The 134,896-nt window shown below is 43.8% G+C and overlaps 3 protein-coding genes, 1 long non-coding RNA gene and 1 pseudogene across 5 annotated transcripts; 3 read left to right on the top strand and 2 right to left on the bottom strand.

Annotated features, from left to right (window-relative positions):
• Nucleotides 1-20,974: 20,974 nt before the first annotated feature.
• LOC122708888 lies at nt 20,975-28,492 on the bottom strand. The gene is made up of 3 exons (XR_006345343.1): nt 28,248-28,492; nt 27,233-27,261; nt 20,975-22,853 (listed from the first exon to the last, which is right to left on the bottom strand). It is a non-coding gene; the product is annotated as an uncharacterized LOC122708888 (long non-coding RNA).
• Nucleotides 28,493-37,401: 8,909 nt separating this feature from the next.
• On the top strand, nt 37,402-62,125 carry ABCB10 (ATP binding cassette subfamily B member 10). 2 transcript variants are annotated; one of them, XM_043925674.1, is made up of 13 exons: nt 37,402-37,425; nt 39,002-39,202; nt 39,921-40,123; nt 44,150-44,284; nt 45,031-45,177; nt 46,287-46,332; nt 48,603-48,698; nt 49,817-50,026; nt 51,756-51,835; nt 52,966-53,146; nt 57,408-57,451; nt 59,477-59,511; nt 59,962-62,125. In XM_043925674.1, exons 2-13 carry the CDS (start codon nt 39,040-39,042, stop codon nt 60,191-60,193), a joined length of 1,572 nt encoding a protein of 523 aa, XP_043781609.1. In that variant the 5' UTR covers nt 37,402-37,425; nt 39,002-39,039; the 3' UTR covers nt 60,194-62,125. The 2 variants fall into 2 exon arrangements, with proteins under 2 accessions (XP_043781609.1, XP_043781608.1); XM_043925673.1 differs by having other exon boundaries at nt 37,404-37,425; nt 46,287-46,422.
• Nucleotides 62,126-67,701: 5,576 nt separating this feature from the next.
• NUP133 (nucleoporin 133) lies at nt 67,702-121,232 on the top strand. Its single transcript, XM_043925883.1, has 26 exons — nt 67,702-68,107; nt 70,159-70,277; nt 74,807-74,910; nt 76,021-76,128; nt 77,984-78,118; nt 78,745-78,915; nt 80,558-80,713; nt 81,025-81,095; nt 84,961-85,108; nt 87,041-87,188; nt 88,027-88,184; nt 89,804-89,895; nt 93,907-94,070; nt 95,108-95,202; nt 97,798-98,022; nt 102,128-102,250; nt 102,859-102,958; nt 103,810-104,061; nt 104,717-104,850; nt 107,099-107,257; nt 107,876-108,011; nt 110,671-110,789; nt 112,117-112,197; nt 113,073-113,137; nt 114,794-114,882; nt 120,498-121,232. Exons 1-26 carry the CDS (start codon nt 67,926-67,928, stop codon nt 120,632-120,634), a joined length of 3,471 nt encoding a protein of 1,156 aa, XP_043781818.1. The 5' UTR covers nt 67,702-67,925; the 3' UTR covers nt 120,635-121,232.
• LOC122708970 lies at nt 71,499-72,340 on the bottom strand (annotated as a pseudogene).
• Nucleotides 121,233-127,536: 6,304 nt separating the features above from the next.
• Nucleotides 127,537-130,369, top strand: ACTA1 (actin alpha 1, skeletal muscle). The gene is made up of 7 exons (XM_043925212.1): nt 127,537-127,695; nt 128,484-128,624; nt 128,730-129,054; nt 129,159-129,320; nt 129,422-129,613; nt 129,709-129,890; nt 129,977-130,369. Exons 2-7 carry the CDS (start codon nt 128,496-128,498, stop codon nt 130,118-130,120), a joined length of 1,134 nt encoding a protein of 377 aa, XP_043781147.1. The 5' UTR covers nt 127,537-127,695; nt 128,484-128,495; the 3' UTR covers nt 130,121-130,369.
• The last annotated feature ends 4,527 nt before the right edge of the window (nt 130,370-134,896 follow it).

Here is a 134,896-nt window from a genome sequence, read left to right as displayed (position 1 = left end):
AAACCATTTCCACGTATGATGTGCTGTGAGATACTACCTTTAATACTGGTCACAACACCTGTATTAAGTTCATGGCCCACAAGGGACTTCCCTGGTGGTCCACTGGTTGAGAGTTCAATCCCTAGCTGGGGAACTAAGATCTCACAAGCCGTGCAGCCACCCCACCAAAGAAGTTCACAACCCCTGAGTGAGGCCGTGACAGGCAGATGGGTCAGTGCTGTCTAGGCCTCCTGAATGCTGGCAAGAGAAGCCCGGAGTGGAGAGAGGTGAGCAAGAGGCACGTTGCTGGCAGAGAGAAGCTTGGCGGCAGGAGTCAAGGAAAAGCAAGGGCAAGGGAGGCGGGTTGTAGATTAAAGAATGAGCTTCAGGACCCACATATGTTTGCTCACTGGGATTATCTCTGTATTAGGTTTTGTTCACATCATTCAGTTTTGATGACCGATATGCTTCCTGGAGCAAGTGACTTTTAGTCTCTGAACTTGAGACTATTTTTTCAAAATATGAAGGAAAAAACCAGAGAACTAGAGAGTTGCCCTGATGCTGGGATCTTGTCTGGGACAGCCCCAGTGACCCTGCTGCCCTCAGCCTGGACTTGAGCCCCTGTAGCCCCTCCACGCTGCTTCCCTCTGGCTTCCATGAGAAGCAGCACCCTTCTGAGACCCCTCAGGTGCCTTGGCAGCCACAGCGCATCCCTGCCTGGCCTCACCCCACTCTGCTCTGCTCCGAGCTATACTGGGATGACCGGGAGGCAAGCCAGGCACGACCTGCCTCTCCTCTCCCCCGTTTCTAGACTTATTCTCACAGGGTCTTATGCTCTGATGACATAGTTCTTAAAGTCAGTGGTTGCAGGCATGCTCAGCCATGTCCGATTCTTTGCAACCCCATGGACTGTAGCCTACCAGGCTCCTCTGCCCGTGGGGGATTCTCCAGGCAAGAACACTGGAGTGGGTTGCTGTGCCCTCCTCCAGGGGATCTTCTCAACCCAGGGATTGAACCTGAGTCTCCTGTGTCTCCTGCACTGGCAGGTGAATTCTTTAGCACTGTGCAATTAGCTCGCTCCTTTTTGAAGGTCCTGGAGAGCTTCCCTCACTGCCCCCATCCTTTCATCTTCTTGGTGAAATGCAAAGAGTGAACCCTTTGAGGAGATTAAAGGTGGTTCTTCTCTGTGGAGCCCCACAGGGAAGCAGCAGGACTGGGCCTTAGGTTGTCATCAGTGTTAAGCCAAAGCAAAGCTATGGTAGATAACAAGAGACTCTCCGGGGCAATGTTCTGGTAACTGAGACATTTGGAGGTGGGAGGGGAGAGGGGAGTAGATAAAAAAGAAGGGAGCAGGATCATAATAAAAGGTACCACTTATAGACTCTACCGCGTGTGCCAAGCGTCAGGCTGGACACCAGAGACTCTGTGATAAATCAGATGAGCTGGCACAGGGCTGGCACCTCCGTCTTCTAGTTACCAGAGAGGCCATGGTCTCAGCAGGCACTCAGACATCACTGAACTTAAATGTTTGCCTACGGGTGGAATGTCAGCAGCGTAATAATCTACCTGCTTCTTAGAAGTGTGCACAACAGCCCATGAAATTCCTGTGAGCTGTGATACTGCATATCTGACCTCTTATCAAAAACAAATACCTAAAATACTCCCAGCAGGTCAGCAGGGGTGAGGCAACGCAGGGCACTGTCCACTGATGTGGTATCCTGCAAGTTCAAAGAGAAGAATGTTAAGTGTGTCCAGGAATTTTAAGATAATGTAAGAAAAAATGTATTACACTTAGAACTACATCAACTAAGCCCTTTCAATATTTGTGGGCGGTGCCCACTTCTAGAAGAGGTTATCAAGACTGTGTCATGTAGGGTAACTATTTCACGCTTCCAGATTTGTTTAACTGGTACCTCCATCTTTCAGTTAACGGAGAGGTCAGATATGTGACTAGGTACTCAGATACCTGAAATGTTGGCATGTAGGTCGAACACTAACAACATTTGCTAAGCCTTCCCAGTAACTTGTTTTGTGGGGGCTTTTTTGTACCCAGTCATTTAAGCAGTTCCAAAGAACTTGAATGCCCTAGATCTAGCCTATTAAGTAAAAACAAATTTCTTCTTAAGGTTAGTTGATTTAAAACAATGCTCAAAATTGAGTTTGATGACAAATTTCAACACTTTGTCTAAAACTTAGCTCATTTTTTTTCTCATGTTATGCATTCTCTGACCTAATGATCTGGTCCCATACAAAAGTGGAAAATTGGCAAACTATTTTTCTTAATCATTCATTTACTGCTTTAAGACCACAGAGATGTAGGTCTTGTGTTTCTACCATTTTATGTGCCTGAGTCAACCCGTGAGAAGGCAGCCAACCCTTCTAGGCATATACAACATGCAGTGCTGGTGTCAAGCTGGTCCAGCTGGACAAGCAAGCAGTGGTCAGCGTGCAGGAGCTGTGATAAGACACAAAGATAATCCCCACAAAGATTCAGGAGCTCGCCCATCAGGTCAGGGGCCTGCTGGGACACACGTGCTAAGTAAAAGACCAATTGCAGCCTCTCTGAATTCTGGTGAGACATTCCACCCTCAGGGCAAGCCCTCCAGTCCATACACCCCGTGACACAAAGGTGCCCCTGTGCATGGGGCATGGAACAGCGAGAAACTACCAGGCCCAGGCTGCAGGCAAAACAGTTCTGCGCGGGCCACACAATCCAACAGTCCTGAAGCTAGTGGGGATGAGGCTGTGAGGGGCCGATGGCCAGCTCAAGGGAGAGGCATGATGCAAGCCCAGCTGGGGAACAAGGTTGTCCTATATGCTACTTGAAAAATAGCTCCTGATTACGTGACTCGGATGGTAAAGAATCTGCCTGCAATGCAGGAAACTTGGGTTTAAACCCTGGGTCAGGAAGATCCCCTGGAGAAGAGAATTGCTACCTGCTCCAGTATTCTTGCCTGGAGAATTCCATGGACAGAGAAGCCTGGTGGGTCCACAGTCCATGGGGTCACAAAGAATGGGACAGGACTTGAGTGACTAACACATTCCACTTTTCATGCTACAGGCTCTGGGAGGGCTCAAGGGCCCTGCATCAGCACTGCCCAACATGTGCTAGGTTGTGTCAGACGCTTCAGTTCACAGGATCGGGGGAACCCAGAGACAGCCCATCTCAAGATGTTGCATCCAGTTTGAGCCCAGGCAAGACAAGAGGGCACATGTGGGCCATGTGAGCAGTAGCCAAACCCCCGCCCAGCACGGCTGCAGCGGCACCCCTCCCTCAGCCGACGTGGACAGCCACCTGAGGGGCTCCCCTACAAACAGTTGAAGCAGGAAGAAAGTGCTCTGACTCGATTTATGAGGCAGGGGCTCAATGAGAAAATTCAAGTCAGAAAATGGATTGCAGCTTCATTGTAGCAACACTTGGGAGTGACCCTGAAAGACAGCAGAAAGGGGAAATCTCCTAAAGCGCAGTGTACCTGGTTATGTGTGCTGAGCAAAAGAAAGGCAGCCCAGAATGAGAATATATACAGGCTCATGGGCAGTGGTGAATGACCTGGCTGGCTATTTCAGAGCCATGGAAGACCAAGGACAAGGAGGTTGGAGATGGAGGACCTCTACGTGGATGGCCATCAGGGCCTGGGCTCAGGGTGGGAAGAACTGGGAAGAGCATGCCATGCTCAGCAGAAAGCATCCACTGCAGAAGAGGCACCAATCAGCTACATCGATGACCAACTCAGCCTGTGGATGTCAGCCGATCTTCGTCATCAGCCACCCCAGCGCTGGAAAGACGGACACAAATGTGGAATGACCATAGTGCCAGAGATGGACGGCTGACATGCAGCCCGTCATGTGGACTTGCACTGGCCAAGCCTGACCTAGCTACCACTGTCTGTGAATGTCCAGCCTACCACCTCCCTGAGCCCCCACGGTGGCACTATATTTTGATAGAACCAACCACCTACCTAGTGGCAACTTTACATCACCCTGGAAAGGTTCACACTTTGTCCTACAGGAATAAACCCTGTTCCAAGCAGGATTGCCCTTCCTTCCCAGAGAACTCCAGCCAGCCCCAAACTTGGGGGCTGTGAAGAGCCTGACCCACCTGGCGCTTGCCCTAGAGACCCACTTCAGCGTCCCACATGTCCCAGCACAGGCAGGACCCAGGCACCGAGGGGAGGCCCTGCCCCAGCTCAGCGGAGGAGCCCAGCTGGAAACAACACTCTGCCAGAATGAGACGGCCTCTTCCAGGCCTCGTGTTCTGGGTCTGAGACTTCTGTGCAGCTGTGTCTCCACTAGACAGGATCCAAGGATGCAAGAACCAAGGGGCTGACGTGGGAGTGGCCTGCTCACCATCCTTCTCCAGAGCCCACTGCCATCCCTACCCTTCTGCACTCTGGAGAGTCAGGGGTCCCAAAGGGAGCCCACCCTTGCCACAAAACAGTGTACAGAATGAAGTGGATACGGCTGCTATCTGGGAGCTTGGTACCCGTGGGTCCAGAGACCCAGAGGTAAGAGGACAAGCCCCCATCGTGGCAGGGGTACCTGGCTGTGGGCATCAGGAAGAAGCAGAGCCGCTGCCTGACCACAGGGGCAGTGGTCACTCAGGTGGTCAGCCCATGTTGACCTGTGGACTCTCCCTTCCCCATCGTGCCCACAAATGTTCGAGTGAAACAACCCCAAGCTGGGAAGAAGATTGTACCCTCAGAAATGAGGGCTGGGGTCACAGCAGCCAGCCAGCCACCAGGACTAGCAGAAATGACAGGTGAGGCAGGGGGAATTAGAACAGCCAGTGTGTGCTGGTTGTGGCCCCAAATCCATGAGCAGTGACATGCTACCATCCCTGGGTCAGGAGCCCCTTGGGGATGAACACACCCAAGTGCCCTGGAGCAGCTGCTCCCCAAACCACAGGTAGTGTGAAGCCCTGTGGCATGGAGGCAGCCAGGGCTGCCAGGAGCTGCGTTCCTGAGCCTTTGTCCAAGCCCGAGCTCACTGGCAGCGACGCTGTGGCCACAGTGTCTGGGGGCTCCGTCCAGCCTTCCATCTGCCGCCACGCTCTTCCAGGACCTCCCAGTCAAGGGCTGGGCATGACCTTGTTTGCCCAAAGCTGGACTCTTTGCAGGGACAGCATCGACCCCAGTGTTCCCACTGAGCTAAGCAGGCTTCGTCAGATGGCCGTCCTCTGCGAGGCCCGCCCCGCCTGTTCTGCCTCCTTCCTCCGCTCCTTCCCCGTGGGTCAGGCCCCCGTTGTGACTGCGAGCTTTCCTGCCTAGCTTTGCTTCTGCTCCTGCTCCTCTGTCTTCCCTAAGCTCCACCTCACTCCCTGCCTTCCATGAACATACGGCCGTAAATTGGGTGGCAGCCCGCAACAGCAGTCTGGAGTGCCTGAGTTCTGGAGCCGGAAGTCCAAAGTGGAGGTGTCGGTAGGCTGACGGAGGGATGGGCCCATGCCTCTCTCCTGTTTTCCGGGGCTTGGGCTCCGGCAACCCTTGGTGTTCCTAGCTTGGGTCAGCCTGATCTCTGCCCCAGCCTGAACACAGTGCTCTGTCCTGTGTGGTGGCTTCTTTTCTCTTGAGGGCACCACTCATGTCGGACTAAAGGCCACCCTCCCCGAGTGACCACCTCCCAATTTACATCTTAATTATATCTGCAAATATCCTCTTTCAAAATAGTCACGTTCACAGGTGCTGGCGGTTAGGGTTTCAACATATCTTTTTTCTTGGCAGTCGGAACATGATGCAACTTACACACCGTTAATAACTCACTTGCGTTCGGTGTCTGCTTCCAGAGGCCCCAACTAACACAAAAGGTAAAAAGGTGGGTGACATGTCTATTCAGTTTACGCAAAGAATTACTCAGTTGTCTAGCAGGATGTACCATGTTTGACTTTGCTATTTATCATTTCATTGAAATCCCGATACTGTGAAGCAGCAATATAGATTTCTTTCAGTTGAAAAGGTTGGCCCAGAGGTCATTGTCCTGTAGGACATTAAGCCATTAGCCAGTTCAATAGTCCCTGAACTGACTATGCAAATCTCTACTTCTCAAATTCCCTTCTGAACCAAGTTTGTCATCTTACTGGTTCCCCACTAGTATCAAGTTGAATACAATCTCTGACAGTTGTTCCTTTTGTATTTATTTGAGAGTCACATTGTAAACCTGTTAACATTGTACTTTACCATCACCTTGGACCTCCCTGTGACTATGAATTCACCTCCTGGCACCTGCATCCCTCCTCCCAGGAATTCTCCAGGCCAGAGTACTGGAGTGGGTAGCCTTTCCCTTCTCCAGGGGATCTTCCCAACCCAGGGAATCTAAAGTGAATCCAACTCAAAAGAAAATCATATTTCTTCTTCTTCTTTTTTTATTGAAATATATTTGATTTACAATGTCTTCTTAGTGCCAGGATACAGCACAGTGACTCAGTAATACATATGTGTGTGTGTATATATATATATATTCTTTTTGAGATTCTTTTCCCTTATATTAATAGGCCATTATAAAATATTGAGTATAGTTCCTTGTGCTATACAGTAGGGCCTTGTTGATTTTATATATATATATATATATATATATATATGTATATGTTAATCCCAGCCTTCTAATTTATCCCTTTCCTCACCTCTTTCCCCACTTTGTTAACCATAACTTGGTTTTCTATGTCTGTGAGTCTATTTCTGTTTTGAAAATCATTTTTCTGGATTCCACATATAAGTGATATCTTATGATATTTGTCTCTAACTTACTTCATTGAATATGATAACCTCTAGGTCTATTCATGTTGCTGCAAATGGTATTATTTAATTCTCTTTTATGGCTGAGTAATATTCCATTGTATATTTATACCATATCTTTTTGTCTATCTGTCAGTGGACTTTTAGTTTGCTTCCATGTCTTGACTATTGTAAATAGTGCATCTCTGAATGTTGGGATTTGTGTTTCCTTTTGAATTATAGTTTTCTCTAGATATATGCCCGGGAGTGGGGTTGCAGGATCATATAGTAACTCTAGTTTTGGTTTTTTTAAGGAACATCTGTACTATTCTCTATAGTGGTGCAATTTACGTTCCCACCAACAGTGTAGGAGGGTTCCTTTTTATTTACACCCTCTCCAGCATTTATTATTTTTAGACTTTTTGATTATAGCCATTCTGAAGGGAGTGAAGTGATACCTCATTATAGCTTTGATCTGCATTTCTCTAATACTTAGCAATGTTAAACATTTTTTCATAGGCCTGTTGATCATCGACATGTCTTCTTTGGAGTAATGCCTATTTAGCTCTCTCCACTTTTTGATTGGGTTGGGTTTTTTTTAATATAAAAAAGTTGCATGAGTCTGTTGGTATATTTTAGAAACTAATCCCTTGTCAGTTGCATCATTTTCTCCCATTTTTGTTTTTATTTTCATTACTCTAGGAGATGAATCAGAAAAGATACCGTTGCAATTTATGTGGACAAGTATTCTGCCTATGTTTTTCTCTAGGAGTTTCATAGTATACAGTCTTACATTTGACTCAAGTTTCTTTAATACAAGGGTAACATCTTCCCCTACCACCTTTCATTCTGTGAGTGTATGGTTATGCCAGTTATTGAGCCTGGAAAGCAGACCCTGAATTTGGAGATGTGGGAGACCAGTGCTTGATTCTACCTAAATGCTCAAATGGGGTGTGTGCACAAGATGAGCAAAACTGTGCTGGGATTAGCCTCCACTCCCAGCATCTGTCAGGATGTGGACCAGACGAGGGTCATGCCAGAGTGCCCTCATGTGGTCATCGTGTGCCCTACAGATCCTCTGCGAGGCCAGAGGGGACCCAAGGCTCAACTCCTAAGGGCTGAGGAAGGAGGACCAAGTGAGTTCTTCCAGTAGTGATGCATCAGCCTGGATCACGGGAACAAGGATCCCCGATAGGCTCTCCTGGGATCCCATGGTACCACCTGTAAGAGGCAACTGACTCATTAGTCACTGAAACGTCTACCTGCCCAGAGAGCAGAAGGCAGCCTGAAGACTGTGCCAGTTCAAAGAGGGGCTTTCCTACCCCATCTGCCTCTCCACATGCCTCTCCACCCCTCACATCCTTTTCCAACACTGGAGGGGGAAACCAAGAAACTGGATATGATGCGGGTGCAGGAAGATTGGGAGAGAAGAAGAGGCTGACTGCAAGACAGGGAAAAAGGGACAAAGCCTTGTCCTGTTCCACAGGGACCTGCCCTGATCCACAGTGGAGAAGGTAAGGAGATTTGGTGCTTAGTTAGAACTTACTGTTACCTCTGAATAGCAGGAAATCCTTGTGCCTGCCTGCCTTTTCTTCTAAGAACAAGGGAAGATTACCTCTGTTCAATAAACTTTATAAGGGCTGTGGGAGACGAAAAGTATGTTACAAACACTGCTTGTTTCACATACCAGTTGTATGCGTATCAACACCCAGTAGGAAGGAAATCTGTTTAGTTTCGGCTTAAGGTGCTTACTAAGAAAAGTAATCCAAAATTTGGAAAGAGGCAAAGGGGATTACTAGGTGCTATTTCTGTGTTCAGCTCAAAGTTTCTAACAAGCTTGCTAGAAAAATCTTCTTAGTATTGATCGGGCTGTTTTACAATTCTAAAGATGACTAATGTGAAGAACAGCAAATGATATTTGTCTTAAGAGTAGAGACGACATCCAAAACCATCATTTATTGCTCTGTGGGAAATTAGCCATGCTTATAATAATGGAGCAATCTCATTCTACATTTAAAAAAAAACTCGTTCCTGATTAACGTATGGACTCTTGTTCCTCAAATGCTCCTTGAAGCTTTATCACCCTGCTGGTCCCCTCATTAATGACTTAATCAACCCCTGACACATTGTGATTTTATATATGGATGAAATAGTCATGCTTTGTGACTTTTTGAAAATTAAACTTCACAACTGTTTCCAAAACTTACTTGGCTGTCAAAACCCTATAAGCTTTTTTCCTAATCTCATTAAGCTCACTGACGTCCCTGGGAACCATATTTCAAGGAATTTACTTTGGAAATAGCTGCCAAGGCAGTGTATTAGGAGAACAAAGGAAGTGCATGGCTTGTAAATAGGCATGATAATCCTTGAGACTCCCTTGGACAGCAAGGAGATCAAACCAGTCAATCCTAAAGGAAATCAGTCCTGAATATTCATTGGAAGGACTGAAGCTGAAGCTGAAGCTCCAGTACTTTGGCCACCTGATGCAAAGAGCTGACTCATTGGAAAAGACCCTGATGCTGGGAAAGATCAGGGCAGGAGGAGAAAGAGGTGGCAGAGGATGAGACGGTTGGATGGCATCACTGATAATGTACATGAATTTGAGCAACTCTAGGAGACATTGGAGGACAGCAGAGCCATGGGGCCACAAAGAGTCAGACATGACTTAGCAACTCAACAACAATGAACAATGATGATCCTTATTGATTAAGCAAAAGGAAGATTTCAGGCAGTCCAAAAAGACTAAAAATCGAGACAGCACCCCAATTCAAACACTCCTTTCATCCCCCAATCAATCCTGAGAGTAACGTGAGGTACCACTGTTTGGGAAGATGGAACTAAAACATCCTCATGTCAAACATTTTGTTAGGTATTTGAATTTTGGCATAGATACATAGATACATGTAGGAACATATGAGATTGCTTGTAATTAAAAGAAGGTTCTTATGTTATTGATGCCTACTTGGAGAAGACCAATAATCATAAAACTATATATTGGAATTACAGGTAACTATACCACTCAGAGACAACTGAGCAATGTTCACCTGTTTAACCAACTGATTCCATTTGCAGAATCAGGATGAAACCTAAGATGCTATTAATGTCATCTCCTTACTTCATTTAACAATTTTCATAAATATTTTCCCTTGTCATCAAATATTGTTCTGCATGATTTTTAATGGCCTCAAAGTTGTCCATTCTAGGGAGGTACCAAAATTTATTTGACGAACTATGGACCATTGAATTATGGACTATTCAGGTTGCTGCAAAGTCCTAACAATTTCTTTAGGCTGCGTTCCTAGAAGTGGAAGGTTAAAATGAAGTGTATTTGTCAAATATTTTTTAACATGTTGCCAAATAGTCTTCCAAAAAGATTGTACAATTAAGAATTCCACCAATAGATTTATGAATGTGCTGGTTTTTTTTTATTCTCCACAAAATGGGGTATTGTACTTTCAAATATTTTGGTTTATTATAGTGGTTAATATAACTGGTTATTTAACAGACTGATATTTCATGACTTTAATTAGCATTTGATTATTAGTAAGGTCAATACTTTTCCAAATATTTTGGCCATGTTTTCCTACTTGTGTGTTTATTTTTCCACATGAACTTTAGTATCAAATTGATTAGATCCTAGAAAGACTACTGGAATTTTTATTGAGGTTGTGTTAAATTGATAAGTTAAATTACAAAGAACTCATGTGTTTCTGATACTGGGATATTCTATCCAGGAACACTGGATGTATTTCCATTTGTTTAAAATTCACTTTTTTATCTTTTAGAAGTGTTTCAAAGTGTCCTCAAATTCATATTCATTTTTAGTCTCCACCCTTAAATACATTTGCTATATTAAGCTGTCTAGCTGTATGTCTGAAGGCCCTTTTTTGTATGCTGTTACTGTATTTTGTTACCTTAACGGAACCTTCTGTGGACTCAGTTTTACCATTTATTCTGAGGTTTTTTGGGACACTATTGTATTATCTGCAACAGAGATAGTTTTACTTCTGCTTTTTTACACCAGTTCTCCTGCCTCTAGTTGATTTACTTTTCTAATTAGCACTGGCTAATACCTCTAGTACAATGTTAAATAGTCATGTAGATAATGGACATCCTTTCCTTTACTTGACCTCATAGAAATGCCTCTAGTATTTTCCCTTTAAGTGAGATGGCAGTTTAGAGCAAAGATATATGATATTACATATAAATATATATATGGAAAGTATCCATCAATTTCTATTTTTAGGATTTTTTTTAAAAATCAGGAGTAAGAGTTGAACTTTGTCAATGATTTTTCATAGTCTAGGGATATAATATTATTTTTCTCCTTAAATCTGTTAATATGATAAACAGCTGACCCTTTAACAACATGGTTTGAACTCCAGGGGTCCACTTACACTCAAATTTTCTTCAGTAGTAAATATTATGAAAGTGAAAGTGTTAGTCATTCAGTAGTGTCCAACTCTTTGTAACCTAATAGACTGTAGCCCTCCAGGCTCCTCTGTCCATGGCAGAGAATACTGGCAAGAATACTGGAATGGGTAGCCAACCCCTTCTCCAGGGGACCTTCCGGACCCAGGATCGAACCCAGGTCTCCTGCACTGCAGGCAGAGCCTTTACCATCTGAACCACCAGTGTAGTACTACACAATCCATGATTGGATACCTCCATATCCTCAGACAGGAACTGGGGATGTGCAGGAACCTCAGACACAGAGAAACTATATATATACTAAGGGTCAACTATAAATTATTGTTGGATTTGCAACTGACAGAGGATCAGTGCCCCAAACTCACATGTTATTCGAGGGTCAACTATATTATATTAATGAATTTCCTAATACTGTACCAACCGTGCATTTCAAGATTAAATTGTATTTGGACATGATGCGTTGCTTTTTTCTTGACCATACTTTGTGGCATGTGACCAACCAGGGATCAAACCTGTGCCTCTCTGCAGTGGGAGGATGGAGTTTTAACCACTAGACCATCAGAGAAGTCCTGATGCATTGTTTTCTTAATGTGGTATTAGATTCTATCCACTACTACATTGTTTAGTATCTGTCAAGGACTGAAGTGTGTCCACCTAAAATGTTGAGTCATAGCAAACACCCTCTTCCAACAACACAAGAGAAGATGCTACATAGAGAAATCAGCAGATGGTCAACACCGAAATAAGATTGATTACATTCTTTGCAGCCAAAGATTGAGAAGCTCTATACAGTCAGCAAAAACAAGACCGGGAGCTGACTGTGGCTCAGATCATGAACTCCTTATTGCCAAATTCAGACTTAAACTGAAGAAAGTGGGGAAAACCACTAGACCATTCAGGTATGACCTAAATCAATCCCTTAGGATTATACAGTGGAAGTGAAAAATAGACTTAAGGGACTAGATCTGACAGACAGAGTACCTGAAGAACTATGGACAGAGGTTCCTGACATTGTACAGGGGGCAGGGATTAAGACCATCCCTAAGAAAAAGAAATGCAAAAAAGCAAAATGGCTGCCTGAGGAGGCCTTACAAATAGCTGTGAAAACAAGAGAATTGAAAAGCAAAGGAGAAAAGGAAAGATATACCCATTTGAATGCAGAGTTCCAAAGACTAGCAAGGAGAGATAAGAAAGCCTTCCTCAGTGATCAATGCAAAGAAATAGAGGAAAACTATAGAATGGGAAAGACTAGAGATCTCTTCAAGAAAATTAGAGATACAAAGGGACTATTTCATGCAAAGATGGGCTCAATTAAGGACAGAAATGGTATGGACCTAACAGAAGCAGAAGATATTAAGAAGTGGCAAGGATACAAAGAAGAACTGTACAAAAAACATCTTCATGACCCAGATAATCACGATGGTGTGATCACTCACCTAGAGCCAGACATCCTGGGATGTGAAGTCAAGTGGGCCTTAGGAAGCATCACTACGAACAAAGCTAGTGGAGGTGATGGAATTCCAGTTGAGCTATTTCAAATCCTGAAAGAATATGCTGTGAAAATGTCACACTCAATATGCCAGCAAATTTGGAAAACTTAGCAGTGGCCACAGGACTGGAAAAGGTCAGTTTTCATTCCAATCCCTAAGAAAGGCAATCCCAAAGATTGCTCAAACTACTGCACAATTGCACTCATCTCACACGCTAGCAAAGTAATGCTCAAAATTCTCCAAGCCAGGCTTCAGCAGTACCTGAACTGTGAACTTCCAGATGTTCAAGCTGGTTTTAGAAAAGGCAGAGGAACCAGAGATCAAATTGCCAACATCTGCTGGATCATCAAAAAGGCAAGCGCATTCCAGAAAAACATCTATTTCTGCTTTCTTGACTATGCCAAAGCCTTTGACTGTGTGAATCACAATAAACTGTGGGAAATTCTTAAAGAGATGGGAATACCAGACCACCTGACCTACCTCTTGAGAAATCTGTGTGCAGGTCAGGAAGCAACAGTTAGAACTGGACATGGAACAACAGACTGGTTCCAAATAGGAAAAGGAGTACATCAAAGTTGTGTATTGTCACCCTGCTTATTTAACTTATATTCAGAGAACATCATGAGAAACGCTGGGCTGGATGAAGCACAAGCTGGAATCAAGATTGCCGGGAGAAATATCAATAACCTCAGATATGCAGATGACACCACCCTTATGGCAGAAAGTGAAGAACTAAAGAGTCTCTTGAGGAAAGTGAAAGAGGAAAGTGAAAAAGTTGGCTTAAAGCTCAACATTCAGGAAACTACGATCATGGCACCTGGTCCCATCACTTCATGGCAAATAGATGGGAAAACAGTGGAAACAGTGGCAGACTTTATTTTTGGGGGCTCCAAAATCACTGCATATGGTGATTGCAGCCATGAAATTAAAAGACACTTACTCCTTGGAAGGAAAGTTATGACCAACCTAGCATATTAAAAAGCAGAGACATTACTTTGCCAACAAAGGTCCCTCTAGTCAAGGCTATGGGTTTTCCAGTCGTCATGTATGGATGTGAGAGTTGGTACTATAAAGAAAGCTGAGTGATTAAGAATTGATGCTTTTGAACTGTGGTATTGGAGAAGACTCTTGACAGTCCCTTGGACTGCAAGGAGATCCAACCAGTCCATCCTAAAGGAGATCAGTCCTGGGTGTTCACTGGAAGGACTGATGTTGAAACTGAAGTTCCAATACTTTGGCCACCTGATGCGAAGAACTGACTCCTTGGAAAATACCCTGATGCTGGGAAAGATTGAGGGCAGGAGGAAAAGGGGACGACAGAGGATGAGAAGGTTGGATGGCATCACCGACTCAATGGACATGAGTTTGGGTGGACTCCGGGAGCTGGTGATGGACAGGGAGGCCTGGCATGCTGCAGTTCGTGAGGTCACAAAGAGTCGGACAAAACCGAGCAACTGAACTGAACTGAAAATGTTGAGTCCTAAGCCACAGTACCTCAGAATGTTTGGAGACAGAGTCTTTAAAGAGGTGACAAGTTAAAATGAGGTCTTTAGGGTGGGTCCTAATCCAATGTGACTGGTTTCCATACAAGAAGAGGAGATTTGGACCCAGACAGGCATACATACGGAAGAAAGGCCAGGCCATGTATGGACTAAAGGAGAAAGTCTGCAAGGCAAGTAAGAGGCCTCAGAAGAAATCAAACTTGCTGTCCTCCAGGACTGTGAGAAAATAAATTTCTGTTGTTCAAGCCACCAAGTCTGTAGTATTTTGTTTAGGCAGCCCTAGCAAATAATAAGTATCTTAGCCTTGATAATCATAAGTGACATCAATATGTAATTATTTTTGTTATTATTTTAAGCAGAAAGCAGTATAAATGCTATACTGGCTTTATAAAAGATTTCTCCAACATCTCTTTGTTGAAGTTAATCCTCTAATAGACTCTTCAAAAGGAGCTCATAAACTCCATATTTCCCAAGCTTTTGCACACTCAAAACAATTTTTCTATAGTTTTAAGACTTGAAGAACAACATAGTGGGTTGAATCAGTTCAGTTCAGTTCAGTCGCTCAGTCGTGTGAGTGGTGTCCCACAAAAAAAGATGTTCAAGTACTAACCTCTGATACCCGTACATCAACTTATTTGGAAAATGGGTTTTTGCAAATATGCATGTGTGTGTACTAAGTCGCTTCAGTCGTGTCTGATTCTTTGTGACCCTATGGACTCTAGCCCACCAGGCTCCTCTGTCCATGGGATTCTCCACACAAGAATACTGGAATGGGTTGCCATGCCCTCCTTCAGGGGATCTTCCCAACCCAGGGATCAAACCCATGATCTTATGTCTCCTGAATTGGCAGGTGCGTTCTTTACCACTAGTGCCACGTGGGAAGCCCTTTTGAAATAAATAAATATCTGCTGTGTTGGGATCAGAGTATCCTGGGTTTAGTACGAACCTGAAATGCAATGACTGATGTCCTTCTAGAAAAAAGAAGGTGAGATTTTAAACACAGAGACACAGAGGGAAAGACTATGTGCAGCCAGAGACAGATTGGAGCCATGCAGCTACAAGACAAGAATGTGGAGAGCTGCTGCACCTGCTGGAAACTAGGAAGGAGGCTGGAACAGATTGTCCCTCAGGGCCACCAGAAGAAGCGAATGCTGTCATCACCTTGATTTCAGATTTCTGGCCTCCAGCACTCTGAAAGAATAAATGTCCAGTGTTTTACGCCATCAGGTTTGGTAATTGACTACGACAGCTGTAGGCAACTAACACGGACTGAAATCTTCAGTTCACACTTTTTTTTCAGTGCTGTTCCATGATTGCCTGCCTTGTATGTTACTTGGGAGAAGTCTGAAGTCCGATGGCTGTCTAATTCTCCTGGCCTTGCAAGTTATTTAACCCTTTTGCCTGGAGGCTCTGAGAATTTTTTCTTTATGGTATAACTTACTATACTGGGTCTCAGAATTGACCATTCTGTGTCAATTTTCTCAAACAGTTGTGGGTTCTTTCTTTCTTATAAAGAATGATGGAGATTAGTGTTTTATTTGTTTTTTTGGCTGCTTCATGGCTACAGGATCCCAGTCACCCAGCTAGGGACGGAACATGAGCCACAATAGTGAAGGCCTGGAGACCTAGCCGTGAGGCCACCAGGGAGCCTCCATGTGGGTTCTTTATATAGTAGATTCAAGTTATTTTCATTTTTGGAATTTTTCTTGGATTATAGGTTGAAATATTAGTTCCGGTCTATTGTCTTGATTTGCTTCTCCAATTATAGAAAATTTGGAGCTTTTTTACCTACCTGCCATTTCAGTCATTTATTCTCTGGCCCTTTATACTTCTTTTTCTCATTTTTATTCTTTGATGGCTTTTCTGACTTTTAATACCTCTCATCAGATTTTTTAAACTTTAAACTATTCTCCCTTGGGCTTGGGCACTTTGGCATTTTTTCTTTAATTTGAGATGAGCTTTTCTTCCTTTTCTTTCTTGAGTTCAATCAACTCATTTCCTACTTTTTGTATATTTTGTTCTTAGTTCATTAATTTCTTATTCAAGACATTCTTCATATCCCAAATGCTTATTTGGAGATAATTCATTTGCTTTTGTGTGTCGTATTATAATTTTCTTATGCTTTGTGCTCATTTAGGGGGAAGGAGGGCTTCCCTGGTAGCTCAGACAGTAAAGAAGAATCTGCCAGCAATGCGGGAGACCTGGGTTCGATCCCTGGGTCCAGAAGATCCCCTGGAGAAGGGAATGGCAGAATCAGACATGACTCAGAAACTAACACTTTCACTTTCCATTTTTATCAGCTGAAGTGCTTTTATTTTCCTTATCTGTTTCCTACTTACAATGATTTTGTATTGATGAAAATTCTCCATTCCATGAATGGTGGTTTAGAGTTAGATCATAAGATCATAGCTCAGGACTGCCCTCTCTTGTCAGTGTAATAAAGTTCAATTTCTTTAATGAATGACCTTCTTTTGGAAAGGAAGAGAAAAAAATTGTTTATGACCTTTGATTTCAGTTCTTATAATGCCAAATTTCCTCCTCTTTTTTTCTCTGTACCACCGAATCTTCAAAGAATACTTTTCCTTTCCTTTTAAACTTTCCTCCCCTCTTCTCCTTTTCCCTCTTTGAGGCAATTACCTTGGTCCAGCTCACTTTTAGTTTCTTGCCTTGTAGTCAGTGTTTGACCCACTAGAACACCGTCTTTTAAAAACTTAGTTTCATCCTTAAGTTCTCCTTTCTCTTCTCATCTTAGATTGACTTTTTTTTTTTTTTTAAAAAGATAGTTGGTGATCAGAATTTTTTCCCACTTATTTCCTTTCACTTTTGGTTGTTCTGGATCACTGTTGCAATGCTTGGGTCTAGTTGCCCCATGGCATGTGTGGCCTTAGTTCCCCAACCAGGGATTGAACCCCAGTTCCCTGCACTGGAAGGAAGACTCAGCCACAGGATGTGGTACTTATCAAGAGACTAATTATATTATAGTCATATCATCATTCAGTCTTTACTTCAGGAAAATTTTAATTTCCTATTTAATTTGCATCTTCTTATTTTCCCCTCAGTAAAATTTTATTATCTTCACAATTATCTTGCCTTTTGCTTTTAATTTGACTCCTGGGCGTTTTATATTTGTATTGCAATTCTTAATGCTATTTTTTGCAGTGTATTCTCTACCTTCATCAAGGAACACTATTGTTTTTTTCAATTTTGTATTCAACTACCTTGTAGAATTCTCTTACTATTTTTTCACTTGACTCCCTTAGTTTTTTAAGGAGACACACTATCATTTGCATGTAATGATATTTTATCTTTTTCTTGCTGATAATGACACCTCATTGACTGTTGTCTCTTCCAATGGTTGGGACCTCCAGCACACGTGTAACAGTAGCAGGAATGATCAGCATCTTCGTCTTACTTCTGTTTTAGATAAGAAGTGTCTCTAGTAGTTAACTACTAAGCATAACTGAAGCTGATGGTTTGATATGTTCTTGTTGTTTAGTTGCTAAGTCATGTCCAACTCCAGTTCACAGACCCTGTGAGCTGCATCACACCAGGCTTCCCTGTCCTTTACTCGCTCCCTGAGTTTGCTCAAACTCATGTCCATTAAGTCAGTGATGTCATCCCACCATCTCATCCTCTGTTGCCCCCTTCTCCTTTTGCCCTTAATCCTTCCCAGCATCAGGGTCTTTTCCAATGAGTTGGCTCTTTGCATCAGGTGGCCAAAGTATTGGAGCTTCAGCTTCAGCATCAGTCCTTCCAATTAATATTCAGGACTGATTTCCTTTAGGATGGACTGGTTTGATCTCCTTGCAGTCCAAGGGACCTCAAGAGTCTTCTTCAACACCACAGTTTGTATAAATCTTTGGTGCTTTACCTTCCTTATGGTCCAACTCTCACATCCATCACTACTGGAAAAACCACAGCTTTGACTATATGAACCTTTGTTGGCAAAATGATGTCTCTGATTTTTAATAAACTGTCTAGGTTGGTCATAGCATTTCTTCTAAGCAGCAAGCATCTTTTAATTTCATGGCTGCAGTCACTGTCTGCAGTGATTTTGGAACCTAAGAAAATGAAATCTGACACTGTTTCCACTCTTTCCCCATCTATTTTCCATGAAGTGATAGGACGGGATGCCATGACCTTTGCTTTTTGAATGTTCAATAGATTCAACAGACTAGATCCAGTAGACAGAGTGCCTGAAGAACTATAGACAGAGGTTTGTAACACTGTGCAAGAGGTGGTGACCAAAACCATCCCCAAGAAAAACAAATGCAAGAAGACAAAGTGGTTGTCTGAGGAGGCCTTACAAATAGCTGAGAAAAAAGAGAGAAGCAAAAGGCAAAGGAGAAAGGGAAAGATATACCCAACTGAATGCAGAGTTCCAGAGAACAGCAAGGAGAGATAAGAAAACCTTCTTAAGTGAATAATGCAAAGAAATAGAGCAAAATAATAGAATAGGAAAGACTAGAAATCTCTTTAAGAAAATTGGAGATACCAAGAGAAAGATAGACATGATAGGAGACAAAAATGGCCAGAACCTAACAGAAGCAGAAGAGATTAAGAAAAGGTGGCAAGAATACACAGAAGAACTGTACAAAAAAGCACTAATGACCCAGATAACCACAAAGGTGTGATCACCTAGGGCCAGACATCCTCGGAGTGTGAAGTAAAGCAGGCCTTTGGAAGCATCACTACGAACAAAGTTAGTAGAGGTGATGGAATTCCAGCTGAGTTACTTCAAATCCTAAAAGATGATGCTATTAAAGCACTGCATTCATGCCAGCAAATTTGGGAAACTCAGCAGTGGCCACAGGACTGGAAAAGGTCAGTTTTCGTTCCAATCCCAAAGAAAGGCAATGCCAAAGAATGCTCAAATACCATACACTGGCACTCATTTCACGTTAACAGGATTATTCTCAAAATCCTTTAAGCTAGGCTTCAGCAGTACATGAATCGAGAACTTCGAGATGTACAAACTGGATTTTAAAAAGGCAGAGGAACCAGAGATCAAATTGCCCACCATATGCTGGTTTGATATAGTATTGTTTAAATCGGGTGTGCATTGTACAAAGTGGCAGTTCTATTTTTATTGTGTTAGTTTAATAATAATAATATTTTCTTAAGTCTTTTAACATTATACTGAATTTGATTTGTTGTTAAGAAATTTTCCATTTATATACTGGTATTTGTCTATGTTTTGATTTTGTGGATATCTTTAACAGCAATTATGAATAAAGCTGCTATTCATAATGACTAATAAAGTCCATAAATTGAATTAAGAAACCTATATTTTTCTATGATTTGACACAATGAAAATTAATTACTCTTTAAAAATTTGGAAACAACTTACCACGTTTTCTTTTCTTTTGTTCTTTTTTTATTTTGCTGTGCTGCCCAGCTTTCAGAATCTGTTTCCCAACCAGGGATTAAACCTGGGCCATAGCAATGAAAGCCCTGAATCCTAACCAGTAGACCACCAGGAACTCCTCCACATTTTTCTTTTAGGTAATCCTTAGTATCTTAAAAAATTTCTTCTTCCTTTATCTCTACATAGATTATCTTTAATTGTTTTCTTTGATTTTTGAATAATGGTGAAAAATCCAAAAGTTACAGAAGGACACTTACCCTTATATACCATTCACTTCTCCCCAGAGGCAATCACTGTTTCTTGTGTATCCTTCCTAACATATTCCGTGAATGTGAGTATAAGTACCTATCAGTGTATTTATATTTTTATTTTTTACACAAATATACTATACTACACATGCAGTTCTGCACCTTACTGTTTTCACTGTACATCTTAGGGTATGGGTCCAAACTGGTCCATGTAGAGCTGTCTCTACATGGTCTACCATTGCTTGAGTGTACCTCAATTTAGTTCATTTAATTAATGTCCTGATGCTGGACTGAAATTTACAGTCTTGCTATGGTAAACAATACTGTAATAAATATTTTTGTACACATTATTATTCTACATGACACACCTATTAGAATGGCTAAAATCCACACCACTGACAACACCAAATGCGGATGAGGTCGTGGAGCAACAGGAACTCTCATTCACTGTTGGTGGGAATGCAAAATGTACAAACACTTTGGTAGGTAGTTTGACGGTTTCTTACAAAACTAAGCATACTCTTATGATATGACCCAACAATTGTTCTCCTTTATGTTTACTCCGAGGAGTAGAAAACTATGTGCATACAAAAACCTGCCCATAGATGTCTACAGCAGTTTTATTTATAATTGCCAAAACTGGGAGGCAACCACGATATCTTTCACTAGGTGAGTGGATAAATAAACTGCAGTACAACCAGGCAACGGGGTATTAGTCAACAATAAATAGAAATGAACTATCAAGCCATGAAAAAGACATGAATGAAACTTAAAGGCATGTTATAAGTAAAAGAGGCTAATCTGAAAGGCTACATACTGCATGATTTCAGCAGTGTTGTGTTCTGGAAAAGGCAAAATTATGAAGACAGTAAAAAGATCAGTGGTTGTTGGAAGCTACAGAGGGAGGGATGAATAGGAAACGAGTAGAGGATTTTGAGGGCAATGAAAATGCTTTCCATGATACTATAACAGTGGACACACGTCACTATGTGAAGTGAAAGTGAAGTCGCTCAGTCATGTCCGATTCTTTGCGACCCCACGGACTATAGCCTACCAGGCTCCTCAGTCCATGGGATTTCCCAGGCAAGAGTACTGGAGTGGGTTGCCATTTCCTTCTCCAGGGGATCTTCCCAACCCAGGGATTGAGCCCGGGTCTCCCACACTGCAGGCAGACACTTACCGTCTGAGCCACCAGGGCAGCTCACACGTTTGTCTAACTCACAGGATGGACAACACCAGGAATGAACGTAATGTAAACTACGGGCTTTGGATTATAATGATGTGTCAGCGCAGATCCATCCTTTGTAACAAATGTCCCATAACAAATGTAACCAATTCCCAACATGGGAATGTGGTGGTAGGGGAGGTTGTGAACCTATGTGGACAAAGGTGGTATGTGGGAAACGTCCGTAATTGCCACTCAATTTTGCTAAAACTTCTCGAGAAAAAGTCCACTTTTAAAGTCATAGGTGTGATATTTCCGGGTTAAAGGACACATACACTTAAGTTTTTAATAGATATAATGAGCTTTCCATAAATACAGCAACAGTTTACATCAGCATTGCCTATATTTCCACTCACCCTCATCAATACAATGTAACTGAACTTTTTGATCTTTGCTAAATTGGTAATGGACTAGGGTAACTGCTTATCATTTTAATTTTCATGTTTATTATAAATCAGATAGAACATCTTTTTTTTCTTGTATTATGTCTGAGTCACTTGAATGTCCTTTGGGGGTGAAATGTCTGTTCATTTTCTTTCCATATTTTTCAGTTAGGTCTGCATCTAATTTTAGAGTTAGAAATACACAAATTGGAATGGGAATGATGGTATTGAGATCTTATATTTTGGATCAAAAAATACAGTCATCATATACTCCACAGTCAACTTTGCATCTTTAAGCATGAGATGAAATTAGAACAGAATGAAAAAAGTCATAGGATATGGGTACTTTTTCTATATATCTGGATACAATATCAGCCTCTTAACATAAGGAAAAATACTCTACCTAAATGTTACAAACAGCATAGAATCAAGTGCACTGTCTACAGTCCTGACCTTTCCTTAGATCATGCAAGGTTCTTTGTGTAGCCTAAAATCTGGAGAGCTGCTGAACATGCTTTTAGTAGAACAAAGTTAAGCACTGTAGCATATGTGATCTGCAAACTGACAGTTTAAAGTAGCCTGAATAATTCAATTGGGTTTTGGGGAGGCTAAAAACTAGGAAACTGACAAATAGTGAGCATCTATTGCAGTATCAAATGAGACACTGACTTTTCTATTACTTTCCTGTGAGTGGGTGAAAGTGGAGTCACTCAGTCGTATCCGACTCTTTGCAACCCCATGGACTGTGGCTTACAAGGCTCCTCTGTCCATGGAATTTCCCAGGCAAGAATAGTGGAGTGGGTACTCCAGTACTTTCTAGGAAAGTAGTACTTTCCTAGAGCTACCTTAATACAATAAAAACAAACTGGATAGGTTAAAACAGATTTACTGTCTCATGGTTGTGGAGGCTAGAAGTCTGAAATCAGGTTTTTGAAGTGCCATGCTCCCTCTGAAATTTGTGGAAGAGTCCTTCCTTGCCTCTTGGCAGCTTCTAGTGACTTGCTGGCCATCTCTGGCATGCCGCCGTGTAACTGCCATAGCTGCTTTGCCATCACAGGAAATCTTCCTTGTGGGTCTCCATCTTTGCAGGGCAGTCTTCTTATAAGGGTACACCACCCCTAATCCAGGACGACCTCATCTTTACATCTGCAATAACTCCATTTCCGAGTCAGGTCCCATTCTGAAGTCCTGGGGTTTAGGATTTCAACATACCTCTTATGAAGGGACACAATTTAATCCATAGCAACCTTTCACCAGATTATTTTGGGAGAAGGTGAGAGAAGGTGAAGGTCAAAGATTTTGACACCTATATCCACAGCACTCAGCCCACCTGAGCCATGTGGGCACTGGCTGTAAGCACACGATGAGGAGTCACCAAAAGCTTAGATTTCAGAGGAACTTACGGGGCACGTCTGGCCCCGGTGGAGCCCACCCCTTTCCTGGTTGGTGATTCACTGAACTGCAGGCTCCATCTTCAGTCATCACCCTGCCACCCTGGCCCTGACGGGATGAGTTGCAAGCTGGAGAAAAAAAGAAACGCACTAAGAAAGGTGAAATGACCCCCGCCCCAAAGTCAGATTACAGACCAGACTGTAGGCCAGGGAGACTTTTTCCACTTCCTGGGCTATTGTGCCTCGTGGGGGCCGCCTCCTGCCGTCCACCTTGTCCCCTTTTTAAAAAGACAAGAACCCACAGGTGGCGCTGTCCCTGAAGTAATCTCAACTGATCAAAGTTTCGACCAAAAGCCGTCCTTTTTGAATTTGACACCTGTTGGCCACCTAACCTATTAAAAGTCTATTCAACAAAGGCCAGATTTTGCTGCTTGGTTCAGTTACCCCTCCACCAAGAGTCCTCTGTCTCACTGTGGGTAGCATTTGAACTTTTGCTGGTTTTCTCAGAATTAACGTGCAGCCTTTCCTTGTTCTCCTGAGGAATTTTGTACTATTAATCCACTCACATCTAGGTGGTTTGTTCTCTTCTTTCCCAAACACATTTTAGAGCATTTCTTGCCCTTTTCAGTGGCCAAGGGATTTTATGCTAATTTCTAGAAAGGGAATAAAAAGTTATTGTTGTTTTTAATTGTTTTGGTTGCGCTAGGCCTTTGTTGCTCTGGTCGGGCTCTCTCTAGCTGTGGTTGCAGGCTTCTCATCACGCTGGCTTCTCTTGCTCTGGCCCATGGGCTCTAGCACAGGCTCAGTAGTGGCAGCACAAGGGCTCAGGAACTGTGCTGCCTGGGACTGGTTGCTCTGAGGCATGTGGGTTCTTCCCAAACCAAGGATCAAACCCATGTCCCCAGCATTTGCAGGCAGATTCTTAACCACTGGACCACCAGGGAAGGCCTATCCTTATTTTAAAATGGGAAATGTATATATATATATGTCTATATCTAGATATAGATATGTCATCGCCAATATACTGGATTGGCCAAAACATCTGTTCAGGTTTCCTGTAATATCTAACTGAAAAACCCAAATATTTTGGCCAAACCAGTATATAACCAGCATGTGTGTGTGTGTGTATTTACAGTCAGCAAATCACTAGACCATTCAGTCAGTTCAGTCGCTCAGCTATGTCCGACTCTTTGCGACCCCATGAATCGCAGCACGCCAGGCCTCCCTGTCCATCACCAACTCCTGGAGTTTACTCAAACTCATGTCCATCGAGTCGGTGATGCCATCCAGCCATCTCATCCTCTGTCGTCCCCTTCTCCTCCTGCCCCCAATCCCTCCCAGCATCAGGGTCTTTTCCAATGAGTCAACTCTTCTTATGAGGTGGCCAAAGTATTGGAGTTTCAGCTTCAACATCAGTCCTTCCAATGAACACCCAGGACTGATCTCCTTTAGGATGGACTGGTTGGATCTCCTTGCAGTCCAAGGGACTCTCAAGAGTCTTCTCCAACACCACAGTTCAAAAGCATCAATTCTTCGCTGTTCAGCTTTCTTCACAGTCCAACTCTCACATCCATACATGACCACTGGAAAAGCCATAGCCATGACTAGATGGACCTTTGTTGGCAAAGTAATGTCTCTGCTTTTTAATATGCTATCTAGGTTGGTCAGAACTTTCCTTCCAAGCAGTGAGCATCTTTTAATCTCATGGCTGGCTGCAATCACCATCTGCAGTGACTTTGGAGCCCCCCAAAATAAAGTCTGACACTGCTTCCATTGTTTCCGCATCTATTTGCCATGAAGTGATGGGACCAGATGCCATGATCTTAGTTTTTTGAATGTTGAATTTTAAGGCAACCTTTTTACTCTCCTCTTTCACTTTGATCAAGAGGCTTTTTAGTTCCTCTTCACCTTCTGCCATAAGGGTGGTGTCATCTGCATATCTGAGGTTATTGATATTTCTCCCGGCAATCTTGATTCCAGCTTGTGCTTCTTCCAGCCCAACATTTCTCATGATGTACTCTGCATGTAATTTAAATAAGCAGGGTGACAATATACAGCCTCGACGTACTCCTTTTTATGACCTAAATCAAATCCCTTACAATTATACAATGGAAGTGAGAAATAGATTCAAGGGATTAGATCTGACAGACAGAGTACCTGAAGAACTATGGATGGAGGTTCGTGACACCGTACAGAAGGCAGGGATCAAGACCATCCCCAAGAAAAAGAAATGCAAAAAGGCAACATGGTTGTCTGAGGAGGCCTTACAAATAGCTGTGAAAAGAAGAGAATTGAAAAGCAAAGGAGAAAAGGAAAGATATACCCATTTGAATGCAGAGTTTCAAAGAATAGCAAGGAGAGATAAGAAAGCCTTCCTCACCGATCAATGCAAAGAAATAGAGGAAAACAATAGAATGGGAAAGACTAGAGATCTCTTCAAGAAAATTAGAGATAGCAAGGGGACATTTCATGCAAAGATGGGCTCAATAAAGGACAGAAATGGTATGGACCTAACAGAAGCAGAAGATATTAAGACGAGGTGGGCAAGAATACACAGAACTATATAAAAAAGATCTTCATAACTCAGATAACTACAATGGTGTGATTATTCACCTAGAGTCAGACATCCAGAAATGTGAAGTCAAGTGGGCCTCAGGAAGCATCACTATGAACAAAGCTAGTGGAGGTGATGGAATTCCAGTTGAGCTATTTCAAATCCTGAAAGAATATGCTGTGAAAGTGCTGCACTCAATAAGCCAGCAAATTTGGAAAACTCAGCAGTGGCCACAGCACTGGAAAAGGTCAGTTTTCATTCTAATCCCAAAGAAGGACAATGCCAAAGAATGCTCAAACTACTGCACAATTGCACTCATATCACATGCTAGCAATGTTCAAAATTCTCCAAGTCAGGTTTCAACAGTACATGAACCGTGAACTTCCAGATGTTCAGGCTGGATTTAGAAAAGGCAAAGGAACCAGAGATCAAATTGCCAACATCCGCTGTATCATCGAAAAAGCAAGAGTTCCAGAAAAACATCTACTTCTGCTTTCTTGACTATGCCAAAGCCTTTGACTGTGTGGATCACAATAAACTGTGGAAAATTCTTAAACAGATGGGAATACCAGATCACCTGACCTGCCTCCTGAGAAATCTGTATGCAGGTCAAGAAGAAACAATTAGAACTGGACATGGAACAACAGACTGGTTCTAAATCAGGAAAGGAGTATGTCAAGGCTGTATATTGTCACCCTGCTTACTTAACTTATATGCAGAGTACATCATGAGAAATGCTGGGCTGGAAGAAGCAAAAGCTGGAATCAAGATTGCCGGGAGAAATACCAATAACCTCAGATATGCTGATGACACCACCCTTATGGCAGAAATGAAGAACCAAAGAGCCTCTTGATGAAAGTGAAAGAGGAAAGTGAAAAAGTTGGCTTAAAGCTCAACATTGAGAAAACTAAGATCATGGCATCCAGTCCCATCACTTCATGGCAAATAGATGGGGAAACAGTAGAACAGTGGCAGACTTTACTTCTGGGAGCTCCAAAAACACTGCAGATGGTGACTGCAGCCATGAAATTAAAAGACACTTACTCCTTGGAAGGAAAGTTATGACCAACTTAGCATATTAAAAAGTAGAGACATTATTTTGCCAACAAAGGTCCCTCTACTCAAGGCTATGGGTTTTCCAGTGGTCATGTATGGATGTGAGAGTTGGACTAAAAAGAAAGCTTAGCACCGAAGAATTGATGCTTTTGAACTGTGGTGTTGGAGAGGAGTCTTGAGACAGCAAGGAGGTCCAACCAGTCCATCCTAAAGGAAATCAGTGAATGTTCACTAGAAGGACTGATGTTGAAGTTGAAACTCCAATACTTTGGCCACCTGATGCAAAGAACTGACTCCTTGGAAAAGACCCTGATGCTGGGAAAGATTGAAGGTGGGAGGAGAAGGGGATGACAGAGGATGAGATGATTGGATGGCATCACTGCCTCAATGGACATATGTATGAGTAAACTCTGGGAGTTGGTGATGGACAGGGAGGCGTGGCGTGCTGCAGTCCATGGAGTTGCAAAGAGTGGGATCCAACTGAGCAACTGAACACTTTTTTTTCTTTTTCTTTTTTTGGTGTGATGACCATATAAGTCCAGATGATCCTTTAGCCAATATTTATTCCCTGCTCCATCCCCTCATTGTGTGTTTTTTTAAAAGAACCATGGCTGTTTTCTCTAGATTCTATGCTAGGAAATAAAAAAAAATCTTGCTTGTATATCATATGATAGCTGGGTGGGCTTTTTGTTTCAAAGCATGACAATTTTGTCAGGCATAATTTTCAGATTATCATCTGACCGACTGTTAGAAGTGCAGGCAACACAGAGAGTTATGGTTTCTTCATGAGCTACACTTCAGGTATTTTCTTCTTTGAATCCAGACCCCAGAGAGTGCTGGCTGAAAAAGTCTGGTGGACTTCATTCTGAAGAAGGCAGAAAGAAAATGCCAGTCTCACCTTCCCCAGACAGCAGCAGCAACAGTTCTCTGAAAAGTAGAAAAGAGAAAAGAAGAGGAAGACTAGACTTGAATAGAAATTGTCACTTTTTCTCCCACTGGGAGGTCATTATTTGACATGATGTGGGGTATGCAGCACTATATCTCTCTTGCTTTCAGAAGTCATCTAACAAAATCTCAGGAGGACTTGCTTACTCATAAATCAGCAGTGTAAGGTTCAGTCACATTACAGCTTGCATTCTAGGAGGTAGACACCAAGGAGAGGCGGTGGGGGTGGAGTGGTGAACTATGGACTCCCTGCCCCTCTGGGTTCAAGAGGTTGGAACTTAGAGGGTGGCATGCTTCCTGTTGTCTTCATAGGGGTATTTAGGTGGGATTTAATCCTACATTACCTCTCGGTTATTAGTACTTCACCTCAAAAGTCCTACACTCTTTACCTACCAGGGCCCCAGATAGAGGTAAGTGAGGCACTCTCCTGGGGGCAAAATTTAGGGAAACTCTAAATAGCTCCAGTAATCAAGATAAACGGTATTCTAAAAAAAAAAAAAAATTGAAAACAAATTGCAAACAAAGATGCTAATTGCTTGATTTTGTAAACAAAACTTTGAGGGCTGGGATCAATGTGAGAGAGAGAGGTGGGCTTGTCCAAGTGCAGGGACAGATCGTTCATTTCAAATTTTGATACATTGTTTATCATGGATTTTTGCATTAATTTTGACTTTTTAAAAATTTGAACTAAAATATATTTATCTTGATCATTAACTTTTTTTTTTCGAATCCATAAATATTGCAACGGAGGTAACTGTCTTGCACTGGCCTCATCCGAGTCCCAGCCTTTAAAATAGTGACAGGTCGACAAAAAGCTATCCACTTTTCCTAAAACACCATTCTTAGATAAGGACCAGGCCCTAGAGTACGGACGCCAGGCCGTGAAGTCCCCGCGTCCCGGGGGGTTTTGACCCTAATCTGGGCTTCCCGCACTCGGGTTTTACACAGCGCGTTCTGCCCGGCCTTACCCGGAGCAGCCAGCCGGCGCAGCCGGGCCACCTCCGCTCAATGCACGTCTGTCCACCGTATGAGATGGCCCTCTCCTCTCAGAGCTACCCGAGTTTCACCCTCCGCCAAGCCCGCGAACACCAGTAGCCCGCTGCGGTCAGAAGCCGGCACGTGTGACCGCTCCTGCGCGATCCGGTGCGCCGGCGTGACCAGAGGCCCGCGCCGCCCCGACTTCCCCCGAGCTGTCCAGGAGCGCGAAACGCGCCGTGCGCGGCAGTGCGCAGGCGCGGCGGCCCAAGGCGCTTCCTTCCGCCTGCTCCACCGCCGGTCCCGCGGCGCGCCGGGCTCTGGGCCGCCCGGTGGGGGGCGCTGCCGACGGGCGCCGGAGACGGGCGGGGGCCCCCGGGGTGGTCGGGGCCGGACTCGGCGCCCCGGGGCGGGGCCGCGCGGGCGGGGATGGGGCGGGCGCGGGGGTGGCCAACCGGGCTGGCGAGCGGCGGCGGCGGCGAACTGCGGGAGTGGCGGACCGAGGCGCACGGTCGGACGCGGCGCCATGCGCGGCCCCCCGGCTTGGCCGCTGCGATTGCTCCTGAGGCGCGGCGCAGCCGCCCGCTCCCCCGAGACCCGGACGCTGTCGACGCACCCGGCGTTTGCGAGGCCTGGGGGCGTGGAGCCGGCGCTGCTCGCGGGTGGCTGGGCCGCGCGAGCCCCGCGGCGATGGGCGGGCGGGGGTCCCGGCGGCCCCGCGGGCGGCGCGGGCCTGGCGCGGCTCCTGGCGCTCTGGGAGCGGCCCCCCCGGGCTGTCTAGGTGCTGGGCGCTCTCCGGGCCCGTCGCCTCCAGGCTCGCGCGCTCCGCGCTTCCTGGCTGCTCGACCTTGGTCGCGCGGGCCGCGGGGGAGGCTTGGCGGCGCGGGCCGGCCTTGCCTGCTGCCGCGGCGACTCCCGATCGTCACCCGGCCTGGCCCGCAGCGGCCAGGCGCTCGGAGGCGCAGAAGCTCCTGAGCCTGGCGCAGCCCGAGCGCCGGAGGCTGGCAGGTAGGGCCCTCCTCTCGGTCACTGGCGACCTTCCCCTTGCGAGGTCCGGGGCCGGCGAGAGGGGCACTGAGCGGGCGGCAGGGGGCCTGGGGCCATTGGACTCGGTGAAGAGGACAGGGTGCTTTTACCTGGGCGTCCTCCCTGGGGGTACGGACGGAGCGCGCCTGCTGTAGCGGTGTGGATCCGCAGGTGCGCGGACAACCTGTAGCATATTATGCAAATAGAGAGGTATCTCCTTATTACAGTCGTCAGGTCTGTTTCGCTTTTATTTTGCCAACGTTCTCAAGTGACCTGGGTTGTTTGTTTGTTTTTACCCTATCTTTGTAAAATGAATCGTAGATTCTAGTAAGCCTATTTTGTAATATGCACTTGAAGCACTAAAAAAAAACACAACACATTATTTGCTTCAGGTTAATTTCTTAAGCAGCCAACATTATTTTTATTCCGTGAAACAAAATGATGTAAACCTTTCAGGTTTGTCCCGTTTTTGCCTCACTGAGTGCTAGGCAGGAAGTTACTAAGCTCTTCAGAAGAGTCAGCACTGGCTATAGTCAGTGATCGGTAAACTCTAGAAGTGTTGAGAAACTGTAGATCATAACGCAGCTAAATCATAACTGAGTAATTTTAAAAAGTAAAAATGAATATCTTTAGAAACAAAATTCAGATTTTGTATAGTCTCATTTTTAGCCATAAAATGAAGAAATGTTTCAGTGCAAAGTCCTTGTAATATCTAAACAGCTTTGAGGTTTCTCCAAATCTTCATTTCTTTTAATAAATATTGAGTCTTGTGTGCTAGGCCCTTGGGTTCCATTGATGAGCGGAAGGAATCCTGGTTCCTGCTCCTGCTGGGGCTTGCAGTTTAGTACTGAAGGGGCATTAATGAAAAGATCATGTGACTAGAGATAAAACTGCAGGTTTGATGAGGGTTCGGAAAGAGGGCTTGTAATGTTCTCAGGCTTGAAGCAGGTGAGAATCCCACATTTTTTGTTACACATCTGTTGCTTCAGGAAGGATAGTCCTAGAGAGCGATTTGTGGTATAGGGCAGGCTGGTGTGGTAGAGGGCAACAGAGTGTGAACGTTTTACCTCTCCCTGACTTTTACAGCTTCGTGGGATCTTGGTGTTACTGAGGTATAAGGAGAGTAATCTTGTCACTTGTTTGTGTGTGTATTTTTGATGGAAATTTTTTTTCCTTGTTTCTCTTTTAAAAGAAAAACTTGAGACTGGGAGTCCTCATTGGACTATGAGCTTCTTGGGAAAAGAGCTGTGTCTGCTTCATCTTCCTGTCTGGTCCTTAGCGTGTGTGTGTGGCACAGAATCGGGCATAGTGTGCCTTCAAAGAAGGAATAAGTGATGGTCCGACCAGGCCCACATGGAAACCTGAGTTTAGAAACCCTGAGCACTGCAGGCTGTGTCCATCATCTTCATATGTAATTAAAAATAAGTTAGGAAATCCAGTTTTGTTCCTGAAATTTTAGATGTCAAGGAAGCTTTTAGGTATCAGGCTCTGGGCGCCCACGCGTTCTGGCCATGATGGGTGGCCCAACCCCACCTGTCTGCATGGTCACGCTCCCTATACCTTTGTACTTGTTCCCACACGTCCTGTTAGCCTGCTCAGAAGACAGCCTTTAAGGAGGCAAGAGCTGTACCTCCTTTTATTTTAAGAAGGGGAGCTAGTTAGATTTGCTGCCTTGAATAAGTGTGACTGTATAATTTGAGGGAGTAAGTCTGGGATTGGTACACTAATTTTTTCCCACCTTTCAAACAAATAATCTGCCTGCAGTGCAGGAGATCCCAGTTTGATCCCTCGGATGGGAAGATCCCCTGGAGAAGGGAAAGGCTACCCACTCCAGTATTCTGGCCTGGAGAATTCCATGGACTGTATAGTCCATGGGGTCATGAAGAGTTGGACACAACTGAGTGACTTTCACTTTTCAAACAAACAGTATATACATATTGTATTTAATATGATGAAAGCTCCTTATTAAGACATAGGGTTGCCTCAGAAGTTATTAGGACATAGGGTTGCCTCAAAAGATATTCTGTATACTATGTTGCAGCCACTCTGAATGATGACATTTGTAAGATTAAGAGAACGTTGAGGGGGGATCACCATTAATTTGTAACTTATTCTTGTAGGAGCAGCCTTAGATGTTGGCCCATCTCTTTGCAATGCTGGAAATAACTAGCGTGTGTGTGTGTGTGTGTACTTTAAGTCAAGAGGCCTGAAAAAAAGCTGAATTGAAGAGAAGGAATTCCACTGTTAATTTTTAGAAACAGGAATACAAAAATTCTTCTTCAGAAGTTTAACTGTATGATTGAATCTGTGTTTTCATCTGTGTTCAGCAGTTTGCTGAAAATGTGCCTGAACTGTGACCAGAACGCTTTGCTCTTAAATCATCTGTATCCGAAACTTTAAAAGCAGGGTCTGCCGTCCAAGGTGGCTGCAGGTGTCTGCAGAAGACTGTCATGTCCATCTGTCTTCTGAAGGAACCACAGTCCTTGATGCGCCCCGTGGCCCTTCCTCCCTGTGTCTCACTTTGTGTTGGAATTTGCAGCTATCTTCCCACAGCTGTGGCCTCCAAGGTTGCTCTGCAGTCACTTTTCACTGATAATAAGTCTTATCGTCTTGGTCACAGGAGCCTTAGAAGATGAAGGAGCTCACTGAGGCGCCCCTGTGGCCGAGGGGATAAGAGGGGACTGGTCTGAGCTCTGCTCCCGGTCTGGCAGATAGAAGAGGCTGCTGGGGCGTCCAGTGGGTGAGAGGGTGGGAGCGCTGTGCATGGAGGTGGGAGCTAGGAGTGAGCCCAGGGCCTTAGGGGGCAGTGGGATGATAGTGATGGAGGGTCTTGGTGCAGTGGCCACCACGGAGACTATCTTGCTCATAATTCCCAGATGCAAGAAAGAAAGTGAAAGTCACTCCGTTGTGTCCGACTCTTTGTGACCCCATGGACTGTCCATGGAATTCTCCAGGCCAGAATACTAGAGTGGGTAACCTTTCCCTGCTCCAGGGGATCTTCCCAACCCTGGGATCAAACCCAGGTCTCCCACATTGCAGGCAGATCCTTTACCAGCTGAGCCCCCAGGGAGGCCCAAGAATACTGGAGTGGGTAGCCTATCCCTTTGCCAGCGGATCTTCCTGACCCAGGAATCGAACCGGGGTCTCCTGCATTGCAGGTGGATTCTTTACCAACTGAGCCACCAGGGAATATTCCCTGGTAAGTCACTGGTCAAATGTGGAAGGTGCATGTCCAGGCCTCCACCCCCAAGCTGTTCACTTAAACACTGGTAAGGACTTGTGTGGTTTGAGACGAGGACAGTTCTTAGAGTCTGATGCCCGCCAGGAGCTTTTGCTCCACTCATAGTTGAATATTATGGAGCCAGACCGTTAAGTGACCAGAATGAGGAGTGATGAAACCAGTGGGTGTGGTAAGCAAGTAGAGGGAGAGCCATGCTTAGAATGGCTACATCCTGCAGCCCAGGTCAGGGCTGAAAATTCTGACAAGGACAGTGCTCGTGGAGCAGTGAGGCTGAACCCAGAAACAGAATTGTTCCAGAAAGCCTGCAGTGTGTATTTGCTTTGGAAATACCACATTCCAGAGAAAACCTGAACATCCTTTAGCTGTGCTGTGAAACATGCTAGTCGGAGTTGATTCAAGAGTGAAATACCAGACATTGAAGGGACTTAGTATGGGGAAAAAATGTGAATTTTCTTTACTTTTTAATGTTCATTGAAGACTAATACTTTGGATATATTGGATCAAATAAAATGTGTCATTAAAATTAATATTACCTGTTTCTCTGTAACGCGGCAACTAGAAGATTTTAGGTTCTGTGGGCAGCTCGCGTGGCACGTGTGCTGGACAGAAGTGCCAGTCGTGGGCAGGCCCATTGTGGTCCCTGCAGCACAGATGCCAGCTCTGTCACTTGCACTCTAGCCTGGCCCAGACCTTTCTCTCCAGGTCTCTCCACAGCCTCAGAGGCTTCCTCAGCGCTCCACTTCCTGCTGACCGGTGGCCCTGGCTACCTCTTGCCTTGTCCAGGTTAGCTACTTGCCAGCCTCCTTCACTTGAGCTTCTCACCTGCCCGGGCCCTCTATTCCTGTGTTCTCTGTGGACACTGAAAACTCCTTTCCTCCTCTGTCCCTGCTGTTAGAGAGTGGGACCCAGCTGAGAGGGGCCCAGGTCAGTCCTGACGACTCACGATGCCAGCTGTGATGCAGATGCTGCGTGTGTGTGCGCTCAGTCCTGTCTGACCCTTTGCGACCCCATGGACTGTATAGCCTACCAGGCTCCTCTGTCCATGGGATTTTCCAGGCAAGAATACTGCAGAGAGTTGCCAGTTTCTTTGCCAGGGGATCTTCCAACCCAGGGATCTCCCAGTAGCAGGTGGATTCTTTACCAGTAGCTCCAGCTAGGAAGCCCAGTATGTTAATAGATAATAGTGGATACTTGTCGTTGGCTGGATACTGACACTGGGCTGGAGACGTCATGTGTGTGTGTAATTTCTCACATTTCCTTGAGGGAGAGGTTGTTTCTATTGCCACCTTCTAGATGAATAAACTGAGGTGCAGAGAGTTTGAATGAGTCAGTGGAGGTCAGACAGCTAGAGGACAGAGCTAGGGCACTGATCCTGTCAGTCCCAACTTCAGAACTCCCCAGACTAGCTCTTAAAAATGCCTGCATTCCTTGTCACCATCCTATCCCCACTGCCCCTCCTCCCCACTTCACCTCAGTTTCCCTCTTGCCTGGAGCAGGGCAGCCTCGGGTCCTTTCATTTTACTCTGCAGCCGGAGTGAATCATTTAAAATACAGACCTGACCGGCTCACTCCCCAGCCTGAGGCCCTGTTAGGCCTGCCTTGCTGCAGCGGCCCTGTTCTGAGAGCCTGGAGCCTCCTACCTATTCTCTGCACCACAGTCCCTGCTGCTGCTGCTGCTAAGTCGCATCAGTCGTGTCTGACTCTGTGTGACCCCATAGACGGCAGTTCACAGGCTCCCCCGCCCCTGGGATTCTCCAGGCAAGAACACTGGAGTGGGTTGCCATTTCCTTCTCCAATGCATGACAGTGAAAAGTGAAAGTGAAGTCGCTCAGTCGTGTCTGACTCTTAGCGACCCCCTGGACTGCAGCCTACCAGGCTCCTCCGTCCATGGGATTTTCTAGGCAAGAGGACTGGAGTGGGTCGCCAGTGCCTTCTCCGAACACAGTCCCTATCCCAGTGTTAACCGGCAGCCTTTCTGCTCCCTGGCTGTCCTCACCTTCCCCAGCAGAGGTCCCTGGTGTTTTCTCAGCTTGGTTGTGCCAAGATGAAGAAGACAGATTTTTGTCTCGGAGTGTGGTTCTGCAGTAGATGAACTGGGTGACCTTGTGCAAGCTCCCTCTAAGTGCTTGAGTTTCCTCTCTGGAAAATGAGGATGGTGAGAGCATTGTTGGAGGAGACAGTGCATAGCAAATGCTTCAGATAGTGGTGGGTAGTTAGTACCTTAGTCCGTGAGTGACATGGGGCTTGCTGCACCTGCCTAGCTCTGTGGGCAGATGAGTCCTTAAAAGCTCTGTCCTGTGTCTAGCGATGGTAGACAGGCTGTGCAGCCATTGCTGCCCCCAGACCTGCTGGTCCAGGACCTGGGTACTGGCCACAGCCCTTCTCCCAGCAGCCTGCCTTTCAGGTTTTCCTTCTTTCTTTTCAAGGAGATTGCTCTCATTCTTTGAATGCCATGACTGGGTAGACTTAGGGTAACAGAAAAATGCTTGAAAATACCTGTCAAGAGACAGTAACAGTCAGGCAAGGAAGAGGAGTAGCAAATGCTGAACCATGGCAAAAGGTGGAGAATATCCAGAAGGATTGTGGTTTACTTGGCTCATCAGGTTTGGGGAGGAATCAGAGATGATAGTTGTGGTGCAAATCTACATGATTCATGAATGTCAGAGACGGTGTTGTGTAGTAAAACCTTAACAGAAATCCAGCTAACCCAAAGCAGAAATTTTTTTTTTACTTTGTATACATTTAACTTGTAGAAGATCCAACCAGTCCATCCTAAAGGAAATCGGTCCCGAATATTCATTAGAAGGACTGAAGCTGAAACTCCAGTACTTTGGCCACCTGATGGGAAGATCTGACTCATTTGAAAAGACCCTGACACTGGGAAAGATTGAAGGTGGGAGGAGAAGGGGGCAACAGAGGATGAGATGGTTGGATGGCATCACTGACTCAATGGACATGAGCTTGAGTAGACTCCGGGAGTTGGTGATGGACAGGGAGGCCTGATGTGCTGCAGTCCATGGGGTCACAAAGAATTGGACATGACTGAGTGACTGAACTAAACTGAACTTGTAGAAGAAAGAGGCAAATGGCAATAATAATTGTTTGTTTTTGTTTTTAAAGGGGAGATCCTGAAGTGATTTTTTTAAGATGGACTATTTTGGCTTCGCTGGCTCTTTATTGCTGCGTGTGGGCTCCCTCTAGTTTCAGCGAGTGGGGCTGTGCCCTCGTGGCGCAGGGCCTTCTCGCCACAGCGGCTTCTGGTTGCGGAACACAGGCTCCAGTTCAGCAGCTGTGGCACGTGGGGTTAGCTGCCTTGCCGTGTGTGGGATTAGTTTCCCAACCAGGGATCAAAACTGCGTCACCTGCATGGGCAGGTGGATTCTTAACCACTGGACTGCCAGGAAGTCCCTGGAACGGATTTTAGTTCAGCCAAATTCCTTTTTCTTTGTGATCATTGTCATTACTATGTTAGAACTAGTGTGTATTCATGCTGTACAGGTTCTTATTTTGGAATCATAACTGAATTTGAAAACTGGAGACGGGAGGGAGAGATGAATCTTGGTAGCACTTGGCATGCGTTACACTTACGGAAATATTTGCCAAAGGGAAGAACCAGACTAGAGAAACTGCCTGCTGATGACAGATGAACCAGGTCTTCCAGGTTAATTCCTGGGTCGCCAGCACACTGGTTTCTGTGGCCGTGCCCTGCAGAACCTAAGCTACACATGCTCCCAGGACCCTTGGGCTTTCAGTCCTTCTGAGCACAGTCATCAGGAACACTGAGTTTTAAACAAGATCCTGAGTCTTACAGCAAAATAAAATGGCACTTGGCCAGGTTTATATTATGCAGTCAGGCTGTGAGGAAGGGGTTTTTTTAAGCCAGGCACGTGGGTTTCCTGGCTCTTGTAAAGGAGTCATTTCCACACGGGCTTTCTGAGCTATCAGATCTTGTGTTTCTCTTTAGGCTGTTGATGAACTCTGACATGCTTTTCTCCCTCCTTTGCCACAGTTCAGTTTGTTCATTCATCCAGCCAGTATTTATTGAGCTTATACTATATGCCTGTCCCTTCAGGCAGTCATGATATAACAGTGAACAAAATAGATAGAAATCTTTTCTCCTAACGGAGAGATACAGTAGATAAGTGAAACTTTCCCCAAAGACTGGGAAATGCTGGAAAGAGAATGAAAGGTGTGTTGGGGTCTGTATTATAGATGGGGTTGCAGAGCAGGCCGCCTTTGAGGAGAGGTGTTAGAAGACCCCAGGAGGGAGAGAGTATGGGCAGTATTCCTGACTTAACAAGCTCATATTTCTCCTAGAGCTGTTTGCCAGCTGAACTACTGGTTGGCAGAGTTTACGCTTAACTCTTCGTATTAAGGTTTTGTAAAAGTGAAGCCTTTCACTGAAGTGTTGGCTTTAGGCAAGACACAGAGAAGCTATTTGCAGGGTGTTGGGAGCACCCATCCCCCACACTGTGTCCACTTAGGGTCCTCGCCATTGACTGTTCAGTGATGGTGCTAGCAGGGGGGTGGGGGGCCAGGAGGGACAGAGGGAGCCCCAGGAGGACAGAAGGTTCACAGTGGCATACATATGCACCCTGCCCCAGTCACCTGGTGCCACTCTGCAGAAGGAAGCTGTTACTCCTGTGTTACTTCTCTGGAGATGTGCGTGCGTCGCTTCAGTCATGCCTGACTCCTTACGACCCTGTGGACTGTAGCCCACTAGGCTCTTCTGCCCATGGGATTCTCCAGGCAAGAATACTGGAGTGGGTTGCCATGCCCTCCACCAGGGGATTTTTCTGATCCAGGGATCGAACCTGCGTCTCTTATGTCTCCTGCATTGGCAGGTGAATTCTTTACCACTAGCACCACCTGGGAAGTTCTTTGACCATGGCCCATCTGTAAAGGTAAACATGTGGATGTATGTGTTTATTTTTGAAAGATCATTGGGTGTGTCAGTTTAGGGCTTCCAACAAGCAGATGTCGGAACAGAATTAGATGTACAAGAGATCTACTGGGGTGAACACATGTGAGAGATAAGGCAAAAGGAAGTAGGAGTAGGTGGGCAGAGCCTTTGGTCACAATGCAGGTCTGAAACCATGATCCTCCTTGAAAGTTTCTATTTACTTTCTTAAACTGTGGATGCCCGTGGAGAGGTACCAAGTGTACATTCCAGACACTCAGACAACATATAGAAACTGAGCCATTTGCCTGTTGGGTACACAGCTTCGGGCTAACGAATTTCTGGGGTTATTTGTGCCTACATGAACTTAAGAACCAACTAGCAAAAAAGCCCCACAGACATTTGTGTCCTCGGCTTTTCTTGATCACAGTGTGTCTTAGTGGATTGCTTCATGTTGTTTCCTATAGAGTCACCTCATTGTTTTTAATGACTGCATAATATGTATAAAATACATGTTCCATAATTGATTTAACTTTTCTTCACTAAGGAATGTTTAGAGTATTTTGAATCTTTTGCTGGTATAAGCAATGTCTTAATGAACACCCCTGAGTGTACCTTTTTTTTGCATACACATATGGGAGTGTATCTATATGTTAGAGATCGAGTTGGTGGACGAAAGGGAACGTGCATTTACATTTGACCGGTAGGATCTCATCACCTTCCACTGCGACTGTGCCCATTTGCATAGCCACTAACAGTGTAAATGCTGCTTCCTTGCAGGTTCACTAACAGGGTGTTGTCAAACTCTGAGCTTTGCCAATCCAGTAGATGAAAAATGATACATCTTTGTGTTTTAAATTTGCATTCCTTATTATGAAAGTAGTTAGCTGTGATACATGCTTTTCCTAATTGGATTTTTTCAATATTTTCTTTTCTGAAAAGATTCTATGCCTTCGTCTTTTTTTTTAAGGAGTGTGAACAGTTGTGTTCTTGCATATTTTTATAATCATGGTGATACTCTGGTACTTTATTTCCCAAAGCAGTCATATTAAGAAGGAAGGTATCACATGTGTAGTGGATGCCCATACCTGTTTTCCATGGCTTACAGTCTTGTGAAATATTAGACATAATCAAGAGCTTTACCTGCATAGTTTGATCTTCAAGCTAAGATACAGTTAGATGCCAAGGAGTAACAACATATAGCATGAATGTAGGAAAAACATCATCTGAGTTGAACCCCTAGATCAAGAGGCAGGAGGGATACCTGAGAGGATTTTTGTGATTAGCTCTCAGTTACTCCTGGGGAAGAAGAGAGAAACAGACCAGGGTAAAGCCAGGTCATCTGGTCTGTATACTTGGATAGGATCCGTGCCCTCTACAGACACCCTGCCTGATGTGGCCCAGAACCATTTCTGGCTCTCCTCTTTAGTCGGGGGTCCAGGGGCTAAAGGGAGGAGACTCCCAGCCTCTGAGAGCATCACATGCTCTGAAAAGTTTATTCGGGAAAGAAGTTGATGAACTCAGCACCCTGTTCCTTGGGCAAAGCACCGATGAACCCGAGAGTTACTTGTGTTTTCCAGCTGCAGTTGGGTTTCTGGCGGTGTCCAGTGTCATCACCATGTCCGCCCCCTTCTTCCTGGGGAAGATCATCGACGTCATCTACACAGACCCCTCTGCAGACTGCAGCTCCAGCCTGACCCGCCTCTGCCTGGCGCTCGGAGGCGTGTTCCTGTGTGGCGCCGCGGCCAATGCCGTCCGTGTCTACCTCATGCAGACGTCAGGTGCCGGGACCCTGCTCCTGGGCGGCCTGGGTGGGGCGGGCCTCGTGGGCTCCCTGTGCTCCGGCCCCGAGGGCAGGGCCAGCCCCAGGCTGGAGATCCTGGTGGGCAAGGGACTCTGCTCACCCCTCCTTGCCCAGCACTAGAGCTCAGTGGCCTGGGGGCCTCCAGGAGGTTGGGTGGTGGTGCGCAGCCGCGGAGCTGCCCGCGCGGGGCGGCCCTGCCAGTGGCGGGCTGAGGCTGCTGCGTCGCTGTGTGTCCCCTGGACACCCTGCGGCCCCTCCCCGTGTCCGTCCCCGCGGAGCTGCCCGTGGCGGGGTGAGGCTGCTCAGTGTCGCTCTGAGGCCTGCTTGTTGATGGGCACTGACCACCTTGGTGACGGAGCCTGGGACACCCGACTCCACGTCGATTGCTGGCCGCTTAGCTGATAAAATGCTCTGTAGATAATTAACCAGCTCTTGCCATTTGAAAGTTCAATCCAGGAAAGGACTGTGAAAGAAGCAGAATTAGCTTGTGAGCAGTGAGCGTGGTAAAACTGTACACTGCACTGTTGGTCACTGTCCTCTGTCATCGGCCCCCGGGCTGTGGTCTCTGCGCGGAGCTCTGCGCTGGGTGCAGAGCGCAGGCGCCTGGGTGTGCGTGGTCTCCCACCAGGCCGGGACCTGGGCAGCTGCGGGTCTGCAGCGGAGCCCCCACTGAGGCCGCTGCTTTTGCCTTGCAGGTCAGCGCATCGTGAATAGGTTGAGAGCTTCGCTCTTCTCCTCAGTGCTGAGGCAGGAGGTGGCTTTCTTTGACAAGACACGCACAGGAGAGCTTATCAACCGTCTGTCCGCAGACGCAGCCCTCCTGGGGCGCTCAGTGACGGAGAACCTCTCAGACGGGCTCAGGGCTGGAGCACAGGCTTCGGTTGGCATCGGCATGATGGTACGTCCCTCAGCTGCTGCGTCCCGTCTGTGCACCCTGGCAGGGTGAGACCACTCCGGTGAGCTGTGCGCAGTACCGTGCAGAGGCCTCGGGGACCCGGGGCAGTTGCCTTGTTGGCACCTGAACCTTTGTTTCTTATGGGGAGAACAGACTGTGGCTTTTACAAAAGCTTACCTTGTTGCCTGGGTTCTAAGAACGCGGTGGGAATGAGCCACAGGTGGGAAGAGCCCTGGGTGCCCAGTGCTGGACGGAGGAGGAACACCAGTCTGTCAGTCTGTCCAGCCATCCGTCCTCGAAGGCAGGAAGCTGCCACTGTCAGTCATCTCTGCAGGACCTGAGGGCTGCTTCCTGTCCTCCTCCTGTCAGGGGCAGGGTGGGCTCCCTCTGCATAGACAGGCAGCTCTGCACTCATTTACCCTCTCCACCCATCACATCTGTTTCTCTTTAGCTGGGGACTGGAGGCCCTCACATCTGCTTGCCTCCCTGCATACCAGGTGTCTGAAGACACACCTTCTCCTGTGCTGCTGACTGAGAGAAATGTAGTGCAGGCCACGTGTGCAATTTAAATCTTCTAGTTGTTGTTGTTCAGCCGCCAAGCAGTGTCTGACTATACATGGACTGCAGTACACCAGGCCTCCCTGTTCCTCACCATCTCCCGGAGTTTGCCCAAGTTCATATCCATTGAGTCGGTGATGCCATCCAACCATCTCATCCTCTGCCACCCCCTTCTCCTCTTGCCCTCAATCTTTCCCAGCACCAGGGTCTTTTCCAATGAGTTGGCTCTTCACATCAGGTGGCCAAAGTATTGGAGCATCAGCTTCAGCATCAGTCCTTCCAATGAACACCCAGGACTGATTTCCTTTATTGACTGGTTGGATCTCCTTGCAGTCCAAGGGACTCTCAAGAGTCTTCTCCAGCACCACAGTTCAAAAGCATCAATTCTTTGCTGTTCTACCTTCTTTGTGGTCCAACTTTCACATCCATATATGACTACTGGGAAGACCATACATACCCTTAACTATATGGACCTTTATATATAAAGTGATATCTATGCTTTTTAATACACTGTCTAGGTTTGTCATAACTTTCCTGCCAAGAAGCAATTGTCTTCTAATTTCATGGCTGCAGTCACCATCCTCAGTGATTTTAGAGCCCAAGAAGAGGAAATATGTCACTGCTTCCACCTTTTCCCCTTCTACTGGCCATGAAATGATGGGACCGGATGCCATGATCTTAGGGGTTTTTTTAATATTGAGTTTTAAGCCTGCTTTTTCACTCTCTTCTTTCACCCTCATCAAGAGGCTCTTTTAATTCCTCACTTTCTGCCATTAAAGTGGTATCATCTGCATATCTGAAGTTGTTGATATTTCTCTAGTAGCCACATTTCAAAAAGCAAAAAGAGGAAATTCAATAGCAGTTTAGTGGTTAGGACTTCACCCTTTCACTGCTGAGGGCCTAGGTTGAATCCTGCAAGCTGTGTGGAGTAGCCAAAAAAATTTTTTAATAAAACAGAAAGGTGAAATGAGATTAATTTTGATAATAATTTTACTTAATATAAACAAAGTATTATCAATTCAACATGTATTTAATATAAAAATTATTAATCAAATATTTTTCATATTAGGATTCTAAAATATACTGTATATTTTATACTTACAGAACATCGAAGTCTGGAGGCTTTCATTGCAAATAACCAGTATTTAGATTTTGTAAAATTTGTGGTTGAAGAAGCACACACGGAAATCTCCAGACATACTTAAAACTTTACTAGTAACTGAATAGAAATGGAATATCAGCTTTTAAGATTTAATTTTAATTAAAGCTAAAATTTAAAATGTAGTTCCCTAGCACACTGACCACCTCTCAGGTGACCATTAGCCATCAATGCTGTCATCTCGGTGCAGTTCTAGACCCTAGAATGAGGACTGTGGCTGATTTTTCCTTACAGGTGGAAACGCTGAGGTTTCTGACCAGTGTCCCAGAGAGCACTCAGTCCGGAGCAGAAGGCTCTGTTGCCAGAGTGAGCCTGTAAGGTCTACCATACAGAATGGAAGACAGCTTTGAACTCTTGTGTACACGCAGCCAAGAGAGAAGCCAAGCTCTGGGAGAAGGCCCTCCTGTACCAAATAAAGCACCATTTCCAGATGAGAATAGTCCGGGGCTCAGGAAGAGTGGCAGTTGAAGGGCAGGGCATCAGAGGGGGCCTGTCCCAGTGTCTTGAGCTGCATCACAGCCCCACGAGTGGGGGCTCAAGCAGCAGAAGTGCGTTTCCCTCGGGTCTGGGCTCTGGGAGTCCCAGGCCGAGGTGCTGACACAGTGGTTCGTGCTGAGGCCTCTTCCCTGGGCTCGCGTGCAGTCGCCCTCTCGCTGGGAGCATTGTTCCCATGGCCTTGCCCTGTGCTTCTGTGCAGAGAGCTGGCTACTCTCTTATGAAGACAGGCTCAGGGCCCTCACCCTTATAGCCTCATTTTACTTTCATTCCTTCCCTCGAGGCTCCGTCCACACCCAGCCCCGTGGGGTGTAAGGCCTGTGAGTTTTGGGGGGACGAAGATGCCAGCTTATCACAGGGCCTTATGAGGAGAGGTCCCCTGGCATCTGGCCTTCAGCTCTGGAGGGACTGACATGCTCATTCTTTCTCACGGGTCCCTGGACCTGACTGTGGGAAGCCTGCTTCCTAGAACCTAATGATGTCTGTACCATACTGTCAGTTTAGTAGTTCACATGTGGGGTCTTCCTCCCCGCATTGAGAGGTGTGTTCCTGATTCTCCAGTGCTCCTTTCCATGACAGCACCTGCCTCATCCTTCAGAAGGTTATCTCTGAGCATGCAGCTGGAGCAGAGGGAGGCAGCGTCCTGAGACCGTCCCCAGGCTCAGGGACACCAGGGGGTGTTCCTGCCCTGCCGTGCAGACAGCTTGCCTGGGCTGTGTTGTGTTCAGACCTGCCCGATTGCCTTGCTGCTCTGCCTGTGTCCTGCAGGCCACGGACACCCCAGTGCCTGCTTGTTTGTTCAGCGTGGCCCGTCCCCAGAGGTTGAGGTACTGAGCTCACTGCCGCCTCAGGACCTCTTGCACTTTCTCTTCCAAGACCACAGGGCACTCCGGGTTCTCCCTCTCTCTGTGTCTCACCTGTTTTCTCTCTGGCTCCCACCTCTCCTCTCCCCTTAGATGGAACACCCCGTGCGTCAGTTACCTCCCAGGTGCCTAGGATCATGCATGCTGCCTGTAGGCCTTAGGTACTCAGTTGTTGAATGAGTAAATAAGTGAATGATTGCTTGATCCATCCTTCACTTTACATTTCAGTCTGCAGCTTTCCCCCAGCATTTTAGGAGAGTCTTACAATGAAGATACTATTTTATAATTAATAATGATGCTAATACCGTTTAAAATAGAATCACCTAATTGCAGGGTTGGCTATAGGAAAACCCTATTGTGTTACGTCCTCTTTGGGCAACTCCAGTTGTTAGGAGATCCTCCTTTTGTTGAGTCCAGATCCATTTGTCTGAGATTCCAGTCCTGTGAGCCATGGAAGCAGCTCTAACTTGGCTGTCACACCTCCACACCTCTGCACCTCCTCCTTCAGCTTTGTCACCTGATGTGGGGATTTTGGTCTTGCTGCCATCTGAGTCATCTCAGGGAGACACTGATGGGGACTTGAACACAGAACTCCTGGCGTGGTCTGGCCAGTGTGGAGCAGACGGGGTCTCCTCCCTCCGTTCCCAGCCTGTCCCCCCTGCTCTCTTGAGCAGTGTCGTCTGGTGCACATCACACTGGTCCAGCACTGTGCCGGCAGTGGGGCAGCGTTGCAGGGTCAAGGAGCCCCACAGCTTCAGAGGCTGGCTGTCACCTTACTCCCGTGTGGCAGGCTGAACATTCACGGGGCTTCGTGAAGACTGAGAATGTCTGAAAAGTTCTACCAAACAGCACCTTTAGGCCTACCTATTAATTTAAACATACACATGTTTACGGTGGGCAGTGAGAGTATCTTGCTACTCTGTGTAACACGTACGTTTGGGTTTTTTTTGACAGTTTTTTGTCTCCCCTAAACTGGCCACTTTTGTTCTGAGCGTGGTGCCTCCAATATCCATCATCGCAGTGCTTTATGGTCGATACCTACGGAAACTGACCAAAGTCACTCAGGACTCCCTGGCACAAGCCACTCAGGTAAAGGCCTCCCCCTGGTGCGGTCTCAGAGCCAGGTTATCGGTGGGCAGACCCTAAGGAATGTGTTTAACCTTTCCAGAAAGTACTTCATTTTCCTCGTGTTAGCCCTGCAGATCCTAGAAACCCCAAGCACTCTGCCTTCTAGACTAGATTTCTACCCACACCGCAGCACTGATCCCACTTGACTACATCATATGAACTTATGTCACTGTTTTTTATAGGATGAAAAGGCCAATCATATTCTGAAAATAGTTGTCCTGGATGATACTCTGTCCTTTATCAACTAATAAAAATAGCTTTGTAGTGCTGTCCTTGTAATGCTGTCCAGTTTTGTCTTTTTTAAAAATTAAAAATAATCATTATATTTCTGTCACAAAAACCATGCATATTTATGAAAATAAAATTTTGAGAAATGTAAGGAGAAAAAAATGCATAATCCTAGCTCTGAATGAATGTTATTAACATTTTGGAGTCTATCCTTTTTATCTTACCTTTCTCACTGCATAAAAATATATTTATTTATCTACCAACCCTCTCACTTATTTTTCTGTCTACCTCTATATATATGATGCATGTATGTACAGATACATATTTGTTTCCAAAAGCAGGATTCTTCATATACTCTGCTTTGTAATCTGTTTTTCACTTAGTCGCATATGACAAGCAGCTTTCCGTTGATAGTATCTTAAACATGAGAACCACATTTTAATTTTGCCTCCCCTGAAATGTTTGTATTATTCTCCCAGCTAGCCGAGGAACGTATTGGAAACATCAGAACTGTTCGAGCTTTTGGGAAAGAAATGACTGAAATAGAGAAATACACCAGCAAAGTGGACCATGTGATGCAGTTAGCAAGGAAAGAGGCATTTGCTCGGGCTGGCTTCTTTGGAGCAGTAAGTTGATCATTTTGGAAAGAGTGAAAAGTGTAGACACCGTGATCAGGAGAGATTTTTATTCTGTGGCTCTTGCCATACATAGAAAATACTTCCCTTCTCCCTCAAGACTAAGAATTACCATTCTTAAAAATATTTTTGTGAAGGAGGGGGAAAACAAGTATATGTAATTAAAGGAAAGGTGGTGAGACCAAAACTGTGGGATCAGGCCCTGATCCTCAGAGTATGGTCCAGACTGGGCACATCAGCTTCACCTGGAAACTGGTTAGACACACAGATCCTCAGCTCCACAAAACTCTTGGAATGCAGCTGGCGATCTGTCCTTTAGCACCAGGTCATTCTGGTGTAGGCAGTTTTAAACCCACTGAGGATTAGCCAAAATAACCTCAGTGTATTCAAGAAGGGGGTATAAGAAAGTTGACCACATTGATCACAAGGAGCTCAGGTAGGACATCGAGCTAGAAAATCACCATGATGGCAGAGTCACAGTACTTTCAAAGTGGAAAGATGGTAGGGGTGATTCAGTAGCGGCCGTAACTGAACAGACGGGAAGCCCTGAGGAGGCACGCTTACAGAGACTGTGTACCTAATGCACATCAGAGCAGGTGAGCCTGGTATCTTATCTGCTTCCCGGTGCAGCCTGCCCAGCCCACCATGGTAGAACACATCGATTTCTTCCACTTAGGGGAGGCATCCTGAATATCATTTTTTTTCCTTTGCAAATTGATTAGATTGAGTAAAATAGGAATCTGATGGGTAGCTTAGTATCTAGGTTTCTATGTTTATGAGATTATTGCCTTCAATATTACAATATTTCAAAAATAATTTTGAGGCACTTAACCTGACTTTCCAGCAGTTAAGATTCCATGCCTCCATTGCAGGAGGCAGAGATTTGATCCCTGGTCAGAGAACTAAAATCCCATATGCTGTGCAGTACAGCCAAAAAAAAAAAAAAAAGAATTTTAAAATTTAGACTAAAATGTAGTGTTTTGGAAGAATCTTGCTTGGTGGTTACATGCATAAAGGGGGTCTGCACAGTGTGAGTGCTTTCTGCATGGGGGCCTTTGGCTCTCACCTGACTTCTCACCTGTGTTTTCTTCTGTCCACAGACTGGGCTCTCTGGGAACCTGATCGTGCTTTCTGTCCTGTACAAAGGTGGGCTGCTGATGGGCAGTGCCCACATGACAGTGGGCGAACTCTCCTCCTTCCTAATGTATGCTTTCTGGGTTGGAGTAAGCGTCGGAGGTATATAATTTAAATAGGCTTGGGGAATTAATGAAAAATCAGGTTATAGTTTCTGAAACGAAAACCTAACTTTCCCATTACTCCACCACTCACCAATTAACGAACTGCAAAAACATTTCCTAGAATGTTACACCAACCTGACTTTGAAGGACGGAATAAAGATGACTGTGATCCTCCCTGGGTTGAGAAGTGTTAGATTTTTACAGGCCCCCTCCCCCCCATAGCTCACAGAGCACAGGGTCTCACTGGATCTGTTCCCAGCCAGCATGCAGGGCAACCTGTTCTCTTTCACTGTAGCATGGATGCTGGGGGGAAGGATGGTATGAACAGGCATGTGCAGGAACCCTCATCCTCTGATGGTGATGCTTTCATGATAGGCAGGTTGCTGGTGGGGAGAAGGCAGCCATGTTCAAAACTAGTGAACAATCCAAAATAGAAGTGGTAAAGTACATGAGACACAGTTGCTTGCTTTTGTAAAGAGTCTCTCAGAGCCCAGCTTTCCTTGTCCCACTGAGTGAAGGGAAGCAAGCTCCTTGGAGGCAGAATTGTGTGGAGTCTACAAAGCCCCAACCAACCTGGAGCCCATGATTTCCTGCTTTTTGTTTTCCTTCCTTTCATTGAAAACCGAGACGGAAAGGTTAGATCAACAGCTTCAAGTCTGGTTAAAGGAGCTCAGGTATCCCACAGGGTCACCTCAACTTTTTATTTTCAGGGTGCCAGAGTTTTCTCCTGGTTAAAGGAGAGGCTTTTCCTTAGACATCCGCAGGCAAGCAAGGATTTTTCTGGACTGAGAGTTCCAGAGATCTGTTTAAAATAACATTTTAGTCCTGCTGGCTGGTCTTGAAGAAAAATCTGGTCCAAGATGTTTCTGGGTGCTGAGTGACTTGCAAGACAAGACCCATTCAGGATGCTGGCGCGATGACAGTATTGTTCCTTTCTTTCCAACCCTGGGGTTGGGTCTGACAGGCGGTAGGGTCACACACCGTGTGGTCATGTTTCCCGCTCTGAACAGATGTGCTGGCCGCCACCTTCCCTCTCTGTGACGTTTCTGTGCACGTTTCACGCTTAGCCATCGTCAGCTTTCCTCCTGGCCCCCAGTCTTGTGCTCTCTGCCACATTTGACTTGATCTTTCTTAGAAGTTTATAATTTTAATGAACTTTAACTTAACAATATATTCTTTCATGGAGTGTGCTTTTAATATACTTAAAAAGTCATCTCTGAACCCAAGGTCATGTAAGTTTTTCTCTTATGTTGTCTTCTAGGAGCTTTATAGTTTTGCATTTTATGTTTAGATCATTTTGAGTTAATTTGTGAAAGGTGTAAGGCCTGTGTCCCTATTTGTTATTTGCACATGGAAATCTAGTTGTTGCAGCACCATTTGTTGAAAAGTCTACCCTCTCTCCATTGAATTGCCTTTGCTCAACTATTGAAGGTTGATTGACTATATTTATGTGGCTCTGTTTCTACCCGATGCATCCTTAATTTAACCTGAAGGTATTAGTCCACTGTATCTTATACAAATATTCATATACCCGAGGATATCTGAATTGCATTTTTTCAGCACCCTTACTGAGGGAAAGTGTTACAAAGTATATGTTCTGGCAGTTGATGTGGACCAGTGGACTTGGGGTTTTAAATCATAGTTCAAAGGTGACTTTTAAGCAGAGGTTGTTAGTGTATCTAACATTGCCAAATTTCTTTTCAGTTTTCAGCCTAGTAATGTTTTATTTGTTGAGTTGGAAAGATGGGTTAATTTTGTGGATGTGCCTTTTAAATGAATGTTGGGGTACCTTGTATTCCTTTTTAATATGAGATAAGCATTATATTTTATTTTTATTGCTTGACTTTTGACTAAGCAGACTTTTCTGTAACATTGTGATTTTAATTCAGTGGTTGACTAGTATGACTATATATATTTGTAAATCCCCGGATCAAACCAAAGCCTTATGAGAGATAATGAAATTGGAGGAGGAGAAGCTGAAGGAAAACAAGGGTATGAGACAGAGGGAATTCTGACAGATTCCCAGGAAGCTGCTTCAAACCCTTCAAACCCTGTTGTTTGAAAGTAGCAGATTTTATGTTAAAAGCAGGCTATTGTCACTGTCCCCAGAGGGCTGGGGGTGGCAGAGGGCCATTTATTGGCCGATGATGGATGTGCGCCTTTGCTTCTCATCCTCAGGTCTCAGCTCCTTCTACTCAGAGCTAATGAAGGGACTGGGTGCTGGAAGCCGCCTCTGGGAGCTCCTTGAGAGAGAACCTGAGCTTCCTTTCAATGGTGGGTCTGAACTGGGTTTACTTTTCTTTGCTGGGATTGAACATGTGTGGTTTAGGACAGTGAGACCAGCTTCCTGCCCTACCTGGGAAGGATGAGCATGAACTAGACCCTGTCTTTACCACGACAGGGAGGGACGGGGCCATCGGAGGGTGGACCGTGAGGACAGACTGCTGTTGGGTGCTGCTGGGGGGCCCAGGGCATCCCTGGAGGTGGGGGCCCTGACCACACAGCGTGCACCGACCGCTTCCCTTCCTGCAGCTGATGTGTTACCACAAATGGCAGGAGGAAGTGCGTGCCGCTCAGGAGTGCAGACAGGAAGGGCCTGGCCGGGCCACCAGAACTGTCTTCCTTGGCGATTTTGACATTTGGGGGCGGGGAGGAAAGGAAGAGGGTTCGTGCATAGGAAAGCCTCTGAGTTGCTTGGCTTTGGGGATGGGGTGGAGGATGCTGATGCTAATTGGCTTTGAACCATCTCCTTCGTGAGCTGCTTCACTGGAAGCCAGTGTTTGAGGCAGCTGTGGCCTGGGCCCAGCAGCCAGGCTCAGTGGAAGAAGCAGCGATCACTGTCAGCTACTCACTGGCCCCAGGGCAATAGTGAATGCCAGCATTCTCCACTGTGATAGACTGGCAGGAATGAGCCCGACTGGGAGAGATGGAGCCACTTCTCCCAGTCAACAGCAAGGTCACCCCGGGATAGAACTGACCTCTGACCCCCTCGAGCTCTGGGGCTTTTGTGCAGTGCCTGCCTGTTCATCACGCTCTTAAAACAACTCTTTAGAGAAGGTGAGATAAACCCTGGATGGGGGGCCTGCAGAGGCAGCCCACAGGGAGAATGCCACTGGACTCGGCCCGCAGCTCTTGGGCCGGAAGCTCCATCAGCTGCTGCTCGATCAGTAGGACTGGGATGCGGCCTTGGCCTCTGCGGCTGCAAGGCTCCAGCGCGGCGGCAGGCCTGCAGTGCCCTGGTGCAGAGCAGGCTGGGGGCGCGGGCCGCGGCTGCCTCCCGATGCCTGAGCTCGCTGTGCTGGGCGGAGGCCGTGGTCAGGTGGGTGCAGCCTGGGCTCAGCTGTGCTCATGTGCTTAGCGCTGAGTGATTCGTGTCCTGTCTTACCTTGCAGAGGGGGCTGTTTTGAATGAGAAAAACTTCCAGGGCGCTTTGGAGTTCAAGAACGTGCATTTCGCCTATCCAGCTCGCCCAGAGGTGCCCATATTCCAGGATTTCAGCCTTTCCATCCCATCAGGATCCGTCACAGCACTGGTTGGCCCAAGTGGTGCTGGCAAATCCACAGTGATTTCCCTCCTGCTGAGATTGTATGACCCTGGCTCTGGTGAGTGGTTCAGCGTGTTGTGGGACAGGGGCCTCTCTTGAGCCCTTATACTCCTGAGCCCTGGGAGAGGGTCCGAGTGTTGCAGAGGCCATGCACTGTGTGAGTTCTGAGTGCCAGAGGGTGTGTTCCCGGGGAGGAAGCCCCTTAAACAGCGGTGTCACTTTTCGGGCTGTGTGCTCACCCAGGCCTATCGGGCATCGTACCCTTTGTGTCAGCTCCTCATCTCCTGTGCAGCGTCCCCTGCACCCGGAGAGGGGAGCAGAAAGGGGCCTCTGTGCGGCGCTGCTGGCCGCACGTGGAGAGCGTGTGCCTTCGCCATCCGAGCTGCGCAGGTGCCGAAGGGTCCTCCCGCCGGGCGCCGGCGTGCAGGCCGGGCACGTGGGCGTCAGTGACCCACTCGTGTGCTGCTCCTGAGGCTCTCTTCAAGTAGTAGATATTTTCTCATTTCGGTTTCTGTTTCTAAGTGGATTATAGCATCTTATAGAGCAAACAACACATTCTGTTACTTACTTATATCTTTTTAAAACTGAGATATAATTGACATTTAACAGTTTCAGGTGTACAGCATAATGATTCACTATGTGTATATATTGTGAAATGATCACACAATCATTAGTGTGATGTTAGTGTGTTAAGTTAACATCCCTTACCACACGTAGTTGATATCCTTCTTTATATCAGAGTTTAGAGAAGATATTCTGTATGTGTTGGTTTATTTTTGGATTAAGGAAACGTTTCTTGACAAGAAAAAAAATCATTGATATAAAATAAAAAATTGGTTTATTTATTTTTGGTCTTGTGATTTGTGGGATTTTAGTTCCCCGACCAGGGATCGAACCTGGGCCCTCAGCAGTGAGAGATTGGAGTCCTAACTGCTGGACCACCAGGGAATTCCCTAAAACCATGAATTTAAAGAGTAGGTCTTATAGTCTTTTTGGTTAGAACACTGTGAGAGCTGGTTGTGTGCCAGGGAGTGATCTCATGTGCAAAACCACCAAGTGTGTTAAAGTGGATATCACTACACTGTCTGCCTCTGGAATCACTGCCTGGACTTACCTTCTACTTGCTATAAAATTCTGAGCTTAGGAAAATCCTAGCGAGAGGGATGCAAAACATTGAGTCTGTGGTTTCTTCATCACAGTGAATAGATCAGGGAGAAAAGCAACTGCAGTTACATTCCTGCCTTGTGGAGCCTGTACAGAGTGCTTATGCTTTCTAAGTCAATACCTCGGGTTTTTTGTAGGTGTATGAAAATTTATTTTTGGCTTGTATAGTGTCATATAGCTAACTGAGAAAGAATAGGATTTCTTGTGTTGGTCACTGTCATCGTAATCAGGAGGCATGATTTCATTCCCTCAGGGTGTAAAGGTAATTCTGTCAGCTGAGGTCAAAGAATTACATCTGACATTGAAACTCTGCCATCCTGTCAGTCAGATAGCAGACTCTTCTACATCTGTGTTGACACAGGACGGAAGGTGAGCTGGAGGGATGAGCTAGGTGTGCTGGTCATCCAGTCATCACAGGGAGAGAGTAGGTGCACATGATCCAGAAAAGTCCCTTCCAGCTCTGAAAGTCACTGAAACCCATTGGTTTTAGATTTGTTTGGAGATTTTGAGTATCTAATCTTTAAAAAACTGAGTCTGGAGTTTTCCCACCAGATCCCATCTGTGTTTCTGTCAGTCACTGCCCCCATGGCACCCACTGACCTCTTTCCCTTCTTCCCTGCAAGGAACAATCAGCCTGGATGGCCACGACATCCGTCAGCTAAACCCAGTCTGGTTGAGATCCAAGATTGGGACAGTGAGTCAGGTAAGAGGAGAGGGGTCCATTTTTATTACACTTTATTTTAAAATTGCTTTTGTCATTTGCTTTTCTCTTGGTCTTGGACCTTTCAAAAGAAAAAGAATGGATGTTTTTCAGATGTAGTAAACTAACCTCATCAGGCAGATTGTTTAGGTTTGTAGTGCTGTTTCCTGAAGACGTTAGACACTTTAACCACTTTAACCACCTTTTTCCAAAGGTGGACACTGTCATTACTTGTAATGCAGGTAGTCCAGAAGATTGGGGAGAAAAAGATACAGCTTTTTAGCTTCTTTTGATTCTTTCTCAGTTCTCATGTTCATTAGTAGCCGGTCTACTGTTTTGCCAGGGTTTCAGAGATAAGCAAGCAAAGACTATGCCAAGAGCCAGGTCCCCTTGCAAAAGGTAGAGGATTTCAAGAACATTAATATGGTCTCTTTGATGAAGCTCTTTTCACAAGACCACCTAGTGCAGAGGAATTTTGACAAGCTATTTATATTTTTATTACCAAGCTTTGTGCACAACAGACAAACCCAAGCCTTCCCCCACTCCTGGGCCTCTCCCTCCAGTGAAACCCCCCCTCAGCCCCACTCCTCTGGGGACGGGTCGGGGACAGTGATGGGCTTGGCTCGGGAGTGCTAGGGTAACAGCGGTGCCATGTCCTCATTAAGGATAGAGCAAGAAGCTGGGAGTTTATTAGCTTTTTAGGACAATTCCACAGAACAGTTCTGTGCAAATGCCACTTTCCCATCTGCTTTGTGTTTCAAGAAGTGACAGAAAGAGATGGACTCTCCCTTCGTCCTTGGAAGGCAGGCAGCTGGAGAACGCAGACGGGGCCGAGGTCTTCCTCGGGAAAGGGGACTTGAATTTACAGAGCATCTGCTACATTCAGGGTGAGGGCAGGATTCTGCAGTGGTGATCTTCAGATGGTAAAGTCAGTCCTGCTCGTGCTAACATGTGAATCATTTAGTCACTGTGGGGTAAATTGATGGAGAATGAGAAAATAGAACCCCCCGCCCCCCAAAAAACCAGTATATATTCTCTGGGAAAAGTTCTTAGATATAAATATTGTACTAAGCTCCACTGTATTACTGGCCTTTTGAAATTTTCAATAAGTATGTTTTGTTTCCAATGTGTAGGAGCCAATTTTGTTTTCTTGCTCAATTGCGGAGAACATTGCATATGGTGCAGACGACCCCGCCTCAGTGACCACTAAGCAGATAGAGCAGGCAGCTGCTGTAGCCAATGCAGCTGCTTTCATCCAAAATTTCCCTCAAGGATTCAACACTGTGGTCGGAGAAAAGGGTGTTCTCCTCTCAGGTGCGTTTTTGTTACTCTTCGTCGCAAAACGTCTCTGCTCCAAAAAACTCTCCAAACATTTCCTATCGCGCTGTTATTTTTTAATTAGGCTTTTGTCCTTAGAGTTCATGAAATTAACATTTTTGTTTTCTCAGATCTCTTTTGTATGTGACAGTTCCCCAATTCCCTTCACTTTCTCCCCAAAGGTGTTTTTCCAGACTCCCACTGGAGGTCCCACTGGGTAGTATTCAGCCACAGCCTCTTTTTCTCATCTGAGAATAGATGTTTTACAATTCAAGATCCTTGAAAGTAAGACAGACACTGGATGGCAGGATGATTTGTCCTGGGAGGCAGAGACTGAGCCAGAGGAGATGTGCAGCTGGAGGAGATTGTGTGTAGACCCAGGACTGAGAGGCTTTTCTATGAAAGACCAGAGAGTAGATGATTTAGGTTTGTAGGCTACATGTGGTCTCTGTCACAGAGTCATCTTTTTTTTTTAAACAACTCTTTTCAAATGTAATAACCACAGAGAGGCCCTGGTCCGGACCTGACCCAGGCAGAGCCCGTCACGTCCTGTTCTGGACAGTGGGGGCTTGCAGGCCTGTGGCACCACTGGGATTCCAGTGCTGGGACTCCCTGTGACGTCAGCTCAGGCAGCGAGTCAGATTGCATTATGGGGGCCGAGTTACAGGAGGGAAAGAGAAACAGTTCTGTTGCTTTCAACTGCAAAAGTAGGACCAATGAATAGAGAGGTAAGTTCAGTTCAGTCACTCAGTCATGTCCTACTCTTTGCAGACCCATGGACTGCAGCCCGCCAGGCTTCCCTGTCCATCACCAACTCCCAGAGCTTACCCAAACTCACGTCCATAGAGTCGGTGATGCCATCCAACCATCTCATCCTCTGTCGTCCCCTTCTCCTCCTGCCTTCAATCTTTCCCAGCACCAGGGTCTTTTCCAATGAGTCAGCTCTTCGCATCAGGTGGCCAAAGTATTGGAGTTTCAGCTTCAACATCAGTCCTTCCAGTGAACACCCAGGACTGATTTCCTTTAGGATGGACTAGTTGGCTCTCCTTGCAGTCCAGGGGCCTCTCAAGAGTCTTCTCCAACACCACAGTTCAAAAGCAGCAGTTTTTTGGTGCTCAGCTTTCTTTATGGTCCAACTCTCACATCCATATATGACTTCTGGAAGAACCATAGCTTTGACTAGATGGACCTTTGTTGGCAAAGAAATGTCTCTGCTTTTTAGTATGCTGTCTAGGTTGGTCATAGCTTTTCTTCCAAGGAGCAAGCATCTTTTCATCTTTTCATGGCTGCAGTCACCATCTTCAGTGCATTTGGAGTCCCCCCCAAAAAAAATAGAGAAGTAAAATTTTGGTTAAACACAGTTCTGTTTTGTTTTTATTACAAATATTGAGAGGTGCTTCCTTTCATGATGATCTTTGTCACTGGATCTGCACTAGCAGGGGAGGGAGGCCTCCATGTCAGAGTGAAGGTTGGTGCAGGAATCCTTTCCAACACTAAACTTTCTGCTTGAACTTAGCCTGCAGATAGTTTAAAAAATGTTTTAAGATTGTTGTGTATGATTTGTTAAAACTATAGGCAGTAGATGGAAACCTGCTTTTGATGGATGGGGTAAGTTACAGCCTAGCACTGTTCCTGCGTCTCTGGGACAGCGTGTCCTCGGGCAGGATGCTGGGAGCTGACGGGGATGGAGGTGCAGAGCTGGGGGTGCCTGTGCGCGGCCCAGCGGTGCATCACCTGCTCCCTGGGGACAGACTCTGTGTGTCTTCCCTTCACCAGGATTCCCAGGCTCTGTCTCCCAGTGAAGGAACCGAAGGTTTCAGTCCACTGTGGAGGAAGGGGTGGGCTTCTAGCAGCAGACGCCTGTGTGCTCACTGGCACCTGGGATTTTCAGAGCTGACTAAAGCCCTCACTGGCCACTCTGCCCACCCACACTGAGCATTCGGACCCCCACCAACCAGAGAGGTTCAGATAGAAAGGGTTTTTCCTCCCTCCCTCGTTGTGAGGATGGGATTGCCTAGTTGAGGACAGCTTTCAGCAGTACCATTCATTTCACTTTAAGTGATTAACTTCTTTTAGATGAAATAAGAAGTATGTTCAGCCAATACAATTAATTACCGAGGACGGAACTGAGTTTTCTCACATGATGAGCTAAGTTAGAAGGAGTGAGTTGTGTCCTGCTGTGAGACTCCATCAGCTTTGAGTTAGGCTAGTGGCCCTGGAGGAGAGCAGAGGGCCAGTGGGACAGAATTGAGGAGGGGAGTTAGCACTTCCTGTCCTTCTGCATTTCCCCTACGCATCCCACCCCCTTTTTTTAGTAACGTTAGAGCCGACAAACAAGGCAGGAGGGGATTAGAGTAGCTGCTGTCTCTGCCACCCCCAGGCGCACGCGTGCAAGCTGTTCCCCGGGTGGGAAAGAGAACCAGCTGAGCGTGGACGCACAGGGTCACGCTCTGGGCAGACAGGAGCGTCACCATTCCAGCTGCCTTCGCTCTCATCAGTTCACGCCCTGCCTCGAACCCCAGCTCCCCTGAGTTTCCTTTGCCTTTCCTCCTACAAGAGACACTCTGCTGGGGGAGGGGGAGCAAACGTGTGGTGATAAGCACAGCCCGTGCACAGTTCAGCAACACGTGAGCCGCAAACTTCCAGATGTTCAGACTGGATTTAGTAAAGGCAGAGGAACCAGAGATCAAATTGCCAACATCCGCTGGATCATCGAAAAAGCAAGAGAGTTCCAGAAAAACATCTATTTCTGCTTTATTGACTACACCGAAGCCTTTGACTGCGTGGATCACAATAAACTGGAAAATTCTGAAAGAGATGGGAATACCATATCACCTGACCTGCCTCTTGAGAAACCTGTATGCAGGTCAGGAAGCAACAGTTAGAACTGGACATGGAACAACAGACTGATTCCAAATAGGAAAAGGAGTATGTCAAGGCTGTATATTGTCACCCTGCTTATTTAATTTATATGCAGAGTACATCATGAGAAACGCTGGGCTGGAAGAAGCACAAGCTGGAATCCAGATTACCGGGAGAAATATCAATAACCTCAGTATGCAGATGACAACACCCTTATGGCAGAAAGTGAAGAGGAACTAAAAAGCCTCTTGATAAAAGTGAAAGAGGAGAGTGAAAAAGTTGGCTTAAAGCTCAACATTCAGAAAACTAAGATCATGGCATCTGGTCCCATAACCTCATGGGAAATACATGGGGAAACAGTGGAAACAGTGTCAGGCTTTATTTTTTTGGGTTCCAAAATCACTGCAGATGGTGATTGAAGCCATGAAATTAAAAGACACTTACTCCTTGGAAGGAAAGTTATGACTAACCTAGACAGCATATTAAAAAGCAGAAACATTACTTTGACAACCAAGGTCCGTCTAGTCAAGGCTATAGTTTTTCCAGTAGTCATGTATGGATGTGAGAGTTGGACCATAAAGAAAGCTGAGTGCCGAGAAATTGATGCTTTTGAACTATGGTGTTGGAGAAGACTCTATGGTGTTGGAGAAGACTCTTGAGAGTCCCTTGGACTGCAAGGAGATCCAACCAGTCCATCCTAAAGGAGATCAGTCCTGGGCGTTCATTGGAAGGACTGATGTTGAAGCTGAAACTCCAATACTTTGGCCACCTGATGTGAAGAGCTGACTCATTGGAAAAGACCCTGATGCTGGGAAAGATTGAGGGCAGGAGGAGAAGGGGATGACAGAGGATGAGATGGTTGGATGGCATCACTGACTTAGTGGACATGAGTTTGGGTGGACTCCAGGAGTTGGTGACGGACAGGGAGGCCTGGTGTGCTGTGGTTCATGGGGTCGCAAAGAGTCGGACACGACTGAGCGACTGAACTGAACTGAATGCACAGTCAGACCTCGGCAGTGCGCTGGCCCGCTGTGAGGCCGCCTGCAGGGTGTTCGTGGCACAGTCTTTAATCTGTGCAAAGGGAATCATTATAGAATCTACTTCACAGGCTTGTTGTTGAGATGAAATGAAATAATATGTGTAATGCATTTAGGAAATACCTGGTACATAGGAATTCCTCAGTGTTAGCCATGATAATAATTCTTATTATTAATCTCTAGAGTGATGAGGAAATAATATATTTCAAAGATATGTTTCTATTCTCTCATCTATCTCAACTTGACCAACTGGGAGAAGCTACCTTCAGATTGCCATATGGCTTATCAGTAAAGCCTATTACCAAGAATTTTTGTTAAGACCTTCAGTTTAAAATATATATATATATTGTCATTGTCAGGTGGGCAGAAACAGCGAATTGCAATTGCCCGTGCTCTGCTTAAGGTAAGGCTGAAGCCACTTGGCTGGGGGTTTTGGGCATTGTTCTTAACCTGGGACCTTGTAATTAGTAATGTACAATTTTTCTCCTTTCTTTTTGGAGGAGGTAGGTAGGTATATTGTTGACAGCTCTGGTGAAAGATGAGTTGGGAATTCCACTGACTGTGTTCAAATTTAACAAGTATTTCTTGGGCATTGGGAGCCCAGTACAGTGCTGGGATTATCAGAGGGAGAAAAGCTTAACACACAGACCTTCCGTCAAGTAGCTTACTGAGTATTAAATAAAAAAGGATGTCTGTATGTGTATAACTGAGTTGCTTGGCTATACAGCAGAGGTTTGCATGATATTGTGAATCAACTGTACTTCAATATAAAAAGTAATAAAATTAAAGAAGCATGCAGTCTCTAACTGGAGAAACAGTAACTATATCAAAATACCAAAACAGTACAAGTATACTTACTTGTATAGTATTTAATAACCTGCCCAACTGAATGGTGGGCTTCCCTGGTGGCTCAGGGGTGAACAACCCGCCTGCCAATGCAGAAGATGCACGAGATGCAGGTTCAATCCCTGGGTCGGAAAGATCCCCTGGAGGAGGAAATGGTAACCCACTCCAGTATTCTTGTCTGGAGAATCGCATGGACAGAGCAGCCTGGTGGGCTACAGTCCATGGGGTCACAAAGGACAGGATGGAGAATGAGCACAACACACTGAATGGTACAGACTTGAAATGCTTACACAAGACTCCTAAGAGGAAACGGAAAAGCTGAAGTTCATAGGCATTGCATATTTTAGGAAATGATGGCCTTCTCCTTTGTTAGATAAGTACTCTCCTCAGATTTAAAGGTGATTAAAAAAAAAAAAAACCCAGCTTTACTGAAGCATGATTTGCATATCATAAAATTGAGCAGTTTTAAATGTACTTTTCAGTGACTTTTAGTATATTTACAGAGTTGTGCAACCATCATAATCCAGTTTTAGAACATTTCCATCACCTTGATATACCTGAGCAACCTTTCTGCATTCCCAGCCCCACCTCCCAATAATATACTTTGATTTTGTCTAGATTTGCCTTTCTGGACATTTCAGGTAAATGAAAGCAGACAGTGGTCTTCTGCTTGTAGCCTCCTTTCCTAGTAGAGCTTCTAAGATTCCTCCATGTTGTAGCCATATCAGTACTTTATTCCTTTCCAGTCCTTCGTATGGACAGACCACAATTTGTCTATCGCTCATAGGTTAATGAACACTTGAGTTATTTCTGGTTTAGGGCTGTTAGAAATAACACTGCTCTGAATGGTGTACAAGTTGGTATATGGTTATGTTTTCATTTCTTGTGGATAGATTCCTAGGCAAGACTAGAATTTATCTGTTATATACATTGGCTGACTCTTCTTTCTTTTCAGTTTTGTGTGTACTGCTCCCAACTAAACTCCAAGAGGACCCTGAGAGTTAGACTATCTGACTCACTTTAGAGCCCCATCTAATACTTTTAGTTGTTTCACCTGCAGAATAAAGCTGCACTATAAACATCCGGTTCATTGATCACTGTGATAATGGTTTAAAGTCATCTCTAACTCTTCCATTTATGAGCTCATCTCAAGCACAATATGAACTATTTTTCATCCTTTGTGGATGCTTTATTGTGGTAGAATTCACACACTATATAGTTCACCCATGCACAGCATATAGTTCAGTGTTCATGTATTCAGAGTTGTGCATCCATCACTGTAATCAATTTTAGAACCTTTTCTTCATCACCAAAATAACATTCACACATACCCACGTACCTTGTTTCCCCATTTACCTCAACCCCAGGTGACCACACATCTGTCCCTACAGATGTGCCTGTTCTGGACATTTCCTGTAAATGGAATCATAGACTTTTATGTCCAGCTCCTTTCATTAGGGTGTTTTCAGGGGTCATCCATGTTGTATCATGTATCAATGCTTTATTTCTTTTTATTTCTGAGAGGTTTTTTTCCTAATAAAATTATATCTTTCTTATCTTTTTAATGTTTTTCCTTCTTCAGAATCCCAAAATTCTTCTCCTAGATGAAGCAACCAGGTGAGGATATCTTAATGTGCAATTATATTAAATCAAATTCTTTCTTTATCACAAACTTACTCTTCTGTATTTCAAGTGACGTGGCTGAGAACACCTTACACTTTAAAGGGATGGGATATGAATTAATCATGACAGTTGGGAGACAAGATGAATTGTGAGTTGAGGGTTCTAGGTCCAATTCAGACCTTTGTGATGAATCCCTCATCACTTATCAGCAGATGTGAAAAATCCTTTTTAACTTACATGGCAGTTCTCTGAAGATCAAGGGTTCAGAGCTTCTTTTTTTGATAGTCACTTTATAAAATTTAGACAGTTGGCCCAGGGAGTTGCAGCCTTGATCATAGCAGGGATCAGCTGCTTACGAGGCCCTCATGTATGTGCACCGGGAAACACATGCGTGAACAGTGTACGTGGCACTGATGCCGCCTTCCTGTGGGCTCTTCTGTTTAGCGCACTGGATGCTGAGAACGAGCACCTCGTACAGCAAGCCCTGGACCGACTGATGGAAGGAAGGACAGTGCTCATCATTGCCCACCGTCTGTCCACGATTAAGAACGCCAACGTGGTAGCTGTCCTTGACCGGGGGAGAATCATCGAGTGTGGGAAACATGAAGAGCTGCTTTTGAAACCAGATGGGATGTACAGGAAGTTAATGAACAAACAGAGTTTTGTTTCAGCATGAAGAAGCGATTACTGGGAAACTTAATATGAGAGGTTTTAAAGCAAAGCTGCACTGTGTGGGGAAAAACACTCAGACTGTATGAAATCTGTAAATCAGACTTCAAGTCATTGAAATCTGCCTATTTTTTCCAAAGTTTGTAAAATAGTTTTGAGATGGATCTGTTCTGAAGACCTTTTTATTTAGAATTTTAATAATTATAACTTTCTAAATGGTCTAGAGCACTGATGTTATTTTCAGGTTTTGTATTTTCTTTTATCTTAGAATATTTTGATTAATAGAGCATGGCACCTCATTTTCTTTTATCTGCTGTTATAAATTGAAGTTATTGTCATACGACAACTTTTAAAAGGGAATTATAAATAAAAAGCCTAATTATTTTAGGCCAGTTCACCAATCACTGTGTAATCTCTTGGTAGTACTCTACCTACTTTGGGTCTCATCTTACCCCGTAGCATGATAGATGGTGAAAAATCTAACCCTTTATTTTATCCTGCTAATCTCATAAAGCAACCTATACATATATTGTTCAGTTGCTAAGTCGTGTCCTACTCTTTGCAACCCCATGAGCTTCAGCACGCTAGGCTTCCCTGTCTTTCACCATCTCCTGGAGCTTGCTCAAACTCACGTCCATTGAGTCAGTGATGCCGTCCAACCATCTCATCCTCTGTCGTCCCCTTCTCCTCTTGCCCTCTGTCTTTCTCAGCATCAGGTTCTTTTCCAATGAGTTGCCTCTTTGCATCAGGTGACCAAAGTATTGGAGCTTCAGCTTCAGCTCTAGTCCTTCCAATGAATATTCAGGGTTGATTTCTTTTAGGAAATACATATATATACAGAAATAGGTAATGTCACATGGCCAGGAGGGCTCGTTTATATTTCCTGTCTCCTCTGTCTTCGAAGGGATGAAAGTACAGGAACATGTGTTCTTTTGGGCTGAGACTGTGTTTGCATGTGTGCAGTTTTTCACGGTTTCGGCACCTGAGAGCCTGATGGATTTTAAAAAGGGAAGAAGCCCCATCCTTTGAATATGAGAACTTCTGTTTTCATTATTCGTGTATTTGGGAAGTGAGGCATGAACTGCCAGGTATTATCAAAAAAGATGTAATTTTACCCTTAGGTTGTCTGTAAGCATGTATCTTGAAAATTATCTTTTAAGAGTTTATCATTCCTAGTCAACTTTTACAGTGTTTTTTCAGTTAAATAGTTATGACATTTCATTCAATGAGGCTAAATTCCAAAATTATTAATATAGCTGTAATTTAAATCTTAAAACATTTGAAGGAAGCTTATACATTCTACAAAATGTCAAGAAACCTTAAGAGCTTGTCACCCTCTGAAAAGAGGATATAATTAACCGTCTTTCTTCTATTTGTTGTTATAGTTAAAGCTAAACTTCTCAAAAATTCCTCAAGCAATGTTTTGAGCATTGCTTTGGATTTGTTGTATTCATGTCAGCACTATTAAGTTGCCGTTCCCTCAAGAAAAAGTACTTTTTCTGTAATGATAATGTCAGAACCTAAGAAGTAACAACGTTGATATGACTAAAAAGGAAGTCTTCTCAGGTCCTAAGTATTGTGATTAACTTCCTGATTATACTGGAAGAAACCACTATTTCATGATAAGCATGGAGTATTACATTTTATTCTACATAAGGGAATTCATTAATGAATTCAGTGAATAAATGAACTCTGTTCTTTGAATTTAAACAGTACATCTGTGACAATCATTTTTAACAAGTTTACCCATATTCTTCATGGTTTACTACTATGGTGGTGTTCTCAAAAAGCAGACAAAACACAATTACAAGGTTGAATTTAAAGGAAATATCTTTGTGCCACAGAAGTATTTACAAAATTGAATGTAATCGTTATATTTTACTTTCTAATACAAGGTATTCCCTTTTATATCATGGATTAAAATTTATAGTGAACTTTATCTGTGTTTGTCATTTCTTGTAAAACTTTTTACTACATTCAGTTTCTTACTAGAATTTATAAAGATTCAAGACTAAAAAAACATTACAAACATAGGAAAGTGGGAGTAATTATAAGTTCCATTCCTTTCATTCTAATCTGTTTTAAAAATTTTGCTTACTTATTTTTGGCTGTGCTGGGCTTCCGTCACTGTGCATGGGCTTTCTGTAGTTGCGACTAGCGGGAGGCTACTCTCTGGTCTGGCTTTGGGGCTTCTCACGGGCTGACCCTGTGGGCTCAGCAGTTGTGGTACACAGGCTTAGCTGCCCCTTGGTATGTGGGGTCTTCCCAGACCAGAGATCGAAAGTGTCCTCTGCATTCACAGGCAGATTCTTACCCACTGCACCACCAGAGAAGCCCCTAATCTAAGGCTTTGAATGTGCTCACTTGTTATTTATAAACATTGTTCAGTTGCTTCAGCACAGTAAGGGAGCATCTCCTGCCACGTGTCAGACAAGGAACTGTGCTGTAGAACTGGTGCTAGATGAGTGAGGTGTGGTGTCTGCCCTCTAGAAGCTTCCAGTGTAGAAGGAGCCGTCAGGTATATAAAAGAATTAATGACAAGAAAACAGTAACAACACCTCTGTGATAGTTAGCTAACACAGAGTTTGTGCCACTCTTTGTTTCCAGACTGCACGTTACCACAGTGGTTACTTGGACAACCCTGTAATTTAGATAAATACCGATCCCTGTTCACAGTTGAGGACGGAAGCACAGGCAAGTTCTGCATTGATGCAGCCAGCCTTGATGCTGCATACAGGAATATGCCAGAAAAATGGGCAGGGCTGACATAGGGGCCATCACCACCACTTGGGAAACAGTTCTCATTGTGTGTGCATGGGGAGCCACTGAAGGACATGTAACTCATGTAGGCAATATAAAGATGGCAGAAAGAAAGCTTAAATTGTGTGAAAACCTCCGTGTGAAGATAAAACATCACATTAATGGACCAAGTGCTTTGTTGTCTGCTCATCCAGGCTCCTCTCTGCAATGTCTCTAACCTTGGACCTTGCTGGTTCCCATGAAATAATCACAAATTAAACCATGATAGGCTATGCCCTGTATTTGAACCTTTATAAAGTAGGGCTCCACTGAGGAACTCCATTTAAGCTCCATGTCTCCATAAAAATGCCAAAGCTGTTAGAAAATAAATGAAAACAAATGTGTCACAAAACATTAAGTATATTAGTGAAAGAAGTTTGTGGAAACTGCATTGTAAATGTTTGTTTGGGGGTGTTTTTCTATGTTTTTACATCTGAAGCATCGTCGAGCTTAGCTGGTAATCTCCATTCAACTCATTCAATAAACATTTCTGGAGCATCTTCTGTTCTGTTCAGCTCTGTGCTAGTGCTGGCTGGGCCTTCCTCAGGAAATTGGTACTGGTGGTCTACAGCTGTGACCTCTTACCTGTTTTGTGTGGCCTGCGAAGCTAACGAGGGTTTTTACAGTTTTAAATGGTTTTTAAAAGTTCATAACAACAACAACAAAAGATAATAAAAAGAAAAAAAAGTTCATAACACTTGAAAGTTACATGAAATTCAAATTTCAGTGTTCATAAGTTGTTTTATTGGGACGCAGCCACACTTACTTGGCAACAGGCTGCAAGCCAGGGACTCTTCCTCTCTGTCCCTTGACAGAAAGAGTTTGCAGCCCCCAGAGCTGGTGATAACAACACATGTTCTTCACTGCTTGAAGGATGTTTAAACTATGCTGAAATTTAGAGTTATTTCAAAAAATTCCCTTGCCACTAGATGAGACTAAAGGGAAGCCTTGGAAATGATTGTGTGCATGCATGCTCAGTCGTGTCCGACTCTTTGTGACCCTGTGAACTGTAGCCTGCCAGGCTTCTCTGTCCGTGGGATTCTCCAGGCAAGAGTACTGGGACGGGCTGCCATGTCCTCCTCCAGGGAATCCTCCCCACCCAGGGATCAAACCCATGGCTCCTTTGCTCCTGCATTGCAGGTGATTTTTTTACCACTGAGCCCTGGATAATATCCACGATAAGTTCGTCACTGTGCCCCTGCCTTCCCATTTGAAGAGGATCATAATTACTGTGTCGCTGAAAATAGAATTCTGACAATCCTACCACATCTGCAGGAAATAATCCTGGCTGCTTTCCTATTGATGACTGCAGTAATGAGTTCTACATCAATCAGTTTGGTCCTCACTGAAAAAGCTGCATTTTAGGAAGCTGGACAGAGGGAAGCACATGTAGGTTGAGCATCTCATACACATACACATACTGCACTTGTGAGGGATTTTTCTTTTTATTTTAATAAAACAAAAATGGACTTACATTGGACATATTAATTTTTAACCAACCTGTTTTTACATTTGATGACAATGTTTCCCTACATTTTTAAGTATTCATTACACACAACCACATGTGTTCTTTTTAACCTATAGCATTCTATAATGTTAGTATATTACAAATCTATTGTTAGATTTATCTTTCTATATTCTCTGCTGTCATAAACAATGCTGCCTGTCTATCTTTGTTATGATTTATTTTTTTCAAATTTCTAAAAGTGTACCCTATTTGATTTTTCTAGTTTACTAGCAACTTAACAGAGACTCAAAAAGGTGACACAGATAGTAGAGAGAAAAGGTGGGGATTTGAAACAAGCCTCATTTAATTCCAGAGTCTATGCATTCTCTCAATTACTGTTGTTTTCATTGTTTAGTCGCTAAATTGTATCCAACTCTTGTGACCCCATGGACTGTGGCCCGCCAGGCTCATCTGTCCATGGGATTTCCCAGGCTGGAGTGGGTTGCTATTTCCTTCTCCAGGGGATCTTCCCAACCCAGGGATCAAACCAGAGTCTCCTGCATTGACAGGTGGGTGGATTCTTTACCACTGGGCAACCAGGGAAGCCCTCTTCATTACCACACTGTAGTTACCAAAATGTCCTAAGACCAGAAAAAAAGTCCGAAGACAGACGTCTCCATAACACCTAGGAATGCAAATGTTAGAAATGCAGATTCTCAGCCCTCAGCCAGACACCGAGGTGGGGCTCAGCTATCCAGCTTAACCAGCCCTCCAGGCGATGCTTAGGCTGGAGAGGCCTTTGCACTACACCATTCTTCCTTCTGGACTTCTAAACTGGCTACACTAGATAAAAAGAGGTGAAAAGATAAATAGGGAAATGGCAGCACTGCTGCTGCTGCTGCTAAGTCACTTCAGTCGTGTCTGACTCTGTGAAACCCCAAAGACGGCAGCCCACCAGGTTCCACCGTCCCTGGATTCTCCAGGCAAGAACACTGGAGTGGGTTGCCATTTCATTCTCCAGTGCATGAAAGTGAAAAGTGAAAGTGAAGTCGCTCAGTGGTGTCCAATTCTTAGCGACCACATGGACTGCAGCCTACCAGGCTCCTCTGTCCATGGGATTTTCCAGGCAAGAGTACCAGAGTAGGGTGCCATTGCCTTCCCCATGACAGCACTAGGGAGGGGTAAACAAGTACCTGGGTGGCTTCCCCAAGGCATATGTGCTGCACATCTTCTGTTCTACTCGCCTTCTCCACTATTTCCTCCAGGAGGTGGGCCCTCCCACCAAGAGGATGGTCCTCACGTTCTCCTCCTTCACATTCTGGCCTCCTCACACTGAGGTCAGGGCACTTCCATTCCCAGCCGTTCCCTCCTTCTGGGTGGCCTTGAGTTGGTTGTGTCTCCTGATCCACAGCCATGGCCTGGTGACCCCTTCTTTTCTTGGCCCATTTGTTCTTAGAGCCTCAGGGCTCTATACAATCTCTAACAATCCTTTATTAAGTTCTCTACCCAGCTTGAGAGTGCTATCTGTTTCCTTTAGGATCTTGTTTGATAGTAAGGCCCTTCCTGGGCCCTCATTTCTCCAGATTCCTCCACTTTTAGTCACTTGTCATTGGTTTGTTTGTCTAAAGATCCTGGAATGTACCACGCTCTTTGCTGCTTCCGGTCCTTGCCAGAGGATCCACTGCTTCAAATATTCTTCCTCTTTTTTTTGCCTGGCTGAGGGCACGTCTCAGCAGAGATGTCCTTTTCTCTCAGAGGCCTTTGTAGATCTTCCTCCAAAGTCAGATACCCAGTCATTCTGTCAGACACCCTCCTCTTTTCTTTCATTGTACACATATCAACTCGTGGTTGTGTAAATAAATCTGTGTTCATTTATTCAGGACCTGTCTTTCTCATTGGCCTGTGATCTCCACAAGGGCAGGGCCCATGTCTGCTTTGTTTACAGTTAGAAAACATAGCACTTAGTATACAGGCTGGCACATGGAAGGTAGTCAATAAATCCAGAATGAATGAATGAATTCACCATCCTCCAACATCTGGACTCCATGTCAAGTCACATAGTATGGAATGATGCAAAAGGCTGGGCTTACTGAAATTATCATTCAATACGCACCTCAGCTAGCTGGGGGTCAGTATCCTGTGTTTTCATAGCCTGAGTTTCCTCAGGGCTCACCAGCTCACATGGTGGCAGCAATCACTGATGACTATGACATCCTTTGTTTACTTATATGGCAGGCAATATTCCACTTATCAGCTGTAGTGTGGAAGGATCGTGTTGAAGACCATCCAGAGGCGAGAAGACCCAAAAGAAGGCAAAGGGCTAAAAAAGAGGGAAGTGTGAGCACTTTAACCAGAGCAAAGGCAATGCAGATGTGCTTTCTACTAGAGATGCTCAGGAGTACAGTGTCCCAGGTGTTACAGTGGAGGAAACCGAGAAGGATGAATCTAGGATAGAGCTCTTCTTTTTCCACTGGCCAACTAACCAATTTTATCCAACGGGCCAGAGGTGGTAGTGAAACAGGAGTCCTAAAGAAAACCTGAATTCAGCTTTTAATGAGTAGATCGTGAGGCATGAGCAGGACATCCAGGTGGAAAGCGGTCCACTAGGGCTGTCAGAAGCCTATGGTTTTTGATCAGGACCTGCAAGAGATAAACTTGCTATGTCACTAGCATGAAGGAGAAATGACAAATCTAGGGAATAACATCTATAACACTGAATGTGAAACCAGTGTCAGCTTTACAGTTTTAAAGTGTCTGCCTGTAGTGCGGGAGACCCGGGTTCGATCCCTGGACTGGGAAGATCCCCTGGAGAAGGAAATGGCAACCCACTCCAGTACTCTTGCCTGGAAAATTCCATGGGCTGGGGAGCTTGGTAGGCTACAGTCCATGAGGTCGCAGAGTCGGACACGAATGAGAGACTTCACAGGTCCCTTATTTTGGACCAGGGAATGAACTCTCTTCACTTCCCAAGAGGTTCAGGAAGGACCAGCGTGCCGGGGCTTTGCGTTTCAGCTGCTGGAGGGGCAGTCCCACCCTGCAGACCGGAGAAGAGCCCGTGCTTTTCCAGTTTCACTTCCCTGGAAACTCTGGACTCCCCTCCACTGTTCCGCTCCAGGGTCTCTAGCTCAGATTCCCTCTCAACTTCGACGATCCGCAGCTTCCACCACGCCCCCACGGCTCGGCGGTCTCCTTTACGTCATCAAAGCGCGCCCCATTCCGGTTTCTCCTGCCGGCCCGGCCAAGCCTCGAGACTCAGCGCTGCACCTCCGTCACCACAGCGCACCCTACCTCCCAATTTTTCCTGAGGTCTCGACCGCGCCTTGAGGCTCGCGCAGACCTTGGACGTCAACACAGCGCACCACACAGCCTGGCGCTGCTCTTTGACGTCTTAATCGCGCGCCCTCCCGCCCATCAGGTGTTGGAGCTCCGCGCGCGGGCTGCGCTCCATCCCCACGGCTGGAACGTGCGCTGTCTGTTGCCTCTCCTTTCGGTCATGTTCCCGGCAGTCTCCTCTCCGCGGACCCCGGGGACCGGGACTCGAAGAGGCCCCCTGGGTGGAGTCGGGCCGGGCTCCACGCCCCGGGCGACCAGCAGGAAGGGTCTGACTCTGGGGTCTTCTGTCAGCTCCCCCGTGCTCTTCTCTCCGGCCGGCCGTCGGAGCTCCCTGAGCTCGCGGTGAGTGGTCATCCTGGGTTGGGTTCGGCGACTCACAGGCTCACGGCCCTGCAGAAGCCACGGAACCAGGGGCGGCTAGGGACGCCAGAGTGTTGGGAAAATAGACATCCGTCACCCTTGCACCCTTGCGTGTGATTATTTCAGCCTCGCTTTGATTAATTCATCAACTGAATTAATCACAAAGTGTGTGCTTCACACACTTTGCATGGATTTACCTTTGTGTAGAGGTAGAGTAAGCTCCGGGAGTTGGTGATGGAGGGAAGCCTGGCGTGCTGCAGTCCATGGGGGTGGCAAAGAGTCGGGTACGACTGAGAGACTGAACTGAACTGAACTGAGGGGGGAAAGGGGGATTCCCAGGTGGCTCAGTTGGGAGAGAGTCTGCCTGCCATGCAGGAGACGCGAGTTCGATTCCTGAGTCAGGAAGATCCCCCGGAGAGGAAATGGCAACCCACTCCAGTTTTCTTGCCTGAAAAATTCCATGGACCGAGGAGCGTGGGGGGCTACAGTCCATGGGGTTGCAAAGAGTCGAGCACGACTTAGCAGCTAAACAACAACAACAGAGGTGTTGAATTCGAATCTGGTGATTAGAATCAGGTGGTTACCTGCCTTGTTCCTGTTACCCCTGTAATCTAGTGTAGGTCACACATGATCTCTTCATCTGCGGAATGGCAGTAATGAACCTAATCTGAGCCTGCCAAAGGAGTAAAAATGAAATACTACGATGCAGATGTAAAGTGATGGTGGCAATGAAGGCCTCAACCCTGTAGAATCATTTTATTTGCCTAACATACTAACTCCCTGTTAACATCTGCTGATTGATAATTAAAGGGATTTTAGCTACAGAGGTTAACCCTGCAGCTAAATTAATAGGGAAGAGACTTTCCATAAGCAACGAAATAAGAATAGTTGTTATGTTACCAAATAAAAGTGTGGCACACCAGTGCACGTCACTTGTGAGACCATGCTCTGCATCTCTCCTTTCATAGTTAATCTAGAAAAGAAGCACGTATGTTTTTTGAGTGGTTCCCTTTGAATTCATCTATCAAAATGAATTTGCCTCTGTAAGAAAATGGTAATATTGAGTCTTGAACTTATATTTAAAATTTATGTATAGAAAATTGCAATATTTTAAAGGAGAAATGATTTTTAAAGAATACCTTGTGTACCTTGTATTCCTTGATTTTTGCAATTTGTAAAGTGCTCTTCAAATGGTGATCTTGTGATTGTTTTCTACTCCTTTTGACAAAAGTCAGTGAATAAAAGTCATACTTTGTTTTCATCTTTTTATTTTAATTTCTTCTTTTGGTGATCAGCTCAAAGAAAAACCTTTGTTATATTCAGTCAGAAATAATACCGTCAACCACTCTGTATGTGCACTCATTTAATGATAAGAGAATCCTATAAGAGAATAACTTTCATATTGATATATTTATACTTTTTCTGAATATTAAGAAGAAGGTGAGAAGGAAATATAATCTCTACTGCTGTATCTGTTATTGAAGAAGAGGTAACAGCAGATACTCATGACCCTACTTAATTTCTTGATTTTGATTGTATTTCTGGTAAAATATTACATTTCTAGATTTGATGAGAACGTAAAGATAATGTAACCCAATGTCTGTAAAACTTTTTTGACCATAGAATATGATAAACTGTACTCTGTATTTTGTTTTTCAAAATGTTGAGTGAGAAACCCTCAAATTTGAGAAACCCTATAATTTGAAAAACACTGATATAGTCCAACCTTCTTATTTCACAGTTAAGGAAGCAGAATTATAAAGAGTTTAAGTGACTAGATCATGCATCTAATTACTGAAGCATGAGAATCGAAGCCAGATTCTGTTAGTTTTTTTTTTAATGAAAAATACATTTACACACATTACACATGTATACACAGTATACATGAGCCAGAGTTTTTCACTGTTAAGCTTCATCTTTCTTCTTGTTTATCAAAGATTTTCTCTTCATTGTGAAAAAATATATATAACATTATAATGAATAATGGAAAAAATTTAAGCTATGAGTAAAATAATATGGCCTCATTTCTTTAGAGGAACACCTACGCGAATATTACCACACCATTCCATAACTGAGTCTGTGAATTATGATGTGAAAACATTTGGATCTTCTCTCCCTGTTAAAGTCATTGAAGCCTTAACATTGACTGAAGGTGGGTGTCATTTTTCATTTGTCTCTATTAGCAATTCAAATGAAGCCTAGGTCTGGCATGAAGATAGAAATTTGTGCTTTCTCTTGCCAGGCTGGTAAAGAATCCATCTGTAATGCAGGAGACCCCGGTTTGATTCCTGAGTTGGGAATATCTGCTGGAGAAGGGATAGGCTACCCACTCCAGTATTCTTGGGCTTCCCTTGTAGCTTTGCTGGTAAAGAATCTGCCTGCGATGCAGGAGACATGGGTTCAATCCCTGGGGTGGGGAGATTCCCTGGAGAAATGAACGGCCACCCACTCCAGTATTCTGGCCTGGAGAATTCCATGCACTGTATGGTCTGTGGGGTCGCAAAGATCAGACATGACTGAGCGACTTTCACTGTACTTCACTGGTGTACCTTCACTTCCTTGGGGAGAAATAGGTGACTTACTTGGTTTTTCATTGTGTTTGAGAAATATAACAAATATGGGAAGCAGAATGAGCTTATTTTAGCACAATGAAGTATTTATGGTTGTACATACTGTGTATGCAAAACTCAGTCCAATTTCAAAAGTTGTTTGAGTATATGAAGTTTAGCTTTTTAAAAAAATCCAAAAACTGCCTTACATTATTGGGTTTAATAATGCAATAGAATGAAGTCTTACTTCCATTTTGGATCTGTGTAGTACCCCAGAAGCTGTATGCATAATTTTTTTTTTTTAACCTTTCGTGCTCATTTTTATTTTCCCTTTTCCTTCTCACATAAGAACTTTTCCACCCACCAATTTTCTTACAGCTGTAAAGTCATTTGATGTTGGTCAGGTACCATTTTATCCCCTAAAACTTTGGTGGCATCAAAATATGACAGTTAACTAGTGTTAAACCTATAAAATATTTATATAGCTCAGCACTTTAAGCATTAGACACTTGGCAATTAAGCCACATAAAAATTGGACAAGACCCTTGTCCTACATGTTCAGAATCAGGTGTTCACAGCCCCTGTCTGGTGCAGCCCCTATCTGGTGATTGTACATGATTCAGAAGGCAGCAGAGGCAAGAGGCAAGTTACTTTGAAGGACGTGGAATACCATGATCGGAAGAACATGATGTTGGTACTCCAGGGTCATGTACCACTCCACCTTTCTCCAGGGTAGTCTTGATGATTCTGGAATGGCAGGTCTGGCTGATACAGAATAAAGACGACAACACAACATTTACCCTGTGGAGATATCCCAACTCCTACTATGCATGTATGGTGATCTTGAATGCAACTCATCTTGAAAACTTGTCATGATCATTCTGGGTTTTTAGGTTGGGTGATTCATCAATCTGGCACTCAACTGTTAACTTCTTTTATGTCATCCTTATTACCAAAGATGAACTAGAGATAGCTCACCTAGTGGCCGTAGATCACTCCCATGCAGTTTTTTCCTGTAACATGAAAAATATTTTATATCTATCTTTCCACTGGGAAGATAAGTTGATAGAACTGCTGGGCTTTCATTCTTTGCAATACATTCTATCCTTGGTTCTCCTTGAGGCTTTAATATAATCATTCTGTTCATTTTCACAAGAGTACAAAGGTTTCCTGTGTTGTGGCCAAACTTGGCATCATCCACACCTCTGCATGCTTCAAGTAAGGCAAAAGGAAACTGACATGCAGTATAATCTGGACCTTTCGGCTCAGAAAAGTTTCCATTGTTACATTCTGTGAGATTCTGTTCTTCTAAGCCATATGGCTTTAGAAGTTTCTTAAGGTCATCAGTGTACCTTTTATAGGACTCTGGATTAGACATGCTGAATGAAAATCCAATACCATCACTAGTTTTGGAAAAACCATTTAAGTCCTGAACTTGGAATCTGGTCATGATCTTTTGGAATCTCATTGTTCAGAGTCTGAAGTATAGCCCACATTGTGAATGAAGAGAGTGCAGCCAGGAACCCATAAAAGAGTAGGTGGAAGAGCAAGATCAAACTCAGCTCTTAGCAGTGCACCCCAGTAACTCTCTGGTGGTCAGGTTGTAGATGAAGACCTTCCACTTGGCCAGACTCTGTTTGAAGGACTTCTTGTCTGTCTTTGTCATGGTGTGTGCTGACCGCATGAGGAGTGGCGGCTCAGAGGTAGAAGAGGCAAGAAGGGTGGAGGTTTGTCCTGGCTTGAGCAGCAGCAGAAGGCAGTGTGTCCAAGGGACCCTCCTCGCTGTGCTGAGCACACAGGCCGACTGCTCTGCACCGTGCCGGGCTGGGCTGCCGCGCCGGCCAAATTTATGTTATCAGTTTTGTGCACCATTGGAAGATTCTCTTGGCAGAAAATTATTATTTTCATTTATTTTAAAACACTTGTTTATTTTTGGCCGTGCTGGGTCTTCATTGCTGCTCCCAGGCTTTCTTTAGCAGCGAGCAGAGGCTACTCTCTAGTTGAAGTGCATGGGCTTCTCATTGCAGCGGCCTCTCTTATTGCAGAGCACAAGCTCTAGGGCACGCTAGCTTCAGTAGTTATGGAGCATGGGCTCCAGAGTGCAGTCAAAGAGGTGACCCGTGGGCTCAGTTGCCCTACAGCATGTGGGATCTTCCAGAACCAGGGATGGAACCTGTGTCCTTACATTGCAAGGCAGATTCTTAACCAATGGACCACCAGGGATGCCCCACTGGTAGAGAATTAGAGTGGAAGTGTGGAAGGTGTGGTCAACATGCGCTTCAGAAAGATGCCATTAAAGATGAGAAGTTGGGGTGACTCTAAGAGCAAAGTTCAGAGCATCCTTTGATTTCCTGGAACAGTGTTTTTCAAACTGCAGGTAGTGACTGAAATCACTTTAGTGGTTCATGACCAGCATTTTTTTAAAAAATGAAGTAAAGTAGATTCAGAATGTCAGAGTGTATCTCATTTTGTTTTATTTAACTTGTGTATGACTACATCATGCTGTAAAATGTATTTCATACTGTGAATGACAGTCAAAAAAGTTTAAAGTACTCCATTCCATAAAAAGGAATATTTCTCATCAACTTGAACTAGCACATTTTACCAGTAAGTCCATGGGAGCTTCAGGTACAGTTATTTTCAGACAACTAAACTTCTACTAACCTCTGTCATGCATTGTTCCTGGTTTAAATATATATATATTTTTTCCCTTCTAAAAATTTCAGTTTAAATTGCATTTAAGCCTTTGACACACTCCTGGTTCATGTCATCAGATCATGTTAATAGCAAATAGTACACAGACTCAGAGGAGAGACTTTCTAGAAATCAGGATGTGAAAACTGAAGACTATGTAAACTTGAGACGATCTCATCCTCACATGGAAATTTCCAAGCCCTAGTCAGTTGGTGTACTGAGTCAGGGTCCTCAAGGGTTCACCAGTGGAGGATTTGAAGCTGCCACAGTTCTTTTAGGGAAAGAAGGTACCAGTCAGGTATTCCAGTTCAGCAAAAAGCCCACACTCAACCTAGGTATGATTTGATATTTATATTTCAGCTTGTACTTTATTGGTGCCTTTTATTTTGCCCCTCTACCCTGTCTTCAAATGAAGAGCAAAGCTCATATTGATTAAATTTCTAGGGCTGTTAATGCATTTACACAGGTTTAGCAGCAACACTTAGAGCAGCAATAGAGTAGTCTTCCCTTAGCCACAGGCAGACATTCCAGGAGCCCCAGGGGTTGGCTGAAACAGAATAGCACTGAACCCTGTATATACTATGTTTTTCCTATACATGCCTGCCTGTGATTAAGTTTAATTTGTCAGTTAGGCACAGTAAGAGAATATCCACAGTGCTGCATCACTTCTCTCTGCTTTGTGGCCTCGTTTAGTAAAACAAGGTTACTTGAACACAAGGACTGCAACACCAAGACAGTTGCTCTGATAACTTAGACTGCTACTAAGTGGGTAATGGATGGGTGATGGGCACAGCGTCCGTACACTGGACAAAGGAATGATTCACATCCCCATCAGGACAGTGGGACACTGCAAGGTTTCATCACAAACTTGGAAGTGTTATTTCCAGACTTTTCCATGTAATATCTCAGGCCCCAGTGGACTGCAAATAACTGAAGCAACAGGTGAAGCTGAGGAAACCTAAGCCCTTTAGGTTAGCATATAATAAAGTAATTCATCACATTCAAAGAGCTCTTGTTTGAAAATCTTGTTCTTTTGCAGGAACATGATTTTTCCTTGAAATGTTTTATGTATTTAATGAGGGGGTTTATTATTTGTGTTGCTTTATCAAAATAAAATTATGAATGTTACTAAATATTATAAAAAGTGAGATAAGTTTGTAACAAAAAATAAGAAATATTAAACCTAAGACCAGAACATAGTTTTTACCTTTCAATATATTTATAAGAGTGGTTGTCAAAATTAAATGGATCTCTTATTTTGGATATTAAGAACTCTTGAATTATTCAAGAGTATTTTTTGTTGTGAGTTAATCTTGTATGTGTGGTGGTTACTTTTTTGGGTGAAGAGTATGGCAGTGAGGAGGATTTTGATATGAGACATTTTCTCAGTTTTAATTCATACTGTAAGATTCATTGCATACCTTGTTTTTTTCTTTAGTTGATGATCAGCTGACTGTTCACATAGATGAAGGTGGATGGGCTTGTCTGGTCTGCAAAGAGAAACTCATTATTTGGAAGATTGCTCTGTCCCCTATCACTAAGGTAATGATTCTTTAAAGAGCTGGAGGGAGAGAGAGGAGGAGATTCCTAATTGACTCTTAATTTTTACCCTAACTTTTTAGAGTTGTTGGAAATCTGTAATTTCAATTGACTCAAGCATTATAGATTTGCATTTTTATAGTGATATGAAATACCAAGCATGAATGCACATTTGTGTATTGGGAAAAAGGTTTCTCTCCTTATCATGATTTTAAACAAGATATATTTTATTTACATGTAATAAAGCTAGAGACATTGGCATTTTTAATGAGTGTCTTGCTAGTCCCTCTGTGCAGTGAAGTCTAAGACTAAATCCATCCACATTAACTAGTGAACTGTCTCTAAGAGGATAGGAATGTGTTGCACTGAATCTACTGAACCATGTGTAAGAAAATAGGAAAAAATTATACCAGTTTTTATAATGGTAATTTAACTCTTCATTGTCAGCTTCTCACATGGGGACTTTAATTTGATGTTCGCTGCTATACTCTCAGCAGCCTCTTTCTGTCCACTCCAGATCAGGCATCCTCTCTTGCAATACTTGTGCCCACTGGGACTGAGGCTCCAGCTTCCCTAAACTCTTCATGCCTACTGGCCTCTGTACACCTGCTGTCTAGGAGACCATGACTGTGGTTAGGAGCACAGGTGAGGGAGAGGTCCTGCGGTGGGCATCCTGAGTTAGCAGAGGAAGCCTGATTCTGGCTGAGTCTCAGAAATATTTTCTAGGCGACTTGGAATACATACTCTAGTCATGCCAATTTTCAATGTCAACTCAACACAAGATTAGACTGGGAAAATTCCATAGGAAGTCTACACAGCTCTTTCAACCAATAGACTTTTTTTTCGGTCTAGGAAGAGATTGGAGTAGTTTGTGTTAAGGGTCTGGTCTAGCTGCTAAGTTTTCCTGATTCTATATCTCTTAAAATACTTTGTTTTAAAATGAGTGAAAATGATGATGGAAGCCTGATCAAAAAGATGTGATAAGAAAGTATTTCTAGAATAGTATTTCTAGCAGTGAATTAGAATCTAAAGTATGCAGAGAAAGTGAAGTCAGGTGCATGTTCAAAAATTGGATTTGAAATGAAAAATTTTTTGTTTGGATTTGTTTTACAGTTATCTGTTTGCAAAGAACTTCAGCTGCCACCTAGTGACTTCCACTGGACTGCCAACTTGGTGGCTCTCTCTTACTCCACCACATCCGGCGAAGCACATTCCACGCAGGTGGGTGACTTAAATGCTTACTGAAGCACATTTTTTTAAGATAAGGGAGTTCTCAAGTTGGGGGGATCACCGAGTTGGGTTTTGAACCATAGCTTTAAAGCTGCAGGAATCAAGACAGAATGGTAACACACGGGGCAGTGGGACAGAACAGTGTACACTACAGACCCACACAGAGATGGCACGCTGAGCTCTGACGGGTGCAGAAGAAACTCAGTGACACGAGGATGGTCTTCTCAATAAATGATGTTGGAATCATCGACCATCTTTAGGAAGAAAAAAACATTCCTCCTAAACCTCATGTAAAGATGAACCCCCAGTGGACCATAGGTCTAAATGTAAATTGTAAAACTAAAAACTTTTAGAAGAAAATAGGAAAAAAAATCATCATGACATGGGGTTAGTTGAAGAGTTCTTAGAAATCACCAAAAATGTGACTCATAAAAGAAGAAAAATAGATAAGTTGGACTTAATCAAAATTTAAAACTTGGCTCTGCCAAAGACTCTGAGAAGAAAATGAAGAGAGAGCTACAGATTGGTAGGAAATACTATAAATCAAACATCCAATAAAAGACTTGTATCCAGAACATAAAATGAACTCTCAAAACTTAGTAAGAAAACAACCCAATTTAAAAAGTAAGGCGTAGGACTTGAACACTTTACCAAAGAGAATATAAGGATGTCAAGCCCTGAAGAGACATTCACATCGTTAGCCATTAGGGGAATGCAAATAAGTGAGATACCAGGTCACTATTACTACGATGGCTGAAATTAAAAGCACTGACACTGCCATCTGCTGGTAAGGATGTGGAGCAACTGGAACCTCATACTTTGCTGACAGGAATGCAGAATGGTGCAGCCACTGATTTTCACTTTCTTAGAAAGTTAAAGTGCCCTTGCCATATGACCCAACAATTCCATTCCTGGCTGTTTGTTTTAGAGAAACTAAAGCTTATGTTCACATACCCACACAGACACACCCCCCCACACACACACACAATACACTAATGTCATAACACCTTTATTTATGATAGCCAAAGGTGGAAACAATCTGAATATCCTTTAGCAAGTGAATGGATAAATAAACTGATTCTTCCATAGGATGAAATACTGCTCAGCAGTAAAAAGACATGAGCTATTGATCCATGAAACAACATGGGTGAATCTCAAAGGCATTGTGCTAAACGAGATAAACCATTGTCAAAAGGTTCTTTTCTATATGATTTTGTTTGTTTGGCGTTCTCAGAAAGACAGAACTATAATGATGGAAATGGGGATTGCCGGGGTGAGGATAGGGGAGGGTGTGACCAAAGGGAAAGTGTTACGGAGCTTTGGTGCTGCTGTACTCTCCTATATCCCTATTGTGGTGGGACTTGAGTCTAAAAGTGAAAGTTTTAATCACTTAGTTATATCTGACTCTTTGTGACCCCATGGACTGTAGCCGCCAGGCTCCTCTGTCCGTGGGATTCTCCAGGCAAGAATACTGGAGTGGGTTGCCATTCCCTTCTCCAGGGGATCTTCCCAACCCAGGGATTGAACTTGGGTTTCCCACATTGCAGGTAGATCCTTTACCATCTGGTCCATCACGTGTTTTAAATTTCATAGGACTGTAAAAAGCAAAACATTTTGTATGATCTGAAGAGAAACAAGGGTATAAAAATTCATAGAATTATAAAACAGAAGGAGAAAATGTCAGTTTTACTGTATGATAATTTTTTAAATATGGAAAAAAGGAATTTTTTCCCCTGATTTCTGTTAATCAGTAGTACATTGCCCTGGTTTCTTATGTCAGTGTCGTCAGACTACCGCCTTGGGCTCCTTTTCTTGTGTCTGCTGAGTGTTATGGTCTTGTTTCGAGGCTGTTGCTGTCATGGTTGCCACCAGAGAAGGATCTGTCCGCTACTGGCCAAGCCTTGCTAGTGAAGACACCTACACGGAGACGTTCATAGATCTGGGAGGCGATAAGACCTACAGTTTCCTAACAGCAGTACAGGTATACGATGGATATTCTTTTATATGTATTGGAGAACTGTCATTTGGCTTGGAAATCAGGTTTGAATGACTAAAAATTTGTGATTTTGAGCAGATCATACAGGTAGGGGTGGGAGGAGATCACAAAAGAGGCGAGGAAAGAATGTAAGGATCTAGGATTTGAGCACTTAGACCGAGGGAAGCCCTTCTTGCAGGACTCTGATGTGTCAGCGGAGCACAGTAGCCAGTGGTGTTTGTTTCTGTCAGAAACATATTTAGAGAGTGATTCAGCAACTTAGAGGAGGAATGGTTTGCTAATACATGTTCTCCTGGTTTACCAAAGAAATAAAATCTGATTCTTGATTTGCTGAACCTACATAATGTGAACCTATAACTTAAAAATCAGAATTTAAAAAAAGGCAAACATGCAATTAAGAAAATGGCTACGAAGTTTTTCTGTGTAGTATTAAGTGAATGGATTCATAAATAAATGATTTTTAAAAAGTAGCACTGTTCGTTTTTTATTCTTTTAGATTTATGTTGAGGTACAGATGATTTCCCTCAAAGTGTATCAAAGTGATTTGTGTTCATTTTCTTTTCTTAGTCTTAAATGCTTAACTGAACTAATTTCACAACGTTTGTTCACAGGGAGGAAGTTTTATATTATCCTCATCGGGGGGCCAACTAATCCGCCTGATACCTGAAAGTATAGGAAAAATTCATCAGCATATCCTGCCTCAAGGACAAGGCGTGCTTTCAGGAATTGGTCGGAAGGTTTCTTCTCTTTTGGGAATTTTATCTCCTAGTAGTGATCTCATTGTAAGTTGATACAGTAACTTTGTTTTACTAGCTTGTTTCTTAGTGAAATCAGTAATTTGGCAGACTCCTATGAAGTTAGCGTTGCCACTGTATGAACAGTGGTGTACATGAGATGAAAACTTTGATCTATCAATGAAGCATTTTTATTATGATGATCAGATGAGTCCATACTAACCCTCTTGCATCCTCTGTAACATTGATTATTCTTAAGTTTTATAGATTATCTTACAAGTTCATTTTTTGAATTAAAACTAGGATGTAAAATTATAAATGTGTTTAAGGATTAGTAACCAAAAGTGTGCTTTCCACCCCCGCGCCTCCAGCTGTCTGTGTGGATGGCTCAGATCTGTGGCTGCTGGGCTCTGCCCCAGGCTCTGAAATGGTGGGTGAAGATGCTGGGAACTGACATGTGGGGCATCTGCTCTGCCAGCTGCCCTGTGTGTGTCACCTCCTGTTGTTATTGTCATCTGTAGTGTATGGAGCTTCATGTCCAATTTGTGTTAAATAAATGAGGAAATGGCCTCAGTGAGGCTACTAAAGCTGCCCGAAGTTGAAAACTGCTCAGCGGCAGATGCATGCCCACATCTGTGTGAATTGAGAGCACGTGGCCCCGCCCATGACTTTTTTAAGCATTGTATTTTACAGGAGGACAGCTGAGTAACATTGCTGTGGTTTCAGGTGGACAGTAAAGGGACTCAGCCGTACATACACATTGTCCGTTCTCCCCCAGACTCCCCCTGCGCCCAGCCTGCCACGTGACGCTGAGCAGAGATCCCGTGCTGTGCATTGGCCGTGTTAAACACTGCACATCCTTTGTCAAACTGTGCTCTTCCCTCTGATTTCAGGCTGCTCTCATTATCTGCTTCCTCAAGTGCTCTTTGAACCTAAACCTTAGCATGTCTAGAAAAGAATTGCTCATGTTCTCTTCTCTCCTACTGGCTTACAAATCACATTTTTCTTTTGAGCTGTCTATTTCTAATGGCACTGTCGCCTCTTTCAGAGACCCAGGTATAAAGTCCTGGTTGTGTCTGTGTGTGTCTCCCTCTCTTTATGGAACAGATTATTTGCCAGGTTCTATAGATTTGAGTCATGGTGACCGGACCAGTGGAGACAATTAGGGTTTTAGTTCAGCAGTCATGCATATGCAATTTTTAAGTTGGGTTAGATGTGTTCTTCAGAAGCAAGGAAGATGAAGTGATGTAACCGTGTGGAACTACACACACCCCTCCAGATTCCTTCTCCTGTAACACAGCTCTTCTGCTCACAAGCTATTGATACTATCTCCTTAGCTTACTTGGTTTACAAACTCACATTCAAGACTGTGCTGTGTGTGAACCTTAGTTTTGCTTCTTTCTTAGCTATAATCCACATTCCAGTTTAGCAGGACTGTGTTTTGTTCTCTAAAGAGCCTCTGACTTTCCTGCCTCCCTACTCTGCTCTTCCTGGGCCTTCTGCCTGTGAAAATCCTCCTTACTCTCAAGGTCTATTTCAGGATCACTTCTTCCCTTGAATCCTAAATGAAGAATTCTGCTAGAATTACTAATCAAATAGCTATAAAATATAAGATTTTTTAATTTCAGAAAAATCATCATTGACATTAGAATTTAATGATCGATAAACTTTTTTTCTCCTCTCCATACAGCTTTCAAGTGTCCTCTGGGATAGAGAGAGAGCGAGCTTTTATAGCCTGACAAGTTCAAACATCAGTAAATGGGAATTAGATGATTCTTCAGAAAAACAAGCACATAGCTGGGATATAAATAGAGTCCTGAAGGAAAACATTATTGACGCTATCTGGGTAAGGAACAGTAACATTCATCTCTGTCATTTTTATTTATATAAGATTGCTAGTTCCTTTAGTTGTGTTTATTAGAACACATTTCAGTGTAATACATCAAGTTTTAGCCGTCAGATAAGCAGAGATGGCGTATTCAATCTTTACAAGTATTGGGACTCACTGGTTTACTTAATTTTTTAAATGCATACATTATTCATTCATTAAGTTTAACTTACTGTGGATGAGGCAATTTAGTAGATGCGGGGTATATAAAGGTGAAAAGAAATGATTCCTATACTGAAGGAGCTTACGTTGTTGATATTTTCATGTAGGGATCTGAAAGTAACTATGAAGCTATTAAAGAAGGGGTCAACATTCGGTATTTGGATTTGAAGCAAAACTGGTAAGCAATTCATTTGTCGTGAAGAACATAGGTAGTTGTTTGGAAAAAACAGATTGATGTTTTTTATAGAATAATAAGCACCCTTGCTCTCTGTTCTTCTGATGTCTCTCTAACCCTGCTGCTGCTGCTAAGTTGCTTCAGTCATGTCCAACTCTGTGAGACCCCATAGATGGCAGCCCACCAGGCTTCCCCGTCCCTGGGATTCTTCAGGCAAGAACACTGGAGTGGGTTGCCATTTCCTTCTCCAATGCATGAAAGTGAAAGTGAAGTCACTCAGTCGTGTCCGACTCTTAGCGACCCCATGGACTGCAGCCCACCAGGCTCCTCCGTCCATGGGATTTTCCAGACAAGAGTACTGGAGTGGGGTGCCATTGCCTTCTCCGTCTCTAACCCTAATCTTCTATTAATCCACCTTCCTGAATTGCTTTGTTCTGTCTGGCAGTGCTAATTCATCTCAGAAGTGTGGGCAGTTTTCGGCCTTCTGCTGCGTGTCCCATTAGCTGTCTGCCCTTGTTAGGGATCATCTGTTCTGCTCGCATGGCCGGAGCGTCCGAGAGCTGCCTGCCCTGCTGCTGGATGTGCGCCATGCTGTTGTCTTTACTGACTCAGTGGAGATTCTAGGGGCTCTTCTCCAGTCCTTTTCTTGTTGCTGAAGGAGCTTCAGCCTGATTGTGTGGCTGTATTAAATCAAGGAAGGATGCATGAGGTTTTGTCCTGGCAAAGTTAGAAGTTAGAACTCAGAGTACAAGTTAGAACTCAGTCATGGTTTATGACTGAGTCACTCAGAGTGAATTTCCTCTTAGAACCAATGCTCCTTACTAACACATATATATGGAATTTAGAAAGATGGTAATGATAACCCTATATGCAAAACAGAAAAAGAGACACAGATGTACAGAACAGACTTTTGGACTCTGTGGGAGAAGGCGAGGGTGGGATGTTTCGAAAGAACAGCATCGAAACATGTATATTATCTATAGTGAAACAGATCACCAGCCCAGGTTGGATGCATGAGACAAGTGCTTGGGCCTGGTGCACTGGGAAGACCCAGAGGGATTGGGTAGAGAGGGAGGTGGGAGGGCGGATCGTGATGGGGAATACATGTAACTCCATGGCTGATTCATGTCAATGTATGACAAAACCCACTTCAATATTGTAAAGTAATTAGCCTCCAACTAATAAAAATAAATGAAAAAAAAAAAAAGAACCAATGCTCTTAGTGGTGCTTAAGATCTCAAGTTAGTCTGATAAAGCTACTTAATCCCATGTTATTGTTTAGCTTTAATATTATGGTCATATAGAACTGAAAAGCCATTTATAATAGGGCTTCTGTGATAGAGTTTATAATGAGTGCAAACATATGATTTGTAATTCTTTAAAACACAGCTTACTGGAAGTTAGGATAATTTTTATGTGTTTTAGAGTAGTTTAGTAGAATAATTCTACTTGTTTCTTGGCTTGCAGTTCTGCTGTTTAATTTTTCTCTCATGGACTGTTGAGACTTGTCAGGATCCTTCTTTATAATTTCTGAAAAATTTGTATGTAAAGTATCAAAGAAGTAAAAATGATATGCTTAATTTCCAAAAACATTTTAATTAAATACAGTGTATCTTGTTTTAATTTATCTTTACTGGACCTCCGTCATAAGTTTAGAACTGGTGCCAGGATGCAGCCAACTGTGGGGAAGAGGATGTGACATTTTTTCACATGTAATTTTCAGAATGGAGACACAGGTTGAGCACAGAGACGCGTGCTTAGGACTTGCTGTGCTGAGGCGGACCCAGAATGCTGCCGTGCCAGCAGGACTTGGTTCTTGTGGGGCCGGTGAGATGCAGCTCTTATCCTCCTCCTTGGCCCCTCCCGCCAGTGCTCCAAACGATCCGCTCATCACTCTATATCCTCAAGTTCCACTGATCCTTGTAGACTGTTCCATGTCTGGACAGGTGTCTTCTGTTTCAGAAGCATGTGTCTCCCTGGTGCTTGTTGCTCTTCCTTGATCAACTGTTCAAGTTTTTACTGATTTGCAAAATTAATTATCTTTCTATCATCTTTACTATCCAAAATAGCTTCATGTTATTTTAATCATGAAGATTTTTTTTTTGGTAAAGATGTCAAATGAAGCTGATCTAAGCACCACTTCCTGAGGAGTTCTTTATTAGCCGTGTCTCTGGGCCTCATTGGCACCTCTCACCCCACGGCAGTCCAGTCTGTGGAGTAACTTCAGTTGACTCACCACAGCATGGCCGTCTCTGCCTCCCTACTGTGTTCCCTGGGGCCTCACTCACTGCCCGCTTAGCTCTCACCCAGGAGCTGTTTAGGTCACTGCCGGTATGTTCCCATTTGGACCAGTGTCCTTGAAGTTTTCGAGGGAATTCAGGTAGAAGTGATAAGAGCTGGGGATCTGAGGAAAGGAAACAGTGGAGAAGGAAAATGAGAGTTGTATCAAGACTGCTGGATTTGAGGTGCATGTCCTCTAGTCAGTAGCTTGCTTTATTATTTTTAGTTGTCAGCAGAGAGTGCTTGTCATCCTGTTAATATTTCTGAAACTTGAATGAAAGTTGATAAAAATGCTACTAAATGTTTTAGGAGTTGAGGTTAGAGACCATTTAATTTTTTTTTATGTTGGGGGCAACAACTCTGATAGATTTAAGAGGACCACATACATTTTTAAGATGGAAAAAAGTTTGTTTTCACATACAGCAGCTTGAATATACAGTAGCAGTTCTATGATTGGTTATTAAAGATAAAACCAAAATGTTTTTCTTCTGTACAAAAGTAAACTTTAAAAAGCAGATTAGATCAGGGGTTAGCAACCTTTTCTATAAAGGGTCCAAAACTATATTTTTAGGCTTTAGGGACCACGTGTTCTTCATTGCAGCTCTTTTACTTACCAGTGGTAGTATTAAAGCATCCATAGACAGCAGACAGACAAGTGGGCATGGCCGTCTTGCAGGACAGATTCATCTACAGAAACTCACCTGTGGTCAGTTTGACCTGAGAGCTGCACTTTGCTAATCCCTATGTTTGATGATTTGTTGGTCTTTTAAAGTCAGATTTATTGAGTTATATTTTACATACAGTAAATATTTTGTACCTTTTTTAGTGTATAATTTGATGAGTTTTGACAAGTGCATAGTCATTTAACTACAACCACAATCAAGATACAGAACAATTCTATCACTCCGAAAATTCCTTTGTACTCCTTTGTCAGGGGCTTTCTGGGTGGCTCAGTGGTTAAAAAAAAAAAAAAAAAATCCACCTGCCAGTGCAGGAGATGCAGGAGACACAAGTTTGATCCCTGAGTTGGGAAGATCCCCTGGAGGAGGAAATGGCAACCCACTGCAGTATTCTTGCCTGGAAAGTCCCACGAACAGAAGAACCAGATGGGCTATAGTCTGTAGGGTCACAAAGAGTCAAACAGGACTGAGTATGTATGCACACACTCCTTTTTCAACCCCATCCTTCACTTCCAGCTCCTGGCAACCATTGATGTCTTTTCTGTCCCTATAGTGTAGATGGCATCATACAGTATAAAGCCTTTGGAGTCTGATTTCTTTCACTTAGCATAATGAATTTGATATTCATTCAGTGGTTCCTTCCTTTTTACCGCTGAGTAGCTTTACCAGGATTTGTTTATTCAGCAGTTGAAGGGATACTGAGTTGTTTCCATTTTTAGGCAATTATGAGTAAAGTCACTATAAACATTGGTACACAGGTTTTTGTGTGAAGATAAGTTTTTATTTCTCTTAGGTAAATACCTAGGACTGGGCTTGCTAGGTCATATGGTAAATGCATGTTTATCTCTTTAAGAAATTGCCAAACTGTTTTCCAAAGAGACAGTATCTCTTTCTTTTTCATTGATTAGCGATGGGCTCCTAATTTTGGCAGCAGCATGGCACCTGGCCGACAGCCCCTGCCTTGTCTATTACTCTCTGATAACAGTAGAAGATAATGGCTACCAAATGTCAGATTCAGTGACTGTGGAAGTCACTCAGTATAACCCACCTTTTCAGGTAAGATTTCTGTTTATAAGCTAAATGACCAATGACAGTAACTTGCTGAGTTTTTTCTCCCTAACAGTTGCAAGGTCAGATTCTTTGAGATATTCATCTGTAAGGCTTAGAAATACGTTTAATTTAATTTTTAAAAAATCTCTTTATTGGGGAACTTTCTTGGTGGTCCAGTGGCTAAGACTCTGTGCTCCCAATGCAGGGGGCCCGGGTTCAATCCCTGGTCAGGGAACTAGATCCCTCATCCTGCAACTGAGAGTTTGCATGCTGTAATAAAAGATCCCACATGCCCCAACTAAAACCTGGTGCTGTCAAATGTAAATACATTTTCTAAAATAAAATCCCTTTATTTATGTATTGTTAATAGCCACACCGTGCAGCTTGCAGGGTTTTAGTCCCCTGACCATAGATTGAACTCGGGCCCTCAGCAGTTAAAGCAGAGTCCTAGTCCACACTGGACACCAGGGAGTTCCCAGAAATACATTTTAAATAGCTAGTTTTTAGGCATTGCATTCTGTTTGCCATCTCATAGTCATTCCTCTGTTCAGCCTTAGCTAAAGAGAAGTGAGAGTGGGAGCCCTTGACAGCAGCATGTTGCTCCTGCAGTAGCTCTGTGATAGGATTTTCATTTCTGTATTACTGAGTAGAAAGAAAATATTGACAATGAACTGCAGAGTGAAAAATAGGAAGAAACTTGATGGGAATTGGACTTCTGTTTTGAGTGCTGTGTATTACAGAAAAATCCTCTTTTTGCTCAAATACGGTTATATTTGTAGGTAACCGCATTATATATTTATCAAAATTCATGTGAATAGTTAAAAGGCAAGAGTTGTGGACATGAGGGGACAGGGCGGGGCTGGGTAACGAATTGAAAGAATAGCATTAAAGCATATACATTACCATATGTAAAATCAGGTAGTCAGTGGGAATTTGCTGCGTACACAGGGAACGCAGATGCTCTGAGACAGCCTAAAGGGGTGGGATTGGCTGAGAGGTGGGAGGGAGGGGGCATATGTATACCTCTGACTGATTCATGTTGATATATGGCAGAATCCAATACAATATTGTAAAGCATTCATCCTCCAATTAAAAACGAGTAAATTTTTTAAAAAGACAAGCTGTCTAATTTTAAGCTTCTTGATAGCAATTTAACATTGTTTAATAACTGCTGTTATTTAGGAGAGGCCTACACAAGGTTAACTTCATTTAACCTTGTATAGTATTTAATTCTTTTGAACTTATTCTTAATACAATTTGCATAACTGACTACTGTAAGGAAATCTTAATTTGATCTTTCATTTCAAACAAATAAACCTTATGTGTTCTGATTATACAAGAAAAGTACACTCAGTGTTAAAAATTTTTTCAGACAATGCAAAAGGGATAAAGAAGACAATTTGAGAATTAAAAAATCATGGAATTCCACTTTGATGTTTGTAAAATTCTTTTAATAAGCAAAGTATCCTTTTGAGCTTTTGCTAATTATATGACTTACTAAGTCTTATTTCTATTTCTGTTTCTAATTTCATATATGAACAAATTAACTCAGTTTTCTTGTGCTTGATATCTGCACAGTGAAGAAAGAAGCAATATTTATCAGGGGTTGTTTTAAAAGTATCTCTAAATTCTAAAATAATGAACTAATTTTATTTTCTTTCTCATGTTTGTTAATAGGCTTTTTAGTTGAAATCTTACCACCATGGAAACATTTTCAAACTTTGCTAGTTATTTGCAACTCAGCAAATGATTTCTCTAATTGATGTTTATAAACTTATGTCTGTCATGTTTTGTAAATCATGTCAGGTAATTTTCACAAGGATATTCAGTAAATTACTTTGTCATTTTTATGAGATAGTGTACAAAAGTGTGAATTATGAAGTCATACAAAAGTATTTTTTGTTTCAATTCTTATTAAATATAACCTTTAATTTTCAGTCTGAAGCCTTGACTGTATGTCGGTTGATGGTCCCAAACTTTTCAAACCAGACTGCCTGTCTGTACACTGAAAGCGCCATCTACATGTGCTCCACGGGGACCGGGAAGTTTTCTCTCCCTCAGGAGAAGATTGTTTTTAATGCGCAAGGTGGGTCATCGGTTTTAGAAACTAGGATCAGGAACTCATTGGTCATTCTGAGAAGTTTTTGTTCTCTTTCCATAAGCTTTGCTTCAAGCATGATACTTGTGATAATTCAGCACCATACCTACAGTAGCTGAGAAACTGGGGGTGGGGTGGTAGAGCCGAGTTTTACTATAGACAGAAAATAGTAGCATTTTCCCCAGAAGAGGCCAAGAAGGAAAGAACTGATGCTCAGACAAGTAATTGCTTCTTCCTGGTCAGTAAGAGTGACTTATTCTGAGTTGATATTCTTTAAACAAGTTTGTTCAGACCCCTGAGTGAGAAGAGTCCCAGGCACTGGACTCATGCAAGGGGACTGTGGCGGGGGGCAGGGGGCGGGGGGAGCCAACCATGAGTGGGAAAAACAAGCAGGTAGTATTTATCTGAAGGGGCAGAGGACAAAATCGAGGTGAGCAGCAGCATGGCTCCTTGATGGTCTGGTCCCAGCCCCAGGGCCTTAACTGGTTGAGGGGATGCTGTTTCGGCTGCAGGCAAGCTTAGACCTTTTCCTTGCCCTGCCGCGGGCTCACTCGGTGAGTCAGAGTGGGGTTGACGAGCTGCTGCTCTGTGTCTTGCGGAAGGGACGATGTTCTTGATTGGCTCACTGCTTTTGAGCAGCACCGTGGAGGACTCAGCCTGCCTCTGCAGATAGCAGGGAGCCCTGACTTGATGCAGGGTCATAACTGGGTGCAGAGTAGGAGTAGCACGGTAAAGGGCCGTCAGCAGGCTCTTCTGCTTAGGGAAGTAGATTCAGGAGGGGATTGTGTGGTAATATGTATTTGATTCGTATTTTCCTTTCTCTTAGGAGACAGTATTTTAGGAGCTGGTTCCTGTGGGGGTATACCTATCCTTTTTTCTAGAAACAGTGGATTGGTGTCTATTACTTCAAGGGAAAATGTGTCCATATTAGCAGAAGATCTTGAAGATTCCTTAGCATCTTCAGTTGCTGGACCAGGCAATGAGGTAACGTGGTTTCATAATTTTTTTTTAAAATATAGTTGATTTTGTTGTAGTTGTGTAGTTGCTAAGTCATGTCAGACTCTTTGTAACCCTATGACTCCGTAACCCTCCAGGCTCCTCTGTTCATGGGATTTCCTAGGCAAGAATACTGGAGTGGGTTGCCATTTCCTTCTCCAGAGGATCTTCTCCACCCAGGGATCAAGCCCACGTCTCCTACATTGCAGGCAGATACTTTACCACTGAGCTACCAAGGAAGCCTGTTACAAAGGATTTAAACATTTTTATTGGGCTGTTTCCCATAAATGTTTGAAAGTGATACAGTTTTGAAAGAGTTATGATGAAGACATTATTTCTTTTATCTCTCTCGTTTCCTTTGTCCTCTTATTCAGAAGCAACTACTTTTAAGTCTTTTAGGGGTTTTTTTTGTGTTTTCCTCCATATTTCTAAGTAATATGTGTGTATTGCTGTCTCTCTCATTCGTTATTTTTCATCATCTGTAGACCTCCTGTTATTGAAGATGAGGACTTGGGGTCACTTCCATGGCTCTGCCTTGCCTTTATCATTCCAGTATACATTTTTTCCATTCTAATCACAATGTGAATGTTGTTTTACAGTCCAGAGTGAAGCAGTATGCTGATTATATTTCTTTAATGTAGTGTACAACTTCATGTGATGCTTGGAGTGGACTAATTGTATATTTGCTCACTTTTGTCTGATGCCGGGTTTAGTCTCCAGCACGTTCCAGCAGCTCTGTAGATGACTTTCTGTCTAGCGTTGCCCGGTCACATATAGAGACCCTGTGCCTGCTGTCTGCCTGGAACCACCTGCTCCTTGTCCTCAGCATCTGCGCACCGCCTGCGTTTGCCTGGTCTCCCCTTCTGTCACTTGCTGCTCTTCCCTCTGCTTTCCTTCTTTGTGTAGCTGGAACCACAGATGTGGGGGGGAGGGGGTGGTTGAGTCTCTTTTTCTTCTTGGTATTCTAGGGATGATTTTTGAGGGGAGAGCGGGGTAAAAACTGTCATTTTTTTCACTGTCATCTTGAAGCTCATTATCTGTGAGATTTTTATCATTCTTTTAAGCATTAATACTATTTTGGGTAATTTCTGTTTGAAGAATATGTAAAGTATATAGACTTTTTGTGTAATTCAAAATGAAAATGATTTAGTAACAGTTTGAACAGAAAGTAACTTTTTAAAAAACTTTCATTCTTTTGTAATCATGTAGTTTTCACAATCCTGCTATGTATTCTGAAGCTATCTTAACAGTATTCCATTTCTTTTAAATTTCTCCAAGTTTTTCTTTAAGCTTGAAATCAACCATTATGATTAGAAATATACTCTGTGATATAAGGGTAAACCTATCCAAAGGTTGTGTTGTGATGAAGTCCCCAAATAATTTTACTCACAATATAATTCCTGAATTATATGTACATTTTCTGTAGGACTGTAATCATTTGATGTTTCCGTAAATGTCTTAAGTATATATGTCATTGATACAGAGAATATGGCAAACAGCTTGTGTGTCTGTGTTGTTTTCCTCATAGCTTGGTCTAATTTTTTTTGCAGTAACTAAGAATATTCTTATATACCTTCAACTCTAAACTATAGTTTATTATTTTACAGAGTGTGGTTTTTGATACTTCTACCAAGAATGAAACTATTGCCCAGGAAGATAAAACCAAATTGCTCAAAGCTGCTTTTCTGCAATTCTGCAGGTATAACAAGTTTTTAAAATTATGGCTCTTTTGATGTCCAAGGACACTTTACTGACATTTGCTGCTTATTTGTTGACTAGTGGGAGTGAGTTGAAGGAATGACGCCATCACCGAGATGTTTTTCTGAGCTTAGTACTTTGACAGCCTCTTGTTCTGATTTGGGTAGCCAGGGGAGGATTCCAGCCAGGCTGGGAAGAACATGATGTAACACAGCCCTTGCTCTTGTTGCAACAGTGCAGCACTAGAAATGGTAGTTGTAAGGTGGCTTGTGAGCATCTGTTCTGTGTGATGTGAAGGCAGTGAAGTTGCACACAGACGGTCATCCCAGCTGTTGTAAAGTGTTGGCCTGGTGGTCGAGTTTTGTACTGTTGCAGTTACCGCAGGACTCACTGGCTTACTTAATACAGCTCCTGGTCCTGCAGTTGGGCTGTTTGGGGTTACGCCGGGGGTGGGAGTTTTCCTGGTCCTGCCTGAGCTCGTGCATGGTCTGTGGTCAGTAGCCAGCTGTCTGGCTACACTTGCCCACATTTTGGGGGCCGGTGTCTCTTCATCTAGCAGGCTGCCCTGGCCTCTCTCAAGCCTCAGGGTTCCGGGAGCAGGAGAGGGCAAGCATTGCTACGTGAGCACTCCTCAAGTCTCTGTCTGGTCATGTTTGCTAATATCCCAGGGGCCCTGGCGAGGTCCGGGGGAGGACGCTCACAGGAGGGTATGCACAGGGTGGGGCAGACAACTGCTCTCGCTCCGTCACACTTGCTGACTGGGTACAGTCATCTCCGCTTGTCCCCCACACACATTCTGCATAGTATGTGTCTGGTACCTTCCTTAAATGGTGTGCATTCCATTAATGTTGGAATTAACACTCAGGAACATTGTGATCCAGCCTTTGCTCTGCCCCTAGTTAGCTGTGAGACTGGACAGACCGCTTATCGTTTCTGGAGTTCTGGTTCAGCAGATCTTTGTTTTGAAGAGATATTCATACTGTACTGCCTCCATTTCCCTCACTCTCAGCTCATGGTCCTGTAATTCTGCTCCTAGTGGTGTCTGGTGCACGGAGCCTCCCTCTCACCAAAGGGGCACACAGCTTGAAAGGGGCGGTGCACTCACATGTTGAAAATTCTGGGCCATTGTAGTGACGAGGTCTACGGAACTTGGTTTCTTGTCCAGAGGAGGGCACCATTAGATCAGCTTTTGGTTTCTGTTTTTATATAATATTCTTTTAATCTTGTTTTATTGCGTAGTGTTCAGTCTGACTGCCAAGATTTGGATTAATACTATGATTTTATCTTGTATAATTTTATACTTTAATTAACAATTCTGACAGTCCTGTCACATCTCAACGTTTATATGGTAATAGAGTCATTGTACTAGTTTCCTGTGCCTGCTGTAATAAATTGCCACAAACTGGGTGGCTTAAAGCAATAGAAATCTATTCTGTCACAGGTCTGGAGCCTGGGGTCCAAGATCGAGGTACCAGCGTGGCCAGCTCCCTCTGAGACCCTGGGCCAGGACCGTTGCTTGCGTCTCCCTGGCTCCTGGTGGCCGCTGGTCCCTGGCTTGCTGGGCCACGTCTGCGCCCCTCCACTTGTGGCCAGTGTCATCCATGGCTGTCTTCCCTGTGCTCCCGTCCTCACATGTCCTGGTAACGACACCAGTCATTGGAGTTAGGGCCCACCCTAACCCAGTGTGACCTCACCGTAACTCACCTGATCACATCTTCAGAAGACTCAAATCCCAATAAGGTTACATGCTGAGTTTCTGAGTGTACTTGGCTTTGGGGGAAACACCATTCCACCCAGCATAGTCATTTCTAAACGTTTTACTGGAGAAGATGATTAAGTCCAGAAGGGGTCCCTGACCTTAAGTGCTGAGAGTATAGTAACCTTCGGACTGGTGTTATTGAGCTTCTAACACAATTGTGCCTTCTACTTACACTGCTTAGCATGAAGTACCATGAAGTGAACAAGTAATCATTTCTGGGATGGTATCAGCCAATAGTCTTTAAAAAATTAAGACTTTTCACAAATGAAATTATGATACCTTTAAAGCAGCGTTTCTCAGTCTTCTCACTATTGACCTCTGAGGCCAGATAATTTTTGTTGTGGGGCTGTCCTGTGAATTGTAGAGTGTTTAGCAGCATCTCTGGCCTCTTCCCTTTTGATGCTGGTAGCATCCTTTTCCCCCAGCCTGTGACAACCAGGATTATTTCCATAGGGCCCAAGTTGGTGGGTAGAACTTTAAACTATTGTTTAGTTTTTTTGTGAAGGTAATATTACTATTTTTTTAGTATGGTTTCTTTGAAATTAATTTTCTTTTGATTTTCATTTTGCTGAACTTAGTATAAATATAAAATCTTGTTCATGAGAATTTTAAGAAACTTTGTCTTTTGAGTAAAACACTTCATTACTGAGTGATCTTGCTGTAGTACACTTTGTATTCCCGTAACCTCTAGCACAACTAGGTTTCCAGCTTCAACCTTGCCTTTAACACTTTTTGGCAGTTCCTCTGTGTTTCTCTGATCAGCTCTGTCTCCTGTTCTGCCCAGAGACCATTTCAACCCTTTCTTCACCTCCTCTGTCCCCATCTCTCCTCTACCCTTCCACCCCGCCACAGCCCAGCAGTTGCTTCAGCCTCCTGTTCCACAGAGATAACAGAAGCCATTGAGACAGCTCCCTGTACTTAGCACGCACAGGCTTCCCTGCACCCCAGCTCCTCTTCCTCCTTACCTCCCTGGAGAGCAGGAAGGAGTATTCTTCCTGAGGCCAGTCTCCATCTTTGTTCTGAGTGCCACTGGGTCCTGCTTCCCTTGAGACTGTACTCTCTTAGTTATCCTGTCCTATATCTCTGACATGCCATTTTTAAAAAAGACCAGGTCTTTGTGTCCCCCTTTGATCTAGCATCTCTTTTGTTTGTTCCTGTTTATAGCTAAACTACCTGAGAAGCTGTCTCCAGTTGTTATTGTCTTCCATATTTTCCTCTCTCTACTCCCTGCACAATCTTTTCTCCTTCCCAGGCTTCATTTGCTAAAGAAACACAAATCTACCTTGCTCTGGGCCGGTACATATAATGATGAATGTTCAAAAGCAGTTGTGTGTTCCACAGGCAGCTGGTTGTAACACATATGAAACTGCTTGTCTTCTCCAAAGATTATTCTTTCTTTCCCAGCCTATGTTCCAGCCACATTCAGTTGTCGAGACTCATCTTTACATGTCAGATCTAACCAATGGCCAGAATTTCCCTCTTGTATCTCTTTCTCAAAGCTGTCTACTTGTCTCCTTCTCTGCTGCAGCTCTTGCTGGTGGAAATTCCTATCCTCTCTTGCCTGGACAAATTTCTGCAGTAACTTCCTCTCTGGATTTTTACCCCTCATGTCTGATCTCCCATCTCCATAGCGTAGTTAGAATGATCTTTTAACACTAGAACAGATCACATTTCCTTCTGAGCTCACACTCTGTCACGTTTTCTGAGACCTTCTGTACACTGTCCTTCAGTTGCTGGTGTTCCTAGGAGGTCTGCCTGGACCCCTCTTCCCTCTCTCCTCTCTGGGTGGTCGCCATTCCCCAGGCCTTTGCTTCTCTTGCCACAGGTGTGCGGGGAGCTGTCTCTGCGGCTGTGCGTCCCTCCTGCAGTCCCCCAGCCTCCGCACCTTCTCCTCCGAGAAGGCCCTGCCCTCTGGCGGGTCCTGTTTCTCCTCTGTGTGCTCGTGGCCCGCTGCTAGCTTCCGTGTGCGCGTCACTGCCGTTGTCTCACTCCTGCCACCGTAGCCTTTGTGGCGTCGTGGGGCGGGCTTCTGATGCTTTGTTTATTGTCCTGTCTCCAGAGCCTGCATATTGTAAATGTTCATCATATATTTGTTGAATTAAGGAATGGATGATTGTTGTCTCCCTTTTAAATAAATGTTATTAGAAGTGATAAACATTGGGCTAACATATGGGATTTTAGCTTCACAATTAACTTTCATGGTGAATTTAGTACTTTGAGTTGTAATGCTTTTGTTTTCTAATTTTATTTCAGGAAAGATTTAGGTCATGCTCAAATGATAGTTGATGAGCTGTTTTGCTCTCAGGCTGATTTGGACTCCGATTGTGAGCTAGACAGAGCTGTCACCCAAATCAGCGTGGACCTGCTGGACGACTACCCGGCTTCCGACCCGCGCTGGGCTGAGTCTGTGCCCGAGGGTGAGAGCATCTGAAGTGTAATGCTACAGGGAGGTCTGTTGCGACAAGAATATTCTGGTTCTTTTGTTTAAGCATTTCTCGGTGCATATTTTTTTTATTTTCTGAAACCATTTAGTATTAATTCAGTATTTTGTGAAAGGTTGTAACTTTCCTTATAGCAGATTTTTAAAAGGGCTCAGTGCAGGTAGTTCCCTGGTGGTCTAGTGGTTTAGAGTTCAAGAGCATTCACTTCCATGGCCTCATTCAGCTCCTGGTCAGGGAACTGAGATCCTGCCAGCCTTGCAGCACACCCAAAATAAGGAACAGCAACAACAAAAACCCTACCTCATCTATTTTACTTACACACACACACACAAAGGGCTCAGAACAGATCTGCATAGTAGAACAGAAACTGAGGAAATGTTGGAGCAAATCCTACATGTTGTCAGCATTTTATTTCTAAAAGGAAATTCCTGGCATAGGCAAACATTTGGCACTTACTAGCCCCAAATTAAATGATAATTTTAGTGTAACTCCTGAATTTGGCCAGTAGAAATTATATGTTTTTCTAACAGCAGCAGTGATCAAACCTCGGCCTCTAGAAGTGGGCACATGTTCTCCTCTCTGCCCTGGGTCTTCTCCTGATTGTTTCTCTTACCCTCCAGGCAGCATTGGGCTAGGGTGGTTCCCAAGGACCATGGAACTGTCTCAAGCTTCCTTTCTCTCCCTAATTTCCTACCTAGCAAGTAGCAATAGGCTCCTTGGAGACTTGGGAAGGAAACAGCAGTGCTCACCTTCTTTCTTTGGCTGTTTTGAACTATCAGGCTTAGAATGATACGAAGTGATGAAGCTAGTAGTAATATATTTGTGTTTTGAATAACTGTGGTGTGAATTTTTTCAAAGCCCCAAAGGTTTCCTATAAATTTTGAACCTCTTGGGTAATGTAATTAATAATTGCATGGAAACGCCAGTTCTTCCCTTTTGTGTAGATTTTTCTCAGCTTTTAGTCACAGCAGTTGTTGTCAAGCCAGCCTGTCTTGTGTTTGTTGTTTCACCAGAAGCACCTGGGTTCAGTAACACGTCCTTGATTATTCTCCACCAGCTGGAAGACAAGATGAAAGCCCACTCTTTCCTCATGGACTTCATCCACCAAGTAAGCATCCCAGTTGCTGTGAACCCGAATGGCTGGACTCCTGACTTTGCTGTGCCTCCTGTGGCTCTCTCGTGACAGCGGGAGACCCTTCCTTGCTAATTCTGAGGTGTTTCATTGGGCAGGACATGACTCCTGTTGTCCATTTTCTTTGCTGACTTACGTAAATAATTCCAGGGCTGGTAGGAACCTGTTACTGCAAGAATCAAAGCTGCATTGAAAATAAGATGAAAAGGAGAAAAATAGTATACTTTAGCAAAAATGTTCAGAGAAGGCAATGGCAACCCACTCCAGTACTCTTGCCTGAAAAATCCCATGGACGGAGGAGCCTGGTAGGCTGCACTCCACGGGGTCACTAAGAGTCGGACACGACTGAGCGACTTCACTTTCACGCATTGAAGAAGGAAATGGCAAACCACTCCAGTGTTTTTGCCTGGAGAATCCCAGGGACGGGGGAGCCTGGTGGGCTGCCGTCTATGTGGTCGCACAGGGTCAGACAGGACTGAAGCAGCAGTACAGCAGCAGCAAAAATGTTATTTTAACTTTTCTTGTTACATTTTGTGACACCCTGCTTTTCATTCAGATGTACTGTGTGCTTTTTAAAACTTAGGTTTTCCTGAGTTGATTTGTATCATTAGACAGTGAAGACTCTGAAGGTGATGACAGGTTTTTCTAATATGTAAATGTTTAATTTCGACGTGCCATTAGCATCAAGTACTCATTTAAAGTATCCCTTTTTTTAAGGGATAAGGAAATTCCCATTTATATCATGCCTAAAATTAGACTGTGTTTTTGTTGCTAGACAGAGTTGTTAACATAAAATCACCCATCCTTGCCTTGTTGATCGGTTGTATCCCAGGCATAATCCAGAGGAGTTAGATTATTCCCATTTTCTGTGTTTTTCTCCCAGATTAGAAACGCTTCTGTTAAAAAGACTGAAGCCAGTGCCGTGTAACAGAGCAGTCTGTGGCGGTAGACTGGCCTGTGTCCGGGCTGCCCAGCGTGGCACCCTCCGTCCCCAGCAACTGTTGAGGAACTGGAATTGCTGCTGCAGCTGAGGGACTGAATTTTTTTTTTCTAATTGACTAACATTTCAGTCACCACTTTGTTGGATAGTGGCTACCTTTTTGGACAGTGTGATTCTATACTATTCCAGAAATGTCTTGGTGGTTTCTAATCCTGCATACTGCTTCAATTTTAATGCATGGTTTGGCTCCTGTCTACTCTTATTGTCGTGACAAGACAACTTTATTTATTCATTGAGTTCTTCCTTTTCTTAGTATTTTAGGTGGGCTACAGATCAATGGGAAAAAACACATTTTCTCCTGATATAATTGTTAAGTGTATCACTTAACTATTAATACAAAACAAACACCCCAGGATGTACTAAGTTGAAACAAATCAGTGGGTTTGACGGGTAGTCCTGCTGACTTCCACTGGGCCCCCTCCTTGAACCACATTTGGGGTTGGCTGGCTGAGCTGGCACATCCCCGGGTGTCTTGCCTGACTAGCAGGCGGTGCTGTCCAATCTGCTGGGGCCTCTTGGTTCCCCCCTACCTAGTCTCATCCTCCTCTCGGCTAGACTGGCCTCCTATGCCAGTGCTGTCCTCCAGGGAGCACTCTGAGGAGGTGAACTTAAGGCTGTAGGCTTCAGACATCACATATTGTCATTTCCACCAAAGTGCCATTGATTGAAATAAATCACAAGGCTAGGCCAGATGAAAGGGATTGGGGAATTGACTCTGCTTCTAGATGGGAGAAGTGACAAGGTCATGTTGCCAGAGAGTGGGCGTGTTGGGATGGGAGAATCTGTGGCCCTCACACGCCACCCTAAGGGAACGTGTAGTTCCTAGGGGGTGGGAGCCGTGGAGCTGGAGCTGTTGCAGCATCTCTTGTCACAGCCTCCCTGGGCTCAGACCTCGTGGAGTCACGCAGCTGATGGCAGCAGTGTCTGTTGCAAAGGAATGTCTATCCAGATCTAAAAGTCCCACTCTGCCTATGCCTCTATATTTCCTTTAATATTTGGAGCTTATTTCATTGAAAGATTTGCATTAATAATCAGGGGAAATGTACAACTACATATTTGTATCTACGGAAATAGTTTTAAATATAAACTCTCCTTCTCAAGGCAGAAATGGGCATCAAGTAAAGAGGCAGCTGATGCAGAGGGTTAGAGACCCCATCCTCCCCCTGGCTTTAGCATTCTGGAACATGAGGACTGCTGAGCTTCTAGTTCCAAAGGTCTAGAGTTGAGGGGAGTTGATTAATGTAGGTAGAAAAGAACAATTTTATAATTCTTTGATAACCATAAACAATAATTTGAGGAGTAAGGCAGGCAGAGACAACAGTAGTTGACAGAATCTCTGGGGTCAGTGTAACCTTAGAAAAGAAGCACCTATACTTCCTTGTAAGTTGCCCTGGCTGGTTGTGTGTGTGCGTGTGTGTGTAACAGCCTCAAAGACAGCAGCCAGAGATCTTTCTGGGGGAGACTGGGGCCAGCCTCTCTGTGCCCAGTGTGCTTCTGGTGGAGATACGACGGCATCCTCCTGTGTTTTACTTTGAATGCTCTCTAAGAACATGTGTTTGTCTTTCCACAAGGTCGGCCTCTTTAGACGCCTCAGCACTTTTCCAGTGAGAGGGACGCCGATGGCCACACGGCTGCTGCTCTGTGAGCACGCCGAGAAGCTGGCTGCCGCCATCATCCTCAAGAACCACCACTCGAGGCTTCCTGACCTCATGAACACAGCGATCCTGATGGCTTTGAACAAGAGGGACTGTGACGTCCCGTCCAACCTGACCCCTGCAGACGTCTTCTTCAGAGAGGTGAGCTGAGCGCCCTCCTCCCCTTAGCATGACTCTGGAGCACTGCCATTTACTGAATGGACCCCCAGCAAGGAGAGCGCTGAGGACAGAAGATCTCGTTGAGTTTTGCGTTGAACTCCGTGTTTTCTGGGTAAATTATCACTCAGAAGCGTCACTCACTGATCACTCCCTGTGGGCGAGAGCTTGGGAAGCTGACGACGTGTCTGATGTTTCCTTGTGCTTCTCCGCAGCCCTCTTGTCCCCCTGGGGGACATCTCCACAGTGGGCTCCTGGCCCCTCCGTTCCTGTTGGTCTGATGGAGCCTTGTCCCCACCTTCCTCCCTTGCTGCTTCTGCCTGTTTACTGTGCCTGCTGTCGGACCAGCCTCCTCTTTGGCTGCCCTCTCTGTACGTCCAGCAGCTGCTCCATCCCAGCGCCCCTTCAGGCCTGGAGCCAGTCGTGGCTCCCCGCCGCTTGTAGCCCGAGGCTACGCCGTCCTGTCCGGGTGCGCTTACTCCTGCCCACAGCTTTGTAGACAGTCCCTTCTCTAAACTCTTCTCGGCTGCCTGCTAGGATCCTGCTCTGCATCTTTCTTTAAAAATTATTTATTTTTTACTGTGCTGAGTCTTCATTGCTGTGTGTGAGCTTTTTCTTGTTGTGGAGCACAGGTGCTAGGAGCGAGGGCTTCAGTAGTTGCCCCATGGCATGTGGAATCCTCCTGGACCAGGGATCGGCCTTGTCCCTTCCATTGGCAGGTGAAGTCGTAACCACTGGGCCACCTCGGAGGGCCCTCCACTTCACTTTTATTTTTTTTTTTCCACTTCACTTTTAAAGTCAGATTTATTTTCAGAGAAAAGGAAAACCTACTGTAAACTTGGGAGGGAGAAGAGATGAAGGTGCTGGAGATCAGCCCACAGCTCTGGTGCCTGAGTGACCCCTCGTAGCCTTGTGAAGGACGGGGCTGCCTTCCCATCTCCATGAGTAAGCACTCATACCATGACCCAAGGGCCACCTGTCTCAGTGGGGACCACAGACTCTGCTCGGAGCCACCTGCAGCAGTGTTTTGGGCATGCTAATAGGTTGCTTCTGGAGTTCATAGTCCTTCCCTGGAGCTGCCCCTCCTACCTTTGTGGCATTACCTGAGTTTATAAGCAGTGCTAGCCTTCCCCCAACTCTGTGGAATGTGGAATTGTTTCTTGCATTTGGGAAACTTCTCTGTTTGATGCTTCTAATTTTGTTTCCTTCCTCCTACAATTTAGCTATAATCTAGCAACTAGTAGCCTCTGCCAAGAGTCTCTTTTATTCTAAATATTTGATATACTATAACCTGAAAATAATTTGACACTGAACTATGTTCAGATCTGTTGACTCCATAAATGTATCTAGTTTGAAGAAGGCATCATTTTATATGTTTGGGCTTGTTTTCTAGGGAATATAAGGCAAAACACTTTTCTGTTTTATTTTGTTTTTTAATCAAGGAAGTATGCCTGAAATCTGAATTAAAGCAAAGAAAGACAATTCACCTCAGATTTCAATATCTAACCAAACTATTGTCATTTTTTGTGTCCCTTTTTGTCTTTTTTCCCCCATGTTCACCATTTTATTTGAATATTGGATTTAATAAGGAAAAAGATGCACTGAAAATATGTTACAGAAAAAAATACACAAAACAAGGTCATTTTTTAAAGTATAATCACCAAAGAGAAGGGTAGTTCCGGGTCCTGTGGCATCACAGGACATCACATGTCCCATAACTGCTCCTCACACCCCACTGAGGATGGGACAGGAGAAGGTGGATTTGTCCTCCAGATACAATGTCCTAATTGTCCTTTCCCGCCTTCGCCACATGGCAGGGTTGGTGCATTTGCACAGATCTTCTGTTGTGAGGGGAGGGAGAGTGGCTTGTGAGCACAGTTCAGCTCAGGTCAGGCAGAAACAGTGCGCCTGACCAGTTTCTGTTTTATTGGGAAGGTGCACTCAGTAATTCAACAAATTATCAAATCGCTTATGTTCATAATATTCTGAAGGGACAGCACTGTTTAGGTGGACTTGGATAAGATAAGCATAACAGTGGTAAATTAGCCAGAACTGGACATTTTCCTGTTTAAGGCATGACGGAATTGTCACCAGAGAAAGTAAACAGAAGTAAAATAATTTACTTGCTCATCCCCTGGACTTTAAGATTTGAACTATGGAAAATGGAAGGTGAGCCTTGGTGTCAGTGCGGCGTCTGGGACGTGCTGCGTGTTACGTTGCTTCCGTCATGTCCAACCCCGGACGGCAGCCCACCCGGCTCCTCCTCCACGGGATTCTCCAGGCAGGAACACTGGAGTGGGGTGCCATTTCCTTCTCCACATTTTTGTCTTTACTCATACATAATTTTACATGATAAAACAAAGGTTTTTATTTTAATGATTAATGGCAGATTGAATTGAGTAAGAGCCTGATTCTACTTTTAGATCAAAGTACAGAACATACTGGTTAATTGAGTGTGTGTCCATTTCCCAGTTAACTGGGAAAAAAAAGAAGAGTCTGAGACTTATCAGTTAGATGGATGCATAATCGATGAGTAGCACCGTAGGACATGACAGGAGAAAAAAACTAAAATATGGTTGCTTCCTCAAAAGAGCGCTCCATGTAGAAAATGATAGTAGTTAAGATTGTTTACATCACCATTTATCTTCACTTCTCTTTGCATTTACTGGTCTTTGGGTAAAGTTCTAAAGGTCCTCCCACACAGCATAATCATAACAAAAAAAGAGAATTCAAGAGAACTGAAGAAGGAACACATAAGTTTACCATGTATCAAGTTTTTTTTTTTTACCTGTCCATCCTCTTGGAAGTGCTAAATTACATTACAAACAGGTGTTAGCATTTTAAGAGACTGGTTAACCCAAGTCAGGGTCTAATTAGTGGGCAATGTGATCTCGCAGTCCAGGTGAAAGATAAAATAATACAGACGCTGCTTGAAGATGCACCCTCCACCTTGCCTCCAGTCTGGGAAGGGGCCCCACATCTCCTGGGGCTTTAAAAAGTGGGTTCACAGCTTCAGAACAGGCCTTCCAACTGTGTTGGTACAGCTTATGAGCAGTGTGTGAAACCACTGAACATGTAACATGTGATAGGGTATTTAGCAAATGTTTTGGCGTTTCATTTGCTTTTGTGTCATTTTCTGCCTTTATGTCACATTTGCTTTCATTATCTTTCTCACAGTAACAGTGTAAAAAGAACTCACAAATTCAGTGTGCCAGAGGTTTCTTGCTAGGGCTGTTAGGATGACTTTGAGTGACATCAGAAACACTAAAGGAAGAATAAGACTTGCAAGACAGTGATTTTATTTGGGCTGCATTGTGCATGTGTTTGTCTTGTTCCTTCAGCTGGTTAGTAAGCTCCTTGAGGGCAGCAAATCTGATTTCCATTTCTTCTTATCTTTGCGTGCCCAATGCTATGCCAACTCTAACTACCAAGCAGATATCCACTTGATAAATAAAGGGGGGTGAAAGCTTAACTTCTGAGCTGAAACTGGAAGCAAATGTTTCTGTGCTTAACATTTTTCCTCAGTTACCTTTATGTGTTAATAATTAATGATAGAAAAGAACAGTTACAAGTTATATATTTAGTTTTTATGTAGCTACTACTATTCTACAAACATCTCTATTATGTCTAAAGAAAATAAATTCCTCAAAGAAAGAAATTAGCCAGTTCATTAGCCAGTTGAATCACTATTTTAATCTGTTGATTCATTTGTTTAATTCAGTAGTTTAGGGTCTTACGTTGTAATGTGACATTATTTGTAACCTAATACTATTTAAAGGTGGCATTGAGCCTTCATAACTCTAATAAACAAATATTTCAGTTACTTGATATTTAAATAAGTCTACCTGCTAACGGTTGAGAATTTGCTTATTTATCAGACTGTTATTTGGGCTCGCTACCTTTTAAAAGTTAGGAGAGTCTAACTTTCCTTGGTTTTAAAATTTGTTTTTATCACTGACTACACCCCTGACTACTAAGCAGAGGATGTAACTTAGTGAAAAAAGCCTGCTGGGTCGATTCCAGGCAGTTGTGATTGTCACCTGTCAGCATGATTTCTCTTACTAGTGGGTGCGGTCTCTGTCCTCTGCAGGTGTCCCAGGTAGATACCATCTGTGAGTGTTTACTGGAGCATGAGGAACAAGTCTTGAAGGACACATCCATGGAATCAGTTGAGTGGGCGGAAGTGGTGATCAATGTGAACAGTATTCTCAAGGTACAAACATATGAAGAGTCTAGCAAATCAAAGCCCAGACCATGGACAGAGGAGAAAGTGGTTTCCATATTCCTACTCTGCATCACCAGCAATCCATAATGGGTTAGCCATTAGTTAATTCCAAAAAGTTAGGAAAACATCAGTAATTTTATCAGTCAGTTAGACATTTTGAGTGTGTGCCTTTTGCATATTAAAAGTTTCTGTTTGGTAGAATAAGCCTTTTATTTTGGAGAAGGACATATATATCATTGTAAATATATCAGTTTTATTGTAATTATCTAAATAATTGTCAGACACCGCTTAGCAGCTGAGCAACAACAAATAAGTTTCTCTTTTTTAATCACTCAAAAGCTTACTTAAAACATTCCATTTAATTTTACCTCATGGACATTATAGTGATGATTTTCCTACTTTGATTACCATAATTTTCTATAATTGAAGTTAGATTGTGGAGTAAAACAAATTTCAAATGCAGAAAGAATCAAAAAGTAATTCTACAGGCCTGTACTGAGTAATGTTTTGTAATAATAGAAGTTGATGTTTCAGATAATCTCAGAGATCCTGGGATCCCTCATTTCCTGCGTGTGATAACACATTTCGTTTTCCAGGACATGCTGCAAGCTGCTAGTCACTATCGACAAAATAGAAACTCCTTGTATAAAAGAGAAGAGCCAGGAGATAAAGAACCTGAGTATGTTCCATGGACAGGTGAGATTGCAAGCACCGATCCCAGTTTTCAGATTCATTAGCAGTTGTTCAGTTTATATATGTTTTTCTTTTTTTTGGTTGCACTGGTTCTTTGTTGCACACCAGGACACAGGGCTCTTCTCGGTTGTGGCGAGCAGGGCTCCTCCCCATTGCCGTTCACTGGCTTCTCCCGTTGTGGAGCACGGCCTCTAGGCGCACAGGCTTCAGCAGCTGCAGCATGTGGGCTTAGTGGTAGTGGCACGTGGGCTGTTGCTCTCTGGCATGTGGAATCTTCCTAGACCAAGGATTGAACCTGTGTCCCTGCCTTAGCAGGTGAATTCTTAACCACTAGGATGTCCCAAAATATATTTCTAATAGTCTGTTATTTTAGGAAGTCATATTATTCTCCTAGTACAAGTTTGTAAGTGAAATAAAAAATAATATAAGTGACATCTCCAAAATGAGCAGTTCTTATGAAAAATCACTTTATTCCTTTGAAATAATTTGCAGCTGTCTCTATAGCTTAATTTTTTAACTGATACTTGTGCATCTACTAGGTTTTAGTGTGTATAGTTATTCATAGAAGCAGGCCCTGAAAGTAGTGACTATATTTTATGTTAATTTAACACACAGAAGTAAGTGGAGTAGCTTTAAAGGAATTTAGAAGGAAGAAGAGTCAGGTTTACTTGACTTTGCCAAGGCCATCTCCATAGAGAAGATGGTTTTGAGCAGTACATAGACAAGTGTCTACTGACCCCCTGTTTGATTTCTTTTTCCATCAAAGGTGACAGGATGTAATTTTTAGGCAGTTGGTCTTCTCTGTAGCCATTATGGAACCCTTACTTGTCCTTTTATTTTGTGTGATTTCACAGCAACCAGTGGTCCTGCTGGCATCCGAACAGCAATAGTGCGCCAGCATAGGACTGTCCTGAAGATGGTTTATCCTCAGGCAGACAGCAACCTCCGAAACGTTCTAACAGAGCAGTTAGTAGCACTGATTGATGGCTTCCTGGATGGTTATGTTTCTCAGCTCAAGTCTGTGGACAAATCCAATGATCAAGAGAGATATAGCAATCTGGAAATGGAATACCTACAGAAAAGATCAGATCTCTTATCTCCGCTTCGTAAGTGCATGATGTTTAATAGTGAGGGCTGTGGGTCTTTGAGTCTACAGGATGAATGGAGGAGTCAGATCATTCAGGCAGTGGTTTTCAGTACAACATTGTCAACCCAGTTGTAGGTCAGAACTTAAGCAACTCTTCATATGTATGGCTTTCTGTGTTCATCTCTTCGGCCTTATTTTCATTACTTACCTGGTAAAAGTATCCTAGACAATGCTGAAGATGATTTACAAAGGAGTAAATTATCAGCGTGTGGAGACTGCCCTCAAAGAACTTGTATGGTCTGAGACCTTCATAGGAATGGCTCGACCACTGGGCAGAGCAGATGAGGGCCATTTGAGGGTGTGGATGGGTGATGAGGCTGCAGCAGAGGACGCAGCCAGCCTGTCACAGTCAAGACTCAGAGGAGGAGCTTGTCTTGCTCTGTGAAGCAGGGGAGTAGCATCTTAGGTGGGCAGTGATGGAGGAAAGGCTGAATATACATCTTTAATGAGTTTATATGGATTATGAAACTAAGTGCCAATAACTAGAAAGCTTTCCATTAATTACTTTTAGTATGTAATAGGAATGAAGGCAAAATTTCAAGGAATATTATTTTTTATTATGTACTAAGTTTTCGCTAACAGGATTTTTTTTCCATCTGTTCTCATTCCCACAGTCACACTAGGCCAGTACCCATGGGCTGCTTCATTGGCAGAAAAATACTGTGACTTTGATATCTTGGTACAAATGTGTGAGCAGACTGACAACCAGACCAGACTGCAGCGCTACATGACCCAGTTTGCTGATCAGGTAATGAGCACAGGGGTGTAGGCAGTGGATCCTGTAAGAAGGCTTTACCATTTTACATCTTACTTAGTTTTCTTTTTTTTTTAATATGTGTAATTTTATTAATTATTTATTTTTGGTTGCACTGGGTCTCCGTTGCTGCATGCAGGCTTTCTCCAGCTGCGGTGAGTGGGAGCTATTCTTGGTTGCAGCCTGTGGTGTCTCCTTGCAGTGGCTTCTCTTGTTGCAGAGCACAGACCCTAGGCACATGGGCTTCAGTATTTGCAGGTTTTGGGCCCTAGAGCACAGGCTCAGTTGTGACACTTGGGCTTAGTTGGTTCATGGCATGTGGAATCTTCACAGATCAGAGATCGAACCCATACCCCCTGCACAGGCAGATTCTCATCCATAGTACCACCAGGGAAGTTCTTTTTTTTTTTTTTTTTTTCCAGGGAAGTTCTTACTTGGTGTTTTTGGAAGATGATGCAGTCCTTTTGCAGTTTACTGGATACTAATTTGTACATTATGTTTCTTTGTAAATTGTCAGACAATTTTTTATATATAAATATTACAGAAGGATTCTTTGACCTTTGAAAAATATGTCAAGACTTTTATTTCTATTTTTATATTTTCAAAGTACTTAGGTGTAGTAATATTGGTAGAGTTCCACAGTTTGAATGGATGATCTTGGGAGCATAGGATGCAGCTCAAATTCCCATTTACCTAAGACTCTTGTTTTCCTTCTTTGACATCATGCTTCCTTTTTTTTTAATTTCTAATATTTTTTTTAAAGTTCCCATTATGACACTATGTAAATTTAAGGTGTTCCTTAAAACCAGTTTATTTAGCCAGTTGATCTTTATGTAAAAACTGATTTTTATAAACATAACATTGTATAAAATTCAGGAAACCACCATAAAGAAAGAAGAAGATAAAAAGTCATTCATAATTCTACCACCAGAGAGAACTCTTTTTTAAACATTTGGTTTATAGTCTTTTTAATCTATGAAGCATGTTTTATTAACTGCTTATTTCACTTAATACATAACAGACATTTGTCCATATCATTGAATATCACACAACCACATTTTAAATGGTGTTATGGTATTTCGTAGACTGGATATAACTTATTTGATCACTACCTGATTTCTGGACCTGACTTATCTTGTATTTCATAACAGTGCTAAAGTAAGTACTTTGTGCTTATCATAATTTTTATTCTTTTTAAGGATTCTTATTCTCTGTTGACATTTTCCATGCATTCTACTTTGTCTCTTTTACTTTTTTAAAAAAATTTTGTTTACTAGTTAAAGTCCTTTTGTGCTAATTCCAAAATGATCATTCTTAAGTCTGCTTCTGTTATCTACATATTCATATTTTTCTGCTTCCTATATCTAACAATTTTTAAGTTGTATTTTGGACTTTGTTTGTGTGAACCATAAAGATGGAAATCAGTACTGGTTCTTCCCCCTGGAAGGCAGATAAAATGAAAGGCAGATCACTCAATTCATCAAGAATAGAGGTAGGCCAGGGCTTCATTGCTGCCTCTGTTACATTCATTCATTCCAATGAATTAATTGGTTTCAAATGTCTAATGGGACTGGTGGTTCGTTGTAGAATTCCCCCTTTTGTGGAAGCATCTCGTAAGTAATGTGTGAGCCTGCAGGACACTTGTCTTCCTTTCCAGCCCAACCTCTTACTCTACTACCGGATCCAGCAAATGCCCTGGAAGGGAAATTGCCTGGGCATTTGGAGCCTCACTAAATTCTGATTTATCATGCCGCTCACATCAATGCCTGAAACACAGTTCTACCCTGGAATCTTTCATCCTGGAAGGATGGAGTCCCAGTAGTGTCCAGTAGACCTTCCTGGTAATGAGACCTTGCTCATGTGTGCTGTCCAAAATGGGAGTCTCCGGCCACAGATGGCCTTTTGAGTACTTGAAATGTGACTGATGTCTCTGAGGAATTGATTTTTACATTTTAGATTAAGTTTAAACAGCTGCAAGTGAGCAGTGACTACCATATTGGACAGAGCACATCTAGATTCTGGGTGATGTTGAGCAAGATCCCCATTCTGAATCTGAATGTCCTCCTTTGTCAGATGAAGTCATTTGAGGACCCTACAATTAGGAACTTGGTGTTTAAAAAACAGGATTTCCATGCTGGAGTCTTAAGACCTTTGGGAAAAAACTTAATACTTTTTCATCAGAAATGTATTTTTTGAAACTGTATTACTGAATACTATTGGATTCTTGCTTTGTTCTTTACAGAATTTTTCAGACTTTCTCTTCCGTTGGTATCTGGAGAAAGGAAAGCGAGGCAAATTATTATCTCAGCCCACTTCTCAGCATGGACAGTTGGCGAATTTTTTACAAGCTCATGAACATCTCAGCTGGTTACACGAAATTAACAGCCAAGAATTAGAAAAGGTAAGGTTTCAGCTGTATGGATCAGATTTAGGCGATTTTTTATTTAGTTTGTAGCTAGTTTTTTTTTTTTGGAGTTAAATACTACAGATTTTTTTTTAAATGTGTATCTTTCTCTCACATAATTTGATAAAAGTATTTTTCATTTATGATGGTATTGCCGTTACTTGTTATATCTCAGTTAAAAGAAATGGAGCCTATTATAATTTGACTGTTATTACAATAAAATAAAGCACAAAACTTCAACACATAAATAGCAGTCATTGGCCGTTTTTTGTAATGAGTATTTTCTTATAATAGAAATGTTCAAATTATCAGTAAAAACATTAAATAAATTCAAGTTTCTCGTTGACAAGGTGTTGTAGTGAACATATAATTATTATAGAGCAAACGTTTTATACATGTCTCTTTTCCCAGTGACTAGTGTGAGTGGCTGATATTTCATTGTGTAATTACTCTCAAAGTATGCTGCTGATCTGTTTTAAGTTTTGCTAATAGTGACTTGATTTTTCATTGATATAGCTTAAGGGGGGAAACCAAGTTTGGGTTTTACTTAATCATTATTTTAACTTGAATTAATACTGAGAATTTTACCACAATTTTCATATTTTGTTATTGTAGGCTCATGCAACACTTCTGGGTTTGGCAAATAGGGAAACTCGTTACTTTGCAAAGAAAAAAACCCTTCTTGGCTTGAGTAAATTGGCGGCATTAGCTTCAGACTTTTCAGAAGATACACTGCAAGAAAAAATTGAAGGTAAAAGGCAGTATTTGAACAAGAAGACTTACAAGTCAGTCATGCAGTCAGTGTAATCTTAGAATGCATTCCTGTTATCAGTTAATGGGATCCTCTAGAGGCAGGAGCCATCCCCTTTCTATTCAGTGTTCTTAGACAATTACTCAGTTATATAATTGGGATTCTCTTTTTATAGAAAAGTAGTTTGTGCTTTAAATAAGAATTCCTAAAGAATAAATTCAAATGACTTGGACAGAGTACTCTGATTACACGCTTAGTGAATCACATGCTAAGAACGAACGGCCATGCCAAGAAACATGACGTTTATTCAGTGGGTTTGCTGTAGGTGGTGGTAATTCTGAAGCTCTTGATTTCAGAATTCAAAAATTGTTGACGTCATAGTAGTGAAGCTATTCTGTTTCACAGTCTGTATATTGCAGACTGAAAAAATGATTGAGAATATTATTTTTGAGAACCAAAGGGAATGGAGGTATAAGTATAGAAGGAAGGTGAGGAAGAACCCTGTATTACTGCATTTGAATTTTATGTATCACATGGAGTCATGGTTGTTCTCTGAATGTATTTCTTGGCTGTCCCCTGAAAAGTCCTAAGAGCAGTATCGCCCCGGATAGCGTGAATATACCTAATCCCATACTTCGGGGAGGTGTCTTGCCATGTGGTTCAGGGTGAAGTATATGTAAATGGGGGTATTGGCAACAGGAGTAGTCTGTCTGGGGTCTGGGTTCACATTCCACTGCTGTCACTTTCTTCCTCCAAGGAGTAGATGTAGTGAAAGGAATCTGAACAGAAATTAGACCAATCTTGTTTTACATGTTTTTTCCAACTGACTAGCTTTGTGACCCGGGAAGAAAGTGAAAGTGAAAGTTGCTCAGTTGTGTCGACTCCTTGTGACCCCATGGACTATAAAGTCCATGGAATTCTCCAGGCCAGAATACTGGAGTGGGTAGTTGTTCCCTTCTCCAGGGGATTTTCCCAACCCAGGAATTGAACCCAGGTCTCCCACATTGCAGGCAGGTTCTTTACCAACTGAGCTATGAGGAAAGCCCATAGTAGTGACCCAGGGTACACTACAAAATGCGTAGTTCTAACAATCAGAGACACTGGGTGTTCCTTGAGAAAAATGTTCTACTTTTTGTAAAATTGAGTACTCAAATCATAGGATTAGCATTTAACTTTTATTACTGAAATTATTTTTCACTGTCTTTTATTTTTAAATGCTAATGGTGCCTGTTGTTCTAGAGAAGTGTGTATATGTTTTGCAAGGCTGGTTAGTAGTCTGCAGGGGGAGCCATATTTTAACCTGTCCGTCAGAGAGAGAGCATGTTAATCAAAATATTAAAAAAATCTTTTTAAATTTATTTTTATTATTTTTGGCTGTGCTGGGTCTTTGTTACTGCATGCAAGCTTCCTCTAGTTGCAGTGAGTGGGAGCTACTCTCCAATTGCGGTGCCCAGGCTCCTCATTATGGAAGCATCTCTTGTGAAGCACGGGCTCTAGGGTATGCAGGTTCTAGCAGTCATGGTGCACGGGCCCAGCTGCCCTGCAGCATGTGGAATCCTGGACCAAGGATCAAACCCATGTCCCCTGCATTAACAGGTGGACTCCCAACCCCTGGACCAGCAGGGAAGTCCCTAGTCAAAACATTTTAACACGAGGTTTTGCTTCTGTTTTTCCCGCTTACATCTGGCTATTGTTTTGCATCTGATTGCTTCTTCTTAGTTTTTGCTTTCTTAGTACAATGAGAGTATTTTCAAGCCTCAATAATTTCCTGCAGACTATTATCACATTATGTCTAGTTGAAGGGAATAGATTTTTAAAAGGCGACTTTATATTGGTTATATAAAAATTTCCTTACGGAAATTTGTAAAGTATAGAAAAATAACAACAAGAAGATAATAGAATAATATAATCCCTCTACCCAAGAGATAACTACTGTGACTTTTTTCTGTATCCTTCCAGTCTGTTTTCTTAGGTATGGAAATTGCACAAAAAATTCCATTTAGTTTTTACAAGATTGGGATCATATGGAATGATGCCAGTATTTAAATGAGCATATCTGTGCTTTAGTCATTCCATTTTGCTGTAACTGCTGTTAGCAAACAGTTCTCAGCCCTTTTTTCCTGCAACCCAGCTTGTTCTCATGGGTGAAGCCAGGTCATGATGGTTTATGCAGACCCAAGGCCCTGTTACCTCATCATATGGAGATAAATAACCATTGCTGGGTAATAGGATTGGTGCAGTCCTCTGGGTGGTGTTCTCCTGGAAAGTTCTCATCATGTCCCTTAGTGAATGAGATTATTCGAGACACTCTCATAAGGTAAAAAGAGGTACTTTACAAGAGCAACCTTAAAACAGACACTTCAGGTTTGGGGGGCTTCTGTCTCTGAAATTGCCATCTTGCTCTGCAGTTGCTTCGATCAGGTTTGTTTTCTTAGCTCTTCTCTCCCTGATATTTCTGGTTGCTGGGACAATCCATATGACTTGGATAAGACCATGAGTATTTGTAACATAGGGATCAAGAATAAGCAGAATTAATAATATTCTCAGATCGTTGAATAGTGATGGGATTACCTTCAGAGCTGTTCCTTTTTCTTTTTAAATTTATGTTGATGACAGAGCAAAAGTGAATGTTCATATCTCTCCCTGTGTTGTCTTCTAGAAATGGCTGAGCAAGAGCGCTTTCTGCTGCACCAAGAGACGCTGCCTGAACAGCTGCTAGCCGAGAAACAGCTGAGTCTCAGTGCCATGCCTGTGCTGACCGCATCGCAACTCATTGGCGTATGAGCTTTTCACAGTCCTACACCGTCTTAGTCTCAGAGCAGCCTGTGTTTCCGTGGCCCCTTAGTACAGTCTCTCAGAGTAGACATCTCCATTTCCTGTTCTCTTGGTCACTGTCCTCTGGAGTCAGGTGTCAGCGCTGCTTAGGAGCAGGACGCCCGTTAACAGAAGGCGGAGGGTCAGCCCCCAGCAGCTCTCTGTCTGTTCTTCAAGATGCTTGTCCAGGTGGCCAGAAGACGTTGCTTCCATTGTGCTTTTCTAGCACAAGACAGACATGTACGAAGAGATATAGTTCCTGTTCTTTAAAAGAAGGATGGTTTTAGGAACTGGATTTGCACAGCTTCTAAGTGCCATCCGCATCGTTGCTCTGCAGCATAGCAGGCTCCTGAGGACGTAGCTAGATTAGGGGCTGCAACCCAGAATAAGGCAGTTTTATTGCATACAGCTGCACCCTTAATTCTTCTTCTCTCTTTTCCTTTCAAGAAAGTATTTCAAATGTAAGAGCTAATTATGTAGCCATTGTTAGTATTAATAACAGATTTCCTATTGAGCTCACATTGAGCTCACAGCAGCTTCTCCTGATAGAACATATCTAATTTAAAAACCTGAGGAACTGTTGCCTGTAACACCATTGTTTTATATACTGTTAGGATGGAAAAAGTTTTACCAGCTTTACTCTGATACATTATCAATTTTAGTACTGCATCCCAATTTCAAAGATGTTGACACTGGGGAAGAAAGGTTCAGAAACAAATAAAATATTGTTTAAAGTATTGTAACACAATGACAAGTGGGTAGCTTTTTTTCTGAAATGGTTTGAATATTGTCTTGCTGTTAAAGGCTTTTGTGCAGTATTTTAAAAAGCAGTGTTATTAGTAGGACATTCATGATGTGAACAGGACATTAGTGATTGTATAGTTAGCTGTGATCTAACTAGCAAGGGATAACTGTTGGTAACATGTTGGTGTGTTTTCTTGTCTTCTGAGTAAACTGTGGACCAACTGCATGCTTTCTCATCAGTCTCAGTGTTCAAAAAACTATTGAACGAGGACATTTCAAAAGCATTATCACCAACTTTAAAAATGCAAGAGCAATTTACTGATATTTTAAAGCTATATATACACCAACTTATACAAGTTAATTACTGAATGAACATAGGTGTATTTTAAAAGACAGTTTGTTGTGAGGTAGATGGAGTTTAATTTCCAAATATGCCACTGTTCTTTTCTATAAAGATACCTGTAAATGTGGTAACTTCTCTGTAAATCTCTCTAGTCTTATTTATAGGATGTTACAATAATTCTCCCTTTGTTTTAACTTGCTACAGCTGTATATCTGTGAAGAAAACAGAAGAGCTAATGAGTATGATTTCAAGAAGGCTTTGGACTTGCTGGAATATATTGATGAGGTATGTAAAGTCACTTGATAATCTCAGGTAAGGATCACAATTTGTGTATAGTTTTCTGAAGAACTGAGTACATCTTGAAAATGTCTTAATTTTAAAAGACTACCTGGTTCAGCTACCTGTAACTCTTGGAGTACATAAAAGTCTTTAGAAAAGCTGTCAGAAGAGCTCACCGCCTGATAATTCTCACACATTTCCAGGTATCTTTTTCTCTACAAAAATAAAAACTGCTTTTCAAGGTCCTGACATTTTTTCTTTTGTATTTAATAAGTCATTGTTAGTTTCTCAAACTGATAGTCTGCTTTGTCAATTTATTCTTCATAGTACTCACCCTAAGAGAAGCTGTTTCTCAGCCTGCTTTGAAAAAAAAGATTGTAATGATAATTTTGTAGGGTAAATAGTAAGCCCTGCAGCTGTGAGTAGTTTGGTAGATTATAAAGACATAATATGTTGATTTTTATGTTACTCTGTTTAAAATCTTGACTCTCTCATGCTTCCTGATAAAATCAGGTTATCTCAGAATAATCAGAAACAATTTCACATAAAATTATTGATAGTCTTACTCTCCTGAGTCAGCTTTAACATCTTACAGAAAGGGAAATTTGCCAGATTCCTCTCTCCATGGAATTCTTCTGGCAAGAATAGTGCAGTGAGTAGCTGTTCCCTTCTCCCAGGGATCTTCCTGACCCAGGTATCGAACTGGGATATCCTGAATTGCAGGCAATTCTTTACCAGCTGAGCTACCAGGGAAACTCTTAAAATTATAAAGTAAAGCTTAATAATATTTATATAGTATTAGGAGCTGACATAACTAAAATTTAAGCATGTATTTTTTAAAATCAGGATTTAATGAGGATTTTTTTTGTTTTGCTGTGAAGGAGGAAGATGTAAATATAAATGATCTAAAACTGGAAATCCTTTGCAAAGCTCTTCAGAGAGATAAGTAAGTTCCCATAGTGTGAATCTAAGACATGATTTTAGGAAAGGACTCTTTAGGAAGATTGTGATATGCATCAAATCATTTTGTAACCTAACTGTATGGTAAAATTTATTATGAAAATGTTAATAGTTTCATTAGCAATCCTAATTTTTTTTATTCAATAATTAAGGAATTGCTTAAGGATTTAAGACCACTGGAGTAATGATTCTCTACTTTTGATTTTAAATTTTGCACTGTCAATTTGTACAGAAATATATATATGTTCCTTATTTTCTCAGTAATTGGGCTAGTTCTTCATAGGAAGACTTGAGGCTACTTTTTTTTAAAATAAGAGATTAGTACAGTTTGAGAATCAATATTGTCTTCTAAGTTACTGAGACCTCTTTTTCACTGTAATCTCCCTGCAGAGAAGGTGTTCTGTCCACTGGAATGGTGGTGGTAAGATTCATTGGCAATTAGAGACTGAGAATAATCAGTTGTAGAGATGGATTTCTCCCAGGGAAAGAATTTTTTAAAAAATTTCGGCCACACTGCACAGGATACAGCATCTTAGTTCCCCAAGCAGGACTCAAACCCACGCTCCCTGCAGTGAAAGTGTGGAATTTTAACTACTGGACCGCCAGGGGAAGTCCATGCTTTTTTTAAAAAAATGTTTGGCCCAGAAAAGAATTTTAAAGAGAGCATGACTTGAGTGCTAAAGGCCTTCTCTACTCAGTTTTCCTTTTTCTTGTGGCTTTGAGAAATTGAAGTGGAACTATTTTTACTAAAGCATTTCTTCCTGTGATCACTCATAGATAGTTTAAATTGTTGTCAGATATGGTCTTGGAGGTCATCCTCTGAAGCATCTAGCTCTGCCTGTTGGGTTCTCCTTCCCAGTTGTAAAAAGCTTACTATGTCATTTGACTGGAATTCCTTGTCTTGGCTTCAAAGTGTGAGGGATGTAGCCATTGAATACTACAGAGCATGGTTCTGTGGGTTTGTATTTCAGTAGCAGATAATCTCAACCAGATAAAGAAAATTTAGGTTACATCAGACACTGCTTGCCATTTTATAAAAAACAGAATATATTATAATATATTTAAACTATGTGTAAACTATTGCCTGTGCTCTGAAAAGTCATACTTTGGGGTCATTACTAGGTTTGTTACTTACTTACAAAATTTTCTTGGGGAAAATACCTTACTACTTGGTTTGGACATTAAATATATGCTACCTGGCTGTAGCATCTTATATCTAATATAGAGACTCTGGGTATATCTAGAGACTGGGTATATCTAATTTGAAGCTCCTTTATTTAAGCAGTTTTCAATAGTGTCACAAAATTCAAGATTCTTTACCCCTGTTGTTGCTGTTGTTGTTTAGTCGCTAAGTTGTGTCTGACTCTTTTGCAACCCCATGGACTGTAGCTCACCAAGCTCCTCTGTCCATGGGGTTTCCCAGGCAAGAATACTGGAGTGGGTAGCCATTTCCTTCTCCAGGGCATCTTACCAACCCAGGGACTGAACCAAAGTATCCTGCACTGGAGGCAGATTCTTTACCTCTAAGTCACCAGGGAAGCCCACTACAAATATCAAAACAAATCCGCAACAGCAAACAAGTCATTTATTTCAGATTATGGCCATGGTTTCATTTTCTCCTCACAGTGGTTTTGTTTTCTAGCTGGTCCAGTTCGGATGGTAAAGATGATCCAATTGAAGTATCTAAAGACAGTATATTTGTGAAAATCTTACAGAAACTTTTAAAAGATGGTAAGTGGTTGGTTAATATTGGAAATTACAGTGTCACTCCTTGGTTTGAAGTCTTAGAGTGATGGAGATTTGCCCAGATATCAAATACCAGAAGGTTAAAATTAAATGGTATTGTACTTAGATTTGTTTAAAATAAAGGGAGGGAGCTGTGTCATGGTAGAGTTGTCATCTGCTTGGCCAGTTAACTCTTGTGAAGGTTGAAAATCTGAAATGCAGTTTTTTTGGTGTGTCCCACACTAAACTGGCCATACCATGCTTAAGAACAAACCACAAAATATTCTACCAATTCATTTTGGATATTAAAATTAGTTTTAAGGACAAAATAAAAAACAAGAAGGGAGTATCTTTGGTATATGTTTTATACCTGAGACAGAAAACAAAACTTCTATTTCCTGATCAAGATCCAAATAAGTAAAGAGGCTTTTATGGTTAAATGTTTGTTATGAAGGGAGATGAAGTAGAGGACACTTAACTTTTACTTCCTTTCATATAACTAATATATGGAGAATATTAGACTAGAGGTGAGAGATATTGTGCATTTTATACACAAAGACAAGTATAGCTCATTTATTATAGAATTATTCAATCAAAACAGATGATGTTAAATCCAGGCAATGTGCAAAATAGGCTAATGTAATATTTACCAATCTTTTAAGATATAAAGACATTCTCTTCAAAACCACCTGGAAAAAAGTACACAATGACAGAAACTACTGTAAACTTAGCAGTCCTTCTAGATGGATGTGAATTTTATTCACGATGCTGACATTTACATATAGTTGGAAATGTTCCATACCTACGTCTGCAGGACACATTATTTGATCTGTATAAGACATGCCCAGCCCAGTGCCTGGTACATAGTAGTCACTCATTAAACTGTTGTTCTTTGAAAGGCTAGAATTATTTTGCAGATTCACATCCGCAGTTCTTCTGTAGTAGATTCCACGCTGCGGTCCTCTGATTGAGAATCCCTGGTTTAACTGCAATGACGAGGGCCTCAGAGGAGAACCGCGGAGCTCACCACACCAGCCAACATGTGAGTGAGGTGAAAGAGCAGCAAATTCTTGGTGCTTACATGCCACAAGTTTCACTCTGGATCAAACTGTTGACCTCAGTACTGACCTGGAGGTTTATTTATGAAAAATAGACTCTTGACTACCCCACATTGACAGTTAGGTTTAATGAACACTTTTATTTTCAAAGATGAATAAATAACACAAAGGCAGTTAAGCCATTTCATTGTCAAAAAATAAAAATTTTAAATTAAATAATGGAGATAACAAAAGAAAATATCTTTTGCTTAAAAATACTTGAAATTCAGACAGTTAAAATATATCTCCTAAGCTTTCTCTTTTCTATATTTGGAATTGAAGAAATAACTGGATATGGTTGATTTCTTTGTGCTGTCAAAGAGATTCATTTGGATCCAAATCTGATGCTTTCCATGAAGTTAGTTCTTGTAAAGTTGCCACTGAACCGAATTGTGGCTAATTAAGTATATGGTAATATTTAAAGTTCACCTTGCAGTTTCTGCTATCTTTAGATTATATATTATAGATTGAAAATGAATAAAAACCTATAATTTTACAAAAAGGATTATTAAGTTTTGACCAAAGGACAAACCAAGTGGAAACTATTATATGTATTACATAATGATATAATATATGTAATAATATATATTTATTATATGTATATAAAACAATACCAAGCCAAAGGCATTTATCTTTGGAATCTTTTTAATAATATGACTTCCATATTATTTACATTTACAAGAGTAAATGTTTTTAAAGGGCAGATTCTGAAGGTAGATATAGATAGCTTCCATTATATTTCATAGACTTAGGCAGCCTAACAATTACTTCAGCTTGTGGGATGAATTTAGGCTGTAGATATTTTTAAGTTACCCACCTGGAGCTATTCAGTTTTTGGTTTTTTTTTTTTAAATATTTATATGCTTCCTTAATATGCTTTTCAGTTTTAAAGTATATTATAGTGAGTGAAGTCACTCAGTCATATTCGACTCTTTGCGACCCCATGGATCCTGCCAGGCTGCTCCATCCATGGGATTTTCCAGGCAAGAATACTGGAATAGGTTGCCATAGAGGAAAAAAAATGTGTGTCATTGCGTGGAATTTAACATCTTTCCTAATTAGTCTCTGGCATTTAATAATTGAGAAGAGCTCTTACAAAAGGCTTATTTTCTATGAGAGAACAGAAAGAGATATTAAGGAAACAATTCTATTCACCATTGCAATGAAAATAATAAAATACTTAGGAATAAATCTACCTAAAGACACAAAAGACCTATATATAGAAAACTATAAAACACTGATGAAAGAAATCAAAGAGGACACAAATAGATAGAGAAATATACCATGTTCACAGATTGGAAGAATCAATATAGTGAAAATGAGTATACTACCCAAAGCAACCTATAGATTCAATGCAATCCCTATTAAGTTACCAATATTTTTCAGAGAACTAGAACAAATAATTTCACAGTTTGTATGGAAATACGAAAGACCTCAAATAGCCAAAGCAATCTTGAGAAAGAAGAATGGAACTGGAGGAATTAACTTGCCTGACTTCAGGCTCTACTACAAAGCCACAGTCATCAAGACAGTATGGTACTGACACAAGACAGAAATATAGATTAATGGAACAAAATAGAAAACTCAAGAGATAAATCCACGCACCTATGGACACCTTATCTTTGACAAACGAGGCAGGAATATACAATGGAGAAAAGACAATCTCTTTAACAAGTGGTGCTGGGAAAACTGGTCAACCACTTGTAAAAGAATGAAACTAGAACACTTTCTAACACCACACACAAAAATAAACTCCAAATGGATTAAAGATCTAAATGTAAGACCAGAAACTATAAAACTCCTAGAGGAAAACATAGGCAAAACACTCTCTGACATAAGTCACAGCAGGATCCTCTATGACCCACCTCCCCAGAATATTGGAAATAAAAGCAAAAATAAACAAATGGGACCTAATTGAACTTAAAAGCTTTTGCACAATGAAGGAAACTATAAGCAAGGTGAAAAGACAGCCTTCAGAATGGGTGAAAATAATAGCAAATGAAGCAACTGACAAAGGATTAATCTCAAAAATATACAAGCAACCCCTGCAGCTCAATACCAGAAAAATAAATGACCCAATCAAAAAATGGGCCAAAGAACTAAACAGACATTTCTCCAAAGAAGACATACAGATGGCTAACAAACACATGAAAAGATGCTTAAGATCACTCATTATCAGAGAAATGCAAATCAAAACCACAATGAGGTACCTACATCTCACGCTGGTCAGAATGGCTGCTATCAAAAGGTCTACAAACAACAAATGCTGGAGAGGGTGTGGAGAAAAGGGAACCCTCTTACACTGTTGGTGGGAATGCAAACTAGTACAGCCACCATGGAGAACAGTGTGGAGATTCCTTAAAAAACTGGAAATAGAACTGCCATATGACCCAGCAATCCTACTTCTGGGCATACACACCAAGGAAACCAGATCTGAAAGAGACACATGTACCCCAATGTTCATTGCAGCACTGTTTATAATAGCCAGGACATGGAAGCAACCTAGATGTCCATCAACAGACGAATGGATAAGAAAGCTATGGTACATATACACGATGGAATATTACTCAGCTATTAAAAAGAATGCATTTGAATGAGTTCTAATGAGGTGGATGAAACTGGAGCCTATTACACAGAGTGAAGTAAGTCAGAAAGAAAAAAACCAATACAATATACTAATGCATATATATGGAATTTAGAAAGATGGTAACAATGACCCTATTGCGAGACAGCAAAAGAGACACAGATGCAAAGAACAGACTTTTAGACTCTGTGGGAGAGGGCAAGGGTGGGATGATCTGAGAGAATAGCATTGAAACATGTATGTTGTCATATGTGAAATAGATTGCCAGTCCAGGTTGGATGCATGAGACAGGGTGCTCAGGGCTGGTGCGCTGGGATGACCCAGAAGGATGGGATGGGATGGGGAGGGAGGTGGGAGGGGGGATCAGGATGGGGGACACATGTAAACCCATGGCTGATTCATGTCAGTGTATGGCAAAAACCACCACAATATTGTAAAGTAATTAGCCTCCAATTGAAATAAATAAATTTTTTTTAATGTTTTGTTTTCTTACTTCTCTTAAAAATCCAAAGATTTGCTACACTAGACTGAAATATTAACCTGGTGGCCATCACCTAGAGCCAATGGAATACTTCCCACTTAGAATGGGGTCCTAAGTTTTTAAGAGAATTGATCTTTAGGAAATTGATATTTTCACAAGTGTAATACTGTTTCGCAGAGAAAAAGTCTTTATTGACAGTGTGTTGATTGTAATGAATGATAAAATTGCAGATTAAGTCTCATAACATTTATCATAAGATTTTTATTGTATACTAAGTACCAAAAATGGCACTATGCACTTAGATGATGTTAAAAATAAACAGTATTTGATTTTGAGAAGCTTGTGGTAATATGACAGGTTATAAAATATTACCTTATTAATTTAAAATGTTTTTTCCAATTTCCTTTATTTATCAAATGAGAAAATTGTATATACTGTTATGTAACTACACAGATGCTTGTTGGCTTTCCAGCCTCATCGAGGACTGACGAAGGCATGGTTTCCTGCTTCTAATCTCAGAGAGAAACTGTCAGTGTGTTAGGAGATGCTGCAGATAGCATTCATGGCAGTGTTCTACTAGATTATTTCCTGAATAGGAGAATACAGAATTGTTGGAAATACTTGTTTTTCTTTTTTTTTTTTTAATTTTTAAAGAATTTTATGTCTTTTCAAAAATAAACTTGAAATACAAAATAAAGCTGATCAAAGTCAAGGAAAATATATATTACCAAAGTTGACTGGAAATTAATTTTTAAAAAATTAAGTGAACCAATCACCCTAGGAAAAAAACATTAAAAACCAGTTCTCAAATAAGCGCCTCTGCACTCAGGCATTTCTGGAGTGTGGGGAGACCACCCATCCAGGTAAAACAGTGGGTCTTTGATCTGGGGGACAGATAAATGTCTGAAAGTCTTTAAAGAGGATGTGGCATAACTTTGTCTTCCTTGATAATTCAGGATTCCTGTCTTGTAAATTTTGCAGCTGGTTTATAAGCAATCTTTCACTGATGCCTTCTACTACTTTTACTGTATAGCTGCTTAGAGTACTGTTTGCTTGGTCTTGAAATACTTGTTTTCAAGTGATTATTAACTTAAAACTTCCACCCTGAAGGAATGGCTTAAGCTATGGAGAAAAATGAAAATATTGCAGATTGTCATAAAGACTTTAAATGGAGTGGCTGTTTTGATGGCTCTTTTGACCACTAGAGTCAAACATGTAGCCTGAATATGTAGAACAGTCATGTAGCCCCTACTAAGTGAAGAATGTCATATTGTCAGGCCTGTAAGTATGCTTGGCAGATAGAAGGAATTTAGAACAGAGTATTTTCCAATAGCAGAGTGACGTTATATTTTAAATAGAAGCACAGGTGTTTCTATCATCCGTCATCTTGATTCATTTGAGAATTATGTGAAAATTAAAAAAAAAAAAACCCACCAACTTTCTGTGTTTGTGTTTTTAGGCATTCAGCTCAGCGAGTACCTCCCCGAGGTGAAGGAGCTGCTGCAGGCTGACCAGCTGGGAAGTTTGAAGTCCAGCCCTTACTTTGAGTTTGTTTTGAAAGCCAATTATGAATACTATGTCCAGGGACAAATGTGATTGTTTATAAAAATGGTCGTTTTTCCTGAAAATTTGTATAAGTGTGTCCTTATAAAAAGTTTGGACCTTAAACATCTAGAAGTTTGTACAGTTTTATATCACATATTTCTGACTTTTTTATACTTTATTTGTAAGCTACTACAAAATAGTTGTATGACTATACTTTTGGTATTCAGTTACATGATATTGTTTTTTTCTTCCTCTTTTCCATCGAGGTTTATCAGTTTTCATACCTACTACCGTTCCTTTTTATCTCACTCCATCCAGGGTCCTGGTTCTAGCTTCTTGTATGCAAAGACCACTTCTAGGCTTTAGTTCTATAACTCTAAAAACAGCAAGATTGCACTAAGTCGTCTCTGAAATTGCTGTGAATCATAGATGGTACGTACTGGAAAGTGTCTGGAATTTTTGTTTTGATTTTGATTAGGGCTGGGAGCAGAATGTCTAGTGGGATAAGTGTCACAATTTGCTAATTTATGAAACAGACAGAGTGGGGCAATTCAGTGTGAGCTTGATAACTTTACTTCATTGGGAAATGTCAGTTTTTTCCACATGAATAATAGAGTATTAATAAATATATTTTGGTGAATAAAGCATATTCATGTGGCCTTCTAGTATTCTTGCCTGGGAAATCCCATGGACACAGGAGCCTGGCGGGCTACAGTCCGTAAGGTCGCAAAGCATCCGATATGGCTTAGCAATTAAACCACCACAACCTATTCAGTCAGCTTCATGCATTTCAGAATGATTTACACTGAATTCCAGCTTCACCTCAGTCTGTCTAGCTAATGTAAGGGGTGAAACCTTTATAGAAACCTTTATAGGTTTTCTTAATATGGCAACTGATTTAACTGAAAAGTAGTTGTTCTCAAAGCTTCTGTGTCCTGGCCAATGTCATCATGCAGTTTTTAATCTGTCTTTAAATAAAGACGGAGTTGCTGGCGTATTCAGGCTTTGGCCCAGTTGAGTACTCACTATACAACTTGCTCCAGCAGCTGAAAAGGTCAGGAGTTAAATGTGGTGCAGAGAGTCCGGTTCTGGCTTCGCAGAGCTCAGCCCTCATGTGGGCCCCACTGCAGGCTGCAGAGGGTGCCTCTGAGCCGCTCGCAGTGCTAACCAGAGGGCAGGAAGGGCCTGCCCGGCCCCTGGCCTCTGCCTGCATTGCCGTGGTGAGGCAGCGTGAGGTCAGGGGGAGAGAGGTTTCAGAGGGCGTAAGAAATGGTTGGATTCTTGTGTTAAAGGGTGTTGGTTTCAGAGGGACTTAGTTCTTACCCGTGAGATCCTGTCATGTGACACTGTGCTCTGGGGACCCAGGACCGTGCCGCCTCCTTGAGTGCCACAAACCCAGTTACCCCGTGTGAGGGGAGGCAGTGACTGTGACCCTGGCCCGCTGACCACGGGGTGAAGTGCTGCTCTCACGGCATGACGGCTGATTGTCTCATTTTCACAGAGAAAGAGGCTCTGCCACCTCTGTCTGTTAGGGATGGCCATAGCTCTAAGATGGTTGGGGCTTTTAAAAAACAAACATTTTAACAGTAATAGCGTAATTAAAGCCTAAAGATATTGAGTACTTTTTTCCTTCTAAATTTTAAAAAATTTCCACAACATAGTTTTCTCAGAAAATAACTGATTCTTTCACAAACTGAGTAGTTGATAATGATAAATTATGAAAGTATTATAAAGGTGAGCGTGTTTATTAAGGAGACTGAAATGGTTCTGACTTGGAAAAGGTTTTCTTTGCTCCTGTCTTTGAATGCTACTCAGAAACTCACAGCTTTTGGCCCCAGTCAAACAACAAGGTTGTGGGTTTGATTGTGAGGAGCAGGCCTTGTGGCTTTGTGAATGTGTCAAGGATTAAGACAGAATTTGAGAATCACAGCAAGAGACATGCTGGAATTCTTGGTGAGGTAGAAGGCGACTGATACTGATGCCCTTTGTTTGGGGATTTTGTTTTTGAAGAACATTTTTTAGAAATTGGATTGTGTTTCTTTTTATCTTTGGAGTCTGAATCATACTTTTCTTGAATCATCCATCACCCTCCAAGTACTGAGGGGCTGTCTGGGGGAATTAGGGTGTGTGGCACAGTCCTCCACGTAACTAGACCTGGAGGAGAGCCACACTGTGATGATCTTAGCCTTTCTCCCCATGCATGGGTATATTTGATAACTACAGAAGTATCAGTGTAATCCACCTACCTTTTCCTGGACAGTTTATTCAAGGAATACTTCTAGAGAAAACAGCTGTCTATATTCTTATGTAAACTTAACTCATTGAATACCAAAGTATATTTTTTACATAGACTTATGTAATTCTGAAAGTTAAAAAATACCGTAGGAAATGTGAAACCTCTTAAAAATGTATGGAGGAAAATAAACCCCTGTAATCCCACTAGCCAGAAATAACTTCAGTTACCATTTTGAAATAGTCCTAGATTGTACATGTATCACAATTTTATAACCTATGTATTTTGATGTGAGGTATTATGACCAACCAAGACAGCATACTAAAAAGCAGAGACATTATTTTGCCAACAAAGGTCCATCTCATCAAGGCTATGGTTTTTCCAGTAGTCATGTATGGATATGAGAGTTGGTCTTTAAAGAAAGCTGAGCACCGAAGAACTGATGCTTTTGAACTGTGGTGTTGGAGATGACTCTTGAGAGTCCCTTGGACAGCAAGGAGATCCAACCAGTCCATCCTAAAGGAAATCAGTCCTAAATATTCATTGGAAGGACTGATGCTGAAGCTGAAACTCCAATACTTTGGCCACCTGATGTGAAGAGCTGACTCATTTGGAAAGACCCTAATGCTGGGAAAGATTGAAGGTGGGAGAAGAAGGGGACGACAGAGGATGAGATGGTTGGATGGCATCACCGACTCCATGGAGATGAGTTTGAGTAAACTCCGGGAGTTAGTGATGGACAGGGAGGCCTGACGTGCTGTGGTCCATGGGGTCGTAAAGAATCGGACACGACTGAGCAACTGAACTGACTGATTATGAGCAGTTTTATGTATCTTTAGTCCAGTATTTCTCAACCTTCTTTTTCATTATCATTCCTCCTAAGGAGACTTTTAAAGACAATTTTCTTTAGTCACTTTTTTCCCTTCACTCCCACCTCCATGAAAATTTATACCACAGGTATATTGTGTATCTTTTTTATGTACCACAGCCTTTGGAGCCACAAATCATTGTAATATCAGATTCTTTTAACCTCCTGAGAACTAACTTTCCCTCCTTCAAGAATGCATGTCTTCAATATTCCTCAAGATAGATTTTTTTTTAATGACTGCCTGACACTTTACCATATAGCTGTATTATAATTTATTTAACAGATCTCTGTCTCTCTTCTCAACAGTCTTAAAACACTGGGTTATTGGTCTTGGGTTGGTTTGTTTATTTTTTACCATTTTAAATAAATACTGGAATAAATCTCTGTACAAAAATGTTTGTGCACTCCAGATATATTTAGAATGCATTGACTTTTCCTGTCTAAGTGCTCAGTGAACAGTTGTAATGGTTTTTAGTGTCCTTTGCTCACTCTTAACACCTCATCCCTCTCACCGCCTCCAGACCCTTTTAGAAGAAAGATAGTGTACCATTGTTTTTTGTGTGTGTATTCCATGCACTTACCTAGTTTCAACCTTCAAGTCAGTCTTAAAGAGTAGGTGGCATCCTCAGTTGAGAAGGCTGATTGTCTCTGGAAGCCACCTGCCCCAGGTCACATAGCCCATCAGAGGACAGGTACACTCAAATGGGCTTTACTGAAGGAAAACTTTTTAACTGATTTCATGACAGCTGACGTGGGAAGTGGCAAGGGGAGAAGTGGCAAGTAGAGGGAAGGGGCAGGAATGGCTCCGGTGGAGTCATGAGTCCCTTAGAGATGACCAAGCAGAACAAGTCTTGGGCTGAGAAAGCCACCAGTAGAAGATTGAGGTCCTCTCTTCCTGATTGCTGCAGTTGCCTGCACATTTTTAGAGGTGTGGCTTAGGAGGACAGCGAATTTGGGTTTTTCCCTTTACCCACTTGGTTGCTGGACTGTTTCTGACTTTGTGTTGCCAGGCAGCACCCCCCCCCCCCCACTATTCTTTTTTTGAGATGACAGGATGGCCATGTGTGAAGCCGTGACTTGAAGATGTCTTTGGCCCTTCCTTGAAGAAGATCCCTTGAGGATCTGTTAAGTTCCAGAACATACCAAGTGTTGAACAAGTTTAGAGGGAGACAGAAGGTAGCCCGACCACTCCTAGGGAAGGGAGAGTCTTCCAAGCCCCTGCGTGTTCCCAGCAGTAAGGTACCCAGGACATGTCTAGCTCCTTGGACCTTGGTTTTCTTATGTTTAAAGCTAGTGTAACCAGTACTGTCTCACGTATCTCCAGATAGTTACAGGATTACTGGAACAATATGAAAACATACAAAGCATTTTAAAAGTTCATGTCTAAATAGGTCAGAAACCAACAGCACAAGGCTGGGATCCACAAATGTGAGAGGAGGTGAGGGACGCGGCTGAGGGGATGTGAGCACATCCCCTGTGCTGTGGCAGACGGGCCTGCCAGATGATTGAGCTGCGGCTGCCCCTGCAAACTTAGAAGCAGGAGTTCTCCTTTGAGCATAGCTTGCATGGCTGACCTTTCCAGGGTCACTCTCAAAAGGCTGTGCAGGCAGTGACCTGCTTACTCAGACGCAAGGCACTGGGGTGATCCCCAGAGCGTACATGTATGGAGACTGCCTTCCACCTGCTCTTCGGGCCATTCCTGAGCCAATGAGAGTTCAACCACCCCGCAGTGGCCCTCCAGGACTATTTCAACCAGCCTGACCCAGGGCAGAGGGCAGAGATGCCAGCTGGTGTTCTTAGGGCCCACCTCCCCAGGGTTTGCAGTACCATCAGGTCTCTGTGAGCTTGTGAGTGCTTGATTCATAGCTTTTCATGTGTGTTTGACTCTTAACAGACTCTGAGCTTACAAAAGCTTGATTCATAGCTTTTCATGTGTTTGAATCTAATAGATCCTGAGCTTACAAAAGCTTGCACTGAGAAGTGTTGCCCTGAGCAAGAGTTTTGAAAACTACAACCTCCTTCCCGTTTAAGATGTCACCAAGTTCTGAGGCATTCAGTCAGTGGCAGCATACTTCTACCTTTAAGACCAAAACTGAAGCTATTCCCCTCACACTGCACACAGAGTGCATTTGCCAGGTTCTTTTTTTCTAGGGTCTCCATGTCAGACTGCCACAGCAGAACACAAGGTATTGAAATGTAGTTCTGTCCATTACTCATTCATTCATTCTCTAATTTAAAAGGCTGAATATGAAGGCACACTGGCTTTATACACACTACAGAGGCCCCGTACTAACTCCCGAATTTGTAATTGACTTTGGTCATTTTTAGGAAGGCCTGCAGTGGTGTGCGGCTGGGAAGGAGGGTTTCGTATGTGCTTTTATATCCCTCTTCGAGGACCCACACCTGTCCCAGTTGCTGAGTTCCACCACCAAGTTCCTATTCTGGGAACACTTGAGCACATCAGAGAAATGAGTGGTTCCATTCTGGCTCACACCACATCACTGATGTACCCCTTAAAAGCATGTCCCTGAGTTCATTGCAGAAAACTCTTCCTCCTTGTACTTTCCACAGCAAGGTTAGAACTGTTCCCCCCAGGGGAAAAAACAGTGAGAAGCACCAACTTAATAACCTCCTCTGACCCCTACTCCACCTTTACCATAAGTACATCCAAATCCTACTAGAAAATTAGAAAGACAGATCCCAGTGTATCAGTGGTATAAATAGAACCACTCGGCAAGCTCTGGTGGACGGTGACTCTCCAAGGTGGATCGGGAATCAGCTGGCCTTGGCTGGGCATCACCCTCTAAATATAACGATGAGTTTGTTCAGCCTTTGCAGAAGGGAAAGGTTTTGCCCATCCTAGAGCTCGATGCCCTTGTCCTCTCTACAGGGAGGAGGGACGGGTGAGGCCTCACCTAGTAAGAGCACCTCTCAGTTCCCACCCTAGGGCTGTGACACTTGCCTTCCCGCCCCAGGACTGGGATGTCGGTGAGCCCCGCCAAGGATGCGGGAGTAGGGTGCTCAGCTCGGCCTGTCACACTCCGGAGCCGGCCAGTTACTCACTCAACTTCACTCCCTTCATGAGGTCCCGAGCCCACAGCGCGTCCCCGAGGCGGCAGCTTTGGGGGTCCTGGCTCAGCGCCAGAGGCTGCGGGAGCCGCTGCGGGGCCTGTCCCTGGAGCTCAGCGCCTCCTCCCCGACTCTCCACCCTCTCCTCACGCCGCCAGTTGTCCTCGCGACAGCTGCGCCCCGCCGGCCGCTGGTGACCCTCTCCGGTGGGTGGGGGTGGGGGCCGACGGGGTCAGCCCTCTGGATTCGGGGAGCTCGGGGTAGGGGGAGAGACCGAGTTCGCTGGGAGTCTGGGGGGAGGGACCGCCTGCCTCCCCTGCTCGGGACTCCAGCAGTGACTGCATCTCCGGTCCTCTCGGGCCCCCCACTAGGATATAGAGTCCTCCTCGGTGGAGTCACACTTGAGGAGTTAGGGGGTAAAGAACCCGAAGAAGAGGTGAAACGCGGGTGCACCTTCCCGAGGCTCCGGAGCGCCGAATGGCCGGGGGCGGGGCGGCTGCGGACAGGTGCAGCCGGGGCGCAGGCTCCCTGGCGCGCCCCGCACACTCCGTGACCCCCGCCGCACCCCAGGCCCTCCGCCCGGCCACTGGGCCGGGTCGGGAGGGGCCGCCCGGCGGGCAGACGCTCCATATACGGCCCGGCCCGTGTTACCTGGGCTCAGGCCAGACCGCTCCTTCTTTGGTCAGCGCAGGGGACCCGGGCGGGGACCCAGGCCTTGAACCGGTCGGGGGAGGGGGCTCTGGTGCCCGACACCCAAATATGGCTCGAGAAGGGGAGCGACATTCCTGCGGGGCGGCGCGAGGGGAGCGCCCCGGGGCTATATAAAACCTGAGCAGGGGGACGAGCGGCCACCGCAGCGGACAGCGCCCAGAGAAGTCTCGCTTCCTTCCCACGGTGACCGGGACCGGAGCCGGAGAGCCGCAGGTGTAGCCACCCGCCCAGGTAGGCAGGGGCGGGGTGGGGACAGGAGGAAGGGCCCCACCGCGGGAGCCCGGAGATCGCCGGGGAGAGCGCGCCCGCTCACTGCATCAGCCCCCGCCCCGCGTCCTGAGAGCCGCGCCTCCGACCCGGAGTCGGAGCGGTGTGCTCCAAAGAAGAGACAGGAAGCAGCGATCCTTGGGAAAGATCTCCAGACTTATTCCCAGCCCTTTGGGGCAGCTCTCCTTGACACTTAGCGAGTGCCGAGGTAGATGAAAGGTTTTGCTTTAGTCCTCCCCAGAGTTCCTTCCCAACAGAACCAAAGGGCAGTAGAAGGGACTCCCCTCGCTCACCATCAGTCCCAAGGGCGCTTGGGCTGTGAGTCTGAAGTGTCATGGAGGTCCAAAATAGGCCATTCGTGCCCTGGTGGAGTGCCCAAGCCCTTTCCACGGCGTCTCCTTCCACCCTCACAGTGGCCCAGCAATCAGGGTTCGCGGACCTTGACCCCCATGCGACGCCAGGGAGGGGCAGAGAGGGCGGTGACTGCAGCGAAGGCAGAGAACTCTCGGGACCGTGTGTCCTGAGTTCCCAGGTGGAGAAACGCTCTCTGTGGTCTCCTCGCAGCAGAGCTCCCAGCAGCGAAGCTCCGCCGGCGCGGCTTCGATTGCTTCCCCCGCAGGATGGCGCCGCGCTGGGGGCTGGGGGCTGGAGGCCGGAGGTGTCCATAGGTCCCCGGGGAGGGAGGGCGCTCCGGCCAGCGAGGCCTCTTGCCTGAAACACTGAGAGTCTCCATGGCCTTCCCGTCCTTGCAGAAACCAGATACCATGTGTGACGAAGACGAGACCACCGCCCTCGTGTGCGACAATGGCTCCGGCCTGGTGAAAGCCGGCTTCGCCGGCGATGACGCCCCTAGGGCCGTGTTCCCGTCCATCGTGGGCCGCCCTCGTCACCAGGTCAGGCTGCCAGTTCCCGGAGGGAGCCGGGCCGGGTCTCCACGCGGCCTAGCCCCGCTCTGCTGGGAACCCCGGTGATGAGAGCTTGGTATATCCGCTCCGCAGGGCGTCATGGTGGGCATGGGGCAGAAAGATTCCTACGTGGGCGACGAGGCGCAGAGCAAGAGGGGTATCCTGACTCTCAAGTACCCCATTGAGCACGGCATCATCACCAACTGGGACGACATGGAGAAGATCTGGCACCACACCTTCTACAACGAGCTCCGCGTGGCCCCCGAGGAGCACCCCACCCTGCTCACTGAGGCCCCCCTCAACCCCAAGGCTAACCGCGAGAAGATGACCCAGATCATGTTTGAGACCTTCAACGTTCCGGCCATGTACGTGGCCATCCAGGCCGTGCTGTCCCTCTATGCCTCCGGCCGTACCACCGGTGAGAGCCCAGGAGCCCCCGGCCCCTCTTCCCGAGAGCCTCGCCCCCCTCCCCGAGCGCCTAGCAGGGCCCAGCCGCTCATCCCCGACCCCACCCTCGCGCAGGTATTGTGCTCGACTCCGGCGACGGCGTCACCCACAATGTGCCCATCTATGAGGGCTACGCGCTGCCGCACGCCATCATGCGTCTGGACCTGGCTGGCCGCGATCTCACCGACTACCTGATGAAGATCCTCACCGAGCGTGGCTACTCCTTCGTGACCACAGGTGCGCGGCGCCCCGGGCTCCCCAGGCGGGCGGGCCGGCAGACCGTGCGCTGTCCCCGGGACCCCGCGCTGAGGGCTCCTCTCCCGCCCCGCTCCCCGCAGCCGAGCGCGAGATCGTGCGTGACATCAAGGAGAAGCTGTGCTACGTGGCCCTGGACTTCGAGAACGAAATGGCCACCGCCGCCTCCTCCTCCTCGCTGGAGAAGAGCTACGAGTTGCCCGACGGTCAGGTCATCACCATCGGCAACGAGCGCTTCCGCTGCCCGGAGACGCTCTTCCAGCCCTCCTTCATCGGTGAGCCCCGCGCCCCCGCCATCCGGCCGGTGCCAGCCCCGCGGGCCCCCGGGGCCTCCCGCCCTCTGTCTCACGCTCCCTTCCGTGGCCCCCAGGCATGGAATCGGCGGGCATCCATGAGACCACCTACAACAGTATCATGAAGTGCGACATCGACATCAGGAAGGACCTGTACGCCAACAACGTCATGTCTGGGGGCACCACCATGTACCCGGGCATCGCCGACCGCATGCAGAAGGAGATCACCGCCCTGGCCCCCAGCACCATGAAGATCAAGGTGGGTGGCGCCCTCCCCCAACCCCCGGCCTGTGAGGGGCTCCCCGGCCGCGACCGCGCACCCGACAAGTCCTCACTGTCTTACAGATCATCGCCCCGCCTGAGCGCAAGTATTCCGTGTGGATCGGCGGCTCCATCCTGGCTTCGCTGTCCACCTTCCAGCAGATGTGGATCACCAAGCAGGAGTACGACGAGGCCGGCCCCTCCATCGTCCACCGCAAGTGCTTCTAGACGCCTCTCCGACAGCCGCGACTTCTCCCCAGGACGACGAATCTGCTCGCGGCGCAGGCGGCTGACCTCGAGCCACCGCGCGGCAGCTGCTCTCCAACCATCTGCATTACCGCTGCCGCAAACTGACACGCTGTTTATAATGTGTACATACATTGTTTACCTCATTTTGTTATTTGTAGAACGAAACCCTGTGGAAGGAAATGGAAAACTTGAAGCATTAAACTCAGCCGTTCTGTTTTGCTGCGTAAAGGGGTCTGTTGTGTTTATTTGCGGGGGCGGGGAGCTGTGGGGGTCGGGGTGTAAAAGGGACTCCGTCTTCCTCCGTCACTTTTCACAATACCCTAAATGAGTGCAGGCCTTACAAGGCCGTGAGTTAAGTCTTCCGCAGCTCACGGCCCTCCCCTCTGGCTCAGCTCTACTCCTCAGACCTGCACCCGCGCCGTGGCCCGACTTGACCTTGGGGCGTGTCCCCTGCAGGGCGATCTGCAGGCGGCGGCGCGGGGGCGGCGCTCGGGTGGCCGGGGCGCGCCGCGGGCAGGGCGCTGACCGTGGTGCTGGCCCGGGATCCCGGGCGCAGAGCGCGCTCCCGCTCCACCCGCGGCGGGCGTGGCCTTACTGAAGCCGGGTTCCCTCCTGAATCTGAGATCTAAACTGAAAAGGGTACGTTCTGCATTTGAGGAACCAGTTCTCCTTTGTTAAGTGAAGATAACCACTTCTCGGGAAGGCCTTTGCTTCATCTGGGTGACGAAGCGCCCTTTCCAGAGTGGGGAGGGGAAGGAGCCGCGCCCAGAGGTGGAAGCAGGCGAGAAAGGACCAGGTGAACGCTCCAAGAGAAGGACAGCGCGGCCTCAGCGGGGACAGGCGTGGGGAGCGGGCCAGCGAGGAAATGCCTTCAGGGAAGGAAGTGGAGACCGTGCTGAGAAGAGGTCTGCAGCGGAGAGGAAGCAACCCTGCTCCACTCCTGCAGAGTCTGAAAGGCACAACACAAGGGAAGTTTGTGTTTCTATGAGAGAATTCCTGGGAGTTCTCAAAATTCCTGGAAAAAGTGTTTCCTGAACGAAATAGATTCTGACTCAAAGAAGGTAATACACTCATTCAGAAATATATTTATAGGAATTAACAATACAGCTATATCATATGCCACCTTGCCACGTTTATGCTCTCCTTTTGTGGCCTTTTGAGAAGCTTCAGGAATATTTGAAGCTTCCAAGGTAGGAATACTGCCAAACCCAGCTATCAAGAGAACCCGTCATTCAGTAGAACTTAGGATTTTAATAAAACAAGCAAATGATACCAAATCCATTGAAAACCATCTATCTACCCGGGGTGGACAAAGATTTAAAAATGGGCTAAATTCTAGTCTTTCAGAGGAACCCAAGTTTTACTGAAAAATATCAGAATTACATGAGTCAGCTAAGTGGCAGGTTAAATCTTTATTTTTTTTTAAGCCAAAACCCAGGTCTCTTAATTAGAATTTTAGTAAGATATTTAAGGCAGTAATGAGCCATTTCTCCTGTGATCATAATCATCAAGTGACTAACAGAAGTTTTCCTCCTGCCTCGTCTTTGACAGTTTTCTTCTCCTGAAAGCATGTACAAAATTTAGAAATTATGTGGTTTCACTGGAAGTGTGCCAAATGACCTTTCTTTTTCTGGTACTTCTTTAAAAAGAAATGAACATCACATATTTCATTAGTTTTCTGTATCTTTCCTTCTCTCAAGTAGTTTGTGATTATAGTTATTTGGTAAATTGTGTTACCTATATTAGACCTGAGAGAAGATTTTTGGTGTGGTGTAGAGTCAGACACGACTGAAGCGACTTAGCAGCAGCAGCAATAAATACTTTATATATATTCCCTGGGTGGAATAGACTTCCCTTGTGCCTCAGGAGTAAAGAATCTGCCTGCGATTCAGGAGACAAGGGTTAGATCCCTGGGTCAAGAAGACCCCCTGAGAAAGGAAATGATAACCCACTCCAGTATTCTTGCCTGGAAAATCCTATGGACAGAGTCGCCTGGTGGGCTACAGTCCGTGGGGTCCCAGAAAGAGTCAGACACAACTTATCCACTAAACAACTATATATATATATATACATATATACATATACTATATATATATATACATATAAAATGCACATGCCCACTGTGTATAGAACATATCCACATCTTTGTGCTGGGAGAGGAGAGAAATAACTATTTCCAGCAGCACTTATGTGTGTTTGCAGTAGGAAGAAGTGAGAAATTGCTGTGTGGCAACAGTGTACTCACACTAGAGGGAATAGTGTTATGGCTGATTTCCCACTGAAAAGCCATCTCAGAGCTCCAATTTTTGGACCTGTGAGAGAATTGAAAACAACAAAAGACTTTCTGATGATCACTTATGGTGTGTTTCCTTAGACTTGGTAAGTCTTCAGGGATCTAACTGCAGTTATTTTCCTCTATCAAAATAAATTGCCACAATTTTTATTCACACCAAATCTATTTTACTGGTGCTCAGTTGAAGAAACAAGAGACAAAGAAGAAAATGAGAAGAGAGGCTATGTCAGGATTGAAAAGAAGGATTAGACTGAGTGGGAAAAAATAGAAGAATCTGGGATTGGAGTACACCTTGGCTTTATAACTTAAACCATTGGAAGTTATTAATATAATTAGACCATGGAATGTCAGGGTACCTCCTAGATGCATTAATTCCTGAATTGTCCCCCAGATATGGCAGAACCCACAAGGGGTTCATGAAATATTTTATTGCCCTTCTACTCTGTGCAAGGGGTACAGAGACAGCTAAGATGTGGTTCCCTCCTGGGAGTTTGTGTCACTACCCCGCCATCACCAGGCACTGATGCCTTGACTTGGATCACCATAAGACTTGTTGGAGGAGCTGGCGGGAACAGGGAGGCCACCCTGGAACATGACCACTGGATGCTGCGGATTTCGGACTGCTTTGCTCTCACCACCTCCAGGCTGGCTTCCTTTCCACACAGCCTTGTTCTCTGACAGGCTGGATGGTTCCAGATATAGATTCTTGTGGGGAAGCATCCCTCATTGTACAGCAGAAGGACATAGAATATGGCCACCTCTCATCTAGCAGTACCTCTGCCCTGAGGACAGGAGGCAGAGAGGGCTCAGGCCATAGGCCAGCCCTACCTCTGAGGGCACTCGTGTGGCCAGCCCACCTGCATGTTTTGCTCCTTTTCTGTCTTGCCTCATTTGTCATTTCTGTTTTCTCTCTGCCTGGTACTGTCCTTGGAAGTTATCCCCTTTAGCACTGTTGATATGTCACAGTTCATTTGGGGAGTTTCCACAAGCTAATGCTCTGTGTCTGGGCTGCAACTCAGAGAGAAGCTGAAAAGATTTGCTTTGATGGCACTCTGGTGAGGTGGGCAGCACGGTGATTCCCAGGGCTCCGGGTCCACTTGCAACCTTGTCACCTACAGTCAGAGCCACTTCTCCAAGCAGGCCCAGGGCTGCAACTTCTGGAATTGGCATAGGGTGGCAAAAGCAGCTGGAGGTAGCCAACATGAATGAGCAGCAAGGGCCCCTCACTAAGGGTGGCTCTGTTGCTGGGTACAGAGTCCTGAGCCCGTTGCTTGACCCTGCCTCTGCTTGTCAGTTTCTTGATGGCTTATCCTAATGAAACAGAGCAGGATCCTATGGAGTCTTCCTAGAACAGACACTGCCCTCTCCACCACATGCCATCTGCCTGCCTCTTGTCTGTAGAAAAAACTTCAGCCAAAGAATAAATTTAATCAAAGAAGTGAGAAATTGCAGAAGCAAAGAAAGTAGTCAAAGAGGATGGTATAATAATAATCATTAAACAAAATCAAAGACTTTAGGTCCTCCTTAAGGGTTATAGGTAATATTCTGAGCCATGTTCTGTGAGCTGTCTTATAGATACTGAAACTGCCAGCAGGTGGAAGAAGTTAACTACATGATGACCAGGTGTAGCCATGACATAAGCTGCCACAATTCCAAGAAATGGGTACAAATCGACCCTGGAACCAAAGATGAACTGTACTGAAACAATCTAGATGACACTGATCAGACCACTGCATGACCGATTTCAAGGTGACTCTCAGAGAGGGCAATGGCACCCCACTCCAGTGCTCTTGCCTGGAAAATCCCATGGATGGAGGAGCCTGGTAGGCTGCAGTCCATGGGGTCACGAAGAGTCGGACACAACTGAGCAATTTCCCTTTCCCTTATCGGACCCTATTGTGCTGTTTCTGCATGTATTAGTTTGGTGCAAAAGTAATTACAGTTTGGCATTGTTGAAATTTGCTATCTAATATTGGAATACATCCTTAAATAAATGTGGTTATGTTATATACCATTTTAATGTTCATCTCTTGCTCTATGCTTTTTGCTAATGACTTACTACTTTCTTTTATTTTATAGGTATTTTAGACTATGGAAATGATGTTAGACAAAAAGAAAATTTGAGTAATTTTCTTATTTGAGTTCAAAATGGGTCATAAAGCAGGAGAGACAACTTGCAACATCAACCATGCATTTGGCCCAGGAACTGCTAACAAATGTACAGTGCAGTGGTGGTTCAAGAAGTTTTGCAAAGGAGATGAGAGCCTTGAAGATGAGCACAATGGCCAGCCATTGGAAGTTGACAAACAACAATTGAGAGCCATCGTTGAAGCTGATCCTCTTCCAACTACATGAGAAGGTGCCGAAGAACTCAATGTTGACCAGTTGACGCTTCGGTCATTTGGCATTTGAAGCAAATTGGAAAGGTGAAAAAGCCCAATAAGTGGATGCCTCATGAGCTG

The sequence above is a fragment of the Cervus elaphus genome, chromosome 15, assembly GCF_910594005.1.
Source record: "Cervus elaphus chromosome 15, mCerEla1.1, whole genome shotgun sequence".
In the NCBI taxonomy this organism is placed as follows: domain Eukaryota; kingdom Metazoa; phylum Chordata; class Mammalia; order Artiodactyla; family Cervidae; genus Cervus; species Cervus elaphus.
This window is presented reverse-complemented; position numbering and strand designations above follow the sequence as displayed.

Bases quoted from the DNA above. Each gene is read 5' to 3' on its own strand.
- ABCB10 (XM_043925673.1), top strand. From the start codon at position 39,040: ATGTCCGCCCCCTTCTTCCTGGGGAAGATCATCGACGTCATCTACACA. The intron at 53,147-57,407 runs GTGCGTTTTTGT...TGTCATTGTCAG, and splicing joins AAAGGGTGTTCTCCTCTCAG to GTGGGCAGAAACAGCGAATT. The intron at 57,452-59,476 runs GTAAGGCTGAAG...TTCCTTCTTCAG, and splicing joins TTGCCCGTGCTCTGCTTAAG to AATCCCAAAATTCTTCTCCT.
- ACTA1 (XM_043925212.1), top strand. From the start codon at position 128,496: ATGTGTGACGAAGACGAGACCACCGCCCTCGTGTGCGACAATGGCTCC. The intron at 128,625-128,729 runs GTCAGGCTGCCA...TCCGCTCCGCAG, and splicing joins TGGGCCGCCCTCGTCACCAG to GGCGTCATGGTGGGCATGGG. The intron at 129,891-129,976 runs GTGGGTGGCGCC...ACTGTCTTACAG, and splicing joins CCAGCACCATGAAGATCAAG to ATCATCGCCCCGCCTGAGCG.
- NUP133 (XM_043925883.1), top strand. From the start codon at position 67,926: ATGTTCCCGGCAGTCTCCTCTCCGCGGACCCCGGGGACCGGGACTCGA. The intron at 74,911-76,020 runs GTAATGATTCTT...TTTGTTTTACAG, and splicing joins CTCTGTCCCCTATCACTAAG to TTATCTGTTTGCAAAGAACT. The intron at 94,071-95,107 runs GTGAGAGCATCT...TTGTTTCACCAG, and splicing joins GGCTGAGTCTGTGCCCGAGG to AAGCACCTGGGTTCAGTAAC.